General features: G+C 44.2%; 2 protein-coding genes across 2 annotated transcripts in view; both read right to left on the bottom strand.

Moving 5' to 3' along the window:
- The window catches only part of LOC131193889 (DEP domain-containing mTOR-interacting protein-like), a 52,145-nt gene extending 978 nt beyond the window's left edge, over nt 1-51,167 (bottom strand). Inside the window, exons 1-8 of the mRNA XM_058174288.1 lie at nt 51,082-51,167; nt 28,926-29,104; nt 20,222-20,345; nt 14,512-14,690; nt 12,685-12,870; nt 4,737-4,877; nt 2,992-3,062; nt 270-374 (exon numbers count right to left, since the gene is read on the bottom strand). Coding sequence (XP_058030271.1) covers nt 270-374; nt 2,992-3,062; nt 4,737-4,877; nt 12,685-12,870; nt 14,512-14,690; nt 20,222-20,345; nt 28,926-29,104; nt 51,082-51,167 — 1,071 coding nt within the window. The remainder of the gene's footprint in view (nt 1-269; nt 375-2,991; nt 3,063-4,736; nt 4,878-12,684; nt 12,871-14,511; nt 14,691-20,221; nt 20,346-28,925; nt 29,105-51,081) is intronic.
- Nucleotides 51,168-63,465: 12,298 nt separating this feature from the next.
- On the bottom strand, nt 63,466-125,486 carry ARFGAP1 (ADP ribosylation factor GTPase activating protein 1). Its single transcript, XM_058174286.1, has 13 exons — nt 125,319-125,486; nt 107,231-107,294; nt 99,608-99,717; nt 97,795-97,966; nt 89,760-89,860; nt 88,557-88,646; nt 87,320-87,416; nt 85,844-85,900; nt 82,940-82,972; nt 75,079-75,135; nt 72,605-72,664; nt 69,416-69,492; nt 63,466-65,425 (listed from the first exon to the last, which is right to left on the bottom strand). The coding sequence occupies exons 2-13, from the start codon at nt 107,288-107,290 to the stop codon at nt 65,065-65,067; spliced, it is 1,275 nt and encodes a 424-aa protein (XP_058030269.1). The 5' UTR covers nt 107,291-107,294; nt 125,319-125,486; the 3' UTR covers nt 63,466-65,064.
- Between the last annotated feature and the right edge of the window lie 18,693 nt (nt 125,487-144,179).

The following is a 144,179-nucleotide window of genomic DNA, read 5'->3' as shown; positions in this document are numbered from 1 at the left end:
GCAAGCTGGAGATGTCTGGGAGCAGCTCCCTGCTTAGATAGTAAAGATTTCCCAGGTGCTAAATTCATTTTGAGCTTGGATCACTTGAGCATGGCTGGCCAGGTCCCCCAAGAGAAGGGACAATATCAGCTTCCTGTCCATGCTAGGAAGTTTTCCCCCTTCCAATCTGATAAAACATGAGCTGTTGATGGATGGAAGGTCCTTTGCCTGGGAAAGGAATCAAAGATGAAGATCCTATATACCTAATTCATGAGGCTCAAATGTGGTACCTTCATGCCAGCAGCAGCAGCTGGTCCTCCTGGATCTACAGCTTGGATGTGGCATGGCTGACCTCCACGGACCACAAAACCCCAGCCGACTGCATCCCCTACAATCTGCAAATGAGAAGGTAAACAAGGAGGAGGATGAATAGAATAGAATAGAATAGAATAGAATAGAATAGAATAGAATAGAATAGAATAACAGAGTTGGAAGGGACCTTGGAGGTCTTCTAGTCCACCCCTTACTCAGGCAGGAGACCCTATACCACTTCAGACAAATGGTTATCCAACATCTGGTTATCCAACATCTGGTTATCCAACATGGTTATCCAACACCATAACCAAAATGGTTATCCAATCTCTTCTTAAAAACTTCCAGTTTTGGATCACTCACAACTTCTGGAGGCAAGTTGTTCCAGTGTTGTTCCAACTGTCAGGAATTTTTTCTTTAGTTCTAGGTTGCTTTTCTCCTTGATTAGTTTCCACCCATTGCTTCTTGTCCTTCCCTCAGGTGCTACCCTCCTCAGGAGGAGGAGGAGGAGATGACAGAAGAAAGGAGAAGGGAAAAGGGAAAGAAGAAGAAGTGTCAGCCCCACTTCGCTGGGGCTGCCATTCCAGCGGGGAGGAGGAGGAGGAGGAGGAGGAGGAGGAGGAGGAGGAGGAGGAGGAGGAGGAGGAAGAAGAAGAAGAAGAAGAAGAAGAAGAAGAAGAAGCAGTAGTGGAGGAGGAGGAGAAGTAGTAGAAGAGGAGGAGGAGGAGGAGGAGGAGGAGGAGGAGCAGGAGCAGGAGGAGGAGGAAGGAGGAGGAGGAGGAGGAGGAAGAAGAAGAAGAAGAAGAAGAAGGAAGAAGAAGGAGGAGGAGGAGGAGGAGGAGGAGGAGGAGGAGGAGGAGGAGGAGGAGGAGGAGAAGAAGAAGAAGAAGAAGAAGAAGAAGAAGAAGAAGAAGAAGAAGAAGAAGAAGAAGAAGAAGAAGAAGAAGAAGAAGAAGAAGAAGAAGAAGAAGAAGAAGAAGAAGAAGAAGAAGAAGAACAACAACAACAACAACAATAACAACAAGAAGAATAGGGACAACAAGAAGAAGACTTTATCTGTATATCCACAAAACATGTTATTGCTTGAGTCTTCCTTTGGCCCATACTTCTACAGACTTTGTCTATGTTTAGAAACTCAACATGGTTGGGCCTGGATGGACTCAGACAGGAAAGCCTAGGAAACCCCAGGCTACAGTAGAATAGGAAGTCAAGATGCATCTTGAAAAAAAGGCCAATGGCAAATGATTCTGATACCCATATCAAGAAAAATACATATAAATTCCACAAAGTCATCCAGAATTAAGGACGGGAAACTTGGTAGGTCATCCTTGGTTGATGCTATAAAACAGTACATTCATTACAGCAGTGAAATCCTCTGAAGTCTGCTATTGGTTCTATGAGTCTGCTATCGAGTGCACATTTTGCTTGCATGCATCCCTGAGGCGAGCCCATGCAGTGCTAAAAAAGGAACTTTTTGAAGTCTTCGGAGTCTGCAAAGGTAAGTAGAACAGCGAGGGGGGGAATCCACTGTGCTATGCAATTTAGATTAGCTAGAAAGCAGGAAATCCAACGATTCTAGCTAATATAAATCACGCGTCACAGTTGATTGTCGCCGAGCTAATCATCAGAAATACCGGTTCACCTGAACCGGTAGCATTTTTTACTACCGGTTCAGGAGAACCGGTCAGAACCAGTAGCATTTCACCCCTGCATCATTACCACTTGAGTGGCAGACCACCAGTCTTAAGATAGAGTCACTCTGAGAGGTATGGACTTCAATTCCCCAGCTGGCTGGGGAATTATGGGAATTGAAGTCCACACCTTTTAGAGTGGCCAAGGCTGAGGAACACTGAGATAGACTGAGAAGTCAAAAGCCGTGCTGAAATAAAAGAGTGGAAAATGATTTATCACACTATTTGTCAAAGACGTGACATGGATGTGTCCATCACTTCACTAGGAAATGACCTGGAGGTGAAACTTATCTACAAATACTGATGTTCTGAGGGATGTTCTGAGTTACAACAGACAACCAGAAAGTTTTGTGGTCTGCCAGCAGCCTGCGGAGCTGGCAGAGCAGTCAGACAGTGATGAGGCTGAGGAAGAACATGGGCCAGTCCTAGATGCTGGGGAAGGCCCAGATGAGGGCTCTGCGTCAGAGGCAGAGGTGGGGCCAGGGCCATCTGGGAGTGATGTGCAGACTCTGGAGCCTCCAGAGGCTGACAATAGTGAGGCAGAGGAACAGGAGGAGCCTGTTCCTAGTGCATGCATGAGAAGAGCTGCCAGAAGGCAAGAGCAGCTAAAGCAAAGAGGACGACTCGAGAGTAGGGCCAAGAGAGTAGGGCCATAAAGCTTAAAAGACCAGCAATGGCGTTTGGGTTCTTTGCCGGAAAACAACATTGATAGCCTTGCTCCTTGTCTTGCTGCATTTATTTCTTGTCGGCATCTTCTGCTTTTGAATTTTTGCCAAGAAAAGCCTTTGGCAGTTTGCCTAATTTGACCAAGGTTGGTGATAAGACTGAAGAATTGTGTTATGAAGAAGTTGCTTTGATTTAGTTTGGACGACGCTGGGAATGAGTTAATTCTCAGCTGTTCAAATAAAGTCTGTTTGTTTTTGAACTAAGTGTGTCTACTATTACCTGCTTGGGCCTGGGTCACAACAGATTTCAGCCACAAGGCTAACTTGGTGACCTATAGACTTACTGTCAGTGTTTTCTTGATATAAGGTGCTCCAGGTGTCAAAAGCTCTTCATTGGTGACGGGTTTCTTCAAGACTTGCATGGAAAGGGAGAAAAATTGAAGATTAGATTGGATTGGATGAGAGAGTTGTTGTAGCTTTTCAAACAATCACCATTTATTCTCAATTGCATTAAGTTTAAGAGAATGAATATGGGTATTTTAGAAAGTTGATTATTACAGTAGTTTTTTAAAATATTGGTATTATTTGCTTGAATTTAGAGGGTGGTTGTTGAATCTCTAGGCGAGATAGACAGCACATAAATTTAATGAACAAATCAATAAATCGTTACTGATTATCTTCAAAACTAAAAGGCAGTTGCAGACCCTTCAATGTGTTTGGTTGTAATTATTGGTGACTTTTAGAATTCGTTTTGATATTCCCTTTCCCTGTTATGTTCGCTTGTATTTAAACGCTTGACTTTGAAATTTAATAAAGATTTTAAAAAAAAGGAAATAAAAAAATATCATAGGCAGATCTGTTACCTGTCTACCTCTTACATTACAGGTAGTCTTCGACTTACAACCCAAAATTTCAGTTGCTGAGCCAGACACTTGTTAAGTGAGTTTTGCCCCCATTTTATGACCTTCCTTGACACAGTTGTTAAGTGAATCACTGCGGTTGTTAAGTAAGTAGCACGGTTGTTAAGTGAATCTGGCTTCATCCCAGTGTCTTTGCTTGTCATAAGGTCGCAAATGGGGATCCCAGATTTCGATCACGTGGCGGCGGGGATGCTACAAGGGTCATTCAATGCGAAAAAACGGTCATAAGTCAGGTTTTTTCAGTGCTGTTTTAACTCTGAACAGACACTAAACGAACGGTTGTAAGTCAAGGATTACGTATATACAATCACCACCCATCTTGTTTCATGTTCCACTTAACATAACATAACAACAGAGTTGGAAGGGACCTTGGAGGCCTTCTAGTCCAACCCCCTGCCCAGGCAGGAAACCCTACACCATCTCAGTCAGATGGTTATCCAACATTTTCTTAAAAATTTCCAGTGTTGGAGCATTCACAACTTCTGCAGGCAAGTCGTTCCACTTATTAATTATTCTAACTGTCAGGAAATTTCTCCTTAGTTCTAAGTTGCTTCTTTCTTTGATCAGTTTCCACCCATTGCTTCTTGTTCTACCCTCAGGTGCTTTGGAGAACAGCCCGACTCCCTCTTCTTTGTGGCAGCCCCTGAGATATTGGAACACAGCTATCATGTCTCCCCTAGTCCTTCTTTTTGTTAAACTAGACATACCCAGTTCCTGCAACCGTTCTTCATATGTTTTATCCTCCAGTCCCCTAATCATCTTTGTTGCTCTTCTCTGCACTCTTTCTAGAGTCTCAACATCTTTTTTACATCGTGGCGACCAAAACTGGATGCAATATTCCAGGTGTGGCCTTACCAAGGCATTATAAAGTGGTACTAACACTTCACGTGATCTTGATTCTATCCCTCTGTTTATGCAGCCCAGAACTGTGTTGGCTTTTTTAGCAGCTGCTGCACACTGCTGGCTCTTATTTTAAAAGGAAAAGGAAACGTAAGGAGGAATGGAGACGCTTCTTGGATGACAGCGCTGAAGAAGCTTCTTGGATGAGAAGCGAAACGTCTTCAAAAGAAAAACACTTTTGGGAAAAAATCTTGAAAAAAACACACCTTTGGGACAACCCTGACTTGGAAGACTGAGAACCTCCATAGACGTAAGGAAGAACTTCTCACCAGATTTAGGATTGCATTCAACAGCAGGCAACAGTCCCAGGTTGGGGGAGAGGTTGTAATAGAGACTGGATCCTCCCGCCAGAGAAGTCACACTGCTTCTCCGGACAGCCGAAACAATTTTTATTTCCTTATTAGTTTGGACTGAAAAATAAAAACAGGGTCCTACTTAGCACATAGAAATGGAGAACTGGACAATGCACATGGATTCTCCACACCCTCATGATGGCTGAAAGACTAATATGGCAGTGTTCTGTCTCCTTCCCCACTTCAGACCCACGAGCTGGCCTTCAGCCAGTGGATTCACGGCTCTTATCAGTCCTGGCAGAGAAATCGCAGCTGCCTGCCAAAGTTCAAACAAATGACTCACGTAGCAAGACTTTCAGCTCTTTTTGAAACGGTTCAGCTAAACTTTTCTTTCCTGTGGAGTGAGAGCAGTCCCAAAGCTCCTTATATATCCTGTGGGGTGGGGCAGGAGCTTCCTTTTGATGACGCCGCCTGTCTAATCTTCTGAAGCGCGGGTCAAGCCAAGCTTGATTATTATTATCAGCTGGGTCTGAAGGCGTAGCCTGGGGAAGGGAGGAATCAGGGGATGACGGCCTCATTACGTCCTCCGACTGGTCTGGTTCTGGCTCCTGGAGCTGAGCCACAGGAATTGGTACTCCCAAGGTAAGCCTTACGGGCCCGGCCCCCTCACTCTCCGAGTCACTTTCGGGCATGAGGCCAGGTTCGAGGGCTGGAGTCACAACAGGCAGCATGGTAAAAGTAATTGTATGGTCCCCTTGACTTTGTGGATTAAAGACTGTTCTGACCTAGGCTTCCCAAGAGCATGAAGCAGACTCCTTATCCCGGAAAAAAAATATCCTTTTTATTAAGTCGCTGTGAATTCCTCTCATTCACCTTCAGCAAAGTCTTTCAAGGGAGAATTTACAGTCACAGACCTTATCTGGCTTGGAGAGCTGCCAGGCCGATATCTTCAAAACTTGGCAAGGAGTCTCCGAGAGTCACAAATCAATTAGGCGAACTAATTGTCTCCTGCAAGCTCCATTCCCCTTTTGCGCCTCTTTTATTCCCTCTGGGAGTGGCCATTCATTGTCCACCTGGTGGCCTTACTCCCAAGTCGACCCTTGTTCTTTAGCTGTTCCTGTCATCTGGCAGCTCTACGCATGCGCACACTGGGAACAGGCTCCAGCTGTTCTTCTGCCCCACTGATGTCTGACTCCGAAGGCAGCTGACAACTGTTAGACAGCCCTGACCCCATCTCTGCCTCCGACGCAGAGCCCTCATCAGAGCCTTCCCCAGACTCCAGGACTGGCCCATGTTCCTCCCAAACCTCCTCACTGTCTGAGTCTGCCACCAGCTCCTGGTGACAATATACAATCAAATGAGCCACTTGATGGGGGGGTGGGGTCAGCCTATATTCCAAAACACTAGAAAGGAGGAAGAGGAACATCTGAAATGGTATAGGGCAATGATAGCTAACCTTTTTGCCATCGCGTGCCAGGAGAGGGGAGGGATCATGCGCGCACGTGCCCATACCCAAAATTCTATGCGCCCGGACCCCATACATGCGTGCGTGACTCACCTACCCCACTCCCGGCATGTAATGGCCCGGTAGGCCCTTTTTTCTCTCTCACCTGGCTCCAGAGCCTTTCTAGGAGTCTGGGGAGGGTGAAATCAGCCTTTCCCACCATCCCCGGAGGTCCTCCGGAGGCCAACAACAGCCCATTTGCCAACTTCTGGTCCCACCGAAGTTGGCAAAATGGGCTGTTTCTGGCATCCAGAGGACCGCCGGGGATGGTGGGGAAGGCCATTTTCGCCCTCCCCAGACTCCAAGAGAGGCTTTCCCTACTTCTGGTGGGCTCAGAAGGCCCAAAGATCAGCTGGCCGACACGCGCATGCATGCAGGAGCTGAGCTTGCATGCCCACTGATATGGCTACGCATGCCACCTGTGGCACACTTGCCATAGGTTCGCCATCGTATAGGGTCTCCTGCTTGAGCGGGGAGCTGGACTAGAAGGCCTCCAAGGTCCCTTCCAATTCTGTTATTCTGTTACTCTGAGTTCCCCAGGCCAATTGAAACAGAATAGAGTTGGAAGGGACCTTGCAAGTCTTTCTAGTCCAGCCCCCTGCTCAAGCAGGAGAACCTATTCCATTTGAGACAAGTGGCTGTCCAGTCTAAAAGTCTGCAGAGATTTTTAGCCACCCAGGTCATGGTTGTCCCAAAGGTGCTTTTTCAAGAGGCAATTGGATTTTCTTGTTTTTTTGTTTCTTTTGAAGACATTTCGCTTCTCATCCAAGAAGCTTCTTCAGCTTCAACAGGATAGTGGGGGATGGAAAGGATTTACATTTTACAGACTTTTAGCTATACAGTTTGGGATGAACACTATTTGAATTGCATTGCAGTAGGAAGGGACACGGTGGCTCAGCGGCTTAAGATGCTGAGCTTGTCGATCGAAAGGTCGACAGTTCACTGGTTCGAATCCCTAGTGCTGCGTAACGGTGTGAGTTCCCGTGACTTGTCCCAGCTTCTGCCAACCTAGCAGTTTCGAAAGCACGTAAAAAATGCAAGTAGAAAAATAGGGACCACCTTTGGTGGGAAGGTAACAGCGTTCCGTGCATCTTTGGCATTGAGTCATGCCGGCCATATGGCTATGGTGATGTCTTTGGACAGCGCTGGCTCTTCAGCTTTGAAACAGAGATGAGCACCGCCCCCTAGAGTCGGGAACGACTAGCACATATGTGCGAGGGGAACCTATACCTTTACCTTTAGGAATGGATTTCCAGAGGAATAATTGCAGACTCCAGGAACCAGGAGCCCCACTCAGGTGACCCTGAGGACACAGGTAAACCTCCAAGTGCTTTAACGACCGTCTAAAACAGGGCTGTCAAACTCGTGGCCTGCGGGCCAGGTGTGTCATGTGCTGGCCATGCCCATTCCCGGTTTAGCAAAGGGGGGAAAAGTCCCAATACGTCACATGATGATGCTGTGACAACGCGAGTTTGACACCCTGCTCTAAAAGGATGCAAATGACCAGCTGTCTTGCAAGGAATATAAATCCTTCCCATTCCCCACTATCCTGTCAGAGCTGAAGAAGCTTCTTGGATGAGAAGCGAAACGTCTTCAAAGAAAAAACCAGAAAGTCCAGTTGCCTCTTGAAAAAAAACACCTTTGGGACCTCTGTCCATTCTCTTTTGAAAAATCTCCAGCGATGAAGCGCCCACAACTTCTGGAGGCAAGTTGTTCCACTGGTTAATTGTCCTCACCGTTGGGAAGTTTCTTCTTAATTCCAGGTTGCTTCTCTCCTTGATTAATTTCCCTCCATTGTTTCTTGTCTTGCCTTCTGGTGCTTTGGAAAATAATTTGACCCCCCTCTTCTTTGTGGCAGCCCCTCAAATACTGAAATACTGCTATCATGTCCCCCCTCCAGTCCTTCTTTTCTCTAGTACTGAGCTGTGGTGGCGCAGTAGTTAGAGTGCAGTACTGCAGGCTCCTTCTGCTGACTGCCGGCTGACTGCAATTTGGCAGTTCAAATCTCACCAGGTTGACTCAGCCTTCCATCCTTCCGAGGTGGGTAAAATGAGGACCCAGATTGTTGGGGGGCATATGCTGACTCCTTAGAAAAGGCTGTAAAGCACTGTGAAGCGGTATATAAGTGTTGTGTCTGCGCCCCCCGAGCCGGGCCTGCTGCTAGAAAGTGACTTGGACAGTGAGGGGGAAGGGCTGTCAGGACTTACCTCGGGAGCACCGGCTTGCTTGGCTCAGCTCCAGGAACCAGAAACAGGCCAGGAGGAAAGGATAATGAGGCCTCCATCCCCTGACTCTCCCCCCCACCCCAGGCCATGCCTGCAGACCCAGCTGACGGCAATCAGGTTTGGTTTCGTAGGCAGGAGAGGAGGGAACAACAGAAGCAAGGGTGGGGCAGGCCTAGGAAGTGCTGAGTCATGGAGCCACACCCCACAGGATATAAAAGGCAGCCAGAGCTGCTGTGTCTCTTTGTAACAGGCAAATCCACTGATTAAGAGCTGAAGTTTGTTTCTGGGTGACTCACCAGCGTCGTGGAAGATAACGGAGGCTCTTGGCAGACGCTGGCTATTCTGCTGCCAGAGCTGATAGTGACGGCTAATTAAGCCATCATTCGGACGGAAGCGAGGGAGGACAGAACAATAAGTGCTATTGCTATTGCTAGTAGGTTAAAACCCAGCACTGATTTCCAGTTCTCAGCAAAACCGCACTCTTAACGACCCCTGCAAAAAAGGTCGTAAAATCAGATCGGTCACATCATAACTCAAGGACCGTGTGTGTGTGTGTGTATGTGTGTTCATACCTTTTGCAATAAATAAACATAAATAGAATTGTAACTTTTTATGTTCGTAACAACCTATTTATACTCTGGTTGTTTTTTCCCGTTCTACTTCTTCCACTTATTTTAAAGCACTTATTACACATTTTTATAATGTATGTATTTGGACGTTGTGTTCCTGTATTGTTTTTCTCTTTCTCTTGTGTGTGTGTGTCTATCTGTCTGTCTGTAAGTTTATGCGGCATTTGACCAAAACTGCAGCATTTCACATTCTGTTGTGAAATGAGTTTTATTTCTTTAGCCTTTCCAGATTAATAAATAGCATTCTTTGCGGAATCTGGGCAACTTGTAGTCATAGCAATAGTAGCACAGGGTGAAAATATAAATGGATTTGTAGCTCGGGCCTTATAGCCTGTCTTGCTAGTCTAAGCCAGGGGTCTCCAACCTTGGTCCCTTTAAGACTTGTGGACTTCAACTCCCAGAGTTCCTCAGCCAGCTTTGCTGGCTGAGGGACTCTGGGAGTTGAAGTCCACAAGTCTTAAAGGGACCAAGGTTGGAGACCCCTGTTCTAAGCAACTGAGGGCCAGGAGCTGACATAAGGGAGAATTTGTCTTGATTTCAAATTTTCATACAAAAATATAGTCAACTGACATATGTCCAGCTTGGTTCCTTAACTACCAGCCACCTGCTTCCTGAAAATCTTTTTTTTCCCAAACTGTTTTGTTGACGTTCACAGTTCTCTTTTCTATAGCTATTCAAGGAAATATATTCAATAAAATGTATTCTGGAATGCATGCCTTGAAGAAAGCCTGCACAACCTCTGTATGATATTATGGCAATTTGTTTGGCCCAAATGTGTCATTATTAAAAAAAAGTAGGTGCAGTATCGAATACTTTGGGTGAAACAGGTTCAAACAAGCATGCATATTTTCCGCAGGCCATAAATGGAGAAAGTATAACAAGCCCAGGTCTGGCAGATTCTCCATTATCTGGAGAATATGATTTGCAAAGCAGAAAAGAAAAAAAAAAGTGAGAATATTAGGAATGTGCAGTTTTTCAAAACTCGGTTTTTCATGTATGTCTGTATATATGCAGGTATGCATTTATTTATTTATTATTTATTTATTTATTCGAATTTTTATACCGCCCTATCTCCCAAAGGACTCAGGGCGGTGTACAGCCAGATAAAAACATAAGAATAATACAAATAAAAACAACAATTAAAAAACTTATTAATTAGGCCGAAATTAAAATATCACTAAAATAGTATAAAACCCCATTAAAACTAAATTTAAAACTAAAAACCCTAGGCTAGCCCTGTGCAAATAAATAGATGTGTCTTAAGCTCGCGGCGGAAGGTTCGGAGGTCGGGAAGTTGGCGCAGCCCTGGGGGAAGCTCGTTCCAGAGGGTGGGAGCCCCTACAGAGAAGGCCCTTCCCCTGGGGGTCGCCAGTCGGCACTGCCTGGCCGACGGCACCCTAAGGAGTCCCCCTCTGTGAGAGCGAACGGGTCGGTGGGAGGCAATCGGTGGCAGTAGATGGTCCCGTAAGTAACCCGGCCCTATGCCATGGAGCGCTTTAAAGATAGTTACCAAAACCTTGAAGTGCACCCGAAAGGCAACAGGTAGCCAGTGCAGTCTGCGCAGGAGAGGTGTAACATGGGAGCCACGAGGGGCTCCCTCTATCACCCGCGCAGCTGCATTCTGAACCAACTGCAGCCTCCGGATGCCCTTCAAGGGGAGCCCCATGTAGAGAGCGTTGCAGTAATCCAAGCGAGATGTCTACATTTTACTACATTTATTTATGTAGTAAATAAATGTGTATTCCCGCCCAATTCACACATAGGTGACAGCAGGTGTCTTACAACGTTTAATTATTATTTTTTTAATCCATCATCTAAGGCAGTGATGGCTAACTTTTTTGCCATTGCGTGCCAGGGGGGCGGGGGGGGGAGGGTGTGTGGTCGTGCGTGCACGTTCCCACACCCATAATTCTATGCACCCTGTCCCTGCATATGCATGTGCGATCCTCCCCTCACGCTCCCCCCCACACGCCCCTGGCACGCGATGGCCCAGTAGGCCCGTTTTTCTCTCACCTGCCTCCAGAGCCTCTCTAGGAGTCTGGGGAGGGCGAAAACGGCCTTCCTCACCCTCCGCGGAGGCCTTCCGGAGGCCAGAAACACCCATTTGCCAACTTCCGGTGGGACCGGAAGGCCCGTTTTTTGCTGTCCTCAGCCTCCAGAGCCTCACTAGGAATCTGAGGAAGGTGAAAACTGCCGGAGGCCCTCCAGGAGCTGAAAACAGCCGGTTTGCAAACTTCCAAAAACAGCCGGTTTGTAAACTTCCGGTGGACCCAGAAGGTCTGAAAATCAGCTGGCCAGTGCACGCATGTGCGCAGGAGCTGAGCTCACGTGTCCAGTGACATGGCTATGCGTACCACCTGTGGCACGCGTGGCCATAGGTTCGCCATCACGGATCTAAGATATGCCAATGATAGCAGAATGGTTTTCATGGAGAGATAAAATAGTGCATGGATGACTGTCATGCCAGGAAGTGCTGGGGTAACGGAAGAAGTAGAGCTGGATAAGGGAACCAGAGGGATGTTTTATTCAAGGGATATTTGTCCTTCTCTTTCCTCCTTCCCTCTCCCTCCTTCCTTCTTCACCTTCGCCTTTCTTTTCCTCACTCCTTCTCCTTCTTCCTCCTGCTGTTTCCTTCATGTACTTCTATTACTCCTTCATCCTTGCACCTTCCTCCCCTCTTTCCTTCCTTTCTTCTTCCTTTCCATTACTCCTATTTTTCTCCGTTTCTTTTCTTTTCTTTTCCTTTCCTCTACTTCCTCCTCCTTTCTTCCCTTCCCTTCTTCCCTCTACTTCTTTCCTCCCTCCCTCTCCCTTTCCTTTCCTTTCCTCCTCTTTTTCTCCCTTTCTTTTCTTTTCCTTTCCTCTACTTCTCCTTTCTCTTTCTTTCCTCTCTCTTTCCTTTCCTTTCTTCTCTTTTCCTTTCCCTTCTTCCTTCTTTCCTCCCTTCTCTTTCCTTCCTCCTCCTTTCCTTTCCTCCTCTTTTTCTATCTTTCTTTTCTTTTCCTCTCCCCTACTTCTCCCTTCTCTTTCTTTCCTCCCTCCCTCCCTCTTTCCTTTCCTTTCTTTCCCTTCCCTTCTTCCTTCTTTCCTCTACTTCTCCCTTCTCTTTCCTCCCTCCCCTCTCTCCTTCTCTCTCCTCTCCACTCCACTCATCTCCCCTCCCTTTCCTTTCCTTTCCTTTCCTTTCCTTTCCTTTCCTTTCCTTTCCTTCCCTTCCCTTCCCTTCCCTTCCTTTCCTTTCCTTTCCTTCTCTTCTCTTCCCTTCCTTCCTTCCTTCCTTCCTTCCTTCCTTCCTTCCTTTCCTCTTCCTTCCTTCCTTCCCTTCCCTTCCTTCCTTTCCTTTCCTTTCCTTTCCTTTCCTTTCCTTTCCTTTCCTTTCCTTTCCTTTCTTCTCTTCTCTTCTCTCTTCTTCTCTTCTCTTCTTTCCTTCCTTCCTTCCTTCCTTCCTTCCTTCCTTCCCTTCCTTTCCTTTCCTTTCCTCTTCCCTTCCCTTCCCTTCCCTTTCCTTTCCTTTCCTCCTCCTCCTGTTTCCTTCCTGCCCCCCTCCCCCCAATATCCCCAGGTACCTGACAAGAAACTGGAGGGGTTTTGCTCGGGGTTGAGCTTGCGGAGGCAGAAGGGGCTGTCCGGGCTGTCCGAAAGTGTCCTGTGCAAACTTTCACTCAGCAGTTCTGTGAGTCGCCTCCTCCGGCGGAAATTGATACGGAACTGGTAGAGGAGATCCCGGTCATAAAAATGGCACTGAGCGGAGACTGTGCGGAAAGAAGGAGCATACAGGTAGTCCTTGACCTACAAGCCATTCGCTGAGTGGCCATTCAAAGTTACCATGACACTGGGGGGAAAAAAGGGCCTAATGAGCATTTGTTCACACTTAACGTCCATCGCAGCATCCCCCGTGGTCAAGGGATCTGTTGTGACTCCAGCCCCCGAACCTGGCCCCATGCCCGACAGTGACTCCGAGAGTGAGGGGGAAGGGCCGGTAAGGCTTACCTTGGGAGCACAAATTCCTTTGGCTCGGCTCCAGGAGCCAGAACCAGACCAGTCGGAGGACATAATGAGGCCGTCATCCCCTGATTTCTCCCTTCCCCCGGCTACGCCTTCAGACCCAGCTGACAATAATAATAATCAAGCTTGGCTTGACCCGTGCTTCAGATGATTAGAGAGGCGGCGTCATCAAAAGAAAGGGTGGGGCAGGAGCCCCACCCCACAGGATATATAAGGACCTTTGGGACTGCTCTCACTCCACGGGAAGCAAAAGTTTAGCTGATCCGTTTCAAAAAGAACTGAAAGTCTTGCTACGTGAGTCATTTGTTTGAACTTTGGCAGGCAACTGCGATTTCTCTGCCAGGACTGATAAGAGCTGTGAATCCACTGGCTGAAGGCCAGCTCGTGAGTCTGAAGTGGGGAAGGAGACAGAACAGGATCAAAATTCGGCAACTGGTATTGGTTTTCCGTGTCAGAAGACCCTGGGAAGGTCACAAACAGCAGCTACCCGTGACTATAGGACCGTGGAGATGCCGCAACCATCATAAATACCTGCTGGTTATCTAGCGCCCAAATGTCGATCATATGACCATGGGGGATGCTGTAATGGTCATAAGTGCAAGGATTGGTCATCAGTCGCTTTTTTTTTTAGCCCCTTCAAACAATTGTTAGATGAATGGTCATAAGTAGACAACTACTATTATTCAAACCATCATATGCCACATAGCGCTTCAGTGGTGTCCTTGGTGCTCTCTGAGCTTGGTGGTTTTCTTGCAGACCTTTCATTACCAAACTAGGTAACATCATCAGGGCAAACCCCATTTCCTACTAACCACGGGTGCTATTCTGATTCTAGAGAACCGGTCGCGGAAATTTTGAGGAGTTCGGAGAACCGGAAAATACCACCGCTGGCTGGCCCCAGAGTGGGGTGGGAGGGAATGGAGATTTTGCAATATCCTTCCCCTGGAATGGGGTGGGAATGGAGATTTTGCAATATCCTTCCCCCAGGAGTGGGGAGGGAATGGAGATTTTGCAATATCCTTCCCCTGGAGTAGGGAGGGAATGGAGATTTTGCATTCTCCTTCCCCTGGAGTTGGGAGGGAATAGAGATTTTGCAGTATCCTTCACCTGGAGTAGGGTGAGAATGGCAATTTTGCAGTATCCTTCCCCTGTCACACCCACCAAGCCACGCCACGCCCACCAAGCCACGCCCACAGAACTGGTAGTAAAAAAAAATGTGAATTCCACCACTGCTGCTGATGATGTTACCTAGTTTGGTCATGAAACGTCTGTAAGAAAACCACCCAGCTCAGAGAGCACCAAGAAACCCTACCCTCAGCTACAAATATTCTCTTCTATCCCTTTTTCAGTCTTGTGTGCCAACTTCTCAGGGTTATTGGCATATATACCTTGCTGGATGATCCCGTGTTCAAGGAGGGTTTGGCAGAGTTCCGTAGCTTCCTTCCGGTTGGCAACCTCCCCTTCCTCCACCAGCCAGTCAACCATCTCACACGCCAAAAAGCTCCTCTGGTATTTAACCAGGTTTTCTTCTCTGGCTTTGAGGATGGAATTGTCCATGCTGATCAGCCTACAATCAACAGACAAGAAGACACCAAAACAAGGATATCTGCTGAGTTCAACAAACCACAAATCCTATCTCTGTGAGAGCGTACCGACCCGTACGCTCTCACAGAGAGGGACTCCTCAGGGTGCCGTCCGCCAGGCAGTGCCGACTGGCGACACCCAGAGGAAGGGCTTTCTCTGTGGGGGCTCCCACCCTCTGGAACGAGCTTCCCCCAGGGCTTTGTCAACTTCCTGACCTCCGAACCTTCCGCCGCGAGCTTAAGACACATCTATTTATTTGCGCAGGGCTAGCCTAGGGTTTTAGTTTTTAAATTTAGTTTTTAATGGGGTTTTATATTATTTTATTCTAGTGATATTTTTAATTTGGCCTAATTAATAAGTTTTTTAATTGTTGTTTTTACTTGTATTATTTGCATGTTTTTATCTGGCTGTGAACCGCCCTGAGTCCTTCGGGAGATAGGGCGGTATAAAAATTCGAATAAATAAATAAATAAATAAATAAATTCAGACATGCAGCAAATCCAAGTCCAACTGGGCCGTCGTAGGTGTGGTCCTCAACTTGCAACAATTCATGGAGTGACCATTCAAAGTTACCGAAGCACTGAAAAAAGGGACTCAGGAGCATTTTTCACACTTACGCACCTTCCCACCTTTGGGTGGAAGGTAACAGCGTTCCGTGCACCTTTGGCGTTGAGTCATGCTGGCCACATGACCACGGAGACGTCTTCGGAAAGCGCTGGCTCTTCGGCTTTGAAACGGAGATGAGCACCGCCTCCTAGAGTCATGAAAGACTAGCACATATGTGCAAGGGGAACTTTTACCTTTATCTATTATTTACGGGACCGCCTTCTGCTACCGAATACCTCTCACCGACCCGTGCGCTCTCACAGAGAGGGACTCCTCAGGGTGCCGTCAGCTAGGCAGTGTCGTCTGGCGACACCCAGGGGAAGGGCCTTCTCTGCGGGGGCTCCCGCCCTCTGGAACGAGCTCCCCCCAGGACTTCGCCAACTCTCGGACCTTAGAACCTTCCGTCGTGAACTTAAAACACACTTATTCAGGTGCGCAGGACTGGATTAGATTTTTTAGTTTTTTAAATTTTAAATTTTAAATTTTGTACTGATTTTAATTGGTTTTGCTATTTTTAGTTAAATTGGCCGGTTAAATATTTCATTTTAAAATTATTTTAAATTTATTGTCTATCTATGTATTTTAATAAGGCTGTACACCGCCCTGAGTCCTTCGGGAGAAGGGCGGTCTAGAAATTTAATTAATAATAATAATAATAATAATAATAATATCTAAATTTTGATTCCAAGACCGTGGGAAAGCTGCAATGGTTGTAAATTTGAGGACCACTCATAAGGCACCTTTTCCAGGTGTTCTTGCAACTTTAAACGATCGCCAAATGAACGGTTCTAAGTCAAGGACTACAGATAGTCCTCGATTTACGGCTACAATTGAGCCCAAAATTGATGCTGCTAAGTGAGAAATTTGCTCAGGGAGTTTTCCTCCGTTTTACGACTTTCCTCTCCACTTTTTTTTCAGTGAATCATTGCAGTTATTAAGTTAGTAAGAGGGAAATTGTTAAGGGAATCTGGTTTCCCCATGGACTTTGCTTGTCAGAAGGTCGCAAAAAAGGGATCACACGACCCCGGGACACTGCAACCATCATAAATGTGAGTCAGTTGTCAAGATTCCAAACATAAATCATGCAACCATGGGGATGCTGCAACAGCCACAAGAGTGAAAAAGGGTCCTAGATCACTTTTTTCAGTGCCGTTGTAACTTCGAACGGTCGCTAAGTGAAATGTTGTAAGTCAAGGTATTTGTATTTATCGTATTTAAAATCCTGCTGATCAGCCTATATCTGATGACATACGAAACTACGGAGTATTGTAATGGCAAACCACGGTGAAAACATCTAATGATCTAATCTCATAGATCACGTGAAGTGTTAGTGCCACTTTATAATGCCTTGGTAAGGCCACACTTGGAATATTGCATTCAGTTTTGGTCGCCACGATGTAAAAAAGATGTTGAGACTCTAGAAAGAGTGCAGAGAAGAGCAACAAAGATGATTAGGGGACTGGAGGATAAAACATATGAAGAACGGTTGCAGGAACTGGGTATGTCTAGTTTAACAAAAAGAAGGACTAGGGGAGACATGATAGCTGTGTTCCAATATCTCAGGGGCTGCCCCAAAGAAGAGGGAGTTGGGCGGTTCTCCAGAGCACCTGAGGGTAGAACAAGAAGCAATGGGTGGAAACTGATCAAAGAAAGAAGCAACTTAGAACTAAGGAGAAATTTCCTGACAGTTAGAACAATTAATCAATGGAACAACTTGCCTGCAGAAGTTGCTAATAATAATAATAATAATAATAATAATAATAATAATAATAATAATAATAATAATAATAATAATAATAATAATAATAATAATAATAATAATAATAATAATAATAATAATAATAATAATAATAATAATAATAATAATAATAATAATAATAATAATAATAATAATAATAATAATAATAATAATAATAATAATAATAATAATAATAATAATAATAATAATAATAATAATAATAATAATAATAATAATAATAATAATAATAATAATAATAATAATAATAATAATAATAATAATAATAATAATAATAATAATAATAATAATAATAATAATAATAATAATAATAATAATAATAATAATAATAATAATAATAATAATAATAATAATAATAATAATAATAATAATAATAATATCTAAATTTTGATTCCAAGACCGTGGGAAAGCTGCAATGGTTGTAAATTTGAGGACCACTCATAAGGCACCTTTTCCAGGTGTTCTTGCAACTTTAAACGATTGCCAAATGAACGGTTCTAAGTCAAGGACTACAGATAGTCCTCGATTTACGGCTACAATTGAGCCCAAAATTGATGCTGCTAAGTGAGAAATTTGCTCAGGGAGTTTTCCTCCGTTTAGACTTTTTAAATTTATTGTCTATCTATGTATTTTAATAAGGCTGTAGACCGCCCTGAGACCTTCGGGAGAAGGGCGGTATAGAAATTTAATAATAATAATAATAATAATAATAATAATAATAATAATAATAATAATAATAATAATAATAATAATAATAATAATAATAATAATAATAATAATAATAATAATAATAATAATAATAATATCTAAATTTTGATTCCAAGACCGTGGGAAAGCTGCAATGGTTGTAAATTTGAGGACCACTCATAAGGCACCTTTTCCAGGTGTTCTTGCAACTTTAAACGATTGCCAAATGAACGGTTCAAAGTCAAGGACTACAGATAGTCCTCGATTTACGGCTACAATTGAGCCCAAAATTGATGCTGCTAAGGAGAAATTTCCTGACAGTTAGAACAATTAATAAGTGGAACAGCTTGCCTTCAGAAGTTGTGAATGCTCCAACACTGGAAATTTTAAAGAAAATGTTGGATAACCATCTGTCTGAGATGGTGTAGGGTTTCCTGCCTGGGCAGGGGGTTGGACTAGAAGGCCTCCAAGGTCCCTTCCAACTCTGTTGTTATATTATATATTATCTAATCGCTAATCTAATAGAAGGGGAAAATATTTCCAAAGCTAATCATTTCTTCCAAAATAGATCGGCAAAATTAAAAGAGAGAAAGTACAGTGGTTAAAGAACTGCACGAGGAATCGGGAATCATAGAGTTTGGAAAGAATCTCAGTGGCTGGTTGGGGAATTCTGGGAGATGGAGTCCAGACAACTTAAAGTTGTCAAGTTTAAGCAGAATTGGTCTAGAGGCCTATCGCTGCCATTATAACTTTGAATGGTCACTAAACAGTCCACTAAAACGAGGACGACCTATAATTCCAAGCAATTCCAAGTTGTGGGCGCTTCATCGCTTGAGACTTTCAAGAAAAGATTGGACTGCCATTTGTCAGAAATGGTATAGGGTCTCCTGCTTGAATGGAGCAGGGGTTGGACTAGATAATCTATTAGGTCCCATCCAACTCTGTTAATCTGTTCAATCAGTGTCAAATGAAAAAACGAGCTGGCAGAAATGAGGTTTTCTATCAAGATTTTTAGAAGGAGCCTAATTCATCTATCACCACTGGAGGGCAGTACAAGTCTACTTTATTTCTCTGTTTATTTATTGTTTTAATTGGGGGGGGCCTTCGGGTTGGGTTTTTCGGCTCCTGACAAGTGCCTGAATTGGTCCTCAGATCTAGAAAAAAGTGGAATGCTTCGAATGCCACCAAAGTGACTAGTCCCTGCTGTTTTCTTCCCTCAGTGACAACCAATAATGGCAATGACTGAAGTAGGGGGAGGGGCGAATAATAGCCAGCTCTGCAGCAGCAAATTTTGGCATTTCGTCTTACCTTTGTGTAGCCACTTAGAGATATTTTTTTTTTTATTTTTTATAATTAAAATTATAAATTTTATTTATAATTTATTTATAAATTATAAATAAATTATAATTTATTTATAATTTTATTTATTTATAAAATTATATAATTTTATATAATTCAAGGTGGTGAACAAGCCTAACGCTCCTTCCTCCTCCTATTTTCCCCACAACAACAACCCTGTGAGGTGGATTGGGCTGAAAGAGAGGACGGCTGGGCCTCAAGTCACCCAGCCGGCTTGCATGCCTAAAGTGGGACTAGAACTCATAATCTCCTGGTGATTGGCCCAAAGTCACCCAGACAATTTTCATGGCTTGCTTGCTTGCTTCCTTCCTTCCTTCCTTCCTTCCTTCCTTCCTTCCTTCCTTCTTTTCTTTCTTTCTCTTTCTTTCTTTCTTTCTTTCTGTCTGTCTGTCTGTCTGTCTGTCTGTCTGTCTGTCTGTCTGTCTTTCCTTTCAACTTTTTTGCAAAACCATCTAGCTATAAAATCCTTTTTTTTTCTTCCTTCCTTCCTTCCTTCCTTCCTTCCTTCCTTCCTTCCTTCCTTCTTTCCTTTTTTTCTTTCCTTTCTTCCTTTCTTCCTTCCTTTTCTTTCAACTTTTTTGCCAAACCATCTAGCTATAAAATCCTTTCTTTCTTTCTTTCTTTCTTTCTTTCTTTCTTTCTTTCTTTCTTTCCTTCCTTCCTTCCTTCCTTCCTTTCTTCCTTCCTTCCTTCCTCAATAGAAAGGGAGGGGGGGGAGGAAGGAAGGAAGGAAGGAAGGAAGGAAGGAAGGAAGGAAGGAAGGAAGGAAGGAAGGAAGGAATTCCCATTTATCTTCTTTTTTCCAAATCCTCTCAAAATTAAAGCCCAGGGAAATGTAGTTCATGGGTTTCCACCGAAACCTCCAGAGACCAGGAAGGGTGGAGGGTTCAGGTCAGTGGTGAAATCCAATTTTTTTTACTACCGGTTCTGTGGGCGTGGCTTGGTGGGCATGGCAAAGGAAGGATATTGCAAAATCTCCATTCCCACCCCACTCTTGGGGCCAGCCAGAGGTGGTATTTGCCGGTTCTCCGAACGGCTGAAAATTTCTGCTACCAGTTCTCCAGAACCTGTCAGAACCTGCAGGATTCCACCCCTGGTTCACGTACGTCTCGTAGAGGCTTTGTCCTCTCAGGAACACCTTGACTTCCTTGTTGAGCAGGAAGGTCCCATCATCCTTGCGGAAGCGATAGAGTAGCTTAGCGTCCTTGTAGTCTGGATGTTCGTCACACACTGAAAAAAAGTTTAAGACAATTCTTAGCCCCTTCAAAGCTCTGAGGCCCAAGTCAGACCATTCGCTCCCCCAAAAAGCAGGCCTCCAACAGAGACAAAAATGCAAGGTTACATTTGGTATGATAACACGGAGTCCTCGACTTACAGCAGTTCATTTAGTGACCACTGGAAGTTACAACAGCACTGAAAAAAGTGACTTACGACCGTTCTTCACACTTGTGATCATTGCCATATCCCCATGGTCACGGTGATCAAAATTTAACCACTTGGCAACTGAACTCATATTTATGATGGTTGCAGTGTCTCGGGGTCATGTGATCCCGTTTTGCAACCTTCTGATGAACAAAGTCAATGGGGAAGCCAGATTCACTTAACAACCAGGTTACTAAGTTTACAAACGCAATGCTTCACATAACAACTGTGGCAAAAAAAAGTCGTAAAATGGGCTAAACTCACTTAACAAATGTCTCATTTAGCAACAGAAATTTTGGGCTCAATTGTGGCCGTAACTCAAGGGCTATGTATGTGTGTTTGTATCTATATCTAGATAGATGATAGACTTGCTAGATAGATAGATAGATAGATAGATAGATAGATAGATAGATAGATAGATAGATAGATAGATAGATAGATAGATAGATGATAGACTTGGAATATTGCATCCAGTTTTGGTCACCACAATGTAAAAAAGATGTTGAGACTCTAGAAAGAGTGCAGAGAAGAGCAACAAAGATGATTAGGGGACTGGAGGCTAAAACATATAAAGAACGGTTGCAGGAACTTGGTATGTCTAGTTTAATGAAAAGAAGGACTAGGGGAGACACGGTAGCAGTGTTCCAATATCTCAGGGGTTGCCACAAAGAAGAGGGAGTCAAGCTATTCTCCAAAGCACCTGAGGGTAGAACAAGAAGCAATGGGTGGAAAATAATCAAGGAGAGAAGCAACCTAGAACTAAGGAGAAATTTCCTGACAGTTAGAACAATTAATCAGTGGAACAACTTGCCTGCAGAAGTTGTAAATGCTCCAACACTGGAAATTTTTAAGAAAATGTTGGATAGCCATTTGTCTGAAATGGTGTAGGGTTTCCTACCTGGGCAGGGGGTTGGACTAGAAGACCTCCAAGGTCCCTTCCAACTCTGATATTATTATTATTATTATTATTATTATTATTATTATTATTATTATTATTATTAAGATAGATAGATAGATAGATAGATAGATAGATAGATAGATGATGGATGGATAGATAGATAGATAGATAGATAGATAGACAGATAGATAGATAATGGATAAATAGATAAATAGATAGATAGATAGATAGATAGATAGATAGATAGATAGATAGATAGATGATGGATGGATGGATGGATAGATAGATAGATAGATAGATAGATAGATAGATAGATAAATAGATGATGGATGGATAGATAGATAGATAGATAGATAGATAGATAGATGATGGATGGATAGATAGATAGATAGATAGATAGATAGATAGATAGATAGATAGATAGATAGATAGATATTTGATAGATAGATACAGATACATAGATACATAGCTAATGGATGGATGGATAGATGGATGATGGACGGACAGACAGACATAGATATATAAAATGCTTTCACTAAAAGATATGATGGAGATTATGATGAATCAGTTTACTTTGTTTTGCTTTAATTTATTTTATCTTATTTATGTACCCAAGGCGGGACTAGAACTCACCGTCTCCCAGTTTCACGCCTGATGCTTTCACCGCTACGCCAAACTGGCTCTGTGAGCGTTAATAATTAACCCTAAACTAATTGCACTTCCCTTAGAGTCCCAGAGCAGCATTTCATTTGTTGCGAGATGGATCTGCAGCCGGCTGTATGAAATTTAATGTTTACCGAGCTGCGTAATTCAGGCAGAAGGGACAGATCTGCAAACATTCCCCCATTGGAGAACAGATGGCCCCGTCCGTTAAAGCACCCTCCTTGCTCTTTTTATCTACCACCTCATTACTAAACTTGGAAAAGGGTTTACGTGTGACCCTTTTGAAGGTACAGGGAGTCCTAAACGTAGGACCACAATTGAGCCCAAAGTTTCCGATGCTGAGTGAGACAGTTGTTATCTATCTATCTATCTATCTATCTATCTATCTATCTATCTATCTATCTATCTTAATAATAATAATAATAATAATAATAATAATAATAATAATAATAATAATAATAATAATAATAATAATATCATTTTATTTATTTGTTTCTTTGTTTGTTTGTCAAACATATATAGATAACAAGTATAGGTATGAACCTAAACATAAACAAAGGAAGTAGACACAAATAAATGAGGGCAGTAGGACAGGGATGGCAGGCACGCTGTTGCGCTTATGCACACCCCCTTTACGGACCTCTTAAGAATGGGGTGAAGTCAGTGGTGGGATTCAGCCAGTTCGCACCCCTTCAGGAGAACCGGTTGTTAACTTTCTGAGCTGTTTGGCAAACTGGTTTGTTGGAAGAAATCATTAGGGCAGAGAACCGGTTGTTAAATTACTTGAATCCCACCACTGGGTGAGGTCCACGGTAGACAGTTTGAAGTTGAAGCTGTGAGGGTTTGAGGCTGTAACAATGGAGTCGAGTAGAGGATTCCTGGAGTCGGCCACTATGTTGCTGAAATCGTATTTCCTGCAATCGAATTTGGAGCGGTTTACCTTGAGTTTGTATTGATTGTTTGCCCGTGTACTATTGTGATTAAAACTGAAGAAGTTGTGTTGGGTTTTTTTTTTTGAACAAGTTTTTACTGTTTTTTTTTATTTATTTAAATCCCCCCTCCCACATTCATATATAATTTATAAGCAGAGTATTGACCATATGATGTCTTATACAATTCAATATATTCAAATATTTTACTTAATTACAATTTTTGCCAAAATATTCTTTTTTTTCCATAGTTTTTATTCATACCCCAATATTTCTTTGCTCATTTCACTAAATATCCTCTTCTTTCGCCCTCAGATTTTAATTTCTCCATTTTTATTGATATACATTCTTTTTCATCCTTCTTTTTTAACTATTTCAATTTTTATCCTAATATATTCAAATACGTTCAAGGTTGCCTTTCTTCCATTTCATCTTTTTTTCCCTTTCACAGCAATCCTTTCTTCTTCTCCTTCCTCTTCCTCCCTTCTTTCATCCTACCTGCTTTCTTCTTTCCTCTCCTAATCCTTCTCTACTTCCCCTTTCTTTCTCCCCCTCCCCCCCACTTCCTCCCTGTCTGACCTTCTCTCCTACTCTTATTTCCCCTACCCTTCCTACCCTCCTCTTCCCTTTCTTCTTTCTCTCTCCCTCCTTCTCCCTTTCCATCTCTCTTCAAAACTCAAGAAGTTGTTGACAGGCAAGACATTGTAGCAGACAATGTTGTATACTATGCTTAAATCGGACTGCAGGCAGCGCAATTCCAGATTGTCCAAGCCAGTGGTGGGTTTCAAAATATTTTACTACCAGTTCTGTGGGTGTGGCTTGGTGGGTGTGCATGGCTTGGTGGGCGTGGCTTGGTGGGCGTGGCAGGGGGAGGATCCTGTAAAATCTCCGTTCCCTCCCCAATCCAGGGGAAGGTTACTGCAAAATCCCCATTTCCTCCCAATCAGCTGGGACTTGGGAGGCAGAGAATAGACGGGGACGGGACCTGTCAGAATTTTTACTACCGGTTCTCCAAACTACTCAAAATTTCCGCTACCGGTTCTCCAGAACTGGTCAGAACCTGCTGAAACCCACCTCTGGTATAGAGTCTCCTGCTTGAGCAGGGGGCTGGACTAGAAGATGTCCAAGGTCCCTTCCGGATCTATTCTGATTGATCACTATTTGTGACCTTTCTACCTGCCTTCTTACAACCAGAGTCAATGAGGGAAGCCAGATTCTCATTTAACAATAGTGACCAAAAAAAAGGTCATAAAATGGGGGACAAGCCACTACAGAAGTGTCTTGCTTAGCAATTGGGCTCATTTGTGGTTGTAAGTCAAGGACTACCTGTACTGCACCAGAAAATATTTAGAATTTAGAATTCTTTATTGTCCAAGTGTGATTAGACACACAAGGAATTTGTTTCCCATGCATAAGCTTTCAGTGTACATACAACAATAGCGGTAGAACATTATCATAGCCATTGTAAAAATACATTCATCATAAAACATGAGATACAACACTTAGTGATAGTCATAGATGCTAAATAAGCAATCTACAAAGAAGAATCTATATAGAAGTTGATATAGTTGTATGTAGAAGAACTTGATGTATGTGCTCTGGTCATCAAAATAGGGAAGTCCCTTGGACTGCAAGGGGATCCAATCAGTCGATCCTAAAAGAAATCAACCCTGACCGTCCTTTGGAAGATCAGATCCCGAAGCTGAAGCTCAAATATTTTGGCCACCAAATGAGGAGAATGGACGTCTTGGAGAAGACTCTGATGTTGGGGAAGATGGAAGGCAAAAGGAGAAGGGGACGGCAGAGGATGAGATGATTAGATGGTCTCATCAACACAACGGACGTGAATTTGGGCAAACCACAGGAGACAGCAGAGGACAGGGTAGGGATGGGGGTGACATGCTGTGCTCCATGGGATCACAAAGAGTCAGAGCAGACTTAGCGACTGAACAAGAACAATTGTCAAAAGATGATGGAAGCTGTAGGCAAGTCAAACACCAAGCTCTGTTCAGAACAGACAAAGAGGTAGATTCCATCCTCATCTAGATGTCTATGAAGATTCTCAGTCATCCAGGCCATGAAAACCAGCTGTCTTCTTTGTCCAAAATGTGGACTTTGTGGACCCTCTTTGTTGAAAGAGGGGTCAAAGAGGCCATCGATGTCAAAATTGAACAGCCCTCTCTCAACAGAGGAGGAGGGATACAACATCATCTATCTCTGGTCTACAACACCGTCCTTTCAGCAGTTCCAAGAAGGCTCCACACTCATTTTCACCACTCAGGTGACCCTGAGGACACAGATAAATCTCCAAGTGGCCTCAACGACTGGCTAACCAGGATGCTAATGACCTAGGCTTCCTTAGAGAGCATGAAGCAAAGTCTTAGTCCCACAAAACCTCTTTCATTTATACGACTGTAAATTACTTTCATTTACAGTCTGCAAGGCTTCATAAACAGTCTTTCAAAGGAAGGTTATCAACACCCACCTATCTCACATGGAACACTGCCAGAGAATTAATTTCCAGACGCAAGGCAAGGCCAAACTTGGCACAGAGTCACTTGCAAATCTTGAATCAGCCAAATGAACTAATTGCTTCCTGCAATTAGTCCCGTTCGCTCTTCTTTTATGTCTTATGGAAGGGGCCGATCATCTCCAAGCCTTACTCCCAAGTCGACCCTGTTTTCTTAATTGTTCTTGTCGTTTGGCAGCTCAGTGCACGCACACACTGGGAACAGGCTCCCGCTGTTCTTCTGCCTTGCTGATGTCAAACTCTGGAGGCTGCACATAACTATCAGATGGCCTTGGCCCCCTCTCTGCCTCCGATGCAGAACCCTCGTCCAAACTTTCTCCAGCCCCCAGGACTGGCCCAAGTTTCTCTCCAACCTCCTCACTGTCTGACTCTGCTGCCAGATCCGCTGGCCACTGGCAGACCACAACAACCATCCAGTCAGAGCTGAAGAAGCTTCTTGGATAAGAAGCAAAACATCTTAAGAGAAAAACCAGAAACTTGAGTAGCCTCTTGAAAAAAAAGCACCTTTGGGGCATCCTCTCACTTAGGTACCATTTCTGAAAATCATCCCCACATCAGGCTGACCAGAGGTGGGTTTCAACAGGTTCTGACCAGTTCTGGAGAACCGGTAGCAGAAATTATGAGTAGTTCGGAGAACTGGTAAATGCCACCTCTGACTGGTCCTGCCCCCATCTATTCTCTGCCTCCCGAGTCCCAGCTGATCGGGAGGAAATGGGGATTTTGCAGTAACCTTCCCCTGGAGTGGGGAGGGAATGGAGATTTTACAGAATCCTTCCCCTGCCACGCCCACCAAGCCAAACTCACAGAACCGGTAGTAAAAAAATTTGAAACCCACCACTGAGGCAGGCTGTCCTATTTGGTAACTGCCTACACCCCTGAAAATATGCAAAGGTGTCTGTGGAATGTTTGATTCCTGTCCGTGAAGAAAACGCCATCAAAGAAGACTTCAGTTCCTCAGATCTGGGGTTTGACCGCTCCACCTACATGCCCCACCAGGGCACCAGAAATTCCTTACTCCGTTCTGTGTTTACACATGAAGTTCTCAGATACACACAGAGCTGCTGGTCCAAGCTTCTGTTGACTGTACTTGCTCGGCCCCAGAAAGTCGTGAGGAAATATCCCACAACCTTCATATTTGGATTTTGAGCCACCTTCAGATAGTTTGAAGCATATTTGGAGGTGGGGATAGACCCAGGCTTTGTGGAGGGGCCTCTGCCAGATAAATCATGAACAGGGGATATTCATCAAGCAGGAAACACCTACATTTTTCCCCCCCACTGAGCATTTCTACCTCAATGGTTGACTTCTTCGTGGTGGGCTTGTTGAGAAACTGGTCCCATCTTCTCTTTTAAAGAAACAAACCTTCACCCCTTCAAGAAGTTCCAGCTGTCTGCAAAGAAAACCCTCCTTTCTCAAATGAACAAGATCTTTAAAAAAATATATATCTTATTTTACAGGTTTATTCTTGGTTGTTCACTCGCATCCTTAAAGACTCAAGGATATGTTCCCCAGCTTCCTGGGATATGCACCAATTTGTGCTTTTCGGAAAACAAATAATAAAAAGACGGAGACAAATCTCTTTAGCAGGAAGAGATTGTAAGTAAAGTAGAAATATAAAGTTACTTTTGAACAGTTTACAAAGAAGGTTCAGAAATGCAAACTCCCAAATGATAAGTAAGAATCTGTTGCATTTCACCGATAAGGAAGTAATTACAGAGTATATTTGTGTATTTTATTTGGTGTTTATTTATTGTTTTTACAAATAATTCAAGGCAGTGAACTTACCGAATATACCTTCCTCCTCTTATTTTACCACAACAACCCTGTGAGGTGGATGGAGCTGAGAGAGAGGGACTGGTCCAAAGTCATTTTTTATGTCTAAGGCAGGACTAGAACTCACAGTCTCCTAGTGATTGGCCAAAAGTCAGCCAGCCCTCTTTCCTGCCTAAATCAGGACTAGAACTCACAGTTTCCTGGTGATTGGCTTAAAGTCAGCCAGCCCTCTTTCCTGTCTAAATCAGGATTAGAACTCACGGTCTCCTGGTGATTGGCTTAAAGTCAGCCAGCCTTCTTTCCTGCGTAAAGGAGGATTAGAACTCAGAGTGTCCTAGTGATTGGTTCAAAGTCAGCCAGCCCTCTTTCCTGCCTAATGGAGGACTAGAACTCACAGTCTCCTGGTGATCAACCCAAAGTCACCCAGTCGGCTTTCATGCCTAAGGAGGGTCACAGTCTCTGGTTTCTAGGCTAAGAATTAACATTGTTATAATAAACCTACCGGTAGTTAAAAAGGCTGGTGAATGTCTCTTGGTTCACAAATGTTTCAGAGGTGTCGTTGGGAAAGGAATATTTTGGGCTTAAATAAATCTTTTTTTTTTTTCCAAAACTTGGGCCTCTTCCCTTTCTTTTGTTTACACCACTCAGTCTCCAGGACTTGTGTCTGATTCTATGGCACTTAATGTCAATCTTATTATTCATCCTGTACTTTTATGTTTCCTCCCTTCATACTTTTACCGGCCTTTCAGATTATCCCCCTGTTTTGTTAAGAACCCTCCTCTTTCATTACAAGTAGTCCTTGATTTACGACCACAAGGGCAGCCAAAGGACCAGATGTGGCTTGGGTAGGGTAAATAAAAGGCCCAGATTTGGTTTAAGACAGGGGTCTCCAACCTTAGCAACTTTTTTTTTATTATTTGAATTTATATCCCGCCCTTCTCCGAAGACTCAGGGCGGCTTACACTGTGTCAAGCAATAGTCTTCATCCATTTGTATATTATATACAAAGTCAACTTATTGCCCCCAACAATCTGGGTCCTCATTTTACCTACCTTATAAAGGATGGAAGGCTGAGTCAACCTTGGGCCTGGTGGGACTTGAACCTGCAGTAATTGCAAGCAGCTGTGTTAATAACAGACAGACATAGTCTGCTGAGCCACCAGAGCTTTGCTGGCTGAGGAATTCTGGGAGTTGAAGTCCACAAGCCTTCAAGTTGCCAAGGTTGGAGACCCCTGGTTTAAGAGAACCACCAGATCATGTGGATAAGGCATTCCCATCACCAATCTCTTTCCATTTATGACTGTATGACTATAACTTGTTGCTGGCAATCCTTATGATTTATATTGATATCTTGACCATCAATTGTGTTGTAAATGTTGTACCTTGATGAAGGTATCTTTTCTTTTATGTACACTGAGAGCATATGCACCAAGACAAATTCCTTGTGTGTCCAATCACACTTGGCCAATAAAATTTTTTATTCTATTCTATTCTATTCTATTCTATTCTATTCTATTCTATTCTATTCTATTCTATTCTATTCACGTCATTGGGGAAAATCCTCAAAGGTAACCAGAATTAAGAAGCCGACCAACCGTGATGAAGAATGTCATGGTCCATGAGCTTCTGCATCAGCCGTATCCCTGTCTGACGGTCAGGGGCTTCTTTGTGGTCAATCAACCAGTCAATGAGCTCCTTGGCCACGAAGCAATTCGGGTAGGTGCGGAGGTGATAACGGCGATCTTTTATAAGCTTTCCATCATGAAGACGAAGCCTGGGGGGGGAAATGGCAATAGCAATAGCATTTAGACTTATAGATCACTTCCCAGTCCTTTATAGCAGGGGTGAAATGCTCCCGGTTCGGACTGGATCACCCAATCTGGTAGCAATGGCGGCGGGTGATTTGGAGAACCAGTAGCAAAAATCCCTGCCCCCTCCTGCCCCTCCACCCCAGCTGAGCCTCATGATCTTCGGCTGAAAAAATGCTTTTAAAAGTTTTTTAAAAAAAGCCTCTGATGATCGCGCGGCTTAGCTGGGATCATCAAAACCCTTTAAAAGTTTTTTTTTTTTAACCAACCTCTTCGGCCAAAGAAGTTGTTAAAAAAAAAAAAAGCTTTTTAAAGGCTCCTCTGGTGATCCCAGCTGAGTTGCCTGATCGCCAGAACCTTTTAAAAGCATTTTTTTTACAACCTCTTTGGCCGAAGAGGTGGGAGAAAAAATGTTTTTAAAAGGTTCTGGCGATCAGGCAACTCAGCTGGGATCATCAGAATCTTTTAAAAGCATTTTTTCTACAACCTCTTCGGCCAAAGAGGTTGTAGAAAAAATGCTTTTAAAAGTGCAAAAAAAAAAAAAGTTGGCCACGCCCACCCAGTCACATTACCTTCCCCACCAAGCCACGCCCACAGAACCGGTAGTAACAAATTTTACATTTCACCCCTGCTTTATAGCCCTCTCTAAGCGGGTTACAGAGTCAGCCTATTGCCCCCCCTCCCCCCACAATCTGGGTCCTCATTTTACCGACCTCAGAAGGACGGAAGGCTGAGTCAACCTTGAGCCGGTCAGGATCGAACTCCTGGCAGTGAGCAGTGAGTTAACCTGCAGTACTGCATTCTAACCACATTGCCACCATGGCTCTTAGATGCAGAATGCAGGAGGACTTTAGATAGTGAAATAACACACCTTTGTCCTTCAAATATGAGTGAAAAAGATTTCCCCTGTCCAGTTGCTTGCTTCGGAACTTTGCATGTTTCACAATGTTTTTGTTGTGCCTCGCTTGCCCCCCCACTCTCCCCCCCCCCCACCCGCAGCCGGGTCCCTCTCATCTCCTGCCGGACGCTGATAATGCAGAAGAATGTCCTGGCATGCCTCCAGCCCCCAGTCCTGGCACCACGCCCGGACAGACCGAGCAAGACGAATGGCCTGACATGCCTCCAGCCCCCAGTCCTGGCACCATGCCTGGACAAACGGAGCAAATAAACTCCTCCCCCACAGCATGTGAACATGAGGAACAGGAAGCCAGTCACGAGCTGGAATTGCCGGCAGCTGGAGGGTGGAGGGATCCACGCTTCCGGAGAGTGGAGAGGCGACGTCAGCAAAAGGAAGGGAGGGGCAGGCCTGGATAAGTGCTGAGTCATGGAGCCAAACCCCATGGCCTATATAAAGGATCTGCTTTGTGCCATTCTCTGAGTCAGGCAAAGTCTAATTTGGATTGCTGAAGTCACATCCTGGTCTCCTGCCTGCCCTGAGAACTCTGACAGAACTTTGGCAAAGCTGCAGAGGCTCTGTGGCCATGCTTGATACAGACTTCCCCGACCCGGCCATCAGAGGAGGAGTGGGACACAACCGTTTTATAATGTTTATCATGTTTTAATAATATGTTTTATATCGTTTTAATACTTATATATATATGATGCTTATAAGGTTAATAAGGTTTTATAATGTTTTGATATGTGATAGTTGTATTAATGAAAAAGGGAAGCTGTTACAGGGGTTATGTCTGCAGTCTTGGCAGGATTAGTTCGAGATGCATTCTGCTTTCAGCTGCTCCTGTGAGGTATTTCCGGTTCCTGTCATATGTAGATATATATCAGCGGTGAAATGTAAAATTTGTTACTACCAGTTCTGTGGGTGTGGCTTGGTGGGGGGTAATGTGTCTGGGTGGGCGTGGCCAACTTTTTTTCTTTCTTTTAAAAGCATTTTTTCTACAACCTCTTCAGCCGAAGAGGTTGTAAAAGAAATGCTTTTAAAAGGTTCTGACAATCCCAGCTGAGTTGCCTGATCGTCAGAACCTTTCAAAAGCTTTTTTTACAACCTCTTCGGCTGAAGAGGTTGTAGAAAAAATGCTTTTAAAAGGTTCTGAGTGACGATCCCAGCTGAGCCTTCAGAGGCTTTTTTTTTTTACTTTTAAAAGCATTTTTTCAGCCGAAGGAAAAATGCTTTTAAAACTTAAAAAAAAAACCTCTGATGATCGTGCGGCTCAGCTGGGCATGCAGGGGGGTGGGTACCGGTTCTCTGAACCATCTGCCACCATTGCTACCGGATCAGGCAATCCGGTTTGAAACAGGAGCATTTCAGCCCTGATATATACCTGTAATGATGGCTTATTGTACGACTTTCTTATGATTAAACTATTTGAAAGCTGGCTGGGTGACTTTAGGCCAATCACCAGGAAACAGACAGTTCCAGTCCCGCCTTAGGCATGGAAGTCGATTGGGTGATTTTGAACCAATCCCCAGGAGACTGTGAGTTCTAGTCTCACCTTAGACATGAAAGCCAGCTGGGCAACTTGGAGCCAATCACCAGGAGATGGTATGTTTTAGGCATGGAAGAGTTTCAAACCAGTCTGGTCTAGTGGCTAAGGCACTGAGTTGGAAACCGGGAGACCCTGAGTTCAAATCCCACCTTAGCCATGAAAGCCAGCTGAGTGACTTTGGGTTATTTACGGGACCGCCTGCTGCCACCAATAGCCTCCCATCGACCTGTGCGCTCCCATAGGGAGGGCCTCCTCAGGGTGCCGTCAGTCAAACAATGTCGACCCCCAGGGGAGGGCCTTCTCTGTGGGGGCTCCTGCCCTCTGGAATGAGTTGCCTCCAGGGTTATGACAACTCCCTGACCTCCCGACCTATCTTCGCGAGTTGAAGACGTTTTTGTTCTACCGCGCAGGGCTGGCTTGAAGTAATAGTAACTTTATTATTACTATATAGGGGTTTATTATAGTTTTATTACTGTTTTTTAAGTTTTAATTCAGCTAAATTGAAATAGATTTTTAAAATTTTTATATTTTTTTTTTTTTTTTTTTTTTTTTTGTTTACATTTATACCCCGCCCTTCTCCGAAGACTCAGGGCGGCTTACAATAAATAAATAAATAGTCTCATTCTTTTTGTAAATATTTACAAAGTCAACTTATTGCCCCCCCAACAATCTGGGTCCTCATTTTACCTACCTTATAAAGGATGGAAGGCTGAGTCAACCTTGGGCCGGGCTCGAACCTGCAGTAATTGCAGGCTTTGTGTTCTTAATAACAGGCCTTACCAGGCAGAGCTAAACCGGCCATATATATATATAATATATATATATATATATATTATAATATATATAATATATATATATTATATATATATTATATATATTGTTTTTATCTGGCTGTAAACCGCCCTGAGTCCTTTGGGAGAAAGGCGGGATAGAAATCAAATAAATAAATAAATAAATAAATAAATAAATAAATAAATAAATAAATAAATAAATAAATAAATAAATAAATAAATATGTTCGCTGTCCTGAGTTATTCATAAAAATAATAAAGAGGGGATATGAATGAATGAATGAAAAAATAAATAACATAAAAAACCCATCAGCCAATTACTGATGGAGAAGATGGACTGTTCATTTTAAAATTCTACCATGAAGCAAAGTTTAAAGGCAACCTAACCCCGAACTCTCCAGATTTACGGCCTCCAGAATCCTGGGTGGAACCTAGAAGGATTGGAGGCGAGCATCTCCAGGGAACAAGCTCTTCTCCAAACCTTGGCCTGAGGCCCAGAACGTCCCAAGCGAGGGCTTTTGCTTTGTCAAGGTCTCTCTGAGGACACAAGAATAGCCCTGACCTCAAGTGAGAACATTAAACAAACATAAATCACGCAATATCTGATTCCACCAAGTTTCTCCAGGGCCATTTTTTTTTTCAAATTCTGTGTTTTGGTTTAAACAAAGGCGACGCTTAAGAGACTCGGGTGTCTCTCGTCCTAGTGGGCTAAAAATCTCATTTTGATATTTCTGACCCGAATGTAATCCTCTATTCCAGCGGTCACCAACCCGTGGTCTATGGACCACTGTGAGAAAATTTTGGTGGTCCCCAGAAAAATTATTTGCATTTTTTATATTGCATTAAATCAGGGGTTTCTCAAACTATGGCCCCTGGGACAGATACGTGCAATGAACATTTGTGTTGTTGCAGAGAGTCTCCCCCTTCGGGGTCTTTTTGTGTGGGTCGGAGGGGGGCAGAAATTCCAACTTGGGGTCTGCTTCAGCCTCCTGGTGTGGGGCTTTGGGCGAAGGCTGGAAGGAACCGCCTCTGGTGATGAAGAGCCGGAAGACCTTGTTCCAGTGGGACTGCATCATGGCCTGGAACTGGCTGTCCATCTCAGTCCGCTGAGCCTCCAGGTGCCGGTACCTGGTCTTGCACTCCCACAAGTCTTTCCTCTGCTTGGAAAGCCTATGCTCGTAGTCCTCAGTGAGGTGCTTCTGCTGAGCCTCCTTCTCGGTCAGATCCAATTTGAACTGAGCCAGCTGTTTTACCAACTCTTTCTCATGGTGGCTGCTTAGCTCCAGCAACTTCTTCCCATTGCGGCCCTTAAGAGCCCCGGGCGGGCAGGCCAGAAGTAACAAGTAGAGGCTGGCAAGGCGCCCCTCAGCGTGAGTGACATTGAGTTGGCCACGCCCACCCAGTCACATGACCACCTTGCCACGCCCACCCAGCTGGTCATTAGGCGGATCATATTAGTAGTCCACGGGATTTAAAATTATGAATTTAGCAGTCCCTGAGTTCCAAAAGGTTGGTGACCCCTGCTCCATTCCATGTCCAGGCTACAAACTCACTCTTATTAACGCGCTAAAATCAGAGGGGTTATTCAGCAGGTTCGGAGCGGTTCAGGCGAACCGGTAGCGGAAATTGCGGCTCTATGCTGTCCTATTTAGGCACGTTTTTGAGGCCGGGTGCATTTTGAAAGTGTGTGCGTGAGCAAAGCGCTGCATAGAAGGCGAGCGTGCACACTCACATTTTCGGTGCTGGGCAAACCTGTAGGTAAATTTTGTGAATCCCACCTCTGAGTAAAATATTTATCCTTCTTTGCTCGAGTGGGTGAAAGGAGAAGGATAGGTTGCCTGTTTACTTTTAAGATTTGCTGGTGGTATTCTAAAAATAAACCCGTGGTGTCCATTTGCTTTCTAAACCAGCATTTCCTTAACCCCGGCAGCTTTAAGATGTGTAGACTCCAACGCCCAGAATTCCCCAGTCTCCTTGATAAGTTTCCATCCATTGTCCTGCCTTCAGGTGCTTTGGAACAGGGGTCTCCAACCTTGTCAACTTTAAGACTTGTGGACTCCAACTCCCAGAATTCCTCAGCCAGCTTTATTGATCTTTTTTAATTTATTGAGTAAAAGAAAGAACTTTACATCTTCCTCATCCCAGAAAACAATCTGCCTAAAGTGCATACTGCCCAAATATAAATCTTAGAACTTGACCATATGGAAGAGACATATAGAAGAGACGTTCTAAATAAGACATTGCTGTAGTAATTACTTTGCTCCAATCTTGATTCAGAAAATATGACTTCAAGTAACAGAGTTGTTAATACTTGGAATACACTATCTGACTCCGTGGTCTCTTCCCAAAATCCCCAAAGCTTTAACCAAAAACTGTCTACTATTGACCTCACCCCATTCCTAAGAGGTCTGTAAGGGGCGTGCATAAGAGCACAAGCGTGCCTACCGTTCCTGTCCTATTGTTTCCTTTCGTTATATCCAATTAATATAGTTATTACATACTCATACTTATATATATGTTTATATATTGTATAGTTATTTCATGCTTATGCTTATATATACTGTGTGACAAAATAAATAAATAAATAAAAACTTTAAGACTTGTGGACTCCAACTTCCAGAATTCCTCAGCCAGCTTTGATTTGACAGCCCCTCAAAGACTTGAAGTCCACAAGTCTTAAAGTTTACGAGGTTGGAGATCCCCTGCTTTGGAAAATAGGCCAACTTCTTCTCTATGACAGCCCCTCAAATGTTGGAAGACTGCTATTATGTCACCCCTAGTCCTTCTCTCTCTCTCTCTTTTTTTAACAGTTTATTTATATATTTTCACATTACATACATAACTGCTCCGTGAACAGCATATTGTCTGGATTGATTGATTGATTTATATATAGCCGTGATGGCGAACCAATGGCACGTGTGCCACAGTGCCACACAGTGCCTTCTCTGCGGGCATGCCAGCCTTCACCCCAGCCCAGCTCCACCACGCATGTGTGTGCACCTCCCGCCGGCCAGCTGGTCTTTTTGAGTCTCTGCCACGCATGCATGGGTGGTGGAGAACATGCGGGGAACGAGCGGGCACATGAGCCACTGAGTGAGGCACATGCGCAGTGGGTGCAGGTTAGTGCAGGAGGCTTTCCAGCCCCCAAACGGGGCATGGGAGGGCCTTGTGCTGTGGTCTGTGCCCCATTCAGGGCCCGGAAAGCCTCCTGCACCAACCTGGAGGCCAAAACGGGGCGCACGGGGCGGAGTGCATGCATGGGGGGGGGCACTCGCATTGCATTTTGGGGATTTATTTATTTTTTTATTTATTACATTTGTATACCGCCCTTCTTCCGAAGGACTCAGGGCAGTTCACAGCCAGTTAAAAAGTACAATAAATACAAATTAAGAACAGACTAAAATTTATATAAATAATGGCCAGAATATTAAAAACTAAACAATATAAAACTAAAACTATGGGCCGGGATAGCTCAGGCAATAGAGAAGCCTGTTATTAGAACACAGAGCCTGCAATTACTGCAGGTTCGAGCCCGGCCCAAGGTTGACTCAGCCTTCCACCCTTTATAAGGTAGGTAAAATGAGGACCCAGATTGTTGGGGGGGCAATAAGTTGACTTTGTAAAAAATATACAAATAGAATGAGACTATTGCCTTATACATTGTAAGCCGCCCTGAGTCTTCGGAGAAGGGCGGGGTATAAATGTAAACAAAAAAAAAAAACCATTTAAAATTACTTATTCGGGCTAGCCCAGCTCGATGAAATAAAAGGGTCTTCAGCTCACGGTGGAAAGTCCGAAGGTCGGGGAGTTGGCGAAGCCCTGGAGGCAGCTCATTCCAGAGGGCAGGAGCCCCCACAGCGAAGGCCCTCCCCCTGGGAGTCGCCAGTCGACATTGTTTCACCGACGGCACCCCAAGGAGGCCCTCCCTGTGGGAGCGCACAGGTCGGTGGGAGGCTATTTGTGGCAGTAGGCAGTCCCGTAAATTTGGCCACACGCATGTGTATTCGTGCACGTGCTTTGGGCACTCAGCACCGAAAAGTTTAACCATCACTGATATATAATAATACTTTTCCCACTCCTAATTTCTACCTCTACCATCCAACCATTTACAGTATAAAACAAGTCCCATATTCGAAAATATCTTCTTTTTCTTTTATTTTTAGTGTCCATCTGTCCATTTCTGCACAATCTAAAAAAATTTTTTTAATTACATCATCCTCTGTAGGTGTTTCCTCATTTTTCCAGTACTGTGCAAATACAATTCTTTGCTGCTGTCAAAATATGTAATATTAAGTAAGTATAGGTTCCCTTTATCATACTTTTCAGGTATTATGCCTAGCAAAAAAATATTTCTGGCTTATGACCTCTATGTTGTTTTAACATTTTTTCCAACCCTGTATCTATTTTAATCCTTCTCTTCATCAAACTAGACATACCCAGTTGCCGCAACTGTCTACAATACGTTTTTGCATCTTGCTTCGTTCTGCGGAATCCCAACCAGGAACTATAAATGTTCTTTGTAAAGGACAAGTATAACCAACTAAGAAATCTGGTTTGACAAGAACTGGTTTTTCTCTCAAAATAACTCATTTGAACCAAAAATGGCTGGTAATTTACGATGAACCTCAATTAGCCTCAGATCCAGATTGTCCGAGATTAAAACCGAATGGGTTGGCAAAGGGCTGGGAAGTGGCTCACCAGGCTAATGCAGTCTGTTATTAACACACAGCTGCCTGCAATTACAATTACTGCAGGCTCGAGTCCCACCAGGCCCAAGGTTGACTCAGCCTTCCATCCTTTATAAGGTAGGTAAAATGAGGACCCAGATTGTTGGGGGGGGGCAATAAGTTGACTTTGTATATAAATATACAAGTAGGATGAGACTATTGCCTTACACAATGTAAGCCGCCCTGAGTCTTCGGAGAAGGGCGGGATATAAATTCAAATTTTAAAAAAAAGAGAGAAAAAGTGTCTATGCCAAAAAGAGTTCAGCTGAATTTATCAAAATGTCAAACTGAAGGTCATTGATCCACAGTTTCCCTTATGGAAAACAATGACAAAGATTCAAAGAAGATCCCACTTATATATATATGGTCCCTGAGAATTCCTGTACAGCAGGGGTGAATTCTACTTACCTTTATTATTGGTTTGCAATGGGAGCTTTCTCGTGCGCGCGCTTCTGCACATGTGCAGATCGTCAATTATGATGTCCGGGCGGGTGGGCGGAGCCTCCCGCCGCTTTTACAGAACCGGGAGCAACCCACTACTGCTGTACAGGTAATCCTCGACATACGACCAGAATGGTGACCAGAATTTCCATGGGTAAGCAAAGTGGTTGTTAAGTGAGTCACTCCTGATTTCACAAAATTTTACTACGGTCGTTAAGGGAATCATTGAAACTGTTAAATGAATCGTGCGGTCATTAAGCAAATCCGGTTTCCCCCATTGCTTGGGGTAAGCTGGCTGGGAAATGTCGCCCATGCAGGGGTGAAATGCTCCCGGTTCGGACCGGATCGCCCGATTCGGTAGCAATGGCGGCAGATGGTTCGGAGAACCGGTAGCAAAAATCCCTGCCGCCCCCCATGCCCAGCTGAGCCACGCGATATCAGAGGTTTGTTGTTGTTTTTTTACTTTTAAAAGCATTTTTTCTTCGGCCGAAAAAATGCTTTTAAAAGTTAAAAAAAAAAGCCTCTGATGATCGCTTGGCTCAGCTGGGATCGTCAGAGGAGCATTTTTTTACAACATCTTCAGCCGAAGTGGTTGTAGAAAAAATGCTTTTAAAAGTTAAAAAAAAAAGTTGGCCACGCCCACCCAGTGACATTACCCACCACCACCAAGCCACGCCCACAGAACTGGTAGTAACAAATTTTACGTTTCACCACTGCGCCCATGCTGAATTACGTGATCCTGGGATGCTTCAACCACATTTGGATCCCATGGTCATCCCATGGACTGTTACGGCTGTAACAGCCGTAAGTCACTTTCTTCAGGGCCGTTGTAACTTCGGTCACTAAACGAACGGTTGTAACTCAAGGACTGCCTGTATATGTAATGTTCCTTGTGCAGGCAAAAATTCTTTAGTGCGAGGAATGGAAGAGAAATGAAGACTGTACATAGTGCATAAAATGAAACTACGTACAGTCTTCATTTCATAAAATGAAATTTGGTGGTGAAAAAAGGAAGGTTCTACATTGAGGCAAGAGAAACCAAAAGCCCAGGTACGGTATAGGTGGTAGCTGGCTCAATAGTAGTAACTGTGAGAGGTATCTTGAAGTCCTAGTGGACAACCATTTAGATATGAGCCAGCAGTGTGCAGCAGCTGCCAAAAAAGCCAACACAGTTCTGGGCTACATCAACAGAGGAATAGAATCAAGATCACGTGAAGTGTTAATACCACTTTATAATGCCTTGGTAAGGCCACACTTGGAATATTGCATCCAGTTTTGGTCGCCACGATGTAAAAAAGATGTGGAGACTCTAGAAAGAGTGCAGAGAAGAGCAACAAAGATGATTAGGGGATTGGAGGCTAAAACATATGAAGAACGGTTGCAGGAACTGGGTATGTCTAGTTTAATGAAAAGAAGGACTAGGGGAGACATGATAGCAGTGTTCCAATATCTCAGGAACTGCCCCAAAGAAGAGGGAGTCAAGCTATTCTCCAAAGCACCTGAGGGTAGAACAAGAAGCAATGGGTGGAAACAAATCAAGGAGAGAAGCAACCTAGAACTAAGGAGAAATTTCCTGAGTGAGAACAATTAATCAGTGGAACAACTTGCCTCCAGAAGTTGTAAATGCTCCAACACTGGAGGTTTTTAAGATGATGTTGGATAACCATGTTTCTGAAGTGGTGTAGGGTTTCCTGCCTGGGCAGAGGGTTGGACTAGAAGACCTCCAAGGTCCCTTCCAACTCTGTTATCCTGTTATTTGGTTGAGAAACACTGGCATAAACCCTTTTCATTGTTTAGGTAGACTGATATTCTGTTATTACCTTTGTACGATTACTTTCAAGGGCTAGGCAGCGCTCAGGGAACAAACTAAATCCGTCTTCCCTGGCTGCATACGCCAGCAAAACTGGCGCAGCTTTTTGCACCCTGCCCCAGTCAGGAAGATAAGCTTGGCTAAGACACCTGTTCTCAAACGAGAGGTGACCTTTTACAGCTGGCAACTCCTTATCAGAACCTGAATTAATTGCCCATTCATTGGCTCATTTGTGGCTTTATCTTCAGCTGAAAGAATAGGGCACGTAAGATCAACAGTGGGACCCTAGATGGCTTTAGAGAAGGCCACAATTCATAGGCCCTGAACTATGTGGAATTGGGGACGCCACATCTGCATTAACATCTTTGGACTCCATAGGGGGCACCAGAGGTGGCATTCAGCCGGTTCGAACCGGTTCGCCCGAACCTGTAGCAGAATCGTGGGTGAGCCCGCCCACCTGGCCACTTGCCCCAGCTCTATGCCATCCTATTTAGGCACATTTTTGAGGCCAGACCAGGAGGGAAATCCAGCAGGTTCTTACAGGTTCTGGAGAATTGGTAGCGGAAATTTTGAGTAGTTCGGAGAACCGGCAAATACCCACTTCTGGCTGGCCGCAGAGTGGGGTGGGAATGGAGATTTTGCAATATCCTTCCCCCAGGAGTGGGGAGGGAATGAGAATTTTGCAGTATCCTTCCCCCAGGAGTGGGGAGGGAATGGAGATTTTGCAGTATCCTTCCCCCAGGAGTGGGGAGGGAATGAGAATTTTGCAGTATCCTTCCCCCAGGAGTGGGGAGGGAATGAGAATTTTGCAGTATCCTTCCCTCAGGAGTGGGGAGGGAATTTTGCAGTATCCTTCCCCCAGGAGTGGGGAGAGAAAGGAGATTTTGCAGTATCCTTCCCCTGCCACGCCCATCAAGCCATGCTCATCAAGCCACGCCCATAGAACCAGTAGTAAAAAAAATGGATTTCACAATGGGGCCAGCTGCATGCGTGGAAGGCAGGCGCGCATGCGAACCTGGTGTGCGTGCACATGAAGCGAACGTGTGCATGTGCACACGGCAAACCAGTAGTAACATAATGTGAAACCCACCACTGGGGGAGGTACCTGTTATAGGTTTGTGGGCTCCTTTCAGATCCAAAGAGAAAAACTTGGGGCCAGGTAATTTAATGGACCATCTCTCCCCAATGACATCAACCTGGCCTTCCGGAGCCAAAAGGCGGGGGATGTTAAGGGTGCCCACCATCAAGGGAAGAACTTTTGGTGGGACCAAGGCAGTGGTGGGTTTAATTTTTTTTTTTACTACCGGTTCGGTGGGCGTGGCTTGGTGGGTGTGGCATGGCATGGCTTGGTGGGTGTGGCTTGGTGGGTGTGGCAGGGGAAGGATACTGTAAAATCTCCATTCCATCCCCACTCCAGGGGAAGGATATTCTAAAATCTCCATTCCCACCCCAATCCAGGGAAAGGTTACTGCAAAATCCCCATTTCCTCCCGATCACCTGAGACTCGGGAGGCAGAGAATAAATGGGGGCAGAGCCAGTCAGAATTTTTACTACCGGTTCTCTGAACTATTCAAAATTTCCTGTTCTCCAGAACTGGTCAGAACCTGCTGAAACCCACCTCTGGACCAAGGGAAGGGGGCCTTCTCTGTGGTGGCTCCTTACCATAGAGTTCTCTACATTTTTGGATTTAGTCTGATGTAGGATGCTCTAGGATAATCTAGGACGCAGTGGCTTAGTGGGTAAGATGCTGAGCTTGTCGATCGAAAGCTCGGCAGTTCAGCGGTCCGAATCCCTAGTACCGCATAACAGGGTGAGCTCCCGTTACTTGTCCCAGCTTCTGCCAACCTAGCAGTTCGAAAGCACGTAAAAAATGCAGGTAGAAAAATAGGGACCACCTTTGGTAGGAAGGTAACAGTGTTCCGTGCGCCTTTGGCGTTGAGTCATGCTGGCCACACGACCATGGAGACATCTTTGGACAGCACTGGCTCTTCGGCTTTGAAACAGAGATAAGCACCGCCCCCTAGAGTCGGCAATGACTAGCACGTATGTGCGAGGAGAACCTTTATCTTTACCTTAGGATGCTCAGAGTTTCCCATTCAAAACTATGGTGCAGTATGTCCAACAACCGAGCTCACAGAGCAGCAAGGACCCCACCATTCAACCCTGAGCGACAAAATATATATTTTTTTATTTACATTTATATCCCACCCTTCTCCGAAGACTCAGGGCAGCTTACACTATGTTAGCAATAGTCTTCATTCTATTTGTATATTTATATACAAAGTCAACTTATTGCCCCCAACAATCTGGGTCCTCATTTTACCTACCTTATAAAGGATGGAAGGCTGAGTCAACCTTGGGCCTGGTGGGACTTGAACTTGCAATAATTGCAAGCAGCTGTGTTAATAACAGACTACTTTAGCCTGTTGAGCCACCAGAGACCATTGCTACCGGATCGGGTGATCCAGTCCAAACCGGGAGCATTTCACCCCTGAACCACCAATGTTAGAGCACCCACAGTTTCTGAAGGCAACCCATTCCATTTATTAATTATTCTGACTGTCAGGAAATTTCTCCTTAGTTCTAGGTTGCTTCTCTCCTTGATTAGTTTCCACCCATTGCTTCTTGTCCTGCCCTCAGGTGCTTTAGAGAATAGCTTGACTCCCTCTTCTTTGTGGCAACTCCTGAGATATAGCTGCATAGCAGAGAACTTCTGGGCCTTTGGCTCTGATCCTCCTTTGGAAGAAAAAGTGGAACCTGGAATCTTTCTCAGCTAGTCCTGGAAAAACATAGGTTTCAAATTCCACCAAGTCTGGAATTTGAAACGGAGCTTTCATTAAAGACATTAAACAGGCCTTTTTTGGGTCTTTGGCTCTGGTTGAATTTGTAGACTCTTGAGCAAAAGCCAGCACAGAGGCATTGCTTGTTCAGAATTAATAGCTGTTAAGAATTGAGTATTTGGTAGACGCTGTCTACAAGGTATGAAAATGATGAACCTTCTAAATGAACTTCTTTGATTAGAGGAAAAAAACTATTTACAGTTATGGTGGACTGAAACCACCGATACACTTTTTTCATAAAACAGAAAAATGCGCATGATTTGGGGAAGAAAAGTGAAGCAGGAAAACAGGAGCTTTTTTTGTAATCATATATGGGGTAAGAGATAATTTTGTAATTGTATTTATATTTGCTGCAAAGGAAATTGAAACCTCTTTCTTTTTTTTTTTTTTATTCTTTCCTGCTGAACTTGTTCTGTCTTTCTTATTTTTTACTTTCTTTCCTGTTTCCACTCTCTTATTAATTGGTGTTGATTTTTTTTTACAAAGTTTATAAAACTTTTAATTAAAAAAATGATTTAAAAAATAAAATTAAATAGGAGTTAGAGGTCCTCGGTGGTCTCTGAGCTTGCTTGTTTCTTTGCAGACATCTCATTACCCAACTAGGGAACATCATCAGTGCTAATAAGAAATGCTGTTTGCTGTCAGTTTATATTCTAGTGACATGTGCCTGTCTGTGTGGGTGGGGTGGTCTTAGGGATACTTTGGTTGGGCTGTTTGCTGATGGCTCTTTGGCCATTTCTTGATTGGGGGATCGTTTACTTGATTGTTGGTCTGAAGTTGACGTTGGAGTTAATCTATGCTGATCTTTACGGGATATTTACGGGACCGCCTACTGCCACCATTAGCCTCTCACCGACCAGTGCACTCTCACAGAGAGGGCCTCCTCCGGATACCGTCAGCTAAACAATGTCGGCTGGCAACCTCCAGGGGGAGGGCCTTCTCTGTGGGGGCCCTTACCCTCTGGAACGAGCTCCCTCTGGGGCTTCGTCAACTCCCCGATCTCAGGTCCTTCCGCCGCGAGCTGAAGACGTTGCTGTTTCGAAGAGCAGGACTAGCTTGAACATAGTTTTAAATTGGGGTTTTTAAATCAGGGGTTTCAAATGGGGTTTTAAATTTGTATTTAAAAGTTTTAGGGCATCAATTGAATTGAATTTTCTTTTTCTTTTTTTTGCTGTTTTATATGTATTATATGTTTTCTATTGTTTTATTGTCTGTGAACCGCCCTGAGTCCTTCGGGAGATGGGCCGTATACAAATATAATAAATAATAAATAATAATAATAATCTGGGTGCTGATTACTGGTGGAGAAGTGCTGGAGCCTTTTTCTCTTTGGGGCTGGGTGTAGTGGTGGGTTGCAACAAGTTTGCCCGATCCGGTGCGAACTGGTAGCAGCGGGAGGCAGCGGGAGGCAGTGGGCTGCAGGTGAACTGATAGCGGCAGCAGAGGGAGGCTCCGCCCACACACCCGGATGCGGCATGGGGGTGCACCACTCCCTTGCACTCCCCTACCCCCGTGCATGTGCAAGAACCCCCCTCTCACCCCATGCATGCACACGAGACCCCCCGCGCATGCGCTCGTGTCTCCCGCATGCGCCCCACCCCTGCACCAGAGACCTGAAAATCAGCTGAACGATGATTTTGCATGGTGGATCTGATCTAGGCGATGGCTTGCACGAGCATGCACAAGAGAACCAGTAGCGACAGGATTTGGAACCCGCCTCTGGCTGGGTGATTGTCTCTTTTGCATAGTCTGTAAAGGTAAAGGTTCCCCTCGCACATATGTGCTAGTCGTTGCCGACTCTAGGGGGCGGTGCTCATCTCCGTTTCAAAGCCGAAGAGCCAGCGCTGTCCGAAGACGTCTCCATGGTCATGTGGCCGGCATGATTAAACACCAAAGGCGCATGGAACACTGTTACCTTCCCACCAAAGGTGGTCCCTATTTTTTCTACTTGCATTTTTTATGTGCTTTCGAAACTGCTAGGTTGGCAGAAGCTGGGACAAGTAACGGGAGCTCACCCCGTTACACGGCAGCACTAGGGATTCGAACCGCCGAGCTGCCGACCTTTCGATCGACAAGCTCAACGTCCTAGCCCCTGAGCCACCGCGACACTGCATAGTCTGTAGATGTCATTAATATCTATGTCTCTGTTGATGTCTGATTTGTCAGAGTGCCAGGCTTCTAGAAATCCCCTGGCATTTTTGGACTTGGCCTGGTCTAGGATAGTTAGATTTTCCCAACTGAAACTGCAAGTCATCCGGAATATGAACTGAAAGCAAACCCCATTCTTTACTAGCGCTGATGGTGTTTCCTAGTTTGGGTAATGAAACATCTGCAGGAAAACAAGCCAGCTCAGAAAGCAGAAAATGAAGTAAAGAAATGAGGACTGAATGAGTTTTCCCCCACAGTCTTCTAAGTTCCTGCTATTGTCCTGTTAATTCATTATTTGTACATATTTAGCAGGCAGGTTCTCCTATTATAATGCAAATTTTCTTTCTTATCCTTCCTTATCTGCATCCCTCTCTCTCTCTCTCTTCACTAGAGTCATAGAATCATAGGGCTGAAAGGGACACCAACACACACCAACACACACACAAACACACACACAGACACACACAGGAGGTTTTCTAGTCAAAAAGGAGTCCTTATACCTGGTTGCCCAATCTTTTCTTGAAAATCTATACAAGTCCTGGAGGCTGGAGGCAAACTATTCCATTGATTAATTGTAAGGTAAATATAAAGGTTCCCCTCGCACGTATGTGCTAGTCGTTCCCGACTCTAGGGGGCGGTGCTTATCTCCGTTTCAAAGCCGAAGAGCCAGCGCTGTCCGAAGACGTCTCCGTGGTCATGTGGTTGGCATGACTCAACGCCAAAGGCGCATGGAACGCTGTTACCTTCCCACCAAAGGTGGTCCCTATTTTCCTACTCACATTTTTTACATGCCTTCGAACTGCTAGGTTGGCAGAAGCTGGGACAAGTAACAGGAGCTCACCCCATTACCCGGCACTTGGGATTTGAACCGCTAAACTGCCAACCTTTCGATCGACAACCTCACTGTCTTATCCACTGAGCCACCGCATCCCCTTGATTAATTGCACTCACTGTCAAAAAAAAATTCCTTATTTCCAGGTGGGATCAATGAAATTTAATGTGGAGAAAAGCAAGGTTTTACACCTGGGCAGGAAGAACCAAAGGATACAAGTATAGATTAGGCAAAACCTTGCTCAAAAACAGCAACTGGGAGAGGAACCTTGGAGTCCCAGTGGACGATCACTTAAATATGAGCCCGCAGTGTGTGGCAGCAGCCAAAAAAAGGCCAGTGCAATCCTAGGTTGTACAAACAAAGGCATGGAATCAAAATCACATGAAGAATTAGTACCACTTTATAAAATCTACACTACACTACACTACTAACCAGAGCATACAAAACATTTGCCAGACCTATTCTTGAATACAGCTCATCCGCCTGGAACCCATATCACATCTCTGACATTAATACTATCGAACGCGTCCAGAAATATTTTACTAGAAGAGTTCTTCGCTCCTCCGAAAACAACAAAATACCTTATACCACCAGGCTTGAAATCCTGGGATTAGAAAATTTAGAACTCCACCGACTCCAACATGACCTGTGTGTAACACACAGAATCATCTATTGTAATATCCTTCCTGTAAAAGACTACTTCAGCTTCAATCACAACAATACAAGAGCAAACAATAAATTCAAACTTAATGTCAACCGCTTCAAACTTGATTGCAGAAAATATGACTTTTGTAACAGAGTTGTTAACGCTTGGAACTCACTACCTGACTCCATAGTCTCTACTCAAAACCCCAAAATCTTCAACCAAAAACTGTCTATTGACCTCACCCCATTCCTAAGAGGACTATAAGGGGCGTGCATAAGAGCACAAAAGTGCCTACCGTTCCTGTTCTATTGTTTCCTTCATTATATCAAATTAACATAGTTATTGCATACTTTTACTTATATATACTTTTTTTTCCTCTCATGATGGGTTATTGTTTATGTTGATGATTGTATATTCCGTTGTGACAAAATTAAATTTAAAAAAAAATCACATGTAGAATACTGCATCCAGTCTCGGTCACCACGTTACAAAAAAGACATTGGAAAAAGTGCAAAGAAGAGCAACCCAGATGATTAAAGGACTGGAGGCTAAAACACATGAAGGACGGTTGCAGGATTTGGGTTTGGCTAGTCTAGAGAAAAGAAGGACTTTGGGGAGGGGAAGGACATGATAGCAGTATTCCAGTATTTGAGGATCTGCCATAAAGAGGAGGAGGTCAACTTATTTTCCACAGAGCAGGACAAAAAACAACGGATGGAAACTAACCAAGGAGAGAAGCAACCTGGAACTGAGGAGAAACTTCCTAACTGTGAGGACAATTAACCAGTGGAACTGCTCGCCACCAGAAGTTGTGGGTGCTTCATCACTGGAGGTTTTTAAGAAGAGACTGGACATGGAAATGGTATAGGACCTGCTGGAAGAAATATCCATCTGGGTTCAGTTCCAAGTGGGGACAAAGACACTGGAAACATGGAGGCTGCTTGGAAAGATGGTTTAATGGTGGTCAGGATCACATGGCTTGAGATCCTGTGTGCTCCCTGGTTTTATGCTTTTTCTGAGCTTTGAACTTTCTGGGGCACAGGAAGGGTATCCTGATTGGCTGTCAAGACTCCCAGGGGGTGGGAGACTTAGCTAATGCTGTAGGTTGTCTCTCAAGCTTGCTTGAGCCTTGCCATGTGGTAAGATTCTGTTGCTAGATGGGTAGAGGCTAATCCTATCTTTGTCATGTAGACAATGGACTGGCTCAAGTCTTAATGGCCCATTGACAAAGGTGGGGAGAATGAGTGAGCTTAGCTGAGGCTTTTAATGGCCCATTGACAAAGGTGGGGGGGAGTCAGGAAGTTGCAGGGAGCTCTTTTGTCTTTAAAACATGTTTCTCCATTTCTCATCCAGGGAAATATATTCTGCCTTTTAAAATATTTTCTAAAATATTTCATTCTTCTAGGAGGGGGGTGGGTGCTAAATTCCTACAGACCGTGATGGCGACACGCATGCCGCAGGTGTCATGCGGAGCCCTCTCTGCAGGCACGCGAACCATCAGATCAGATCCACCATGCAAAATCACAGGTCAGCTGATTTTCGGGTCTCTGGAGCAGGGGTGGGGCGCATGCGGGAGACACGCGGGCATGCACGGGGTGGGAGGGGGGTTTGTGCGCATGCATGGCGGTGGGGGGAGTGCGGGGGAGTGGTGCACACCCCCCCCGTGCCAAAACAAGCTGGATGGGGTGCAGTGCCCGCCCACCCCTGCCCCTGTGGCCCGTTTTTGGTCGCAGGAGGTTTCAGGGAGACATACCAGGCCCAAAACGGGCCATAGGGGATAGCGTGTGCATATGTGGGGGTTGGGGGGAGTGTGTGTGGGGGTCAAACACGCATCGCAATCACTTGGCATGCAGGGGGGACATTGCATTATGGGTGTGGGCACATGCGCGACCCCCCCCCGCGCGACCCCCACTTTTGGCACGAGATGGCAAAAAGGTAAGCCATCACTGGTATAGGATCTCCTGCTTGTGCAGGGGGGTGGACTAGAAGACCTCCAAGGTCCCTTCCAGCACTATTCTGACTCTTATCCTGCCCTCAGATGCTATGGGGAATATATCAATGCTCTCTTCCCTGCGATAGCCCTTAAGTATTGGAAGATTGCTACGGTATCTCCCCTGAGCTTTCTCTTCACTGGGCTAGACATATTTCATTCCCTTAACCCAGGGGTCTGTAAACTTGGCTCTTTTAAGACTTGTGGACTTCAACTCCCAGAGTTGAAGTCTACAACTCCCACAAGGCTGCTCTTCTCTGCGGGGTCTCAGCATTTTTATGTCATGGTGACCAGAACTGGAGGCAGTGTTCCAAATATGGTCTGAACCAGTGTAATACAAAGCAGTACTATCACTTCCCATCATCTTGAAACTATCCTTCTATTGATGCAACCTAGGATCGCATTGGGCTTTTTGGCAGCTGCAGCACACGGCTGGCTCATACCTAAGGGATGGTGTGACAGGACACCTCAATTCTTTCTCACAGGAAATAATATTGAGCCAGGTACCGTCTATTCTGGAATTTTCAGATCTGTGCGAACAGCAGAACCAAGAATAGAATAGTATAGAATAGAATAGAACAGAATAGAATAGAATAGAATAACAGAGTTGGAAGGGACCTTGGAGGTCTTCTAGTCCAACCCCCTGCTCAGGCAGGAAATCCTACACCAGTTCAGACAAATGGTTACCTAACATCTTCTTAGCACAGCACAGCACAGAACAGCACAGAACAGAACAAAACAGAACAGAACAGAAAGAAGAATTGGAAGGAACCTTGGAGATCTTCTAGTCCAACCCCCTGCTTAGGCAGGAAACCCTATACCATTTTAGACAAATGATTATCCAATCTCTTCTTGAAAACCTCCAATGTTGGAGCACCCACAACTTCTGGAGGCAAGTTGTTCCACTGATTAATTGTTCTAACTGTCAGGAAAGTATAACGGGGAGCCATTCTGCATGACAAAACGTTGGAATTGGAACGATTCCAATGGCTAAGCCCAAATCTTGTTAAACCGGCACTGTTCTCAAACTTAGGACTCACGTTTAACTACAGAAAGTACATGGTTACGCAACTTTTTGGTAAGTAAATATCCAAGTTTTCCTCTCTTTTTTTTTTTTTTTGGCTCTTTGTGTTTCTCCTACCGGGGCTCCTTGCTTCCCATATTAACTTCAACATTTTTCCTAGCTAGGAAAAGGACATTTTGAGGGAACATGTTAATCAGTCCCCAGGTTTATCTATCCTGCAAGACGCTTGAACCCAGAGTTAAATGCATCATGTGGCAGATGTCCAGAGATTGATTAGAGAAATACAATTTTCTTAGAAAATGACTTTTGTCAAACAATGCAGGGGTCTCCAACCTTGGCAACTTTAAGCCTGGAGGACTTCAACTTCACTGGCCCCGATGGAGAGGGTGCGCAATCTGGGCGTTCTCCTGGATGAACGGCTGTCTTTTGAAGACCATTTGACGGCCGTCTCCAGGAGAGCTTTCCACCAGGTTCGCCTGGTGCGCCAGTTGCGCCCCTTTCTAGACCGGGATGCCTTATGCACGGTCACTCACGCCCTCGTGACGTCTCGCCTGGATTACTGCAATGCTCTCTACATGGGGCTCCCCTTGAGGGGCATCTGGAGGCTTCAGTTAGTCCAGAATGCGGCTGCGCAGGTGATAGAGGGAGCCCCTCGTGGCTCCCGTGTGACACTTATCCTGCGCAGCCTGCACTGGCTACCTGTGGCCTTCCGGGTGCGCTTCAAGGTGTTGGTGACAATCTTTAAAGCGCTCCATGGCATAGGGCCGGGCTATTTACGGGACCGCCTACTGTTACCAAATACCTCTCACCGACCCGTGCGCTCTCACAGAGAGGGACTCCTCAGGGTGCCGTCAGCTAGGCAGTGCCGTCTGGCGACACCCAGGGGAAGGGCCTTCTCTGTGGGGGCTCCCACCCTCTGGAACGAACTCCCTCCAGGATTTCGTCAACTTCCGGACCTCCGAACCTTTCGTCGCGAGCTTAAAACACACTTATTTATCTGCGCGGGACTGGATTAGATTTTAAAGTAACTGGTTTTAAGGGGTTTTTACTATTTATACTGTTTTTAATAATTTGGGCTATAGAATAAGTTTTTAAATTGTCGTTTTAATTGTATTTATATGTATTTTAACTGCCTGTGAACCGCCCTGAGTCCTTAGGGAGATAGGGCGGTATATAAATATGAAAAATAAAAATAAATAAAATAAAAAAAACTCCCAGAATTCCCCAGCCAGCAAAGCTGGCTGGGGCATTCTGGAAGTTGAAGTCCTCCAGGCTTAAAGTTGCCAAGGCTGGAGACCCCTGAAATAATAAATGAACAGGATATTTTGGATAAGATTTTTTTTTGTTTTGTTTTAATCAACGGCATATCTCTTTTGGAGTCTGAACACCAGGTCAGCTACACTAGGAATATTATTAACACTGCTTTCTCCCACTCTGGGTAGATCTACTTTTAGATCTACTCAAACTTTAAACAGCTTTTCCCAGTCGGTCCGATGCCAACTATGCTAGAAATTCAACTTCCAGCATTCCCGAGCATGGTTAGCCAATGCACTTGGGAGCACCAAGTTGAAGAAAGCTGCTTTTCAAAAGACAAGACCTTCGTTTCATTGTCAAATTGACTTTGGCATCCGCACAATTTCTTGCAAAATTTGAGTTTTCCTGTAAACTACCTGAATGTAAACAATCAAAGTAGCCTCACGCCTGAAATATATCTATATCTATATCTATATCTATATCTATATCTATATCTATCTGTCTGTCCCTCCATCCATCCATCCATCCATCCATCCATCCATCCATCTATATCCCTTTTTGTCCAGAGCCAATTATCCTTAAAACATAAATTAGACAAGCTTGAAATTTTTCCCCTTCTTTAAGGAAGGAGTTTTAAACTTGGGTAGTCCTTTGCTTGATATTGCTACAGTTGGACCTTTCCCAAAGAGAAAAAAGTGAACCTTGATCAGAATAAAAGAATAACGGAGCTGGACTCGAATATAAATCCTTCCGTTCCCCACCGTCCTGTCGGAGCTGAAGAAGCTTCCTGGATGAGAAGCGAAACGTCTTCAAAAGAAAAAAAAACAAGAAAGGCCAGTTGCCTCCTGAAAAAAAAAAAGCACTTTTGCGACAACCATGTCCTGGATGACTGAGAATCTCTACGGAAGGGAGTTGGAAGGGACCTTGGAGGTCTTCTAGCCCAACCCCTCTCAAGCAAGGGACCCTATATCAACGGTGGTCCGAGCATCCAACGTACCTGAGCTGCTCTCCTGCGATCATGACCTCTGCTCGGTGATGCTGTTCGGTGGCCTTTTGCTTGAAGAAGTTACTCAAGTTCTCCATTCCAGCCTGTCGCTAAAGCCCAGCTCTGGTGCAGAGAAACAGCTGTGTGTTGCAAGCCACGAGGCAGCTACGTCTGGCTTTCCACCAGCTTGTTTGCCTTTCTGGACAGAACGGGGCGCCGTGCCAGAAACTTCTTGTTAGCACTTTTAACAGGCGATAAGGGGCAGGCAGGCTGCTTACTTTGCCTGGAAGGGTAAAGGAAAGACTGAGAGGTAAGCGAAGAGGGTGGGATAAAAAGGCTGTCCTTAACGCCGGGAGGTGGAACTGGTCCTGCCTCTTTCCTTCCAGGGCTGCTCCGCCTTAGCTGGAAGCCACTAGCACTGAGGGTCAAGGGTAGATTGGCTCTTGAAGGAGAAGGACAAGCTGGAGAGCAGTTTATATATATATAACAACAGAGTTGGAAGGGACCTTGGAGGCCTTCTAGTCCAACCCCCTGCCCAGGGAGGAAACCCTACACCATCTCAGTCAGATGGTTATCCAACATTTTCTTAAAAATTTCCAGTGTTGGAGCATTCACAACTTCTGCAGGCAAGTCGTTCCACTTATTAATTGTTCTAACTGTCAGGAAATTTCTCCTTAGTTCTAGGTTGCTTCTTTCTTTGATCAGTTTCCACCCATTGCTTCTTGTTCTACCCTCAGGTGCTTTGGAGAACAGCCCGACTCCCTCTTCTTTGTGGCAACCCCTGAGATATTGGAAGACTGCTATCATGTCTCCCCTAGTCCTTCTTTTCATTAAACTAGGCATACCAAGTTCCTGCAACCGTTCTTCATATGTTTTAGGCTCCAGTCCCCTAATCATCTTTGTTGCTCTTCTCTGCACTCTTTCTAGAGTCTCAACATCTTTTTTACATCGTGGCGACCAAAACTGAATGCAGTATTCCAAGTGTGGCCTTACCAAGGCATTATAAAGTGGCACTAACACTTCATGTGATCTTGATTCTATCCCTCTTGCGTTGCGTTGGAACGTGTTGGATCTTCTCACCAATTGACACAAATCGTCCTCGACCTACAACCGTGATCGATCCCCAATTTTCCGTTGCTAGCCTGATGAAAAAGAAGGGCCAGGGGTGAGGGGTTGCAGTGTTCCAATACCTCAGGGGCTGCCACAAAGGTCGGCAGTTGGGAGGTTCGAATCCCCTACTACAAGTCTCCTGCGTCAGCAGGGGGTTGGACTAGACGACCTCCAAGGCCCCTTCCAACTCTGTTACTGTTACAAAGAAGAGGGAGTCAAGCTATTCTCCAAAGCACCTGAGGGCAGGACAAGAAGTAACCGGTAGAAACTAAGCAAGGAGAGGAGCCACTTAGAACTAAGGAGAAATTTCCTGACAGTTAGAACAATTAACCAGTGGAACAACTTGCCTCCGGAAGTTGTGAATGCTCCAACACTGGAAGTTTTTAAGAAGAGACTGGATAACCATTTGTTTAAAATGATATAGGGTTTCCTGCCTAAGCAGGGGGTTGGACTAGAGGATCTCCAAGGTCCTTTCCAATTCTTCTATGCTGTGCTGTGCTGTGCTATGAAGATGTTAGGTAACCATTTGTCTGAAGTGGTGTAGGGTTTCCTGCCTAAGCAGGGGGCTGGACTAGAAGACCTCCAAGGTCCCTTCCAACTCTGTTATCCAATCTTATCCTATCCCATTCCATCTCATGCCATCCTGTTTATTTATTTATTTATTTATTTATTTATTTATTTATTATTCACACTTTTATACCGCCCTATCTCCCTAGGGACTCAGGGCGGTTTACAGCCATATAAAAACACATATATATATACAGAGTAAAACATTAATTAAAAAAACTTATTACATAGGCCGATTATTTAAAATAGAGATATAAATAATAAAACCCCATTTAAAACCAGATTTAAAATTTAAACATTTAAAAATTTAAAAATTCTAGACCAGTGCTGCGCAGATAAATAGATGTGTCTTAAGCTCGCGGCGGAAGGTTCGAAGGTCAGGAAGTTGGCAAAGTCCTGGGGGAAGCTCGTTCCAGAGGGTGGGAGCCCCTACAGAAAAGGCCCTTCCCCTGGGTGTCGCCAGTCAGCACTGCCTGGCCGACGGCACCCTGAGGAGTCCTTCCCTGTGAGAGCGCACGGGTCGGTGGGAGGCAATCGGTGGCAGAAGACGGTCCTGTAAGTAACCCGGCCCTATGCCATGGAGCGCTTTGAAGATCATTACCAAAACCTTGAAGCGCACCCGGAAGGCCACAGGTAGCCAGTGCAGTCTGCGCAGGAGAGGTGTTACGTGGGAGCCACGAGGGGCTCCCTCTATCACCCGCGCAGCCGCATTCTGAACTACCTGGAGCCTCCGGGTGCTCCTCAAGGGGAGCCCCATGTAGAGAGCATTGCAGTAATCCAGACGAGATGTCACGAGAGCATGAGTGACCGTGCATAGGGCATCCCGGTCTAGAAAGGGGCGCAACTGGCGAACCAGGCGCACCTGGTAAAAAACTGTTCTGTTCTGTTCTGTTCTGCTGTGCTGTGCTGTGCTGTGCTGTGCTACGCAACGCTACTCTACTCTATTCTATTCTTTTAAGCGAGTTTGATCCCATCTTACAACTTTTGTGCCGCAGCTGTTCAGTGAATTGTGTGATTGTTAAGTGAATCTTGCTTCCCCCCACCCTCCCTTCACTTTGCTTGTCTAAAGCCGGCTGGGAAGGTTACAAAACGGGTGATCACATGATCCCAGGACAATGCAACCGTCATAAATACATGCCTGTTGCCAAGCCCCCCCCCCCACAAAAAAAACACTCTGATCATGTAACCATTGGTGATACTGCAATGGTCGTAAGTGTGAAACCCGGTCCTAAGTCACATTTTTCAGGGCCGATGTAAGTATGAGGACTACCTGTAGCTGTTATAGCATTGGCTGTGGCTGCTGCTGCTTTTGCATAGGGTGGTCTTGGCTGCAGCTGCTCATTTGCCCCTAAAAGAAACAAATAACCCAAATTCTTTATAGCGGGGATCTCCAACCTTGGCAGCTTTAAGACTGTGGACTTAAAGCTCCCAGAGGTCCTGGCTGAGGAACTCTGGGAGTTGAAGTCCACAAGTCTTAAAGTTGCCAAAAAAACCTCTGATCATGTAACCCATTGGTGATACTGCATGGTGAGACCCCTGTTTTATAGTCCCGATTTTTCTTTTCTCCCAACCTTTTCCCTCTCTTTCCAGTATTTTTAAAAAGAGGTGGGGGGAGCTGGTTTTTTTCTTTTCTTTCTGTTTCATTATGAGAGGAGAGAAACTCACCCTCGTTGGGAGCGACTGCCCTAATTCTTGAAGGAGAATTGGTCAATCAGGAGTAATTACTTATTCCGTTGGTAAGCGAAATGGTCACACAGAGCCGTGGTAGCTAAGTGGCTAAAAATGCAGCATTGCAGGCTAATTCTGCCAACTGCCAGGAGTTCGAATCTGACTGGTTCAAGGTCGACTCAGCCTTCCATCCTTCCAAGGTTGGTAAAATGAGGACCCAGATTGTTGGGGGAAAAATGCTGGCTGTGAGAGGGCTGTGAAGCTGTATATAAGTCTAAGTTTATTCTATTCTATTCTATTGCCGCGGTGGCACCGCGGTTAGATTGCAGTATTGCACGCAAACTCTGCCCACTGGCAGCAGTTTGATTCTCACCGGCTCAAGGTTGACTCAGCCTTCCATCCTTCTGAGGTTGATAAAATGAGGACCCAGATTGTTGGGGGCAAAATGCTGGCTGTGAGAGGGCTGTGAAGCTGTATATAAGTCTAAGTGCTTATTCTATTCTATTCTATTCTATTCTATTCTATTCTATTCTATTCTATTCTATTCTATTCTATTCTATTGCCATGGTGACACAGTGGTTAGATTGCAGGATTGCAGGCGAACTCTGCCCACTGGCAGCAGTTCGATTCTCACCGGCTCAAGGTTGACTCAGCCTTCCATCCTTCCGAGGTTGGTAAAATGAGGACCCAGATTATTGGGGGGGTCAATATATTGACTCTGTAAACCGCTTAGAGAGGGCTGTAAAGCAGAGGTCTCCTACCTTTCCAGGTTGGCAGCCCAGCCCGTGGCTGGGCAGGGGGCCGCGTGCGAGTGGCAAGTGCACTTGTGTGTGCACAGCTCGATTTGTGAATCACCATGAATGGAGCTTTGCGTGCGAGCAAGCAGAGGGAGGGTGCTTATGCTTTCACACAAAGCTCCAATCGCACCAGCAGATGTCGTGTCCCACTCCTCCGCTGACGGCCAGGTCAGGGAAATCCGAATCAGGCGTGCCTCTGCAGCTCTGCCCAAAGTCCTAGCAAAGTCCTCAGGGCAGGCAGGAGACCAGAAAGTGACTTCAGCAAGATAAGTTTGACTTTGCCTGACTCAGAGACTGCCAGAAAGCAGATCCTTTATATAGGCCATGGGGTGTGGCTCCATGACTCAGCACTCATTAAGGCCTGCCCCTCCCTTCCTTCTGTTGCCTCCACCTATCCAGTCTTCTGATGCGAGGGTCACTCCAATCAGCAGCTGTTGGAAATAAACTTTCCTCAGGCTCACATGCTGTGGAGGAGGGGGAGGGGTCTAGCTGCTCCGTTTGCCTGGGCATGGAGCCAGGGCTGGGGCCGGGGGGTGCTCCCTCCTCTGCAGCCTGCGTGGGCATGGAGCCAGGGCTGGGACTGGGAGGTGCCCCCTCCTCTTCAGCTTGTCTGGGCATGGAGCCAGGACTGGGGCCGGGAGGCATACATTCCTCCGTGTTCGGGAGCAGATAAGAAGGCCCCGGCTGCTGTGCGAGCGGGCAAGACACAACAGCAGAAGGCACTTGCGTGAGTGGAGGGCACTTGAATGGAGGGGGCTTGTGCTCGCATGGGAAGCTCCACTCACACAGCTGATAAAAAGCCCACTTGCTGAGGTTCCCCTAAATCTCTTTTTCCTAGCTGTTTTGAATGGAGTGTAAACGTTGCTTATCTTTATGTGCCTGTTGATAGAAATACCACCGCAGGCAAACATCAAGCAGTAAACAACAGCCAAATCAAGGGAGGAAAAAAAAACAACTTCCCACCAACACTGACAGAGTAAGCTATTGTATATAAATAAGGAGGACACACCCCACATGCACTATCACTGATGATGTTACTTAATTGGGTAGCAAAATGTCTGCAGAAAACCAAGCTTAGAGAGCACCAAGGACTCCATGTATCTAAAACTCAGCTCATTAGGAGGCAATGTGTATGTCGTTGTGATAGCCAGAGCCATAACAGCCTAAAACAGTAGCAACAAATGAGATGATGAATGCACTAATTACGTTAAGGGCGGTAGCTGTCAAAGCCAGCAGGATCTTGTTGGTGTGATCCTTGCCAGAACACCAATATTAACAGATCACAGGCCTACGCCAGTAATGACAAAACCACACACTTTTTGTCCAAGCAGCACAAAAATATGGATGAACCAGAGACTAAAAAGCAGAAATCCGGATATGCGATGAAAAACAGCTGTTCCTCATCCTTCAGATTTATAAAGCACAGCCGCGAGTCAACCAGGTGCCACAGCTACAAAGAAGTTCTAATGACTGTGGTGGGTGGAACCCACTTAGTGGAAGATGGTCCACTTGGCCTAGTGGTGAAAGCACCTAGGCTAGAAAGTGGGAGACTGGGAGTTCTAGTCCCGCCTTAGTCATGAAAGCTAGCTGGGTGACTTTGGGCCAATCTCCAGGAAGCTGGGAGTTCTAGTCCCGCCTTAGTCATGAAAGCTAGCTGGGTGACTTTGGGCCAATCTCCAGGAAGCTGGGAGTTCTAGTCCCGCCTTAGTCATGAAAGCTAGCTGGGTGACTTTGGGCCAATCTCCAGGAAGCTGGGAGTTCTAGTCCCGCCTTAGTCATGAAAGCTAGCTGGGTGACTTTGGGCCAATCTCCAGGAGGCTGGGAGTTCTAGTCCCGCCTTAGTCATGAAACCTAGCTGAGTGACTTTGGGCCAATCTCCAGGAGGCTGGGAGTTCTAGTCCCGCCTTAAGTCATGAAAGCTAGCTGAGTGACTTTGGGCCAATCTCCAGGAGGCTGGGAGTTCTAGTCCCGCCTTAGTCATGAAAGCTAGCTGGGTGACTTTGGGCCAATCTCCAGGAAGCTGGGAGTTCTAGTCCCGCCTTAGTCATGAAAGCTAGCTGGGTGACTTTGGGCCAATCTCCAGGAGGCTGGGAGTTCTAGTCCCGCCTTAGTCATGAAACCTAGCTGAGTGACTTTGGGCCAATCTCCAGGAGGCTGGGAGTTCTAGTCCCGCCTTAAGTCATGAAAGCTAGCTGGGTGACTTTGGGCCAATCTCCAAGAAGCTGGGAGTTCTAGTCCCGCCTTAGTCATGAAAGCTAGCTGGGTGACTTTGGGCCAATCTCCAGGAGGCTGGGAGTTCTAGTCCCGCCTTAGTCATGAAACCTAGCTGAGTGACTTTGGGCCAATCTCCAGGAGGCTGGGAGTTCTAGTCCGCCTTAAGTCATGAAAGCTAGCTGGGTGACTTTGGGCCAATCTCCAGGAAGCTGGGAGTTCTAGTCCGCCTTAGTCATGAAAGCTAGCTGGGTGACTTTGGGCCAATCTCCAGGAGGCTGGGAGTTCTAGTCCCCTTAGTCATGAAACCTAGCTGAGTGACTTTGGGCCAATCTCCAGGAGGCTGGGAGTTCTAGTCCCGCCTTAAGTCATGAAAGCTAGCTGAGTGACTTTGGGCCAATCTCCAGGAGGCTGGGAGTTCTAGTCCGCCTTAGTCATGAAAGCTAGCTGGGTGACTTTGGGCCAATCTCCAGGAAGCTGGGAGTTCTAGTCCCTTAGTCATGAAAGCTAGCTGGGTGACTTTGGGCCAATCTCCAGGAGGCTGGGAGTTCTAGTCCGCCTTAGTCATGAAACCTAGCTGAGTGACTTTGGGCCAATCTCCAGGAGGCTGGGAGTTCTAGTCCCGCCTTAAGTCATGAAAGCTAGCTGGGTGACTTTGGGCCAATCTCCAAGAAGCTGGGAGTTCTAGTCCCGCCTTAGTCATGAAAGCTAGCTGGGTGACTTTGGGCCAATCTCCAGGAGGCTGGGAGTTCTAGTCCCGCCTTAGTCATGAAACCTAGCTGAGTGACTTTGGGCCAATCTCCAGGAGGCTGGGAGTTCTAGTCCCGCCTTAAGTCATGAAAGCTAGCTGGGTGACTTTGGGCCAATCTCCAGGAAGCTGGGAGTTCTAGTCCCGCCTTAGTCATGAAAGCTAGCTGGGTGACTTTGGGCCAATCTCCAGGAAGCTGGAAGTTCTAGTCCCGCCTTAGTCATGAAAGCTAGCTGGGTGACTTTGGGCCAATCTCCAGGAGGCTGGGAGTTCTAGTCCCGCCTTAGTCATGAAACCTAGCTGAGTGACTTTGGGCCAATCTCCAGGAGGCTGGGAGTTCTAGTCCCGCCTTAAGTCATGAAAGCTAGCTGGGTGACTTTGGGCCAGTCACACTGGTCTCAGCTGAACTCACCTCACAGGATCGTTGTTGTGGGAAAATAGGAAACAAAGGTATGCTGGATATCTTTGCCATCTTATTTGTAAAAATAATAAAGGTGGTATACATAGATAGATTACAGGGATAGATAGATAATGATATAGATAGATAATGAGAGAGAGAGAGGGGGGGAGTACATAACTGTCGAGGCCCTCCTGTGACGTTTGAGTGAAATTTTTGTTATCATGATTCTACCATCCACCGTGATTTTATCCTCAGCCTCATTTTAACAGGATTGGCTTATCCCACTTGGCTGGTTGGCCTCCGTGTTCCTAAAAGTAAAGATCAGTTTAGAACAATGTATGATTCCCCTGTTGTGAACCTCGAATAATAGGGCTGGAACGGATCTTGGAGGTCTTCCAGTACAACCCCCCTGCTCAAGCAGGAGACCCTCTACCACTTCATGGATGCCCAGTGTCTTCTGGAAAACTTCCAGCGATGGAGCACCCACAGCTTCTGGAGACAAGCCATTCCATGGATTGTTTGGGGATGGAGTTCAGGGGTCTTTCTTGAAAATTCCAATCTTGCATCAAAGCTGTATATATATACACATATACATAAAGATATACATATATATATGAGAGACTTAGACTAGGGGTCTCCAACCTTGGCCACTGTAAGACTTGTGGACTTCAACTCCCAGAATTCTGAGAGCTGAAGTCCACAAGTCTTAAAGCGGCCAAGGTTGGAGACCCCTGACTTAGACTTATGTGACTTATGAAGCATTAAGATGGTAAAGAGACACCCTCTTGTGGCTAGAGGAAAAACAAGGTTTGTTTCATTCCAGAAAAACCTTCAATGATGGAGAAGCCACCGGTTCTGGAGGTAAGTTGTTAATTGTTAATTGTGCTCATTGTTAGGAAAATTCTCTCAAGTTGTAGATTGCTTCTCTCCTTCATTGGTTTCCATCGATTACCTCGTTTTGCCTTCAGGTGCTTTGGAAAATAGGTTGACACCCCCTTTTTTTTGTGGCAGACCCTCAAATATTGGAATACTACTATCATGTCAGCTCTAGTTAAATTTTATTACTTTTATTTCACAATTAATCTTATTACACAACTTATTCAGGATTGTTACTTTTTTATGGCATTCCTACAATTAAATTCATTAAATTGGGATGCAGTGGCTCAGTGGCTAAGACGCTGAGCTTGTCGTTCGAAAGGTCGGCAGTTCAGCGGTTCTAATCCCTAGTGCCGCGTAATGTGGTGAGCTCCTGTTACTTGTCCCAGCTTCTGCCACCCTAGCAGTTCGAGAGCACGTAAAAAATACAAGTTGAAAAATAGGGACCACCTTTGGTGGGAAGGTAACAGTGTTCCGTGAGCTTTTGGCATTGAGTCATGCCGGCCACATGACCACGGAGACGTCTTCGGACAGCGCTGGCTCTTTGGCTTTGAAACGGAGATGAGCACCGCCCCCTAGAGTCAGGAACGACTAGCACATATATGTGAGGGGAACCTTTACCTTTACCTTACAATTAAATATAAGCACTCTCTAGTCCACCAAATGTTTAGTGAATATAATCTGGGATCAGCCTCCCCACAATCAGCTGTTTCAGGCTGCAGAGATTGCCATCGCCTATTGCCACCTCCACACACCCCATTTTTGGCCTCTGCATCCTGTTTTCAGCCTCCATGCACCCCATTTTCAGCCCGTTCCGGGTGGCAGGGATTGGAACAGGAGGAAAATGAGATGGGCAGAGGCCGAAAACGGGATGCTGAGGCCGAAAATGGGGCATGTGAAGGTGGCAATATTCAATGGCGTTCCCTGCAGCCTGAAACAGCTGATTGTGGGGAGGCCGAGCCAACCGACAATCAGTTGTTTGTGCTAATCAGGTTGTGCTGAAACTGACCAGGCTGTTTGCTGCAAGGAGGCAAATTGGTGGGAGGCAGACGCCAAAAGGTGGGGGCCAGCAAGTGAGCGGGGCTTCGGCAACATTCACTGTATAAGACGCACAGACATTTCCACCCATCTTTGGGGGTAGAAAAAGTGTGTCTTGTACTCCGAAAAATATGTAATGTTAGAAAGTGGGAGACGGTGATAGCTCAGGCTGTTAGAAGCCTGTTATTAGAACACAGCAGCCTGCAATTACTGCAGGTTCAAGCCCGGCCCAAGGTTGACTCAGCCTTCCATCCTTTATAAGGTAGGTAAAATGAGGACCCAGATTGTTGGGGGGGCAATAAGTTGACTTTGTAAATATACAAATAGAATGAGACTATTGCCTTATACACTGTAAGCCGCCCTGAGTCTTCGGAGAAGGGCGGGATATAAATGTAAATTAAAAACAAAACAAAAAAATGGTGAGTTCTAGTCCCACCTTAGCCATGAAAGCCATCTGGGTGACTTTGGGCCAATCACCAGGAGACGGTGAGTTCTAGTCCTCCTTTTGTCATGAAAACCAATTGGGTGACATTGGGCAAATCACTCAAAGAGTGCAAGTTCTAATCCCACATTAGGCGTGAAAGGCGGCTGGGTGACTTCGGGCCAAGTCACTCTCTCTCAGCCCAACCCACTTCACAGGGTTGTTGTTGTGGAGAAAAGAGAAAGGGGAAGGTGTGCTGGATATGTTTTGCTCCCTTGAGTTATTTGTAAAAATAATAAAATCGATACCCACCAACCAACAAAGGTCTAATGTATTAACCATGATTGAGGCTAGACACAAACCCAACCCAAAAAGAACATGGAAGCTCCCGCCGATGCAACTCACATTTTTGTGCAAAAACGCAAACGTGAATGTCAACGCAACGTGAAGCCACTTTATGAGGATGTCGGAACAGCTTTGTTCCATTTCTCTGACTTTATTGTTTCTCTTTGAGATGACACTGTCGGCTCAGATTTCAGTACCATTTTGCAAAACAAAGGAACGTAACCCAACAGCCCTTGCGAAGGACTGTCAGAATTGTACAGTCGGAAAGAATCGTGTATATCCCACAACCCAGCTTCTTCTGAAAAAGAAACAAAACAAAACAAAACCTACTGACCAGTTATTCCAACCAAGAGAGGAGGGAGGTTAAGGTCCAGTTACATTTCTTAGAGCTTTGACCCTTGAACATCCTGCATCTTCTAGAAATGGAGGCCTACCATTTCCATTCACGGAAACCTTAGTGCGGGAAATAGAAGGTTTGCCATCACTGTGCCTCTACGAAGCGTTTCTGATTTCCCAGTCGAGCCCACGGCCACGATATTCCCCTGCAGGACTCCCTTCCAAATACTGCTCGGGTTCAACCCTGCTTAGCTTTCCAGGACAGAAAAAGCTCAATAGGTACACTTCTGTTATCTTCCTTTCGGGATTCAATTAAGTGGAGGACGCTCACCTGACACGGGGAGTCATTGTACAAATTACTACAGCAATACATATAAATGCCTACCATGGAAGACAGGGAAAAGATGGAGAATCTTAAGGGAAATTAAAGAGACTGCAGCAAGACTATAAACAAGAGATCTCAAGTCATTAACTCTAGCACTATGTACAGGGTCTCAGCAATGTGCAATGGAAGAAGCGGTTCGGAAACATCCTGATTTTGGGTTTTGGTTTCAGCCCAGTTTGACGGCAGCCTTCTGTAATTTAACACCTTCTAGCGGAGTTAAACCAATTTCCGCTACAGCCCAACAAACACGGGAGGGTGTGAGGCTGGGGAAGGCTGCATCGGAGTTTCCTTACTGTACTAAACTGAAGATATAAATCGCCAATCATGCAGAAGGGCTTCACAGTGCCCATTTCTTAACTCCAAGGTAGCTGATCCTACTTAAGTTGCTGGCTTACTATATAGAATTATAGTAGCAAAAACCCCTAGTTTTGTTTTTGTGTTTTTTGCTCTCCACCAATAATTTCACAAAATAAATAAAAGATAGGTCTAAATAGATGTCACTTGGTTATGTAGGGCACTTGGGAAATCCTGTACGATTAAATTTGAAATTTGATCGCTCTGATCTCTTGTTTATCTATTTATAACTCAATTTCTTAAAAGATTTTGTTTATAAAAGCGTTGCTATTGTAGGTAGCTATGAAAAAGAACTACTTGGAAACCTATGATACATTTCTTATGAGGTCAAGAGTGGTGTCTTTTCTTCCATACAGGCAGCAATACAGAACTGAGAAACAGCTAGTGGTAACCCAGAATTGGGTGCTTTAAAAATAAATATGTTTTTATGCAAGTTTAGGACAATGTTTCTCAACCGTGGCAGGTATAAGATGGGTGGACTTTAACTCCCAGAATTCCCCAGACAGCTCTACTCTCCTGGGAGTTGAAGTCCACACCCATCTTAGACTTGCCAAGGTTGAGAAAGGCTGGTTTAGGAGATGAAGAAATCTTCTGTGAGGTAAAATATGCATTAAGGGAGACACAGAGTTCAAGTATGTTCCCATGTCCTTGAATTCCAACAGATCAATGATTTTTTTCAACAGCACATACAGTGAAAAGAGCGGATGAGCAAAATTAAAGTAGAAACCGGTGCTCGCTCACACGCAAAAGAGAGAAACCCAGGGAACAGAAAATGAAGAAAAATAAAAACTCACACATCACTAGGAAAAATTGACCAATCAGCAAAAGAAATAGCCAAGTTAGCCGTCTATGCTGAGAGACTACATTTTAAAAAAAGGAGGGGGAAAAAAAAAGTAAGGTGCGATTTTTCTGAGGTCACAAAATCTCAGAAATTTGGCAGAAAAAAAGAAAGCATATTCTTGAAAAGAGAGGCACAGACAACCATCTTAGTCTGATTAGAAAACCCAAAAGTTCAAAGGGAGTGAAAATTGGGACCAGAGACCAGGGAAGCAAAAATGACCAGGGAAAAGGAGAAATTTCGCTAGCGATTTGAAAGGAAAACAAAAACAAAAAACGCAGCGGAAAGTACCACACAGCAGCTCAAGTACTTCATATTTCTTCACAAGATACTGACATATTGAACAATACATAAAAATTGTAGGAAACTATTAATACTTCATGATCTCCGTGTGTTCACCCATGGGCCCTGATATATATACACACACACACAGTTATATACAGCAGATGATTTCAGCTAAATTCTGAGAAGCTGGACGTTCCAGTATCCAGCTTCTCAGACATCATACAGTTCATTAGCCAAGCCAAAGGTTTTTCTTAGATAAAGAAACCAGATTTTCATCCTGGTTCCTGAAAAGCCTAGTTGTGACATCCAGCCAATTATACCACGATTCAGTGTTTCTTGCGTCTTAGTGGTCTTAAACACTGCAGTATTTAAATACACATAGATTATTAAAAAAAACAAAAAAACAATCTAACTGATCACAAGCATCAAAAACAGAATTGACATCAGACCTTGTAGAAAAGGATACTGGATATTTTTTTTCTTCTTCTTCTTCTTCTTCTTCTCAAATTCATGCAGCATAGCTGAGAATGATAAACATTGCAATTGGGTTATTTTTCAGTCGTCTCCTTCCGAGCCCAGGGGGAGCGGAAGGGAAAGAGTTAAGTTGGAAATCTAATGCAGAATCTTATGAACGTAATTTTATAAGAGCGAAGGTCCAAATTATTTGTTTGGTTATAAAAAAAACATTTGCTTTTGACATTGGCATGTCCCGTTTTGAAAAACTGTCACCTATCCCGTCTGTATTTCCATCACTCTTGGTATCCAGCAATTATGCTAAAATTGAGGAACGTTTGGAACCTTAAAAGGAGAAAAAGAATAGAGGGGATTTAATTTAATGTTTAAGGGGAAAAAGAAAAAAGGATGAGGAATCTTACACACACCGGTTGAAAGCAGCCAAAGCTAAGAGTGGGAATTTTTTTTTTTAAAAAAAAGCTTTTAGAAATGCTGTTTGTTTCCTTCTAAGTAATTAAAGTTATTAAGCGGACAGCGTCCTTCCAAAAAAAAAAAATCACCCTTAAATAAACTTGGATCCATCTACAATATCTTAAATAATATATTTTGGCTCGATTGCAAGCCATCCCATCTCTGTCACAATATGTTACTTGGCTAAAATAGCCCTCCCAACCTCCCCCCCACATGTATCAAGACTACCCAGAAGTCCTCCGAAACATCAGCCGAAGACCGCCCCCCTCCCCCACAAAAGAAGTTGTGCGAGTATGCCAAACAACACATGCGAACGTTGTGCTAGGATGGTAGGCTGGCATGGAGTTGCTTCCTCCGGGAGATTCTCGGGTTTAAGGACGTTGGGCAAACCCCACGGGCGAGGATATAGCTGATGCAACGGGTCGTTTCCATGAACGGCGGCTTGGCTCTTCGTATGGTAATTACAAGAATCCGCAAAACCCACGGTTTTGTTTTTTTGTTTTTTTGTTACGACGGTGGCTGTAAACAGGAAGTGGAAAGAGAATGGAACAGCAGGCGCGAGGTTTAAAGAGGCTCCCATTGAAGGATGTTGGTTAGTCCAGCTATGTGGGAGATTCTTCCATCAGAGGTGTGATATTCCCCCCACACACAAACACACCCCGACTTCCGCTATGCTGGTGAGAGAACGAGTCCTACCAGTTGTGATTGTCCCATTCTTCTTCAGGAGCGGAAGTGGGTTCTTTTGCGGTCTTCTTGGCAGTCTTTTTGGCTTTGCCCTCCCCGGCGGCGTTCTCCCAGTTGCTCTCCCAGTTCTCCCAGCTGTCGCCATTACTGTTCTTGTTGTTGGAAACGGTGCCTGACCCCCAAACATCCCAGCTGTCGGAGCTCTTCTTCTCCGTCGAATTGTCCACGTATGTCCAGCTATCGCTGCTCGGGGACTTGTGGGTTTTGGGCGGGTCTGAATTGCCGAAGGTCTCCCAAAAGCTCTGATCCGCGGTGTTGTTCTGGTAGCCGTCGCTTTTGCTGTTCTGGTAGCTCTCTGTATCCGGAGGCCTTTCAAAAAAAAAAAAAAAGGGAGAGGAGAGAAAAATAGGGACTTGACTTAGTTCAATGAAAAGTAATCAAGCAATCAAAAAAAAAAAAAAAAGAAATAGAAATCCAGATGGCTCCAGAGTAAATGGAAAAGGGGAATTGGGGGTGGGGGAAGGAAAGATTATAAATATAAATGTACAATTATGAAATGATAGAATGGGTAAAATAGAAAAGAAACTGAAAAAAAAAGTTTATAATATTAGAAAATTGGAGTTGCTCGGTTACCAAATAAGGGAAATATTATACAACAAAGAAGAAAAAAAGAAAAGAGGAATAGAAGGTAAGATAGAGGTGGTGAAGGAGAGAGGAGAGAGGGATGGAAGAAAGGGGAAGGAGAGGAAGATAGGATAGGGGAGAAGAGTAGGGGAGAAGGTAAGAAAGGAGGGAAAGAGGGGAGGAGCGGGGGAGAGGAAGGGGAAGTAGGGGAGGAAGGAGAGGAGGAGGAAGAAGGTAGGAGAGGCGAGGAGGGAGGGAGGGAAAAGAGGAGATTTGTTGTGAAAGAAAGGGTAGAAGAGCAACCCCACATGTAATTAAAGTGTTTTATTTTTGTGCTTTCTTTAGAAAAAATATGTATGATTATTTATAATTCTCTCAACACTGTCAGACTATTTACTGAATCTGCACTACTATTAATCTTCTCATAGTTCCCATCACCAACCTCTTTCCACTTATGACTGTATGACTGTAACCTTGTTGCTGGCAATCCTTATGATTTATATTGATATATTGACCATCAATTGTGTTGTAAATGTTGTACCTTGATGAAGGTATCTTTTCTTTTATGTACACTGAGAGCATATGCACCAAGACAAATTCCTTGTGTGTCCAATCACACTTGGCCAATAAAAATTCTATAAATTCTAAATATAAATTCTATAAATTATGGATAAGAGAATGTACATTTACAATATGTATGTAAGAAAAGAAAAAAGAAAAAACTTTTTTCAAAAAAAAAAACCCGGAAAGTAATCAAGGAGAGAAGCAACCTGGAACTAAGGAGAAATTTCCTGACAGTGAGAACAATCGATCGGTGGAACGACTTGCCTCCAGAAGTTGTGAATGCTCCAACACTGGAAGTTTTTAAGAAGAGACTGGGCAGCCCCTTTATCTGAAATGGTACAGGTAGTCCTTGACTACTATTGAGTTCAAAATTTACGTTGCTGAGACATTTGTTAAGTGAGACATTTGTTAAGTGAGTTTTGAGCCATTTTTTATTATTATTTATTCGATTTTTATACCGCCCTTCTCCCGAAGGACTCAGGGCGGTATACAGCCAAAATAAAACAAACAGTGCAATATACAATTAAAAACAAATTAAAAAACTTATTACATAATTGGCCTAAAAAATTTAAAATATATTAAACTAAAACCCATTAAAATTCATAATAAAAATTTAAAATTTAAAAAACCAATAAAATTTAAGCCAGCCCCGCGCGAATAAATAAGTGTGTTTTCAGTTCGCGGCGGAAGGTCCGAAGGTCAGGTATTTGGCGTAAACCCGGGGGAAGCTCGTTCCAGAGGGTAGGGGCCCCCACAGAGAAGGCTCTTCCCCTGGGGGCCGCCAGCCAACATTGTTTGGCAGACGGCACCCTGAGAAGTCCCTCTCTGTGAGAGCGTACGGGTCGGTGGGAGGCATGAGATAACAGCAGGCGGTCCTGTAAGTACCCAGGCCCTAAGCCATGGAGCGCTTTAAAGGTAGTAACCAAAACCTTAAAGTGCACCCTAAAGACCACAGGTAGCCAGTGCAGTCTGCGCAGGAGTGGTGTTACGTGGGAGCTACGTGAAGCTCCCTCTATAACCCGCGCAGCCGCGTTCTGGACTAACTGAAGCCTCCGGGTGCACCTCAAGGGGAGCCCCATGTAGAGAGCATTACAATAATCCAAGCGGGAGGTAACGAGCGCATGAGTGACTGTGCACAGGGCATCCTGATCAAGGAAGGGGCGCAACTGACGCACCAGGCGAACCTGGTGAAAGGCTCTCCTGGAGACGGCCGTCAAATGATCTTCGAACGACAGCCGTTCATCCAAGAGAACACCCAAGCTGCGCACCCTATCCTTTGGGCCAGCTTTCTTACCACAGTTCCTAAGCGAATCACTGCAGTGGTTAAGTTAGTCACACAGTTGTTAAGCAAATCTGGCTTCTCCACTGACTTTGCCTGAAGGAAAGGTTGCCAAAGGGGAGGACATAACCCCGGAGCATTGCAACCGTCATAAATATGAGTAAGTTGCCAAACTTCTGAATTTTGATCCTGTGACCGCTGGGGATGCTGCAGTGGTCGTAAGTGTGAAAAATGGTCATCACTCACTTTTTTCAGGGCCCTTGTAAGTTCAAACAGTCACTAAACAAATTGTTGTAAGTCAAGGATTACCTGTACAGGTAGTTCTTGATTTTATGATCACAACCAGGACTAGAATTTACTCTGGTAACCGAGAGAGGTATTAAGTGACTGAAACCCTATGTTACAGCCTTTTTTTTTTTTTTTCCATGGTTATTAAGTGAAAAAATGCTGTTAAGTGAATCCGAGTTCACCCCATGACATTGCTTGTTGGAAGCCAGCTGGGAAGGTCACAAACGGTGATCAAATTCTCCTGGGATGTTGCAACCATTTTAAATCTGTCTTGTTTGCCCAAATTTTGATTACATGACCGTGGGGTTGCTGTAATGGTCATAAGTGCGAGGACCAGTCACTTTTTTCAGTGGTATTGTAACTCTGAGTGGCCACTAAATCAAAAAAAATTAAGTCGAGGACTACCTCTATTTGGAGATAAAGCTTGTGAAAGTAATCTGGATGTTAAAAAAACAGCAACCCTGCATAAAAAAAAAAAAAGAAATATTTATAAAAATGTGTTCCCAGGATATTTTAGGCTGTTATCAGATTTGCTAACCTCCTCCCTAAATTGCTCTCTCTCCACCATGGTTCAGGGTTTGCACAGCTTCAAAATCTGATTAAGGAATGAACCAGTTGTTAATGGTATCAAAATCAGTTTTTAATGGCATTTTAGCTGGAATCCTTATCCTCTAGAGCAGGCGTCTCCAACCTTGGCAACTTTAAGATTTGCAGACTTCAACTCCCAGAGTTCCTCAGCCAGCTTTGTTTTGCTTTGCTGGCTGAGGAACTCTGGGAGTTGAAGTTCGCAAGTCTTAAAGTTGCCAAGGTTGGAGACCCCTGCTCTAGAACACGGGTGTCGAACTCACTGCATCACGTTGCAGTCATGTGACATCTCGCGACATTTTCCCCATTCGCGGAGCTGGGCTGGGCATCCTGACAACATTACAGTGAAATAATTTCCGTGACATTGAAGGGAGATGAGCAGGCAGAACCCGAGGGCAGCGCCAAATGCATCATTAGTTTGGTGTCACTACGTTCCCACCAGAAACCCAGGTCCAGTCCCCTGTGAATTCTCTTATTGTAGCACCAATTCGGTTTGTAGAGCAGATTCTTATGTACAGGTTGCACGTAATAAACTTTTGATTAGTGTCAGGTGTCAAGGGAAATCAGGAGATTCAGGCAGATCAAATGGGTATAAAGATTTGTTGCAAGCTTTAAGCTCTCTACAAAAATCTGACCAACTACCGGTCAAGGGAAATGAGCGGGAGATAAGAAGGCATTCAAGGTGAACTAGACTTAGATTGATTGCGGGTGCACAAGGACTCATGACTTATGATGTGTTTGACCTCTCCCTCGGGCCCAGCCTGGTTATCTCCTACATCAGGCACAAGTAACCAAGAACAGGAGTTGAGTTCAAAGCACTAAAAGTTTATTTTTAAAACCAAGCTGGCTGGGGAATTCTGGGAGTCGAAGTCCACCGATCTCCAAGTGGCCAGAAACACTGACCTACTAGGTTCATGAGGGAACAGACTTTTTTTGAGATCGCCTGGACCTTGTTTACAAGTTACGTGTCAGAGAGTTGCGTATCTAGTACAAAACCTGAGCAGACACATCCACCATACCTTTCAGAGGACCCATCTGGTTTTCCAGAAAAAAAAGTGGTCATATCTCGCCAGCTTTTAGTACTTACTCCCTGGACCTGTGGGGGAGGGGAGGAAAAGATAATAAGGCAAAGAGAAAAATTACAATGAGAAAGAATAATGGTGCCCAGATATCAACCTTTTCCTTCATCTGTCTTTGAAGGCAAGAAAACAAAATGGGATTTAGCAAGCAGCTGTATCCTTACACAAGAATGTAAAGCAGTGCCCTGCTGGATTGGCCTGCTGGCCCATGTACCATATTTTTCAGAATATAAGATGCACTGGAGTATAAGACGCACCTTAGTTTTTGGGGAGGAAAATGGAGGGGGGGGGGAATTTTGCCTACCAGGTATTCATCTGGCTAGCATCCTTAGCCTGGTCAGCTGCAGCACATTAGTTCTGCTTGCTGGTTTTGAGGTTGGGGCTAAAAAACAGCTTCTAAAGCACAGTTGATCATCGGAGGGAGCAGCAATTAGAAAAGCAGGCAAAGCACGGAAGATCGCTTTGCTCACGTTTGGGCTGAAAAGAGCTTCAAAAGCACAGCTGATCATCGGAGGGAACTCCAGTAACTAAAGCAGGCGAAGCGTGAAAGGGGTAAGAGAAAGCAGCAGCTGTTCCGTATAGCCATTTTGGGCACCGTGCATTGCGTTTTTAGCCTCCAAATGCATCACATTTTCAGGCGGCAATCGGTGGCGATGTGCTTTGGCGATCCCTGCAGTCTTGAAGGGCTCTCAAACGGAGTGTTTGGAGGCTGAAAACACGATGTGTGGAGCTCAAAAACACAAGCCATTGTTGGTGGCAATCTCTGCAGCCAGGAGGAGGATGCGCGGAGGCTGAAGGGTGGGGGCCAGCGGGTGGGCGGGGTACATTCGGAGTATAAGACGCACCCACATTTTCAGCCTCTTTTAGGAGGGAAAGAAGCAGAGGTGAAATCCAGCAGGTTCTGGAGAACTGGTAGTGGAAATTTTGAGTAGTTTGGAGAACCAGCAAATACCACCTCTGGCTGGCCTCAGAGTGGGGTGGGAATGGAGATTTTGCAATATCCTTCCCCTGGAGTGGGGTGGAAATGGAAATTTTGCAATATCCTTCCCCTGCTACACCCACCAAGCCACGCCCACAGAACCGGTAGGGGAAAAAAATTGGGTTTCACCCCTGGAAAGAAGTGTGTCTTATACACCAAAAAATACGGTAGTTCAGCAGCCTGTTCCCCTAGCGGCTGACCAATTGCCCAACAGAGGGCCTGAAAAGGGCATCCTCAAGACTTAACCACCAATCCCCATGATTTTCACAAACAGAAAGCTGATTGGCTTCTTCACCAACACAAAACTAAAACAACAGGAGCAAGCCCATGTCATGGTGCAATGATTAAAAAAAACCATCAACTCTTATGCTCTGTTTGCATTTTTGTTCTAGGTTTCAATATACAATTTAAACATATATATAGGAGGAGTTGGTTTGCCTCATTGAACTACTCTCTTAGGTTACCCCAAAGCCACTTCTTAAGAAAAGGAGTGGACCATATTTCTATGGAGTTAGCAAACCTTTGAGGTAAAGGTAAAGGTTCCTCTTGCACATATGTGCTAGTCATTCCCGACTCTAGTTTCAAAGCTGAAGAACCAGCGCTGTCCAAAGACACCTGTTGTCATGTGGCCAGCATGACTCAATGCCAAAGGCACACAGAATGCTGTTCCCTTCCCACCAAAGGTGATCCCTATTTTTCTACTTGCATTTTTTTACATGCTTTCAAACTGCTAGGTTGGCAGAAGCTGGGACAAGTAACGGGAGCTCACTCTGCTACATGGCACTAGGGATTCGAACTGCTGAACTGCTGACCTTTCAATTGACAAGCTCAGCGTCTTAGCCACCGCGTCCCTCTAAAGCAAACCTTTATATGCATGCAAATACATTTAATAAAATAGACAAGGCCCTCCCTTCCCGCCTTTCCTTTCTTTTCCCTAATTTTTCTTTCTTCTTTCTTTCTTTTTCTTGCTTTTCTTCTTCCTTCCCTTCCCTTCCCTTTCCTTTCCCCCTCAAAGAAACCTGATCAAATGATCAGGCTGCTTTTGAAAATATATCTATACACATTTAAACCTACAACCATTTGGCTAAAACGTATTTAAAACTAAGGCAATATTAGCACTTACCAGTTTTATTGAATAATGGCAGCAAGAAACAGAAGGAGAGGGAGAAGACACAATTAGCGTTTTAAAAAGGATTTGCGCTCACATTAAGCTGTTTCCATATTCCTTTGCAATATGGCTCCTCCATTGTTCTGCTCTATAATTTTTTTCAATATGGCCTTTATTAAGATGCAATAAAGGTAGTAATCCAGATTATTTTAGGAACTGTATCCTGACAGCAGAAAAAAAAATTATTTCGATTCTCACATCAATGGCGTCTAGGCTGACTTTTTAATTATTTTTATGAACATCGGCTTGGAGAGTCACTTGATACAAGGCCCAGATCTGATCACAGGTCGTCCTCGATTTACAACGGTTCGCTTAGCGACCGTTCAGAGTTACGACGGCGCTGAAAAAAGCAACATGACCGTTTTTCAGTTATGGACTTGGCAGCATTCCCCATGATCATGTGATCAAAATGCAGACGCTTGGCAACTGCTTCATATTTATGTCCGCTGCTGGGTCACGTGATTCCCTTTAGCGACCTTCTAACAAGGAAAGTCGATGGGGATGCCGGGTTCACTTAACAACCAGGTGACTAACTTATCAACCGCAGTGATTTGCTTAACTGAGGCATGAAAGGTCACGCTTAACCTCAGAAATGTGGGACTCAATTGTGGTCGTAAGTCGAGGACTACCTGTAATATTAAATAGTGACAGAAGTCTGGACATGTCTCAACACCTATTTTTTTTCATAATCTTTCACGACTGAGTGAAACATGGCAGTCCCAGTAGCTATTGCTACTTTAAGGAACTTTCGGATTAATTTGCCGTGTAAAATAGATGTGACTTTGGAGTTAGAAATAAGAGATGAACTGGGACTCCAGTGATTGGGGGTGGGGTGGGGGAGAGAACCACAGAGAGCGCTGCCTAGAAAGGCTGCCTTGCCGCCAGAGAAGCCGTCCTCGCACTGGAGCTCCGTGTGCCAAACCGGAATATGGAAACGGGCTTAAGGCAGGGCCTCCTGATTACCAGGCAGGCCGCTCCATACCTTGGAAGCAAAATGCGAGACTCCCTGGGAAACGTCGTCCAAAATTTTTCCATCTTTCACCTACGTGAATCAAGTGGTCCAGAGTTAGAGGTCGATCAAGGCAGCCCGTGAGAAACGCTCATCACGCAACAGTCAAAAGAAAGCAATGAAGCTGGGTTGGGGGAGAAAAAACCCCCCAAAACACCACTGCCCAGGAGGACTCTTCGCCGGACTGCCAGGGGAATGCCAAGGTTTGGGATCTGACCCACTAAAAGTATCCGGAGGCGTTTACTAAATTAGATAGATGGATGGATGGATAGATAGATGATAGATGGATTTGTGTGTGTGTGTATCTCAAGAGAGAGAGAGACAGAGGGATGGATAGATATGTCTATGTATATATGATTTTTTTTTTGTGTGTGTGTGTATACATATATACATATTTGTTTTCTGAGGTTTTCGCGGGTGTTTGTATGTAGGTCTTTGGTTATTCGGGTTTTCTCCCACGTAAAATTGGAAGTGTCTTGGCGATGTTTCGACAAAGTCTCATTCGTCATCTTCAGGCTTCAGCTTCGTGCTTCTAGGAGCAAAGCCTGAAGAAGCCTGAAGATGACGAATGAGACTTCGTCGAAACGTCGCCAAGACACTTCCAATTTTACGTGGGAGAAAACCCGAATAACCAAAGACCTACATATATACATATAAATACACACACACACACACACACACACACACATATATAGAGCGCGATATGGATGAATGGGTTAATAGAGAAAGAGATGGAGATAGATAGATAGATAGATAGATAGATAGATAGATAGATAGATAGATAGATAGATAGACAGACAGATTGACAGACAGACAGACAGAAGGATGGAGGGAGGGAGAGAGAGAGATGGAGGGAGAGAGAGAGATGGAAATGGATGGATGGATGGATGGATGGATGGGGAGAGAGAGAATTTTTTTTCTTCATGGAACGGAATTCTTTATTAAAAAATTGAGACCAGTATAAAGCAGGAGGTTGTGTCTTAAGAGTGTCCCTATGTAGAATTCTGCATGCAAAGTTCATTGTACTCTTTGGTATCCTGTTGTCCAGATTTCACCTTCAAACACACAAACTGAAGGGGACGATACATTCTGTATCAATTTAGATCTACTGCCTTTCTAGAGGGCATCGGTCATATTCCGTTATTTCCCATTGATCATGCAAAGACTGAACATTCTCTCGTTCCTTTTTAGGGATACGGAAAGGGGATCGCATCCTTGGGGAAGTACAGTCATCCAAATATGCTTTTATCATGAAAATTTGCAGAGCCCTCCGGCCAAGTAAATAAGCTTCCAACTTGAAGGGTTGCAAAGGGATGCAATGAATCGGCTGTTTCCTGCAATACATTCATTCTCAAGTAATAGTCATGCAACATAGCGGTATCCTAAGAGAAACGACATACTGCCGTCTGCTTTTAATCCATACTACAGAATCACTGTCTGTGGAAATTCTCCATTATCCAGGTCATGGTTGTCCCAAAGGTGCTTTTTTCAAGAGGCAACTGGACTTTCTGGTTTTTCCTTGAAGGCATTTCGCTTCTTGGATGAGAAGAGAAAAACTAGTAAGTCCAGTTGCCTCTTGAAAAATACAGAGCCATTGATATACTCCATGATTGTTCCACAAAAGTAAAGTTATTCTTGGTTTCATTTGGGCATAGTGTCATCATTTGCCGGTAGGGAACAGGTCGATTGGCAAAAGACGGTTGGATGAGCTATTAGGAGTGGCTAGGAAAGTCGAACCAAGGTACAAGCTGGCTTAACCCAAATATCCTTGGTCAAACTAACCTAACTTAGGGGCTGTGGGGTGGGGGTGGGGGAGAAGGAAAGGGGAGACTGGATTTCACCTTGAGTTTTTTCCTAGAAAAATCGACATTCTGGTGCAATAAATGAATCAGGAGTTTCAGACAGAAGGGCTGAAAAGGAGGGAAAGACGAATGGGGAAAAACAACATCGCACATTGACTTGAACCAGCAAGTCAGAATTTTGGCTATAAATTTACTGGGGGGTGCTCTCTAAGCTTGGTTGTTTTCTTGTAGACAGTTCATTACTCATCTAGGTTAACATCATCAGCGCTAGAAGGAAGTCGCACCAACACTGACAGGGCAAGCTGCTCGGATATGAGCAGAAAGTAAACCTCACTCCTTTTAGCATTGATGATGTTACCTAGCTGGGTAATGAAATGCCTGCAAGAAAACAACAACCAAGCTCAAAGAGCCACCAAGGACCCCCACAGTTCAACCCTGAGCTAAAATATTCTCTTCTATTGGTAGATATGTTGAAATATAACCTGGGAAGGTTTGGACAGGACCTATTAAAGTGACGAGATTTGGGATTGTAGGTTTACACGGATGGTTACAAACACACATAATTCATACGGAATAAGCCTACTAGGTTCAAAAGGAAAGTTGCATTTTAAAAGGCATGATTCATGTACTTAGCTCCAAAGTTACCTTTTCCTGTGCAGGTTTGAGAACATTTTCATTTAAACTCTGACCTAACTCTGAAGCCTAGTTAAAAGCAAACAAAACAGAACAAAAATCAGTTAACACTTGTGTTTTTTTTTCCTTTCCCCGCAGGTCACACCTGACACGTACCACTGCACAAAATATCCCAGTAGAGATTCGTATTAAAAAGAAGACCAAGTCCTAAGCATTGTCCAAGAAGCAACAGAGTCAGCCTGAAGCACAAGACACGAGAACACAAAGAGACAGGACACTGAAATACACAAGACAACAGAGGGCTGTTGTTACTTATCCTTTGGGGTTGGGGCTTTCAACTGAGGTCAAAGGGCTAGACATACAGATAGTCCTTGACTGACAACCGTAATGGAGCCTGGCCATTAAACGAAGCGTCCACACGAAGGGACCAGTTGTAAATCAAGGACTACCTGTATATTCAGGAGCCTTATTCTTATGACGGCTACAATTGAAAAGAGGATTACTGAGTCCCTGGCAAATGAAAGGGAAGATTATTAAATGAAATTGTAAACTGAGGGGTGGGGTGGGGTGAATGGAGTTACTTGCACCTTGATTTTCTAGACGATACCAGGTAGTCCTCGACCTACAACCATAATTGGGATCAGATTTTCCGTTATATAAAGCGAGGTTGCCATGGCTAAGTGAATCGCTCATTTAAGTTAATGCTGTGGTCTGCCAGCTGCCAGTGGAGCGGGCGGCAGACTTAGAGGATGAGGAGGTTGGGGAGGAACTTGGACCAGCGTTGGAGTATAGGGAAGGCTCTGATGGATGCTCTGCGTCGGACGCAAAGATAAAGCCAGGACCGTCTGCCTTTTCCTAGCCACCGGAGAGGCAGCTGTCTTTGGAGGCTGAGATGAGTCAGGAGGAAGAACCACAGGGGCCTGTTCCAGATGCACATATGCGCAGAGCAGTTAGGAGAGGTGAACAACGGAGGACAAGGAGTCAACTCACGAAGCAAAGCACACATGGACGCTGAATGGCCCCTCCCTGGCTGGGGAATAAATAGAAAGAAAGGGAAGCGGTGGTCGTAGGAGACAACCGTTCGTATTTCTGGAGATTTCGCTCATTGTGTTTCGTGCCTCAAAGACTGCTTGCCAGAACTTAATTTGCAACCTTTCGGCTGGGAGCTCACGCCTGGCAATTATTTCAAGGAACTGATAAGGTCTGTTAACTCTTCGAAGCAGTCTTGCCTGGACTTCTTGGTGTGTGAATGCCATTAATTCACAAGAGGTAAATAAAGAAGGGGTTTTTTTGTGACAAGGAGTCTGTTTCTTGCTTCTGCTAAGGCTGGGTCAGAACAGTTAACTTTGTGGTCATTAAGCAAATCCTGCTTATTTTGCTTCTCTGAAGATGGGAAGGTCACAAATGGTCATTCGCACGACCTCAGGATGCTTTGACCATCATAAATACAGGTAGTCCTCGACTCAGAACAGTTCATTTCGTGACCATTCAAAGTTACGACGCCACTGAAAAAAGTGAGTGATGGCCATTTTTCACACTTACAATCATTACAAGCGTCCCTAAGGTCACATGATCAAAATGAAGATGCTTGGCAAGCTCAACTCATATTTATGACGGTTGCAGCGTCTCTTGAGTCATGCGATCCCCCTTTTGCGACCTTCTGGCAAGCAAAGTCAATGGGGAAGCCATATTCACTTAACAACCATGTGACTAATTTACCAGCTGCAGTGATTCACTTAACAACTCTGGCAGGAAAAGTTTTAAACTGGGGCAAAACTCACGTAACAACAAAAATCTGGGGCTGAGTTATGGGTTGTAAGTTGAGGACTACCTGTACATGCCAATTGCCAAGCACCTGAATTTTGATAACATGACCATGGGGATTCTGCAACGGTCGTAAATGTGAAAAACAGTTATAAGTTCCACTTTTCATTGCCGTTTTAATTGTAAATTCAGAGGCTTGGCAACTGGCGTGTACTTATGACTGTTGCAATGTCCCCGGGTCATGTGATCCCTTTTGCAATCCCCTGACAAGCAAAGTCAATGGGGAAGTCAGATTCACTTAACCACCGTGTTACTAACTTAACAACTGTAGTGATTCACTTAACAATAGTGGCAGCAAAGGTTATAAAATGGGAGGGGGGACAATGACTCACTTAACACTTAGCAACATGTATGTTCCTAAGCAACAGAAATTTTGGGCCCAATTGTTGCAAGTCGAGGACCATCTGTATTGGGTTCCTGGCGAATGGAAGGTAAGATTATTAACCGAAGTTGTAAAGAGGGGAAAAAAAGGAAATGGAGACTTTGCATCTTGATTTTCTAGAAGATATCGGCAGTTCTCGACCTACGACCATAATTGGGACCAGAATTTCCATTATTAAGCAAAATGGCTGTTAAGAGAGTCATGCCTGATTTTATGACTTCTGCCATGGTTGTTGAGAAAATCATTCCACTAAGTGGATCACATGGCTCTTAAAGCAATTCCAGCTTCCCTTAATGATTTTGCTTGTCAGAAACTGGCAGTAAAGTTTGACTGGTGCGGTGGCCTAAAGGTGGAGTTCTCACCTCACAATCAGGAGGCTGTGAGTTCGATCCTAGGTAGAAGCAGATATTTCTCTCTCTGGGCACAAGTGGGAATATATCTGCTGAAAAAAAAACTCCGCACCGGTGACAGGAAGGGCATCCGGCCATTAAACACTCTGCTAGCTCCATTCAGTTGCCCAGACTCCACCCCGCAAGGGATTATGGGGTCGTTAAAAGATGATGATGAAGAAACTGGCAGGAAGGTTGCAAGTGGCAATCACGTGACCCTAGGATGCTGGCATTGTCGTACATACATGCCAGTTGACAAGCATCTGAATTTTGATCACATGACCGTAGGGATGCTGTGAAGCTTGTTAAGTGCGAGGACGGACTGCAAGTCTCTTTTTTCGATGCCGTTGTAGCTATGAATGGTCGGAAATGTTGGGCACGATTGTGATTATACGTTGAGGGCTACCTGTCTTCCCACCTTAATCAGTGTCCTTAATTAGGGCAAACATGCCCACTGCTGATAAAATACGAATTTCTTGTCTGAGGATTGTTAAATGTTGCAATCCCTGATCTACAAAAAAGAAGGCACCCTGAAGTCCAGCAGAAGTTTGATTGTGGCTCCTGTTGTGGCCCACCAGTAGCCAGTGGATCTGGCAGCGGATTTGGACAGTGATCAGTTGGGGAAGAACATGGGCTAGTCCTGAGTCTGGGGAAGACTCTAATGAGGGCTCTGCGTCGGAGGCAGAGATGGGGCCAGGGCCGTATGCAAGTTATCAGCTGCCTTCGGAGTCAGACATCAGTGAGGCAGATAAACAGCTGGAGCCTCTTCCCAGTGTGTGCATACGCAGAGTTGCCAGACGAAGGGAACAACTAAAGAACAAGGGTCGACTTGGGAGTAAGGACACAGGTGGACGACGAAGGGCCCCTCCCAGAGGGAATAAAAGAGGAGCGAAAGGGGAGTGGAGTTTGCAGGAGACAATTAGTTCATTCCTGCATTCTTGCCAAGGATTGCGGCGTCTGAAAGATATCGGCCTGGCCACTCTCCAGGTCGGTAATTGTGAACTAATGTGAAAGACTGTGGGAGAGGAAAGACTTTGCTGGAGAGGAATTCGCTGTATATTAAATAAAAGGGGTTTAGCGGGACGAGGACTCGGCTTCGTGCTGCTGGGGAAGCTTAGGTTAGAACAGCTCCTGCCACTTTCTGTGGTCTTTTGAGAAATATTCCTCACGGAGCCCAAATCAGAAGCTTCAATAAATCTGGCTGCAATTCACTTGTGACCCCACTCGCCACTCGCATGACACGTTAAGTCCGGGTGTCAACGTGAACAAAACACTGTTGGGTTTATTATACACATATATGTGTGTTTATGTGTGTGTGTGTATGTATGTATGTGTATGTATGTATATATATATATATATATGTATATATATATATATATATATATATATATATATATATATATATATATATGTGTGTGTGTGTGTGTGTGTGTGTGTGTGTGTGTGTGTGTGTGTGTGTGTGTGTGTGTTTTCTGAGGTTTTCGCGGGTGTTTGTATGTAGGTCTTTGGTTATTCGGGTTTTCTCCCGCGTAAAATTGGAAGTGTCTTGGCGACCTTTCGACGAAGTCCCATTCGTCATCTTCAGGCTAGGTGTTTACAGCTTTGTGCTTCTAGAAGCTTCTCCTAAAAGCACGAAGCTGTAAACACCTAGCCTGAAGATGTATATATATATTCATTTTTGTAGGTTTTCACGGGTATACGTATGTAGGTCTTGGCATATTCGGGTCTTTTCCCGTGTAAGGTTGAGAGTATCTTGGCGACGTTTCGATGAGGTCTCACTCATCATCTTCAGGCTGGTGCTTTCGGCTTCGTGCTTCTGTGAGCAAAGCATGGTCGGAGCTGCCATCTCTCTATAAATACTGGTCGAAATGTCGCCAAGATACTCTCAATCTTACACGGGAAAAGACCCGAATATGCCAAGACCTATATATATAAATGTATGTATATTTAAGACTCCGGCAAAGGCAGCCTATTTGAAGCAAGCTGAAGTTACAAAAAAATGAAGACGATACCGTTTGACCAAAAAAAAAAAAAAAAAATGGCGGTGGCTTTGCCCAGGGTGTGTTTGTGGGAGGAGAAAAGGGGAGGGGGGGGAAAAACACAGCTAGCAGCAAGAATGTACAAACTCAGCACAGTTATGAAGCACCCATGCATGAGGAAGAGAGGGCTTTACCGGCTCTGCCTGCTGTTTCTGGCCCCAAAACTTTAGACACCCGGGCAGCACAAGAACGGCAGCAGAGGAAGTAGAAGAACCAACTTTTAGCAAAAGATCTAAAAGCACTCAGTTTATCCTAGGCAAGAAAGCAAGATATATATATATCTATATATTGTCCTACGCAGTAGTGCCTGGCTAACCGAGGTGGCAAATTTGTTCACCTAACGTGCCAAGCTGACTTGCCACATAACATGTCACCGCCGAAGTGAAAGCAACAACTCCAACTTGCTCATTTGACAAACTGGTTTTTGCCATTTAGGACAGGGGTCTCCAACCTCGGCAACTTTAAGACTTGTGGACTTCAACTCCCAGAGTTTTGCTGGCTGAGGGACTCTGGGAGTTGAAATCCACAAATCTTAAAGTTGCCGAGGTTGGAAACCCCTGATTTAGGATATATAACCCAATCTGAAAAAGAAAAAACGACGGGCTGCGGCTCGTGAGGAAAGCTGATAATAGGAGAACTGCAGTTTAAATGCTTGCTCACGGAGTGCGAGCCGTTTCAACCTGGAGGGTTTCAAAATTCAAAACGCCTTCTCCTAATGTATAAAATAGACAAAGATGATGGGGAGGGGAAAGGAAAAAAAAAACATTACATGCTTCGAGTGCTCGTTTCTCGTTCAAAACTAAATGTCTCATGTTGAAGACACGGTGTTTTGAATTCAAATCGGTTGGATTCAAAATGTTGTGAATGCCTCTAGTGCCAGCGTTTTTCAACCTTGGCAAGTCTAAGATGTGTGGACTTCCACTCCCAGAATTCTCCAGCCGGCATGCTGACTGGGGAATGCTGGGAGCCGAAGTCCACGCATCTTAGGCTTGGCTGAGGTTGAGAGTTTTGAATAAATACATGCATAACTATTAATATTACTTAACAAGGTTTTAAGATAGCAGCTGCGGAGGCAACTATGACTTCTGTTAGAAAGCACAAAAAAAAAACAAAAAAAAAACAACAAGGTAATATTGCAACAATTCTATTCTGTTTAAGAAAATATCTTCTTTAAATTCAGAGAAAGGTTTAAGATGAGGGTTGCAAATTTTTCTGGCCTTGGGTTGGAGCTTACATTGGAGCCCAAATATTTCCTTTGCCAAAAGCAAGCACTCGTTGCGATTATGATGTGCTTACTGTCAAAAGCTTATCTTACTACACAGAGCAAAATCACATTTTGGGCTGAATCTTCGTTGTCCAATTCTGGCTTAAGATCTCCCCCAGTTTATTTATATTTATTTAAAGCCTGAACATGATGTATAATGAAACTGATTTATTTTTTTACCAGATACCTTCTTGTTTCCAAATTAAACACAGACCTCAAAAAGATTCTAAATTTTCTTTTGCACATTTTGGGAGTTTATACCAGCTTTGTACGAAACAGGAAATTCTAGCAAAAGTGTATTACATACTATCAGCGCAAATATGACCCCAGGTAGCTGAGCTTTTCACTTATGATGACATAACGTACTGAATATACTGTAAACAGTTGTCCTGGGAGAGAAGCTAAACAGAAGTCACACTTATATGAACTGGGTCTCCGCACTTAACCTCCAACACAACGCCCACTAGAAGAAAGATCTACACAATCACAGTGTGGAGTGTGCACGGTTCATCTGTGCCACTCCGTATGTGGACAAGTCAGTTCCTACAGATGGCACCATGAAGGTATGACATTTTCTCCTTCTGGAACTCTAACATAATATTCCTAAGCATCAAGGAACAATATTCTGATAATCTTGTTTATGACACTATTTCATAAACTGAGTATTTGGAGCTGGCACGTGATAATAATAACAGGTTGCATAGTTTTATGCAGGGATTAGGCAGACATGACATTAGATGAGTGTTTCTCAACCTAAGCAACCTGAATAGGTCTGGATATCCTGTGTCCTTAATTCACCTGTGTCAAGGGAAAAAACCCTCACATGGCAATAATACATTCAGTAATTGTCAGATAAAACATAAAGTACGCATTGAACATGTGATGTACAAGAAGACTATAAACTGAACCTAGGTGCTGTTTAACTGTTTCACACAATTATCCCTACAAGAGTTTCACCCTACATACTCTGCCTCTCTCTCCCTATCACCTATCTATCTATCTATCTATCTATCTATCTATCTATCTATCTATCTATCTATCTATCTATCTATCTATCTAATCTACCATCTATATCATCTGTGTGTCTATCTATCTTTCATCTATCTATCATCTATCTGTCTGTCTATCTGTCTGTCTGTGTCTATCTATCATCTATCTATCTATTATCTATCATTTATCTATCTATCACCTATCTATCTTATATCTATCTATCTATCTATCTATCTATCTATCTATCTATCTATCTATCTATCTATCTATCTGTATGTCATCTATTTAATCTATCATCTATATCACCTGTCTATCTTTCATCTATCTATCATTATCATCTATCTGTCTGTCTGTTTATTTATCTATCATCTATTTTCTATCATCTATCTATCTGTCTGTCTAGATCATCTATCTATCTATCTATCTATCTATCTATCTATCTATCTATCTATCCATCTATCTATCTATCATCTGTCTGTCTGTCTATCAGTTTGTCTGCCTGCCTATCCATCCACATAAACAATGACTGCTTTTGCCTAAGATGTAGGTTCAATGGATAATACACAGTCCACAGTCTGTGTGGGGCTTACAATTGCTGTCTAAATGCAGGGGCTGGAAATACAACATGGCTTATCTTCCAACCTGTTGTAAGCTCTGGACGGTTATTTCCAAGTGCCTTGCTACCGAAGTCTAAACTTAGAGGAGATCCCTTGCTGGTTTATTTCACTGGAGTGTATAATTTACTGCTAACACAAGCTGATGCCAAGGACAAAACCAACTGGGTTTCATTGTTGAACACTGCAGTAAATACCTAATTAACCAACTAAAGAGTCAATGGGGGTTAACCCCTTACTTTTATCTGCCATGTAACACTTAAATAACATTACTCACTAAGTGCTATTTCTAAGATTCAGGAAAGCAAGTTGCAAGATAAAGAGAACCAATGAGATTTTTTTTTTAGTGATCAGCAGTTTGCAAGGATTACCTTTTGAGTTGCTTGAGATCCAAACTTGCTAGCCTGTTGACAAAAGTAAAATTGGCTTATTTCGACTCCATGATTTCTTTTAAAAATCAAAAATTCTAACACTCTGCAAATTCTAGGATTTGATTTTTTTTTTATTTTAAGTATGCCTACCTCCTTAAGGAACCGGCAATAATTATGCTCCACATCCCAAATTATGTGTACCGCACAAAAGGTTTTTAATACTACCTAACATTTAATACTCCATTCATTTCTTCCTTTTGAATTAGTCTAACCATCTTTCATACTTCTCTGAAACAATATTAGGAATCTATTGAGTCTGACCGCTATCGGAAAAACACACACAGATGCACAGGCAAGAAAAGGCAGGGTACAATGACAAATAAAAATGCTATTTTTACAGACATGATCTCAATCATGGTGAGTAACAACAATTTATAGAGCTTTGCTTTGTGAGCCTTCTAAGTTTCTCAACCTGTGGGTCGGGACCCCGTTGGGGGTTGAATGACGATTTGCCAGGGGTCGCCTAAGACCATCGGAAATATGGGAAGTATACTTGCGAGTCGAAGAATCGCGCTCCAGTGGTTGACTCCACAAGCCAGCTGCAGGCTCTTCAAATCGCTAGCCGAATTCGGCTTCAGGCGCGATGAATTAAACAAGAGAGAAATCTTTGCTCTGATGTCTCCCTCTCAAGCCAGCTGCAGTCACTCCCAATCGCTAGCCTAATCTGGCTTCAGGCGCGATAAACTTAATAGGGGAGGAGTCTCCGCTTTAATGCCTCCGTCCTCAAGGCAATCGCAAGCAGTTCAGATCGCTAGCCAATACGGCTTCAGGCGCGATAAATTCAAAACGAAAATAATTTGATGGTTGGGGTCGCCACATTGTGGAGAATTGTATTAAAGGGGTCGCCACATCGTGGGGAATTGTATTAAAGGGGTCGCAGCACTATAAAGGTTGAGAACCACTGGTCTAGAAGTTACTAGAAAGCAATGCATGAAAACATTGTAGGCTGGTTATTCAAGGCCACTTAATGTCACAATTTCTCCTGAAGTCAGCAATCTGCAAACGTCTTGGCTGTTGCAAGTATGCTTTTTGAAAATTATCTCAAGCTCTTGTTTTGGAAAAAAAATACTAGTTTTTACTGAAAATCGCATAAAGGGAGTCCTCGACATACAAGCACAATCGGGCCCAACATTTCCATTGCTAAGCAAGACATTTGTTAAGTGAGTTTTGCCGCCTTCTACAATCTTTCTTGCCACGGTTGTTAAGCAAATCACTGCAGTTGTTAAGTTAGTGACACGGCTGCTAAGTGAATCTGGATTCCTCATTGATTTTGCTTGTTGACTTCTCTTGTTAACGATGTTTATTCCAAGTTACAACAGCATAGGAAAAAAGGGTCTTATGACTGTTGTTCACACTTGTGACCGTTGCAGCTGAGCCATGTTCGGTCACATGATCAAAATTCAGATGCTTGGCCACTGGCATGTATCTGTGATGGTTGCACTGTCCTAGGGTCACGTGATCCCCTTTTGCGACCTTCTGACAAGCAAAGTCAATGGGGAAGCCAGATTCATGAACCACAGTGTTACTAACTTAACAAACGCAGTGATTGTCAGCCTCCACTCCAATCTTCGCATAATTTTTGTACAATTTATATTCAGTAGATAGAATGTAAAATGCTTCTTTCTGTAAAGTAAAATAGGTAAGGAAATGAGATGTATCATTGCACCGTACAGGGTAAGGGAAAGGGGCCTATTAAGAGTGTCGGCTGACATAACAGTGAGGGAGGGGTGATTAACGGCTGAATGTTAAGAGCGCGGGCTTTTCCAACAGATGCTGCATTCCTAAGATGATTGACAGCTAGAGACAGGCGGAGGAAGATTACCTCCTGAAGGAGGAGGGACAAATGGGGGGATATGATATGTTAGCCATATTTTGTCTCAGATCCAACTTTGCACTGCTGCTATCCAGATTGTAATTAGTAAAAGTACTTTTCTTTATTGCAAATGAAGTCAAGGTGTATTCTTTCCTAGTTATAATCAGAGGCAGCCTGACATTAAGTTGGATCTTAATGAGGATCTTAATGTCAGGCTGCCTGACATTAGGATAGCAAGTAAGGTTGTAAAATGGGGCAAAACTCACTTCACAGCTGTCTTGCTTAGCAATGGAATTGTTGGGCTCAGTCGTGGTCATAAGTCCGGGACTACCTCTAGATCACAGGTGTCAAACTCAAGGCCCATTGGCCAGATCCAGTGGGCGGGATATTTAGATCTGGCCCGCAGGGCTGCCCTGGAAACAGCAAAGGACCGGCCTGTTAAGGTATTGAGATTTAAGAGCTGACCAGCTGTAAAGCTGATGCAATGAAGATGAATCAGCATTGGTATTGCCGTTTTTACCACTTTAACAGGTGTTTATATAATGCAGCCAAGAGAGGGCGTATTCTCTCTCCTTGTGTCCGGTAGTCATTGCTGAGTTCTCCGTGTAGAGTTAAGAAGATTGATTGCTGGTCAGGTATTTGCCTATCAGGTATATTTCTGGGTATGTCTTGCATATAAACCACTATTAAATGTCTAAGTCTCTGTGTGCTGTGTTTTGCTCCAGGGTTGTCTCCTAATAGTAGTCACGCTGCAAACGCTCTGACATGGCCCACAGTGAAAATGGAGCACGGGAGGGCTTTCATTGGCAGAGGGATGCAGGAGGCCGTCGCAGCCGAAAACAGAGCTAGGATACCCTTTTTCACTGGCAGAGCGCTTGGGCCTCCATAAGCACCCTCGATACGGGTGACATTGAGTTGACCAAGCCTATCCTGGCCACGCCCGCTCTGCCCCCGCAAGATCAAACATAACCCTGATGCGGCCCTCAATGAAATAGAGTTTGATGCACTTGCCAGTCAGAATGTTTACTTACACCCTCTTTAGCTGCCGAAGCGAACTTGCTTGCCCCAGATGTGAAACTACTCCAGCCCTGAAAAGATAAAAGAGATGGCTAGTCAGAGGTCCCGCTTTGCAGAGATACTTCAGTGTCTAAAAGGCCTGAAATGTGCACAACATAGCCACCGCTGTTCACCAGTGTGGAGTCCATACATGCGTTAAGAGAGATGTGGGAAATTTCCAAAAGGGACCAAAGAAAATTTGCAAGAGATTCTCTACATTTTTTTAAAATTTGAATTTATATCCCGCCCTTCTCCGAAGACTCAGGGCGGCTTACATTGTGTAAGGCAATAGTCTTCATCCTATTTGTATATTATATACAAAGTCAACTTATTGCCCCCCCAACAATCTGGGTCCTCATTTTACCTACCTTATAAAGGATGGAAGGCTGAGTCAACCTTGGGCCTGGTGGGACTTGAACTTGCAGTAATTGCAAGCAGCTGTGTTAATAACAGGCTGCATTAGTCTGTTGAGCCACCAGAGGCCCTTTGAGATCTTAGGTTATCTGCTGCTTTCAGACCTTCAAGTCTACTATCAAGTAAAATGCGAACTCCATTATTTATACAGAATGAAACCTGGAGGAAAAGTTGGTTTCACTCCTGCTTCATTTTAAATCGGCTTCAGGAAGCAAGGTTTTGCAGCCTGACCCCTTCGCCCAAAGCTTTACAGCAATATTTTTCCCCCCAAACATGGCTCTGTGAAGATGTGTGGACTTCAATAATCTAAAACTGTAAATCTGTTGTGGCCTGTCGGCTGCCAGCGCCTCCAGCAGCCAAATCAGATGAGGAGGCGGCGTGGGAGTCAGGGTCAACATCAAGGCAATTTGAGGGCTCCGAGGGGGAAGAGGGAATGGAGCTTTCAGAGAGGGGAGGAGGGAAGGAGGGAGGGAAAGAGAGAGAGAGGCGGAGCCTGGGCCATCCATCAGCCCTCAGATGGAGAGTTAACAGCTCCCAGGTCTGGAGGTGGCTGATGAGGAAGAGGAGGAACAGCTGGGTCCAGTGCCTGATGCGTGGATGCGCAGAAGGCAGAGAGGAGAGGAGAGCAGTGGAAATCCATGGGCCGATCCTGGGGAAGGATGAACCACTGCTGCTAGTGAAGCCCCACCCTAGCTCTGGGATAAAAGGCAGGGGACGGAGATGAATCAATGTGGCAGAGAACTATTCATCTCCCCTGCTGGACGGACTTGTTAGCCTGCGGTGAAAGAGAAACTTGTTTGCCTTTTGGCTGCTGGTGCTCCTAATAAAGGAATCACTGCTTCAACTACAGAGGGTTTGTCGTGTTTGGGGAGCTGGCTCAGAACAAAATCTTTTAACTTCTACTCCAGACAGGAGTAAAATCATCCAATCCTATTAGAATTCCTAATTTTATTCTTTTTAAAAAAAAATATATTAGAAATGACAGGACAGCAAAGCGACGTCTTGAATTAGCACGCCTACAAACAATTTCGACTTACCGAGTAGAGAGAAGACATAGCGTTGTTCAGAAAGTCATCTTCCTTTTTTGGAGGAGTGACTGTGTTCCCAAACCCGACATAGCGATTTTCTTGGCCGCTGAATTGGAACCCAAAAGGAAAGAAGGATTAAGCTATTTATAATCAAGATACATTTGCTGGTCTTTAAAGTGCTGCAAGAGCCACTTAGCGCCATACAATGTGTCAGGCCTGGAAGCCATATTACCTGGGTGCCTTCAGGGTCCAGGCCTGCCACAATCCTACCTTGGGAAGTTGGGAGGGGGGACTGCAAGAGTGAAGTAGATTTAGCCATAACAAAATTCTCTATAGAAGTTCAAGGCCATTGTTGTGTCTGCACCCCCCAAGCCGGGCCTCCTGCCAGAAAGTGACTCGGAAAGTGAGGGGGAAGGGCCATCAGGACTTACCTCGGGAGCACCGGCTTCCTTGGCTCAGCTCCAGGATCCAGAGGCAGGCCAGGTGAAAGAGAAAACAAGGCCTCGTCCCCTGACTCTTCCCACCCCCCAGGACACGCCTGCAGACCCAGCTGATGGCAACCAGGCCTGGATGGACCCTAGGTTTGGTAGGCAGGAGAGGAGGGAACAACAGGAGCAGGGGTGGGGCAGGCCTAGGAAGTGCTGAGTCATGGAGCCACACCCCACAGGATATAAAGGCAGCAAGAGCTGCGGTGCCTCTTTGTAGCAGGCAAATTAACTGCTTAACTAAGAGCTGAAGTACTGTTTGACTCATCGGCATCAAGGGATATAACAGAGACACTTGGCATACGCTCGCTATTTTGCTGCCAGAGCTGATAGTGCCGGCTGATTAAGCCATCGCTCGGACAGAGGCGAAGGGGGACAGAACAGCCATGGTGTCCGGCAGCTGAGCAAAGAAGAAACTGGAGGATATCTTCTGTTCAAGAAAGAACTGATTGGAGCTGTGGTGGACATGTGGGAGAAATCCATGCAGCTTAAAGTTGTTGAGGTTGAAAAACATTGGTATAGTGGCTAAAGGCAGCGGATTAGAAACTGGGAGAGCTGAGTTCTAGTCCCATCTCAAGCCAGTTACTGTTTCTTGGCCCTAGGAAGGCGGCAATGGCTAACCACATCCAAAAGCGTTGCCAAGGAAACTGCAGGGACTTGTCCTGGCAGTTATTCTGAGTCAAAGCTGATTTGAAGGCATTAAAAAAACAACAACCAAGATTCTTCAAGGCCTTTGGCTGAATTCCATCTAAAATGCTTACCTTTGATAGGAACCAACGTCGTCGTTCAACCAGTCTTCAAATGCTTTATCAGAAGTGGGGCCGGCATTCTGCGGTTGCCCCCCAGAGCTTCTGCAAAAAAAAACCAAAAACACACACATCAAAAATGAAACCACAGAAAGACAAGATCTATTGCCCTGTTTCCCTGAAAATAAGCCCTATCCTGAAAATAAGCCCTAGCATGGTTTTTATGTACGGTATTTTTCGGAGTATAAGATGCGCCTTAGTTTTTGGGGAGGAAAATAAGAAAAAAAGCTGACTGGCAGGTGGATCGGCCTCCCGGAATACCCCCAATCAGCTGTTTCCAGAGGTGAATGTTAGCAACAGGTTCCTTGATTGTGAGCTGCGTGCCTTGCTTGTTTTTGGCTTTTTTTTCTGCCTCTGAAAGCCTCCGAAAGAAGCTTCAGAAAAAAAGCCTCTGAAGCTCTGTTTGGGGCTTTTTTTCTGAAGCTCTGTTTGGGAGCTTCTTTTCTGAACCTCAGTTTCTGATGCTTTTTTCAGCCTCTGAAACCTCCGTTTGAGAAGCTGGGCGAGACTACATTCAGAGTATAAGATGCACCCAGAATTTCACCCTCTTTTTTGGGGGAAAAAGGTGCATCTTATACTCCGAAAAATACGGTATGTGCTTAATATAAGCCCTACCCCAAAAATAAGCCCTACTTAAGAGCCTGCACAGCCAGCCTCCTGCCCCACTGTGAGCAAGCAGAATAAGTGGGCCTCCTAAAGGGGGGGGGATAAGATACCCCCTAAAAATATGCCCTAGTGCCTATTTTGGGACTCGAAAGAAAATAAGACCCAGTCTTATTTTCAGGGAAACACAGTAAATTACAAACACGGTGGAGGTGTTTTTTTTGGTCTTACAGTACAACACGCAACATGCCACACTAATGTTTTACCTGGGAAAGTTGGGCAACAAATGTGATCTCTCTCTGAGCAGACATTGCAAATCCGCCCTTTGCTCACAAATGCGTTTATTTATTTATTTTTACTTAATTGGCTTATTTTCTCTTTGTCAGGTTTATATTCTGTTCTTTCTGTTCAGGAGGAACAAGTGAGTGACATAAGCCCTCTCTGACACGTGCATGTATGTTCCCTAAATGTTCAGCTGCGTTCCTCAAATGACTGTGCTTTGGGAGTAAAAAAATGAAAGCTTTAAATTTAGAACCCAAGCCAAGGAATGTTTACCGATGAGCTGAGGACAAAGCAACCTTGGGCTGCGGAGGACTCCAATTCCGAGCAGGAGAAGTTTCAATGGACCAGTCTTTACCTTCAGCTAACACGGCCACCTAAAGAAAGAAAGGACTTTAAACAAAGAAATTCTTTAGCGTGGAGATGGCCCCCTTTATGGCTTGCAGACTTCAACTCCCAGAATTCCTGAGCCCATGTGGCCGGCTTGGGAATTCTGGGAGCTGAAGTCTACAAGTCATAAAAAGGCCATAGTTCCCCATCACTTGCTTTAGCACAAGAACAGGGTAGGTTGAACATGATTGGACTCTAAGGTCTATAAAATGTTTCAGACTCTTGTTCTGAGATAGAGACAGACAAGTGTTCTTACTCTGAGTTGATATTTCCTCTTTCTAGCTTGACTGATTATTCACGTTGTCTTGTATTCTTGTATGGACTGCACCAGTGGAGGCTAAACCAATTTCCTTGTATACATGATGTACAATGACAGTGAAGGTTTTGAACTTTGAACTGGGACTCTGGCCAGTGACACTAAGATGTTATCGATGCTATCATTGATGGGCGGCAAACAGAATGAATGAATGAATGAAACTTTCTCTCACTCTCACTCTCAGTGACAAAATGCATCTGCTCCTTAGATCTCAATGAAATTACTAGGCCAATTTGGGGGAAACCGTTCTTGGGGCAAGGCTTTTATTTATTTTATTTATTTATTTGCATTTATATCCCGCCGTTCTCCGAAGACTCAGGGTGGCTTACACTATGTCAAGCAATAGTCTTCATCCATTTGTATATTATATACAAAGTCAACTTATTGCCCCCAACAATCTGGGTCCTCATTTTACCTACCTTATAAAGGATGGAAGGCTGAGTCAACCCTGGGCCTGGTGGGACTTGAACCTGCAGTAATTGCAAGCAGCTGCTGTTAATAACAGGCTGTCTTACCAGTCTGAGCCACCAGAGGCTCAGCTGTCTATTGTTATAGATTTCTTCCGCACAGGGTAGTAAGTACCTCGACACACAACCATAATGGAACCTGCCGTAACAGTTATAAAATAGGACCGACCCAATTTTACGTTTTGGGTTTTTTTTGTTTTTTTGGGGGGGGCAGCGGTCATTCGGCAAATCCTGCGGACATTAAGCAAATTGATGTTTTGCTATGGGCGCAGTTTGCCCAAATCTGGTTCTCAGCAAACATGTTGTAAAATGTGGTCACGTGACCACAGCAAATGATTGCATATGCGGCCAAGTGGCTTAAAATTCAGTCATCTGCAATATTTGGTTGCAGGTGGTAATTCCAAGGTAGCTCCACTGTAATTAAGTGGCCAGTCTTAAGTCGAGGATTAGCTGTAGTGAGAGAGAGTGTGTCAGCGCAAGGTAGCAAACCTAGTTAATACTCCTGGCTTCCTATGTTCTCCACAGCAACAACAACAACAACAACAACAACAACAACAACAACAACAATAATAATAATAATAATAATAATAATAATAATAATAATAATAATAATAATAATAATAATAATATTTTAATTTATAGACCGCCCTTCTCCCGAAGGACTCAGGGCGGTGAACAGCCAGTTAAAATAAAGGAAAACAGACAATATTAAAAACAACCCTTAAAAAACTCATTCAATTGGCCAAAACTAAAACACAGTTACACCCTATAAATTACTAAAAATTTAAAACCCCAATTAATCAAATTAAAATTTTAAAAAATCAAGCCAGTCCAGCGAGACGAAACAAATAGGTTTTAAGTTCGCGGCGAAAGGTCCTAAGGTCAGGCAATTGTCGGAGTCCAGGGGGAAGCTCGTTCCACAGGGTAGGAGCCCCCACAGAGAAGGCCCTCCCTCTGGGGGCCGCCAGTCGACATTGTTTGGCTGACGGCACCCTAAGGAGTCCCTCTCTGTGAGAACGCACCGGTCGCTGGGAGATTGAAGCCGGCAGAAGACGGTCCCGTAAATATCCCGGTCCTAAGCCATGGAGCGCTTTAAAGGTCGTCACCAAAACCTTGAAGCGCACCCGGAAGACCACAGGTAGCCAGTGCAGTCTTCGCAGGATAGGTGTTACGTGGGAGCTACGTACTGCTCCCTCAATAACCCACGCAGCCGCATTCTGGACTAACTGGAGTCTCCGAGTGCTCTTCAAGGGGAGCCCCATGTAGAGAGCATTGCAGTAGTTCAGGCAAGAGGTAACAAGAGCATGAGTGACCCTGCATAGGGCATCCCGGTCCAGGAAGGGACGCAACTGGCGGGTCAGGTGAACCTGATAAAAAGCTCTCCTGGAGACGGTCGTCAAATGGTCTTCAAAAGACAACCATCCATCCAGGAGCACGCCCAAGTTGCGCACCTTCTCCATCGGGGCCAATGACTCGCCCCCGATGGACAGCCACATCTGCAGCTGACTGAACCGGCATCCACAGCCACTCCATCTTGGAGGGATTAAGCTTGAGCCTGTTCCTCCCCATCCAGACCCATACAGCTTCCAAACACCGGGACAGCACTTTGATAGCTTCGTTGGGGTGGCCTGGGGTGGAAAAGTACAGCTCAGTATCATCAACGTACAGCTGGTATCTCACCCCAAAACCACTGATGATCTCACCCAGCGGCTTCATATAGATGTAGAACAGGAGAGGCAAGAGAATCGACCCCTGCGGCACCCCACACAGGAGGTACTTCAGGGTCGATCTCTGCCCCCCTGTCAACACCGTCTGCGTCCGGCCAGAGAGGTAGGAGGAGAACCACCGATAAACGGTGCCTCCCACTCTCAACCCCTCTAGCCGGCACAGCAGGATACCATGGTCGATGGTATCAAAAGCCGCTGAGAGGTCTAATAGGACCAGGGCAGAGGAGTAACCCTTATCCCTGGCCCTCCAGAGATCATCCACCAACGCGACCAAAGCCGTCTCAGTACTGTAACCAGGTCGGAAGCCGGACTGGAACGGGTCTAGATAGACAGTTTCATCCAGGTACTGGGGTAGCTGACATGCCACCGCACTCTCTACAACCTTCGCCGTGAAGCGAAGATTGGAGACTGGACGGTAATTACCTAAAACAGCTGGGTCCAGGGAAGGCTTCTTGAGGAGAGGTCTCACCACCGCCTCTTTCAAGGCAGCGGGAAAGACTCCCTCCCGCAAAGAAGCATTTGTAATCCCCTGGAGCCAGCCTCGTGTCACCTCCTGTGTGGCCAGCACCAACCAGGAGGGACACGGGTCCAGTAAACATGTGGTGGCATTCAACCTTCCCAGCAACCTGTCCATGTCCTCGGGAGTCACAGGATCAAAGCTATCCCAAACAGCCTCAACAAGACGGGCCTCGGAACCCTCGCCTGGATCTACCCAATTTTGATCCAATCCGTCCCGAAGCTGAACGATTTTGTCATATAGATAACCGTTAAACTCCTCGGCACGCTCTCGTAATGGGTCTCCCCACCCCTCCTGTTGAAGGAGGGAGCGGGTCACCTGAAACAGGGCGGCCGGGCGGTTATCTGCCGACGCAATGAGGGAGGAAACGTAAAAACGCTTCGCCTCCGTCAATGCCACTAGGTAGGTCCTACTATAGGACCTAACTAGTGTCCGGTCAGCCTCAGAGCGGCTGAATCTCCAGACACTCTCTAGGCGTCTCCGGCGTTTCATCTCCCTCAGCTCCTCGGAAAACCAAGGAGCTGGTTGAGATCGGCGCTGGGTCAGAGGCCGCAAAGGCATGACACGGTCCAAAGCTGTTCCCAGGCCGCAACTAGTTCTTCAGTCGTGTTGTGGGCCAGATTCTCAGGAAACGGCCCAAGCTCCGTCAGGAACCTCTCAGGGTCCATCAGGCGCCTGGGATGGAACCAACGTATTGGTTCCGTCTCCCTGCGGTGGTGGGTGGCGGTCAGAAAGTCTAGACAAAGGAGGGAATGATCTGACCATGACAAAGGTTCAACAACTAAATCCCTTAAAATCAGATCATTCAACCACTGGCCAGAGATAAAAATCAAATCTAGGGTGCCACCCCCGATGTGGGTAGGGCGGTCAACTAATTGAGTCAGGTCCATGGCCGTCATGGAAGCCATGAACTCCCGAGCCGCCGAAGAGGCCATGCCAGTTGATGGCAGATTGAAATCCCCCATGACCAACAGTTTAGGGGTTTCAACTGCCAACCCGGCCAGCAATTCCAGCAGCTCGGGCAGGGCTGTTGTCACGCAGCAAGGATCCAGGTACGTGATCAACAAGCCCACCTGAGTCCTACGACCCCACTTCACGTAGAGGGATTCACACCCGGATATCTGAGGCACAATGGTCTCCCTCGGTTCCAGACTCTCCTTAATAATAACCGCTACCCCACCTCCCCTACCCTGGGCCCTCGGCTGATGGAATGCTCGGAAACCTGGTGGGCACATCTCCACTAGGGGAACCCCCCCCTTCGGTGCCCAACCAGGTCTCTGTAACGCCCATAACATCCGTGGTCCCCTCCCGAATTAGATCTGATATCAGGGGGGCTTTGTTAACCACGGATCTAGCGTTACATAACATCAGCCGAAGGCCCAGGTCCTGAGTACCCTGGCCACTCGGGGAACGGGAAAATCCTGGGGGGCCAGAGCACACAATCGCTCTTAAATAGAGATGGCGTACCCCCTGAACCTGATGTGCCCCCCCTTCCATCATATCTGTCTCTCCCACTTACCGTATCGATGACCCGACCCTGATAAACTGGAACTAAACCCACCCCTGTCACCTTAGGACCCGTTAAGTTGCCGCCGCGAACATCAGCTGGACTTGGCACCCTCCCCGACGGGATTCCCCCCCGACCCATCCTCCCCCCCAACCCCAACCCATCAATTTCCCTCCCCCCTTTAAAATCCCCATTAAAACCCCCCTTAAAAAAACGATTAAAACAGTTTGTTAAAAATCTTCTAAGCCTCCTAGATTTAGCATGCCAAGCCTCAGAAGAAGTAGTAATAAACAACATCTACAACTATGCAGAGATAGACAGACTTACTTTAAAACTCAAAAGACACCAGGGGCCTCTGGTGGCTCAGCAGACTAAGTCTGTCTGTTATTAACACAGCTGCTTGCAATTACTGCAAGTTCAAGTCCCACCAGGCCCAAGGTTGACTCAGCCTTCCATCCTTTATAAGGTAGGTAAAATGAGGACCCAGATTGTTGGGGGGCAATAAGTTGACTTTGTATATAATATACAAATGGATGAAGACTATTGCTTAACACAGTGTAAGCCGCCCTGAGTCTTCGGAGAAGGGCGGGATATAAATTCAAATAAAAAAAAAAAAAAAGGCAAATCAAGGTACTATGAGGCCTGAAGTAAATTCTACGACTGTCTTGAGAGGAGGAAGAATGCCAAAAACAAGAGATAATGAATGTCTGGAAATGTATATATCAACGTATATTGTACTTGTGAGGGTATAATAATTTATTAAATATGTATATAGTTGTAGGGGTAGTAGTAATATAGTATATACTTGATATATAAGGAATTAGGAGATATGTAAATTTGTATATAGATTGAGGAATATATGATATAGTAACTTGAACTTGACGTAAATGTTAGAAACCAGAGACGTGGAGCAATGTCCATTGTTTTTGTTTATTTTTAAAACCAATAAAATTTTTCAAAAAAACAAAACAAAACAAACAAGCCCAACGTGGCGTGGGCTGAAAGAAGGGGACTGGCTCAAAGTTATCCATCCAGCTTTCATGCCTAATGTAAGACTCACACTCTCCTGGTGGCCCAAAGTTACCCAAAGTTACTAGACGAAACCATTCAGCAAATGGACTATTTAGGTACTAATTTGCCTCTCATCCTTCTATCGCCTCCCAAAACAGATCCAAAATGTTCAAATCGGTTTGCACTTAGAGGTTCTCGGACCACAAAGGATGTTCCAGGAGGAATGTATGCTTCACACACCACCCACTTATTCTGGGAGCTTGGGCAACAGCTACACAGGGAGTAGAAAGAATTGCAAGGACGCACACAGTTCTGTCCCAAGGCCTTAAATTAGCCATGGGCTTGCTGACAACTCATAACAAGAAGGGAACCACAGTCATCAGTTAAGACAGCCTGAAAGACACAAATAAAAATAAAAAGCCAGTGCCAGTAAGAAACCTCAGTGCTAGTGGCAATGACGGCTGGGTGAATTCCAAGAAGAGAAAGTTTCTGACAATTTCGGATCAGCCACAAGGAATGCTGATCTCAGCAGGTTCTTACCACATAGCCTCTTACTATTTGTGTGGTTCAATGAATGGCACATGGCTTATTGGGGCAGGTGATGAGAATTTGCAGGAATCGCAAAAATTGAGCAAATGCTGACAAAACACAGTCGGGTTCACTTTTCTGCTAAAAAAAAATACAAAAACACTCCTGAAAAAGAGACACTCTTCAATAATAGCTCAGGTAAAGGTTCCCCTCGCACATACGTGCTAGTCATTCTTGACTCTAGGGGGCAGTGCTCATCTCTGTTTAAAAGCCAGCGCTGTCCGAAGAGATCTCTGTGGTCATGTGGCTGGCATGACTCAACACCCAAGGCACACAGAACGCTGTTACCTTCCCACCAAAGGTGATCCCTATTTTTTCTACTTGCATTTTTACCTGCTTTCGAACTGCTAGGTTGGCAGAAGCTGGGACAAGTATGGGAGCTCACCTGCGTTGCGCGGCACTAGGGATTTGAACTGCTGAACTGCCGACCTTTTGATTGACAAGCTCAGCGTCTTAGCCACTGAGCCATCAATAATAGCTAGGGATACACAAAACGTTGTGGCTATTAAGTGTGGTGAGTTCAAAACAATCAAACCTGTTTTGATGGTTCTGAGAATGAAACGGAACACCTGCATTTGGCTGAGAGTTTTTATTCTGGCATGAGCCAAATCTTGGCTGTTTTCACTGGTGTAGATTTGAGTAGGGATGTGCAAAATATTCCTCCTTCAAACTGTTTCAGGCGAAAAGGGTGCGGTTGGGACGTTTCAAGTGTGAAAGTCAAACTGTGGAGTATGAAACAATACACTTTTTTTTTCTGTTTCCTGCACGGCATCCACAACACCTTAAACTAAAGGTAGTCCTAGACTTACAACCACGACTGAGCCCAAAATTTCTGTTGCTGAGCGAGACATTTGTTAAGTGAATTTTGCCCCATTTTACGACCTTCCTTGCCACGGTTATTAAGTGAATCACTGCAGCTGTTAAGTTCATAGCACGGTTGTTAAGTGATTCTGGGTTGCCCATTGACTTTGCTTGTCAGAAGGTCGCAAAAGGGAATCACGTGACCCCCTCGGGATGCCACAACCGTCATAAATATGAGTCAATTGCCAAATGTCTGAATTTTGATCACTTGACTGTGAGGTTGCTGCAATGGTCGTAAGTGTGAAAAACAGTCAGAAGTCACTTTTTTTCAGTGCTAATTTAACTTTGAGCTCTCACTAAACAGTTGTAAGTCGAGAACTACCTGTAAAAACTCAATGTTCTGTTTGTCAAAAATTACATGCTACAGAAGCCAAAACAGAGGGAGACTGATGCTGTAAATCAGTCTCTTTCCAATCTTGCCAAGTTAATTAATATTCATAGAAATGTAGAATCATAGGTGGAGTGTCAGCCCTGGAGGCCATCTTTTTTTTTTTTTTTGGATCTTCAGGGCTGCCACACTTAGTGCTGTGAGAAACTGGGAGGGTGGATTGCATGGAGTTGTAGATATATCTAGCCATAACAACATTCTTTTCTCTGGGAGTCAAGGACGTTCTGCTTGTACCTGGAGTGACGTGACTGGGAGGCACCTCCAGTTGGGACGGTGCATTGATTGGGCCATGTGATGGATATGTGGGTGCGGGGGAAGGGACTTTGACTTTCCTTTGGGTGGGGAAAATCTGGAAGCTTTCAGATTCGGGTTTTCCCAGATGTGCCAATATGATATCTCTAATAAAATGGAACTTCGAGGAACTTCTAGCTTCGGAGTCTTCTTTCATGGGGGGTGTTACCTGGAACCCTGACATGGAGTTTTCAAAAAAAAAAAAATCTAGATCCAAGAATGTTGAAATTGTGCTGAATCGGATTTACCTTATCTCTGAAGAGTGCCGCAGCTCTGCTATTGTACTTCTCTTGCAACGACCAGCAAGGATCATAATCATCTTGAGACTCTAAAAACTCTCGGTATTTAAGGTTACCGCCGGCCTTCATTTTCTCCAATTCGATGTCTTTCCATTTGTCCATTGTGACAGAACGCACAAAACTGTAAACGACAATTCGGCGGCTTCTCAGTATGCTAGTATAGCCATCAGCGTTGAAACAAAGTCGTACTTATTGAAAAATTTTATTTATTTATTTAGAACGTTTATTGGCCACCCATCTTAAATCAGGGTAACTCTTAGTGGCTTATAATTGTAAAAAAATAAAATAAAAACTGTACAAAGATAAAAGCATAAATAAAATACTACGCAAAGCCAAATATAAGTAAAAGGTGGCCCAATTAAAGGCCCAATGAAAAGACAGGGAAAGTGGGAGCAGGATGGGGCGAGGTGGTGTCTGTTGCTCATCAATCAACCACTTCCCCCTCCCCGAGAATTTCCAAAATTCTTGGAGCAAACATAGCAGAAATGAATTTGCACTCAAGCAAAACTTAACACTTAAAATCCTGACTCTGCTGGTGGGCATAGGGTCCTGATGGAGAAATTGAAGGCTGTAGGCAGAGGTAGGCGTCAAAATTTTTAGCAAGGAGTTCTCTGCCCGGTTGCTGGGTGGGCATGGCCATGGTCGGCGTGGCCTAGTCGGCCTCCTGCACCATGGCCGAGGAGGGGGCTTTTTGTCCTCCCTGGGCTCCAGAGGCCCTCTGGAAGCCGGAAACGGGCCTGTTTCCAGTCTTCCCGAACTTCTGGTAGGCCCGTTTTTCGCCCTTCCTGAGCCTTTGCGCGGCCTGCACTTACCTGCATCCAAAACAGGCCACGTGGGGAGTCCGGGGAGGGGAGGGGTGGGCGGGGTCAGCCAGGACTTGGATTTGGGGGCTCTCCAAACTGCACAGAATCTTAACTAGAGGATCTCCCGAATCCCTGCGAATCCCCAGCAGCCCACCCCTGGCTGTAGGTGATTGGAGCAGTAACAGAGAAGGTATCAAACCCCAGGGGAATCGGGAAATCCAAGCAGCTCAAGTGAGTATAAAGATTTTTATTGCAAGCTTAAGTTCTCTACAAGAATCTGAACTACTAACGGTCCACAGAAATTGGCGGTAAATAAGATTCAACAGAATTCATGCTGGGATGGACTTAGATCTCGAAGGGACTTGAGACTGATGACACATTTGATCCCTCCCTCCAACTCAGCCTGGTCATCACCTATAGAAGGCATCACTGCCACTCCGCTCTAAACTCACAGTCTTTTATATTTAATATTTTGCCATTTTAATCTGTCTTTATATCTATTATGTATTTATTTTTTATTATATTGCAAGCCCGCCCAGCGTCGCCCCAAAAGAACGAGATGGCTGGTACATAAGTTTAATGCATGAATAAAGAATTTACACAAATGAAAAGCGATCCAGGATAGAAAGGAAAGGAGGGAAGAGAGGCACCTGTCCTTTGGGAACACCTTTTATCTTGAGATCTGGTAGACCACTTTTAGAAAAGCCTTGAAGACCTCGGTTTTCCCACAACCTTGTGAGGTTGAAGAGCAATGAAATTGTTTGGACGTGTAAGGGATGTGTTTTGTTTTGGGGGATGCCTGACATTTTGAGGCTGGTTTTATGGTTTTTATTATTGTTTCTAATTCAGCAAGGGCTACATTATAGAAGACAGGCAACTGTATGCATCTGTTCAGTCAATAAATAAAAACGAGGAAATTAATAGAGCGCAACCATTTCTTGTATTATTCAATGACCAACCTCAGATGAACTCCCAAGCCTCTATGTTTTCCTGAGCACTCCAGACAGATCCAGATTCCATAGGTCACACTCACCCACTGGGGGTTAAATGCACCACACTCAAAACAAACCTGTAAAGAGAAAAGGAGGGGGGGAGAGAGAGAGATAATTATGAGTTTTCCACAGTAAATCTAGGGCTTTTAGTCCCACCTTGAAAGTCAGCTGAGTGATTTAGAGCCAATCACCAGGAGACTGAGAGTTCTATTCCCGCCTTAAGCATGAAAGCTGACTGGGTGACTTTGGGCCAATCACCAGGAGACTGAGAGTTCTAGTCCCGCCTTAAGCATGAAAGCCAGTTGGATAACTTTGGGCCAATCACTAGGAGACTGAGAGTTCTAATCCCGCCTTAAGCATGAAAGCTGACTGGGTGACTTTGGCCCAATCACCAGGAGACGGTGAGTTCTAGTCCCGCCTTAAGCATGAAAGCCAGTTGGGTAACTTTGGGCCAATCACTAGGAGACTGAGAGTTCTAATCCCGCCTTAAGCATGAAAGCTGACTGGGTGACTTTGGCCCAATCACCAGGAGACGGTGAGTTCTAGTCCCGCCTTAAGCATGAAAGCCAGTTGGGTAACTTTGGGCCAATCACTAGGAGACTGAGAGTTCTAATCCCGCCTTAAGCATGAAAGCTGACTGGGTGACTTTGGCCCAATCACCAGGAGACTGAGAGTTCTAGTCCCACTTTAGGCATGAAACCTGGCTGAGTGACTTTGGGCCAATCACTAGGAGACTGAGAGTTCTAATCCCTCTTTAGGCATGAAAGCCAGCTGGGTGACTTTGGACCAATCGCTGTTTCTCAGCCCAACCTACCTCAAAGGATTGTTGTTGTGGGGAAAATAAGGGGAGGAAGGAGTAGTAGATGTGTTTGCCACACTGTTAAAGTAAAAATAGCAGGATAAAAATCCAATAAAAATAAAATAAAAATAACAAGCATTGTTCAAAAAAATGGTATTAGGCAAAATCGAGCTTAGGTATGCCTATTTAACATAAAGGCTCTCCCAGGTGATCACCACCTTGAAATAAGGAATCACAAGAAGGTATGGAAGGAGAGACAGATAATTTAGTATAACAGTGAAAGTAGTGGGACTGGAAAACCAGGATATCTGATCCCTCCTCAACCACCGAAGCTGAGTGGGTGGCTATGGCTATCTCTCAGTCCAATCTATCTCTCAAGGTTGTGTTCTGACCTAGGTGTCCCCAAACCACGAAGCAGAATCCTTGTCCCTTTAATTTAATTTACAGTGAATTCCTCTCCAGCAAAGTCTTTCTTCTCCCACAGTCTTTCAAGATAGTTCACAATTACCGACCTTTATCAGGCTTGGAGAGTGGCCAGGTCGATATCTTTCAGACACCGCAATACTTGGCAAGAACTAATTATCTCCTGCAAACTCCACTCCCCTTTTGCTCCTCTTTTATTCCCTCTGGGAGGGGCCATTCATCATCCACCTGTGTCCTTACTCCCAAGTCGACCTTTGTTCTTTAGCTGTTCCCTTCGTCTGGCAACTCTGCACATGCACACACTGGGAAGAGGCTCCAGCTGTTCGTCTGCCTCACTGATGTCTGACTCCAAAGGGAGCGGATAACTGGCATATGGGCCGGGCCCCGTCTCTGCCGGGCCCTCCTCAGAGCCTTCCCCAGACTCCAGGACTGGCCCATGTTCCTCCTCAACCTCCTCACTGTCCGAATCTGCTGCCAGATCCGCTGGCTGCTGGCAGGCTGCTGTGGTAGGAAAAATGTGGGGGGGGGGTATGCTCATTTTCGTATGCTACCTTGAGTGGTAAAGAGCATAGCTGGGAAATAATACTAAAAATGACGGTGATTGATGATGATCACGAGGAAGTTTGGATAGATGCAATGATGAAAGAAATAGATTTTGTAAAGACAACTCAGTGTTTATAAGTAGAAAACCGCTTCCAACAAGATAAAAGCAGGCACTAGATCTGGACTCCGTCTGAATCAAACCGACAATTTAATTGGAAACAGAAGATGGAAAAATTTAATCCAATCAGTCATCATACATACAGATTCTGAAACACACTACGCCTTATTAATATGGGATAAAACTAGACAATTGAAGACAACGGGCAAGATTTTGAACTAGAAATCATACGGTCAAGAGCAGAAGGTCAATCCAAAAACACTTTATATGTCTGAAAAAGAATCCGAAGAACTATGGGAAAAGACAAAAGAGACTGCAAAAGCAAAATAGAAAAAAAAAACCCCATGATGTAAGGGTTAAGAAGTTGGGTTAGGACTGGAGAGGCTCAGGTTCAACCGCAGGTTCAATCTTCCTTGATGGCTTTGGACAACTCACTCTCTCTCAGCCCTTTCAAAGATAAAAAAAAAGATTTAAGTGGTTTTTCCGAAGACATTATCACAATGGTTAGGAAAAGATGGAAGACAAAAACTTATGGACAATAAGAGAGAACTTAGCTTAACACTAGGAGGAAAACAGCATGGAAAGGTTATTATTTTAATAAGAATGTTGAGAAAGCGAAGAAGACAACAAAGAAGGGCAAAAGTAAAGTTTTGAAAGAAGACTGAGAGATCAGAAGAAACTGTACAGCTGGGGTAATCACGAAAGAGGTTTAAGAGAGGCGTAATATGTTCCAGGAAAGTGTAAAAAAAAAGGTTATATGAAACTTTTAACACGCAGGATTGAAGAATTATGAAATCATCTATAGAGAGAGAGACCGGACTGGAAAGGAAAAAGGGGAAAAACAGCACAGCAGCTGTCAAACAGCAAACTGCCAAGGGCAGACAAAATAATTACATAAAACTGTTTAAAGCTTGAGGAGACTAGGCAATTAAAGTGCTAACTGTTCTATATCGCAGGGCACAAGGCTCTGTGGCCAGGAGACTGAAAAAGGTGTGTATGCCCATACTGAAGGAAAAAAAACAACACAATTGCAGCTAGTCCTTGACTTACAGCAGTTCACTTAGTGACTGTTCAAAGTTAGAACGGCACTGAAAAAAATGAGCTCTGGCCATTTTGCACACTTATGACCGTTGTAGCATCCCCAGGGTGACGTGATTTACATTCGGGTGCTTGAGAACTGACTCACATTTATGACAGCTGCAGTGTCCTGGGGTCACGTGATCCCCTTTTGCGACCCTCTGACAAGCAAAGTCCATGGGGAAGCCAGGTTCACTTAACAGCCGTGGTACTAATTTAACAAACTGCAGTGATTCACTTAACAAATGTGAACAAGAAAGGCTGTAAAATGGGGCAAAAGTCACTTTACAAATGTCACACTTAACGACATAAATGCTGGGCTCAATTGCGGTTGTAAATTGAGGACTACCTGTATAAAAATCTTACCCAAAAATACAGCCACGCATGGAAAAAGAAATGTCAAATATGGATAGTCTTCAGCTTGCAATCATTTGTTTAGCTCAAAGTTACAACCGCACTAAAAAAAAGTGACTTATGACCGTTTTTCACACTTGTGACCACTGCAGCATCCGCATGATCACAAGATCAAAATTCAGGGCCTTTAGCAAACTGGCATTTATGACAACTGCACTGTCCCAGGGGTCCTACGATCACCATTTGTAACCTTCCCAGGTGGCTTCCAACAAGCACAGTCAACGGGGGAAGCTGTTCGCTTAATGACTGCCTGATTCACTTAATGACTGCCATGATTCGCTTAACCCCCTGTGGCAAAAAATGGGTCACAAAATGGGGCAAAGCTCATTTAAACAAACGGCCTTGCTTAGCAATGGAAAAGTTGGGCTCAATCATAATTGTAAATCGAGGACTTCCTGTATGATATGACCATTCTCTTCTCCGCCCCCCCCCCCCAAGCCCACAGCTTCAGGAGAGATGCTCATGGAACAGTGAGGGAGGAAAGAAGTGAGCCGAGGTGGCACAGTGGTTAGAGTGCAGTCTGGCAGGCTACTTCTGCTGACTTCCAGCTGCCAGCAATTCGGCAGTTTGAATCTCACCAGGCTCAAGGTTGACTCGGTCTTCCATCCTTCCTAGGTGGGTATAATGAGGACCGAGATTGTTGAGGGCAAGAGGCTGACTCTGTAAACCGCTTAGAGAGGGCTGTAAAGCACTGTGAAGCGGTATATAAGTCTAAGTGCTATTGCTATTGCTATCCCCTCTGCCAGCCAGATCCACTCCGGAGTGACAGATTTGGCAGCTAGATCACCCTCCTGCTCTGGAAATCAGCTCAGGAAAAATAAAATTATGGAAACACGAGATGGATGCTCAAGCCAGAGAAAAAAACAGACACAAGGCCACTGCACTGAAAGGACAGATGACGACAACCAACGATTTAAAACCCGGGAGTTATTTAGTTGTATCAAATCCCGGAATCTTCCAATGCTTTTCAACCGCGAGTTGAGTTTCTGGGGAATCAATGCCATGCCTGTTTTGTCTGCATATTAATAACAATTCTGGCAAGGGTTTTAAGGAAGCATCTGCGGGAATCAATTTGACATTTTGGAAAAAATTAGAAGGAAAACCACAATTAATAGTAGACGAGAGGAGGAGAAACATACAGAAATTCTTCAACTGATTAGCAGAAAGATTAATTCTACTGCAAGGAAGTATTAGCTTTCCATTAACATTCTCAGAAGCGGTAAACATTCGTCAGGAAATTCAATGACAGCAGACAAAAATGCATGTTATCAAAATCCAACTTCTAGATGGTATGTCTCAAATGTAGTATACTATTAACTCAGGCTTAAATGGACTCCAGAGGATGGTAGAGGACAGGAAGGCCTGGAGGAACGTCGTCCATGGGGTTGTGATGGGTCGGACATGAATTCCCGCTAACAACAACAAAATTAACTCAAGCCACCCACAAAAATATTATTTCCACTCTTGCTATTCTTCGGTAATTTTAAATAGCCTCTAGATTAGCCACAGGTATGCTCACCAATCAAAATTGTTTTCTTTGGAGTAGTGCCAGGAGGTTATTCAGTGAAATACAGTGAATAAGTGATTCAGATTTAAAAATGGAAAAAGTAAGCTAAACTTATACCCGTTCAAGACCGCACATTCCAAAACAAATCTTGCTAAAGGATCAAATGTTTTTTTTTTGTTACTTAACAGATATTTGTGGTGTTTTTCTTATAACAATAATCCGTGCAATGATTACAAACATTAAATTGTATATATCTGTGTTCTTGTTTTATCTATTGTTTATACTTAGTAACTAAATATCCTTATCTATCTCCTTTCTATCCATTTATACCACTATATATAGTGGTATATTATAAAATACCGAAGTCTCTTTATCTTTTAAACTCAGCATTAGTTTGTCCATTTCTGCGCAGTTATTGATCTTTTGTATAACAAGTTTCTCTGTGGGTATACATGGCTGTTTCCAACATTGAGCGAAGGCCATCCTAGCAGCAGTTAATATGTGTTGTATTAAAGTCCTTCGAGAGAGTCCTTCGGGAGAAGGGCGGTATATAAATCAAAATAATAAATAAATGTCACCGACTGGCGACACCCAGGGGAAGGGCTTTCTCTGTGGGGGCTCCCACCCTCTGGAACGAGCTCCCCCCAGGACTGCGCCAACTTCCTGACCTTCGAACCTTCCGCCACGTGCTTAAGACACATCTATTTATTTGTGCGGGGCTGGCCTAGGGTTTAGTTTTTAAAAATTAGTTTTAAATGGGGTTTTGGATTATTTTAACGATATTTTTAAATTTGGCCTAATGTAATAAGTTTTTTAAAATGCTGTTTTAACTTGTATTTATTCTTAAGTTTTCTATGTTTTTATAAGGCTGTAAACCGCCCTGAGTCCTTTGGGAGATAGGGCGGTATAAAAATTTGAATAATAAAATAAATAAATAAATAAAATAAAATAAATAAATAATAAAAATAAAAATAAAATATTTTATACCGTTCACATTTATTTTTTTTGAAAATCCCCAATAAAAAGAGTTCCGGTTCTAGATCCAATTGTTCATTCGTGATTTCCTGTAGCCACTCTTTAATTTTTAACCAATATTTATGGGATTCGGGGCAGGACTACCACATATGGTAATATGTTCCCTCTTTATTTTTATATTTCCAGCATATGGGGCTCATTTTGGGATACATTTTCGCTACTCTCAAAGGGGGTAGGTGCCACCTGTAGAACCAAATGTTTTGACGGGATGTATTAAAAAAACACTTCACTCAGAGATACTTTTCTGAAGATTGAAACTTGCTTCAGGAGGATTTTTCCTGCCTCACAGTACGGGCGGCCATGAAGGGAGCAAACACGTTTTGTGATGCTGCCACACAAACGCCACCCGTTGTTGTGACCCAAGTTCCTGGACCCGGACTCCTGGACTCGGATGATTCAGAAAGTGAGGGAGAAGACCTGGCCAGCCCTGCTTCTCGTGAGCCCTTTCCCTCCCTGGCACCCACTCAAAGGGAGGAGGAGGGGCCGGCAAAGCCTGATTCCATGGAGCCTCCTTCTGATTTGGCAACGCCCCAAGAACAGTTTTGGAGTGATGCAAGATTACGAAGACGTGATCGGCGTGCGCAGCAGCGGAAGAATTGGGACAAAGCCAAGTCATAATTGTCATGCAGTGACATCTGCTGAGACTATAAATAGGAGGCGGGACTTCCTGGTTTTTTGTCTTGGACAAAGTAATGAATTTGCGCGGGCAATCTGTATCAACGGAGGGAAGAATATATTCGTGAGTAATTCTGGCCTTATCTGTAATTTCCTTGTTATCTCCAGAAACTTGGCAGGCCCGTGGGTAGACGTAGCCAGGACATTTATATATATGTAAATAAATCAGAAAAGAGGCCTCTGACTGACTCTTTGCTGGGAGTATTGGGGGAAGGGAAACAGAACACCCGTTGTAAGAAGCAAAACCTGCATAATGGTGTCGAGATAGGCCTATGGAGATTCTCAGCCATCCAGGTCACCTTTTCAAAAAGGCAACTGGGCTTTGTTTCTCCTTGAAGACGTTTCACTTCTCATCCAAGAAGCTCCTTCAGTTCTGACTGAATGGTGGAGAATGGAAGGATTTATATTCCTTGCAGTCATCTGGTCCTTAGCACTCTTTCTGAGAGTTGTTGAGGCCAGCTGGAGGTTTATCTGTGTGCCCTCAGAGTCACCTGAATAGTGCAAATGTGTGTGGAAGTTCTTCTAGCACAGGGGTCTCCAACCTTGGCAACTTTAAGACTTGTGGACTTCAACTCCCAGAGTTCCTCAGCCAGCCAAGCTGGCTGAGGAACTCTGGGAGTTGAAGTCCACAAGTCTTAAAAGTTGTCATGGTTGGCGACCCCTGTTCTAGCAGTTCCAAGAAGGCTCCACACCCATTTGCACTATTCAGGTGACCCTGAGGGCCCACAGATAAACCTCCAAGTGGACTCTCAGTAAGTCGTAAGTCGAGGACTACCTATGTCTATAAACAAGAAACATTTGGCATTTTCAGGAATAGTCTTGCAAACAATGCGAGTCATACCATTTAGCTAGAAAGACTGATCCTTTGCAGCAAATTGGTCCAGTGATTTGGACCAATTGGTAATATAGTAACCACATGCATTAACTATCTAACATGAGCTGGAGCTGATTCAGGGCCACGTAATCGTATGGGACTGAGAAGGTAATCCAGCTACTTACATTGTTTTCATCCTGCACTCTGACTTCTTTAAGGACTTTCCTTGTTCTTGGACTTGCCATGGTCCTGCAGGAGAAAAGCAATCAATGCAAACAAAATTCAGACAACGGAGGAGTTTTTCTGGAACCTTGACAAGGAGTTTATCTCAGGTGCAAAGAAATCGGGACCACACATTAAGTTAAGGTGATTTATTGCTCCTGCCTATACACAAGGATTTAAGTCAACTAATGGTCAGCACTAAATTGACCGTAGAGAAGAGTCAATGGCTGTCAATTGTCCCATTGGCTTGTACGACAAAAGAAACTCTAGGACATTTTTATTACCAGGAGTAAAATTTTTACTGACAGATCCATTCAGGCACAGAAGAAGCGAAGCCAGTTCTAAGGTTTGGACACAAAACGCGGTATAATCAAACCTTGGGCCCTGGGCCACCCAGTGTCCACTTGTCCACCAATCCATGTTAGGCATTTTGTTTTGGGAAAACAGTCTTCATCTTTCAAAGGTCTTCAGCTTATGACCTTGATTTACCAAGATTTTTTCAGGCAGCAAACAGCTCCTGGCCTTCTCTCCCTCGCCAATCACACATCTCCCCCTTCCCTTAATTTCTTTGTCAAGCTGCAAGTAGAAAGAGGTAGGTTGTGAGTCCCACCCTTGATGTGGCCCTTCGAGAAAGGTTGGGCTCTTAGACCATTTGTGAGAACATAAGGATTCCAGGCCGATTCCTCGCTTGACTCCACCCCCAGCCTCTGCCTCTCCTCCTACAGTTTTGCAGAAAATGTTACAGGGATTCCCCGGTTTGACAATCTAGAAGCAGCTGGGAGATCAAATATGAATTCTTTCCCATTAATATTGCAGCATTAATATCAGTAAAGTTACCCACTATGCAATGGTGAAATCCTTTGCTGTTTGCCACCGGTTCGCTCCCCGCCCATGCGCAGTGCACGCCAAATGCATGCTGCATGCGCATTGTGTGCCAAGTACATGCTGCTTGCACACGCATATGCAGTACGTACCAAACGCTCACTTCACGTGGAAAAAGGAGGCTTAAGAAGGTAAGTAGAACAGCGGGGGGGGGGGGGACAGCTGTGCTGCGCGCAATTTAGATTCGCTAGAAAGCAGGATATAAATATAAATCACGCAGCACAGCTGATTGTTGGAAATACCGGTTCGGATGAATTGGTAGCTTTTTTTTACTACCAGTTCACATGAACCGGTGAGAACCGGTAGCATTTCACCCCCTGCCACTATCACAGCTTGAAGTAGTGTCAGGCCTGGAAGACATCTTTTTCGTTGGGCCTTCAGGCCTGCCACATTTATTACTGAGGGAAACAGGGAGGGAGGATTGTACGGAGCCAGGGTGATATGTAGTCATAACAACATTCCTTTCTCAGAAACTCAAGGTCATCTTGCCCTGCACCTGGATGGCTGGAACTGGGAGGCATCTCCAGTTGGGACTGTGTTTGGATTGGACCATGCGATGGACATGAGGGTGTTGGGCAGGGACTTGAACTTTCTTTTGGGTGGGGAAAACCTGGAACCTTTCAGATTCGGGTTTTCCCAGATGTGCCAATATGACATCTCTAATAAAATGGAACTTTGAGGAAACTCAAGCCTCGGAGTTTTCTTTCGTTGGGGGTGTTACTTGGAACCCTGACATTAACCCGAATCTCCTTTAAAATACTGGGTGGTGTCCGGAGTCCTGAGCCTCAAACGTCGATCCAAAACCGGACGGCGTGAAGACTCAGAGATGATGGAGGACAAGTAGTACTTTTGACCATGATCTACTTGCAGTGACAAAACACAATTAATGCCAGATAGGAAGGGGGAAAAAACAGGCCATGTTCTCTAGCTTGGATCACAATCTGCAAACCATGCTTTGAAGAAGGGAACCAAGATTTAATAAATATTGTCAGGGAAATGTTCTTTCCGCAATGAAAAAGATGAAGAGAATAATTCTAGTGGAACATTATGAGAAATGCTTGCAGCATGAAGAGTTTTTATAGCTGCCTTTGTATTTTTCAAAAGAATGAACTTTTATTTAACAGACACCATTTTGAAGGATGTATATTCACAACTGGGAAAATCCAAAATGTTTTAAGCTTTAACTCTCAACAAAATATTTTTAAAAAAAAAAAACCTATATGCTTTTCTGTCTATCATCTTTTGTTGATAAAAACCAGACTTACAGTAAAAATTTTAAGGAAAACCAGAACATCTGCTGGAGGATCCTTTCCCACATGAGAAAAGTTGAGAGGGGACTTGAAGGCAAGCTTTTTCTATAAAGATTCCCATCTGGTTGAACTGATAGAAGTCCATTCCTAATATTTAGGAAATTTTTTAAAAAAAACTTGGCCTTCTTCAGTTTTTGAAATTGGGGCGTGAGAAGTTTTTGCACCTGAGGTGACTGGTTGCACTATTTATATACTATATTAATAGTGACCTGATGAGGTCCTGTGGAATTGAAGTTATTAAGATGCGCTTATTTATTTACATGTCAATTTAGATGCTGCTGATAATTGTTGCTATTTTTTTTCTGTTATTGTTGCTGTGGTTTTTTTTTTACTGCAGGCTGCTTAGAACCGCCCCAACTGAAGCTGCAGAAACCTAAAATCGAAATAAATCTGGGCAGTCAATCAGTATTTCACAAGGAAACCTGTACGATCCGAAAGAACAGGCGATTGGGTGGGTTCAGAAAGGTGACTTCTTGGCACAGCTTGTTCATAGTTTCTGATTTGAAGCCGTCAATTCTTTTAAATGACTGCTATAATCACAGCGCTGTCAAGGTGCTAAGCTTTGTGGAATACATGGAGGCTTGCCAAAGAAAAAAAAAAGGAAAAGAATAGAGAGGACAAGCTGAAGGGAATTAGACTGCATTATTTTTGGCCGCCTCTCAGTGGTATCTTTCTTCTTTTAATGAAACAAAGCAATTAAAACTTTGCAACCGACTGTAGCGAAATAAAAGGGAACCCCAAATCTTTATGAGGAACGTACATTTGCGGTAGTTAAACCTCTTCCGGGTCTTCTCCTAGGTAGCCTAAACCAGGGGTCAGCAACCTGCGGCTCTGGAGCCCCATGTGACTCTTCCATCCCTCTGCTGCGGCTCCCTATTGCTGGTCGGCTCCACAATTGATAGGGCTTTTGGTTAGGACAGGTAGAGGAAAAAGAATGCCACGCTAGGAGGAAACTCTATGGTGGGGGAACAGGACTTCTGGTCAACAGAGGAAAAAGGATGCGGTGCTAGGAGGAGACTATGATGTGGGAACCGGACTTCCGGTCGGCTCCAGAATTGAATGGGGAGCTTCCGGTTAGGACCTTTGTGGCTCTTTTGAGTGTTTAAGGTTTCCGACCCCTGGCCTAACCAGAAACATGGACACCGTATCTCTTTGTGAAAAGATAACACAGATAGTCCTCGACTTAAGGCCATTTAATAACTGTTCAAAGTTATGACGTTGCTGAAAAAGATGATTTATGACCTGTCATTGTACTTATGACCACAAAAGTGACCCAGGAAGGAGGTGATAAAAATTTGGGCATGTGATAATCAGCATTTATTTGTGACAATTGCAACATTCCAGGCATTATGTGATTGCATTTGCGACCTTCCCAAAGTCAGTGGGGGAAGCTGGATTTACTTGAGGTATGATTCACTTTTGCCACATTCTGGCAAAAAAGTCTGTAAAATTGGGCACAACTCACTTAATGACCACATTGCTTAGCAACGGTAGTTCCTGTCCCAATTGTGACTGTAAGTCAAGGACTGCTTTTATTTTATTTCTTGGCTAGTAATTATTTCTTGCTATTAGCTCATTTGTTTTTATTTCTACACGTAATCTTCTATTTGGGGAGGCCCTATGTAGAAATACCATTGTAAGAATTGTTTTGAATAGCTCCAGTATTCCTAAAGTCATACAGATTTTATGTCGTAAAGTGGTTTAATGTCAGTTTGGTCACTCAACAGTGAGACACTAGTGAGGCGGGCACAGCAGTGCCGGCATTTTCTGCGTCATATGAGAAGAGCACATCTTCTTCTCCTGTCCTTACCACTTTCTGCAGAGGGACGATGGAAAGCATCCTGTTGTATTGTATTGCTGTGTGGTTTGGAAGTATTACTCTTTCGGGCAGGAAGGATGTGCAGAGTGGTGAGGATGGCAGAAAAGATGATTAGAAATTCACTCCCTTCTATTCAGGACATGGCATATAAATGCTGCTTGAGCAAGGTCCGTTGTATTGTCAGGGATGCTACACATCCTCTCCATGACCAGTTTTCTTTGTTACATTCTGGGAGGGGTCTTTGTGGTATCCCAAATAGAACAACTAGATTCTATAACAGCTTTGTACCATATAGTATCAACCTTGTTAACTCTCAAGACTTTTTTCCGCTATATATTCAAAGTAGTCTGTGATACATATACAGGTGAAACTCCAAAAATTAGAATATCATGCAAAAGTTCATTTATTTCAGTAATGCAACTTAAAAGGTGAAACTAATATATGAGATAGACTCATTACATGCAAAGCGAGATAGTTCATGTCTTGATTTGTCATAATTTTGATGATTATGGCTGACAGCTCATGAAAACCCCAAATTCACAATCTCAGAAAATTAGAATATTACATGAATATTTTTTGAGTTTCACCTGTATTGAAGCGGGCACAGCAGCGCCGGCATTTTCTGCATCATATGAGAAGAGCACATCTTCCTTCTCCTGTCCTTATCCACTTTCTGTAGAGGGACAATTGAATGCATCCTGTCATATTGTATTAATGTTTGGTTTGGAAGAATTACTATTTCAGACAGGAAGGCTATACAGAGAGTGGTGAGGACAGCAGAAAAGATGATTAGAAGTTCACCCCCTTCTATCAAGGACATGATATATGAACGCTACTTGAGCAGAGTCCTTTGTATTGTCAGGGACACCACAACCTTCTCCATGACCAGTTTTCTTTGTTACGTTCTGGGAGGGGGTCTTTGTGGTATCCCAAGCAGAACTAGATTCTGTAATAGCTTGGTACCATATAGTATCAACCTCAGGACTTCTTTCCACTATGTATTCAAAATGTCTGTGATTAATGTGTGTGTGTATTTGTGTGGATTTATATATAAGAGCAGGCATCAGGACTTCACTTTTTAATGTGTGCCTAGTGTGTACACAGAAAAAGTGATAATAAAGGTTATCTTATCTCTCTCTCTCTTATCTTTAAGAATGCTGAAAAATGACATGAATTGAACCTTTAATAGGCCTGAAATTAATAGAACAAAAGAAAAAATATTATCTATTCCAATAATAAATTACACTTCATAAAAAATATCTATGGCTGATTAAATCCAAGTTAGGATCTACATACTGTATCATACATTACAAGGGCAATTTGAAATTGTACACTTGAACGAACTCTGTGGGTGGGTTGCTAAACTGCTCTTACCAGATGCCAAAGACAGTGAAGCAGAAAACTATAGCAGGAAGAGAATTTTGGCAATGGGATTAAAAGGAGAATCTTAAATAAAAATCCTATTTCTAAGCAGTGTGTGAGGAGAATTTACAAGATGTTTAACTAACGCCACAATATTGTACAACAACAAGGTTCCTAATTGATTTCAGATCAAGACACTGACAGCTAATCCAGAAAAACGCACACAGCTTGGACTATAGTAACGCTATTTTTAGTTAAAACATTCTTTATCAGTATTTCCTGAATACAGGTAATCCTCAATTTATGACAATTGAGCCCAATGTTTATGTCGCAAAGTGAGACATTTGATAAGTGAATTTGCCCCTTTTTACAATTTTTCTCACCACATTTGTTAAGTGAATCATTGCAATTCTTAAATTAGTAACACAGTTGTTAAGTGAACCTGGTTTCCCCATTAACTTTGCTTGTTAGAAGATTGCAAAAGGGGATCATATAACTCCAGGACACTACAACCGTCATAAACGTGAGTCAGTCGTGAAGCATCCGAATGTAAATCACCTGACCTCAGGGATGCTGCAATAGTCGTAAATGTGAAAAATGATCGTAAGTCACTTTTTTCAGTACCATAACTTTGAACAGTCACTAAATGAACTGTCGTAAGTTGAGGACTACCTGTATTTAGTCAGGAATGAAAACAGAAAATAATTTATTGTCACATTTTTTAAAGAAGGAAGAATATGCAGTAGAAGTAGTACGCAACTTACAACTATAAGTGGGACCCAGAATTCCCATTGCTAAGTAAGGTGGTTAAGTGACTCATGCCCAATTTTACATTTTTTTGCCATCATTGCTAAGCAAATCCCTGTAGTTCTTAAGTGAATCACATGGCCGTTAAGTGAATCTGCCTTCACCATCCATTTGTCTGATGAAAGCTGGCTGGGAAGGTTGCAAGACCTGTGTTTAACACACAGAATCATCTATTGCAATGTCCTTCCTGTTAAAGACTACTTCAGTTTCAATCACAATAATACAAGAGCAAACAATAGATTCAAACTTAATGTTAACCGCTTCAATCTTGATTGCAGAAAATATGACTTTTGTAACAGAGTTGTTAATGCTTGGAACACTACCTGACTCTGTGGTCTCTTCTCAAACTCCCAAAAGCTTTAACCAAAAACCTCACCCCATTCCTAAGAGGACTATAAGGGGCGTGCATAAGTGCACAAAAGTGCCTACCGTTCCTGTCCTATTGTTTCCTTTCAATGTATGTGCTTGTATATAATGTTGTGACAAAATTTAAAAAAATGGCAATCATATGACCCCAAACCATGGTAAATACATGCCAGGAGACATGTGCCTGAATTTTGATCATGTGACCGGAGGGGAAACTCAGCTGTGATGGTCGTGTGAGGACCACTTGTAATTCACTTTTCTCAGGGACGTTATCACTTCAAACAGTTGTTAAATGAATGGTTTTAAGTCGAGGACTTCTTGTATTTTCAGAATAGTTAGTGGCTTTTCTGTGAAGTATCTCCCTAGTTGCCAGATGACAAACCTAACAGGAAAGAGTTAATTTCACTTTTAGCTAGTTTAAAGCTTGTATTGATCTCCACTGAATGTGGCTTAACCCATTTACTGCAGCAATGACACTTATATACAGCTTCACAGCCCCCTCTACGCTGATCCATTGAGGACCTGTACAATGCACGAGTCAAAAAGAGGGCTGTGAAAATATTTACAGACCTGTCACATCCTGGACATAAACTGTTTCAACTCCTACCCTCAAAACGACCCTATAGAGCACTGCACAGCACTCACTCTGCTAAACAAATAATTTCCTCAACACTGTCAAACTCCTTACTAAATCTGCACTACTATTAATCTTCTCATCGTTCCTATCACCCATCTCCTCCCACTTATGACTGTATGACTGTAACTTTGTTGCTTGTATCTTTACGATTTATATTGATATTGACTGGTTCCTGATTGCTTATTTGTACCCTATGACTATCATTAAGTGTTGTACCCTATGATTCTTGATGAATGTATCTTTTCTTATGTACACTGAGGGCGTATGCACCAAGACAAATTCCTTGTGTGTCCAATCACACTTGCCCAATAAAAAATTCTATTCTATTTACAGAATCAGCATACTGCTCCCAACAATCTGGGTCCTCATTTTACCGACCTCGGAAGGGATGGAAAGCTGAGTCAACCTTGAGCCAGTGAGATTCGAACTGCCAAACTGCTGGCAATCGGCAATCAGGAGAAGTAGCCTGCAATACGGCATTCTAAGCACTGCGCCACCACAGCCACCTCGGGGGTCCTGACAAATTTAAAAATGATATTCAATTGCAGTCTACTAATGTAGAAGAATTGTTCATCCAAGTTCTAGGAGATTGCCAAATGCGCTACTTGGTGCTAATTACCCACAATTTAAGAATCATTGTTCTATTGGGATAGAAATCTAAAGTTAGCCATAGCAATATCTGCTCGCATATGTCCCAAAAATGCTTTTTTCAAAAGACAACTGAACTTTCCTATTTTTGTTTCTTTGAAGACGTTTAGCTTCTCATCCAAGAAGCTTCTTCAGCTCTGACAGGATGGTGGGGAATGGAAAGATTTATATTCCTTACAAACAGCTGGTCATTTGCATCTTTTAGAGAGCTGTTGAGATCACTTGGAGATTTACAATAGTAGTAAATATCAGTAGTTCAGGTGTAGGATGAGGGTGAAGGTTCATTCTCCAAGCTTCTGGGTTGATTTCCAAATCTTCGTTATCAGGCCTTAAGTAACATCTTTAGCGGAGTTACCACTCTATAAAGCCTTAGTAAGACCACACCTAGAATACTGCATCCAATTTTGGTCACCACTCTATAAAAAAGATGTTGAGACTCTAGAAAAAGTGCAAAGAGGAGCAACCAAGATGATTAGGGGACTGGAGGCTAAAACATACGATGAACGGTTGCAGGAACTGGGCATGGCTAGTCTAGTGAAGAGAAGGACCAGGGGAGACAGGATAGCAGTATTTGAGGGGCTGCCACAGAGAGGAGGGGGTGAACTATTTTCCAAAGAAACCTGAAGGCCAGACAAAAAATAATGGATGGAAACTGATCAAGGAGAGATTCAACCTGGAAATAAGGAAAAGTTTTCTGACAATGAGAACAATCAACCAATGGAACAGAAGTTGCCTTCAGAAGTTGTGGGAGCTTCATCACTGGAGGCTTTCAAGAAGAGATTGCACTGTCATCTGTCAGAAATGGTGTAAGGTCTCCTGCTTGGGTGGAGGGTTGGACTAGATGACCTATAAGGTCCCTTCCAACTCTGTTATTCTGTATTCAGGTGTAAGTGTGTCCAGTGAGGGTCTTGGAGGTTTATCCGTGTCCTCAGGCTCACCTGAGTAGTGCAAACGGGTGTGGAGTCTTCTTGGAACTGCTGATAGGACTGTGTTGTAGCCTGGAGATAGATGATGTCGTATCCTTCCATCTCTGTTAACAGAGAGCTGTTCAATTCTGACATAGGAAAAAACCCAAGGAAGTCCAATTGCCTCTTGAAAAAAAGCACCTTTGGGACAACCATGACCTGGATAACTAAGAATGTCCACAGACATCTGCTCACATAGCAAATAGGTTTTCCAATATAGGTAGACCTCGACTTACAACAGTTCGTTTAGTGACCATTCAAAGTTACAAAGCACTGAAAAAAGTGACTTATGACCATTTCATCCATTTACAACCGTGGCAGCATTCCCATGGTCAAGTATGTTATTTTAACATTTGGGCATTGAAATTAGTTTTTTAAGGGATGTTTTTAATTATTGTGTGTATTTGTATTTTATCTGCCTGTTCACCGCCCTGAGTCCTTCGGGAGAAGGGCGGTATACAAATTAAAATATTATTATTATTATTATAAGTAATCAAAAGTCAGACGTTTGGCTACTGACTCACATTTATGACAGCTGCAGTGTCCCGGGGGGTCACGTGATCCCCTTTTGCGACCTTCTCCCAAGCAAAGTCAATGGGGAAGCCAGGTTCACTTAACAGCTGTGTTACTAACTTACCACCTTAGTAGACTTTAGTTCAGCATTCAATACCATCATTCCAGACATTCTTCTAACTAAGCTAAACCAGCTACAGGTACCGGAACAGACTTGTAAGTGGATCACAAGCTTCCTAACAAACAGGAAGCAGCAGGTGAAGCTAAGCAAGATCACATCAAATACCTGTACAATTAGCACAGGGGCCCCCCAAGGCTGTGTGCTCTCCCCACTTCTCTTCTCTCTGTATACCAATGACTGCATCTCCAATGATCCATTTGTTAAGCTACTGAAGTTCGCAGATGACACAACAGTGATTGGTCTCATTCGAGACAATGACGAATCCGCATATAGACGAGAGGTCGAACGACTAGCCTTGTGGTGCAACCAAAACAATCTGGAACTGAACACACTCAAAACCGTAGAAATGGTGGTAGATTTTAGGAAAAACCCTTCCATACTTCCACCTCTCACAATACTTGACAACACAGTATCAACAGTAGAAACCTTCAAATTTCTGGGTTCTATCATATCGCAAGATCTCAAATGAACAGCTAACATCAAAAACATCATTAAAAAAGGACAACAAAGAATGTTCTTTCTGCGCCAACTCAGTAAGCTCAAACTGCCCAAGGAGCTGCTGATCCAGTTCTACAGAGGAATTATTGAGTCTGTCATTTGCACCTCTATAACTGTCTGGTTCGGTTCTGCAACCCAACAAGAAAAACACAGACTTCAGAGGATAATTAGAACTGCAGAAAAAATAATTGCTACCAACTTGCCTTCCATTGAGGACCTGTATACTGCACGAATCAAGAAGAGAGCCGTGAAAATATTTGCAGATCCCTCGCATCCTGGACATAAACTGTTTCAACTCCTACCCTCAAAACGACGCTATAGAGCACTGCACACCAGAACAACTAGACACAAGAACAGTTTTTTCCCGAAGGCCATCACTCTGCTAAACAAATAATTCCCTCAACACTGTCAGACTATTTACTGAATCTGCACTACTATTAATCGTTTCATAGTTCCCATCACCAATCTCTTTCCACTTATGACTGTATGACTATAACTTGTTGCTGGCAATCCTTATGATTTATATTGATATATTGATCATCAATTGTGTTGTAAATGTTGTACCTTGATGAACGTATCTTTTCTTTTATGTACACTGAGAGCATATGCACCAAGACAAATTCCTTGTGTGTCCAATCACACTTGGCCAATAAAATTCTATTCTATTCTATTCTATTCTATAGCTGTGACAAGAAAGGCAGGAAAATGGGGCAAAACTCATTTAACAACTGTCTCACTTAGCAACAAACATTTTGAGCTCAATTGCGGTCGTAAGTCGAAGACTACCTGGATACCATTCAGAAGCAAAGTTCTTTATTCTTCACCCTTATCAATCCTAGGGGACGCGGTGGCTCAGTGGCTAAGATGCTGAGCTTGTCCATCAAAAGGTCGGCAGTTCAGCGGTTCGAATCCCTAGCGCCGCGTAACGGGGTGAGCTCCCGTGACTTGTCCCAGCTTCTGCCAACCTAGCAGTTCGAAAGCACGTAAAAAATGCAAGGAGAAAAATAGAGACCACCTTTGGTGGGAAAGTAACAGCGTTCTGTATGTCTTTGGCATTTAGTCATGCCGGCCACATGACCACGGAGACATCTTCGGACAGCGCTGGCTCTTCGGCTTTGAAACGGCGATGAGCACCGCCCCCCCCCCCCCCCCGTAGAGTCAGGAACGACTAGCACATATTGTGAGGGGAACTTTTACCTTTACCGTTTATCATTCCTGTTTCAAATTATTTGCTAGGTAAACCTGGATTGATTGCGGGAAGCATGTAATTCTGATGCTTCTGTTGGTTGCTTTTAATTTGAAGCCACCAAGACTTCAAAGCAGTTTTGGGATCTTAAACCACTGTCTAGACATATGAGTAGTTTAAAATCCTCTGCTTGCACAGACAGCGCTACTGAAATATATGCGAGAGCTAGTTGGTGTCATGATTAAGGCATCAGGCTGAAAATCGGGAGACCAGGAGTTCTAGCCTAAGCACAAAACCCACTGGGTGACCTTAGGCCAGTCAAAAGTCTGTAGAGATTCTCAGTCATCCAGGTCATGGTTGTCCCAAAGGTGCTTTTTCAGGAGGCAATTTTTAAATTAAATGTAATTAATTTAATTTTTTTGGTTTAATTGAAATTTTAAATTACCAGCTGTCTGCAAGGAATATAAATCCTTCCATTCCCCACTATCCTGTCAGAGCTGAAGAAGCTTCTTGGATGACAAGCGAAACATCTTCAAAAGGAAAAACAAGGAAATCCAGTTGCCTCCTGAAAAAGCACTTTTGGGACTTAGGCCAGTCACTTTCTCTCAGCCCTAGGAAGGAGGCAATGGCAAACTACTTCTCAAAAACCTTGCCAAAAAAACTTCAGGGTCCTGTCCAGGTGGTCTCCAATTGAAAACGATTGAATGGAAGTTTAAAAAATAAATCCACCATGCCATCTATTTCAAAGAGAATATTTGGTTAAGAAAAGTAATACATGAAAAAGAACCAACTACGGGTACCAAATGGATTATTCACACAATTCCGCTGCATATAAAAAAAATGTGTGCTTTGAGTTTCTCCCCTTTTTGATCCCTTCAAATGCTCCTTAGAACTGGCAAGAGGTGGTGCAAATGATTCACACTTAGGTCTTAAAGCTTTTTGTCAAGAAAGAGAGCAGGCACAGATGCATTGATACTATAACTGAATTGGCACCTATTAGCTAAACAATGCTGTACCAAACACTTTAGAAATGCTCAGTATGGGAACTACATTGCCTCAGATTTTCAAAAGATTAGAAGTTTGGGTAAAAGTCAATTGTATTCTTTTTGCCTTATTTTTTATTCTCGGCATGGGACTCAAGTCTCAAGATATAAAACCAATAAGTGGAAACAATTTCGTCCTAAAAAATGTTACCGACTTTGAAGGTTGAAGTACAATGCCAACCAGACAGAAAAGGCTTGAAAGCCTTAAGATTGATTTACATCAATTTTCCTCCTTCGTATCATTTTTGTGTCCTAAGTGTCTAAAAAGACAAGTGCACTGACAAATAATTGGCTTATCTGCAAGGTCATCACATTCCCTTTTAGAAATGTACAACCTGTGCAATAATGAGAAGTTTCTAAGAAATGAAGGCCACAAACTTTGGCCCAGTCACCATCTTTCTCAACCCAACACACCTTACAAGGTGGTGGTGGTTGTGGGGAAAATCAGAGAAAAGAAAAATTAGGTTATGTTTGCCATAACCTTGAGTTATTTATAAAAAAAAGTAATGGTGGAATATGAATACATACCTGAAGTTATTTACATATGTAAATAAAAAACTTCTAAAAGTGCAAGGTATTAAGTATTTCTAAGGATTTGAACAGGCACTAAGGCAGTGTTTTGCAATCTTGGGAACTTGAATTCTCAGAATTCCCCAGCCAGCATGTGTTATGTAGTAATAATGTCATTATGTATATGACATATGTATATACATATGTATAAAACGTACGGTTGCAGTATAATATAATATAATATAACAACAGAGTTGGAAGGGACCGTGGAGGCCTTCTAGTCCAACCCCCTGCCCAGACAGGAAACCCTACACCATCTCAGTCAGATGGTTATCCAACATTTTCTTAAAAATTTCCATTGTTGGAGCATTCACAACTTCTGCAGACAAGTCGTTCCACTTATTAATTGTTCTAACTGTCAGGAAATTTCTCCTTAGTTCTAAGTTGCTTCTTTCCTTGATCAGTTTCCACCCATTGCTTCTTGTTCTACCCTCAGGTGCTTTGGAGAACAGCCCGACTCCCTCCTCTTTGTGGCAATCCCTGAGATATTGGAACACTGCTATCATGTCTCCCCTAGTCCTTCTTTTTATTAAACTAGACATACCGAGTTCCTGCAACCGTTCTTCATAAGTTTTAGCCTCCAGTCCCCTAATCATCTTTGTTGCTCTTCTCTGCACTCTTTCTAGAATCTCAACATCTTTTTTACATCGTGGCGACCAAAACTGGATGCAATATTCCAAGTGTGGCCTTATCAAGGCATTATAAAGTGGCACTAACACTTCACGTGATCTTGATTCTATCCCTCTGTTTATGCAGCCCAGAACTGTGTTGGCTTTTTTAGCAGCTGCTGCACACTGCTGGCTCATATTTAAATGGTTATCCACTAGGACTCCAAGATCCCTCTCACAGGTACTACTATTGATCAAGGTACCACATATACGGTACCTGTGCATTTTGGTTTTTTGGCCTAAATGTAGAACCTTACTTTTTCACTGTTGAATTTCATTTTGTTAGATAGGGCCCAATGTTCAAGTCTGTCAAGATCTTTCTGTAACTTGAGCCTATCTTCTGAGTGTTGGCTATTCCTGCCAGCTTGGTGTCATCTGCAAATTTAATGACCACATGTTGTATGTTACACAAATGCAGATAAGTGTATGGCATAAATACACTTATCTTTTTAGCCCGATCTGCCCAACCTTTTCCAACTTGAGATTTTTCAGAAGTTTTGAATTTCAACTCAAGCCAGCATAAAAGTAAGATACTGAGTAGATAAGAGAAAGGTGTCCATTCTGATCTCCACTGATAAAACTCTGGCTGGGACTGTGCAGAACTGCAGTGGACACCCCCATAGAATTATAAATGGACCAATAAAGAAGAATATTTGTAGCTCAGGGTTGAAACCCCTCAATTATAAATGTTCCTCAAGACATAACAGTACAGATTAACAGAGCAGAAGGGATCTTGGAGGTCTTCCAGTCCAACCTCCTGTTCAAGCAAGAAATGGTATAGATTTCAGATAAATGGTTGTCCATTCCCTTCTTTAAAATCTCCAGAGCTGGAGCATCCACAATTTCTGAAGGCAAGTTGTTCCACTGATCAATTGATCTAACTGTCAGGAAATTTCTCCTTATTTCTAGATTGGGTCTCTCATTATTTAGTTTCCATCCATTGTTTCTTATCTTGATTCCAGGTGCTTTGGACGATAGATTGACCCCCTCTTCTTTGTGGCAACCCTTCCAACACTGTTATCATGTGTCACCCCTAGTCCTTCTTTACATTAAACTAGACAGACCCAATTCCTGCAACCGTTCTTCATATGTTTTAGTCTCCAGTCCCCTAATCATCTTTGTTGCTCTTCTCTGCACTCTTTCCAGAGTCTCCACATCTTTCCTTTCACCACAAAATGTTTCTTTTCACCATAAAATCAGGAAGAGGTCATCATTTGAGCCACTGAATTTCACCTCCTGCCTAAGTGCAGGAATCCAGATTATTCAGTACAGGCAGTCCTCGATTTACAACCACAACCGAGCCCAAACGTTTTGTTGTTAAGTGACACATTTGTTAAGTGAATCTTGACCCATTTTAACGACCTTTCTTGCCACAGTTGTTAAGTGAATCGCTGCAGTTGATAAGTGTGTATCACGGTTGTTAAGTGAACTTTGCTTGTGAGAAGGTCGCAAAAGGGGATCACGTGACAGTGCAGCTGTCATAAATATGAGTCAGTTTCTAAGCATCTGAATTTTGATCACATGATCATGGGGATGCTACAAAGGTCATAGGTGTGAGAAGCGGTCATAAATCACTTTTTTCAGTGAGGTTGTAACTTTGAACGGTCACTAAATGATCTGCTGTAAGTCGAGGACTATCTGTATCAGAGATAAATGGTTACCTTGATTTCACTTGGGCGCATTCAGAGAAGGGATCTGAGCCAGTTCTTCACATTGACGGTTCTGCTCTCAAAGTGCTTCCAGTATTAGGATTTATTTTTTTCTAAAAGTACCATAAATCGAAATTTACTTTGTTACTTAAATGCATTAGTCCATAACTCTGGAAGGAAAGAGCACAGATCTTGAGCTTCTGTGGGACAGGAATTTATTTAAAAAATCTGTATGGCCATCTTAAAGCACAAGGGTAGGTGGGGAAGACCTGATAACTTTTCCAAAAATATTATCATATTGCCCCAACATCTTTTTTTCCCCCCAAAGTTAAACAACTTCGATTTCTTCCATCTTCCTTCACAAATCGTAGCTACTGCAGGTAGTCCTCGACTTGCAACCATAGTTAAGACCCAAATTTCCGTTGCCAAGCACAACAGTTAAGTGAGTTTTGCTCCATTTTTATCACCTTTCTTGCCACAGTTATTAAGTGAATTACTGCAATTGTTAAGTTAGCAACACTGTTGTTAAGTGAATCTGGCTTCCCCATTGACTTTGCTTGTCAGGAGGACACAAAAGGCGATCACCTGATCCCAGGACCCCACAACTGTCATAAATACATGCCAGTTGCCAAGCATCTGAATTTTGATCATGTGACCATGGGAATGCTGCAACAATCCTGTGAAAAACAATCCTAAGGCACTTGTTTTCAGTAGCGTTGCAACTTCAAACGGTCACTAAATGAATGGCTGTAAATTGAGGACTACCTATAAGTTTCCTGATCACCTCTGCTACCCCTTCTCAGAAATTGCTGTAATTTCTTCGGATTCCTTTTTAGCTCACGGCGCCCAGAAATTGGCAAAATCCTCAGGGTGGGATCCAAACTGGGAACCTCAATTTCTCACGATTTGGAAACAGAATGCAGGTAGTCCTTGACTTATGACCACAACTGAGCCCAAAATTTCTACCGTTAAGTGAGTTTTGCCCCATTTCACGAAATTTCTTGCCACAGTTGTTAAGTGAATCACTGCAGTTAGTGCCTGGTTGTTAAGTGAATCTGGCTTCCCCATTGACTTGGCTTGTCAGGCCACCAAAAGTGATCACATGACCCCGGGATGCGGCAACAGTCGTAAGACTGAACCAGTTGCCAAGCATCTGAGTTTTGATCACGTGATCACAGGGATGCTGCAAAGTTTGTAAGTGTGAAACACGGGCATCAGTCATTTTTTTCAGTGCCGTTGTAACTTTGAACGGTCTAAATGAACTGTTGTAAGTCAAGGACTCCCTGTAGAATAGAATATAATTCTTTTATTGGCCAAGTGTGATCGGACACACTCCGGTGCATAAACTCACAGCGTGCAAATAAGATAACTTTATTCTCATATTATTATTTTTTTATTGTGAGCACACTGGCCCATCTTAAAAATGAAATTCTGCTGCCTGCTCTCAAGAGAAAGCATATATCTACTCAAACACACACATTAACACACCTATAATGCTATATACCGTACATACATATATACTTGCACCATATATGTGTGCATGTGTGTGCAAGAGTGTGTGTGTGTATAAAATAGAATAACAGAGTTGGAAGGGACCTTGGAGTTCTTCTAGTCCAACCCCCTGCTTAGGCAGGAAACCCTACACCACTTCAGACAAATGGTTATCCAACAACTTAAAAACTTCCAGTGTTGGAGCTGGAGGCAAGTTGTTCCACTGATTAATTATTCTGTCAGGAAATTTTTCCTTAGTTCCAGGCTGTTTCTCTCCTTGATTAATTTCCACCCGTTGCTTCTTGTCCTGCCCTCAGGTGCTTTGGAGAATAGCTTGACTCCCTCTTCTTTGTGGCAGCCCCTGAGATATTGGAAGACTGCTATCATGTCTCCCCTAGTCCTTCTTTTCATTAAACTAGACATACCCAGTTCCTGCAACCGTTCTTCATGTTTTAGCCTCCAGTCCCCTAATCATCTTTGTTGCTCTTCTCTGCACTCTTTCTAGAGTCTCCACATCTTTTTTTACATCGTGGCAACCAAAACTGAATGCAATATTCCAAGTGTGGCCTACACACACACACACACACACACACACACACACACACACACACTAATCACTGTCCATTTTGAATACATGGCGGAAAGAGGAAACTTCTATAAACCGCAAGCATTAGGTCACAGATCATAGTTACAATCATAAATCCTACGTCACCAACAACGGATAAACCCTAAGAAACCCATAGGAGAAGCCGATGGTAGAAAAGATGGGAAAGGATGAGAAATTGAAATTGACGCTTCCTTCCAGGCATCTTTTAAAGCCTGCAGTCCCCCCTCCCCATCCAAGCAGGACCTGAATCTGTCACCCACTATTATTCCAAGATCATCGGTCTGGGTCTGTGTGTCATGTGTGTGTGTGTCTGTCTGTCTGTGTGTCTGTGTCTGTGTGTAAAGCATGAGCAAGCCAAGGATCTCCCATCTTTCTTCCTCCTTCCCCCCCCTTTTTTTAATGCATTGGTGGCAGATTCACGAAGGCAGAACCTGACATTTGCCCCCCTCCAAAAAAAGAAACCCCGGTAATTTCCATTCATTATTTATCCCAGCCTCTTTCTGCAAAAGTGGGGGTGGGGGGAAAAAGGAGCCCAATTTGGGTTTCCCGGCTGTCTTTTAGGGGGGGGATCAACCCTCCCACCCAGCTGGAGGGAGGGAGGGGACCCCTGAAACCCAGTCTCCCCTCCCCCACCCAAGCCATTCTAGCAGGTAGATCCCTGGGGAATCCCATTGGGGGCGAGATCCTTGCCCCCCTCCCCCCCCAGAGACGCCTGAGGGGAGCCAGGATTCAAAGCGGATCCCCCATAGGAAAAAGAGGGGGGGCTGAGGGGGCAGGGGAGGGATATGGCCTGAGGGGGGGGACGCCTCCCCCCCTTGTTTCCGGAGCCAGGCTCAGCATGGGACGTACCCGACTAGGTGAAAGGGCGAAGCGGCTACTCGGGAGTCGGCGAGCGAACCACCGTTTGCCGTCAGTCCGTCAACCGGCCGGGGAAACCTCTCAGCCGGCTCTTTTTTTTTTTTTTTATAACGCCTCTCACTGCGCAGGCGCCGCCTTTGCCACGACCGGCTTACGTTGCCACTTTGCAAAGGATGCCGGGTAGCCGGGAGAAAGAGGAGAGAGAGAGAGAGAGAAGGAGGAGAGGAGGGGGGGAGATAGATTTTAAAAAAGAGAGATCTACGCATGCGTCAAGGCAGGGCCCGCCTCCGCCTGGAGACGACGCCACGACGAGAGCTGGGGGTCGGGGGGGGGGTGACGGACAGGACCGCGCGCCTGAGCGGGGGTGGGGGTGGGTGGAGAAGAGGAGGAGGAAGAGCTGTCACGAGGGAAGGAGCGGGCCGCGCGGATTGGCGGGCTCCGCGCGAGCCGGGTCGAAAGAGACGCTCCATTGGTCGGGAGGCGCGCGGCGCTTTCGCAGGGATGATTGGCGGGCTGTGAGCGCGAGGCGGGTTGGCACGTGCCTAGGTGGAGACGAACGTGTGAATAGGAAGTCTTCCAACCTTGGCCGCTGTAAGCCTGGCGGACTTCAACTCCCAGAATTCCCCAGCCAGCTTTGCTGGCTGGGGACTTCTGGGAGTTGAAGTCCGCCAGGCTTACAGCGGCCAAGGTTGGGGACCCCTGATCTAGTCCAGCCCCCCAATCTCCCCGCCGCCACCGGAACTGTAGATGGGGGTGCTGGCTGTGGATAGAAAAGGCAATCGGGACTGGATAGCGTATATGTAAAGAATTAAAATGATAAATTAAAGCAGGACCCAACTCTTGTATCTTTCCATGCATAGAAGGATGCAATTATGAAGTTACAGTGTACCTGCACACAGAAAGGCAAATTGAGCAGGTCGGTTTCAGAAAAGACTCGGCAGAAATGAATCGCGGGGGCTGGAAGGGACCTTGGAGGTCTTCTAGTCTAACCCCATGCCCGTGATAGGAGTCCTTATGTCATCTTGGACATACGGTTGTCCGATCTTTTCTTAAAAGCCTCCAGCAAAACTTCCCTCAACAATGTCAAACTATTCACTAAGTCTGCACTACTATTAATCTTCTCATCGTTCCCATCACCCATCTCTTTCCACTTATGACTGTAACTTTGTTGCTTGTATCCTTACGATTTTTACTGTAATTGATTGTTTCCCGATTGCTTAATTGTAGCCTATGACTATCATTAAGTGTTGTACCTTCTGATTCTTGATGATGGTATCTTTTCTTTTATGTACACTGAGAGTATCTTCACCAAGACAAATTCCTTGTGTGTCCAATCACACTTGGCCAATAAAGAATTCTATTCTATTCTATTCTATTCTATTCTATTCTATTCTATTCCATTCCATTCCATTCCATTCCATTCCATTCCATTCCATTCCACTCTCTGTTCTGTTCTGTTCTATTCTGTTCTATTCTGTTCTTTTCAATGGAGCAGCCACAACTCCGGAAGGAAAACTGTTCCAGTGATTAATGATTCTCACTGTGGGGAAATTCCTTCTTATGCAATAGTGGAGAATATCTATAGCTTGGGTGTAAGGATGAGGGTAAAGGTTCATACTCGGAGCTTGTGGGCTGGTTTGTCAGTATCAGTGTTCTAAGGAAGGCTGAGTGCCAAAGAATTGAGGTCTTTGAACTCTGGTGCTGGAGAAGACTCCTGCGAGTCCCTTGGACTGCAAGGCGATCCAACTGGTCAGTCCTAGAGGAGATCAACCCTGACTGCTCCTTAGAAAGCCAGATCCTGAAGATGAAACTCAAATACTTTGGCCACCTAATGAGAAGGAAGGACTTCCCGGAGAAGAGCCTAATGCTGGGAACGATTAAGGGCAAAAGAAGAAGGGGACGACAGAGAACGAGGTGGCTGGATGGAGTCACTGAAGCAGTCGGTGTGAGCTTAAATGGTCTCCAGGCAATGGTAGAGGACAGGAAGGCCTGGAGGAACGTTGTCCATAGAGTCGCGATGGGTCAGACATGACTTCGCAACTAACAACAACAAAAAACAAAACAAAACATTAAAACCAAACTATGGCAAACCTGGACAGCATATTAAAAAGCAGAGACATCACCTTGCTGACAGAAGTCAGGTTTTCCCAGTGGTAATGTATGGCTGCCAGAGTTGAACCATAAGGAAGGCTAAGCACCGAAGAATTGATGCTTTTGACTTGTGGTGCTGGAGAAGACTATTGAGGGTCCCTTGGACCAGCGGTCACTAACTGGTGGTCCGTGGACCGCTGGTGGTCCGTGAGAAAATTTTGGTGTTCTGCAGAAAAATTATTTGCATTTTTTATATTGCACTAAATCAGGGGTCCTTAAACTATGGCCCCTGGACTGGATATGTGCAATGAACGTTTGCTGCAGAGTCTCCCCCTTGGGGGTCTTTTTGTGTGAGTCGGAGGGGGGCAGAAATTCCAACTTGTGGTCTGCTTCAGCCTCCTGGTGTGGGGTTTTAGGTGAAGGCTGGAGGGAAGCACCACTGGTGGAGAAGAGCCAGAGGGCCTTGTTCCAGTGGGACTGCATCATGTTCTGGAATTGGCTGACCATCTCAGCCCGCTGAGCCTCCAGGCGCCGGTACCTGGCCTTGCACTCCCGCAGGTCTTCCCTCTGCTTGGAAAGCCTATGCTCATAGTCCTCAGTGAGGTGCTTCTGCTAAGCTTCCTTCTCAGTCTAATTTGAACTGAGCTGTTTTGCCAACACTTTCTCGTGGTGGCTGCTTAGCTCCAGCAACTGCTTCCTGTTGGGGCCCTAAGGAGCCTGGGCAGACAGGCAAGGAGTAGCGAGTAGAGGCTGGCAAGGCGCCCCTCAACGTGAGTGACATCGAGTTGGCCAAGTCCACCCAGTCATATGACCACCTAGCCATGCCCACCCAGCCGATCATTAGGCAGATCATATTAGTGGTCCATGGGATTTTAAATTACGAATTTAGTGGTCCCTGAGGTCTGAAAAGTTGGTGACTCCTGCCTTGGACTGCAAGGAGATCCAGTCAGTCAATCCTAAAGGAAATCAACCCTGGCTGTCCTTTGGAAGGATGGATTCTGAAGCTGAAGCTCAAGTACTTTGGCCACCAAATGAGAAGAAAGGATTCCAGAGAAGACCCTGTTATTGAGAAAGAATGAAGGCAAAAGGACCTCTGGTGGCTCAACGGACTAAGACAGTCTGTTATTAACACAGCTGCTTGCAATTATTGCAAGTTCAAGTCCCACTAGGCCCAAGGTTGACTCAGCTTTCCATCCTTTATAAGGTAGGTAAAATGAGGACCCAGATTGTTGGGGGCAATTAAGTTGACTTTGTATATAATATACAAACCTTCAAATTTCTGGGTTCTATCATATCGCAAGATCTCAAATGGACAGCTAACATCAAAAACATCATTAAAAAAGGACAACAAAGAATGTTCTTTCTGCGCCAACTCAGTAAACTCAAACTGCCCAAGGAGCTGCTGATTCAGTTCTACAGAGAAATTATTGAGTCTGTCATTTGCACCTCTATAACTGTCTGGTTCGGTTCTGCAACCCAACAAGAAAAACACAGACTTCAGAGGATAATTAGAACTGCAGAAAAAATAATTGCTACCAACCTGCCTTCCATTGAGGACCTGTATACTGCACGAATCAAGAAGAGGGCCATGAAAATATTTGCAGATCCCTCGCATCCTGGACATAAACTGTTTCAACTCCTACCCTCAAAACAACGCTAGAGAGCACTGCACACCAGAACAACTAGACACAAGAACAGTTTTTTCCCGAAGGCCATCACTCTGCTAAACAAATAATTCCCTCAACACTGTCAGACTATTTACTGAATCTGCACTACTATTAATCGTTTCATAGTTCCCATCACCAATCTCTTTCCACTTATGACTGTATGACTATAACTTGTTGCTGGCAATCCTTATGATTTATATTGATATATTGACCATCAATTGTGTTGTAAATGTTGTACCTTGATGAAGGTATCTTTTCTTTTATGTACACTGAGAGCATATGCACCAAGACAAATTCCTTGTGTGTCCAATCACACTTGGCCAATAAAAATTCTATTCTATTCTATTCTAAAATGAATGAAGACTATTGCTTAACACATTGTAAGCCGCCCTGAGTCTTCGGAGAAGAATATAAATTCAAATTAAAAAAAAGAAGAAGAAATGGATGGCAGACAATGAGAAAGTTAGTGTCACTGACGCAGTGAACATGAATTTGGGAAGACTCGGGGAAAATGGAGGACAGAGGGGCGCTGGCGTGCTGTGGTCCATGGGGTTGCAAAGAGTGGGAGACAACTTAGCAACTGTCCCAAAGGAGCTTTATCAAGAGGGAATTGGACTTACTTGTTTTTTTCTTTGAAGACTTTCGCTTCTCATCCAAGAAGCTTTTTCAGCTCTGACTGGATGGTGGGGGATGAGAAGATTTATACTCCTTTCAGACAGCTAGTCATTTGCATTCTTTTAGAGAGTCATGGAGGCCACTTGGAGGGTTTTATCTGTGTCCAAGGGGCCTCAACGACTCTCTAAAAGGATGCATATGACCAGCTGGCAGCAAGGAATAGATAAATCCTTCCATTCCCCATTATCCAGTCAGAGCTGAAGAAGCTTCTTGGATGAGAAGAAAATTTCTTCAAAAAGAAAGTCCAGTTGCCTCTTTAAAAAGCACCTTTGGGACAACTTTGCTTTGTTGCGAAGGTTGTAGAGAGTGCTGTGGCGCGGCAGCTACCCCAAAACTTGGATGAAGCGGTCTATCTAGACCCGTTCCAGTCCGGCTTCCGACCCGGATATAGCACGGAGACAGCTTTGGTCATGTTGGTGGATGATCTCTGGAGGGCCAGAGACGGGTTATTCCTCTGCCCTGGTCCTATTAGACCTCTCAGCGGCTTTTGATACCATTGACCATGGTATCCTGCTGCGCCGGTTAGAGGGGTTGGGAGTGGGAGGCACCGTTTATCGGTGGTTCTCCTCCTATCTCTCTGACCGGTTGCAGACGGTGTTGACAGGGAGACAGAGGTCGACCGCGAGGCACCTTACTTGTAGGGTGCCGCAGGGGTCGATTCTCTCACCCCTCCTGTTCAACATCTATATGAAGCCGCTGGGTGAGATCATCAGTGGCTTCGGGGTGAGATACCAACTGTACGCTGATGACACTCAGCTGTACTTTTCCACCCCAGGCCACCCCAACGAAGCTGTCGAAGTGCTGTCCCGGTGTTTGGAAGCCGTATGGGTCTGGATGGGGAGAAACAGGCTCAAGCTCAATCCGTCCAAGACGGAGTGGCTGTGGATGCTGGCACCCCAATACAGGCAGCTGCAGCTGCAGCTGAATGTTGGGGGCGAGTCATTGGCCCCAATGGAAAGGGTGCGCAACTTGGGTGTTCTCCTGGATGGACGGCTGTCGTTTGAAGATCATTTGACGGCCGTCTCCAGGAGGGCTTTTCACCAGGTTCGCCTGGTTCGCCAGTTGCGCCCCTTCCTTGATCGGGATGCCTTATGCACAGTCACTCATGGTCTGGTTACCTCTCGCCTGGATTATTGCAATGCTCTCTACATGGGGCTCCCCTTGAAGTGCACTCGTTAGTCCAGAATGCAGCTGCGTGGGTGATTGAGGGAGCCCCACGTTGCTCCCATGTAACACCACTCCTGCGCAGACTGCACTGGCTGCCTGTGGTCTTTTGGGTGCACTTTAAGGTTTTGGTTACTACCTTCAAAGCGCTCCATGGCTTAGGGCCTGAGTACTTACGGGACTGCCTACTGTTACCCCATGCCTCCCACCGACCTGTACGCTCGCACAGAGAGGGACTTCTCAGGGTGCCGTCCGCCAAACAATGTTGGCTGGCGGCCCCCAGGGGAAGATCCTTCTCTGTGGGGGCTCCTACCCTCTGGAACGAACTTCCCCCTGGCTTGCGCCAAATACCTGATCTTCGGACCTTTCACAGTTGAAAACGTATTTATTTACTCGCGCGGGGCTGGCCTAAGCCTTTTGTTAAATTTTTAAATTTTAGATGAATTTTAATGGGTTTTTAGATTTTAAACGTTTTTATAATTTCGGCCAACTGTAAAATAAGTTTTTTAATTTGTTCTTAATTGTAAAATAAGTTTTTTAATTTGTTCTTAATTGTATATTGTCTGTGTTTTATTTTTGGCTGTAAACCGCCCTGAGTCCTTCGGGAGAAGGGCGGTATAGAAATCTAATAAATAATAATAATAATAATAAAAAACCATGACCTGGATGACAGAATCTCCACAGACAACTTAGCGACTGAAGAAAGAAAACTAAAATCTGATCGGGAATGATGTATGCTTCATTTAGTAATGTCATACTTACTACTTACTAGTATTTATCTCTTCCCACTTATTTCTATAACCATGTTATAGTATGTTATAACCATGTTGCTTGTATCTTTCAATTATATTGTTTTTATTTGTTTCCTAGTACGATTTGATAGGAGGGACGCGGTGGCTCAGGGGCTAGGATGTTGAGCTTGTCGATCGAAAGGTCGGCAGCTCAATGGTTCGAATCCCTAGTGCTGCTGCGTAACGGGGTGAGCTCCCGTTACTTGTCCCAGCTTCTGCCAACCTAGCAGTTTCGAAAGCACGTAGAAAAAATAGGGACCACCTTTGGTGGGAAGGGAACAGGATTCCGTGCGCCTTTGGCATTGAGTCATGCCGGCCACATGACCACAGAGACGTCTTCGGACAGCGCTGGCTCTTTGGCTTTGAAACGGAGATGAGCACCGCCGCCTAGAGTCGGGCACATAGTAAATATGTGCAAAGGGAACCTTTACCTTTTTACGATTTGATAGCTTGTTAATAACCTTGACTATCATTAACTGTGGTATCTTTTTATTCTTGATGAATGTATTTTATTCTCCTTATGTACACTGAGAGCATATGAACCTAAGACAAATTCCTTGTGTGTCCAATCACACTTAGCCAATAAAGAATTCTATTTTATTCATGGAACAATTTGTTTATGTAGCCTCAGGGGGGCACTGTTAGATAGTCCTTATGCAGCACCATCCCTAACCTCTGTTTTTATTTCTTCCTGTGTTTGTCTCGTTATTCCTCCTTCAGCTTTGGGTTAATCCCCAATCTAAGAATATTCGCATATGCTCCAGAGCAATTGTTTTTCAAACTTGGCAACTTTAAAGTGGGTGGACTTCAACTCCCAGAATTCCCCAGCCGGCTGAAGTCTGCACATCTTAAAAGTTGCCAAGTTTGAAAAAGACTGCCCCAGAGAATTCAATCGTGTGTAATATGATCAAATTACCCCAGGCAATTTGCAAGCTTCAGCACTACTTTGATTTACAGGCTGTCCAAAATAAATGCCATGCCTTCCTCCCCACGTTACACTTAACTGGATCGATGGAGTTGCAGATGGGGAGGGGGAGTTAATTGACTCAGCAAACTAACTTCAATTTAGCTCAATTTTGCATGGAGTCAAACTTAATGGCTACCCAGTCTGCTGCGGGATGGACTTGAAATCCTAGGCTTAGAAAACTTGGAACTCCGTCGCCTTCGACAAGACCTAAGCTTAACTCACAGAATCATCTATTGTAATGTCCTTCCGGTTAAAGACTACTTCAGCTTCAATTGCAATAATACTAGAGCAACTAATAGATTTAAACTTAATGTCAACCGCTTTAATCTAGATTGCAGAAAATATGACTTCTGTAACAGAATCATCAGTGCTTGGAATACTTTACCTGACTCTGTGGTCTCTTCCCATAATCCTAAAAGCTTTATCCAAAAACTTTCTACTATTGACCTCACCCCATTCCTAAGAGGACCATAAGGGGCGTGCATAAGTGCACAAACGTGCCTACCGTTCCTGTCCTATTGTTTTTCTTTTCTTCTTTCTATATATATGCTTATACCTCCTTATATTTACCCATATATGTTTATATACTATATAATATTTTGTATGATTCCTACATATATTGTTGTGACAAAATAAAAAAAAATAAAATAAAAAAAATAAATTCTCCCATTGGCTTAGAACTCCAAAGAAAGAGAAGAAAATAAAAAGAGATGGAAACAAACAACAGTTTGACAAGCAAATGTATAGAACTTGCTGCCAATGTGCGGGAGCATAAATCATACTGTACCTCCCCAACAGAGGTACAGGTAGTCCTTGACTTAGAACCAGTGGTGGGATTCAAATAATTTAACAACCGGTTCTCTGCCCTAATGACCAGCTGGGTAGGCGTGGCTCGGTGATCATGTGACAGTGTGGGCATGGTCCACTCAACGTCACTCACGTCGATGGGCGCTTCGCCTTAGCTGTTACAATGTACTAAGGGTTAACCAGAGAGGTAGTTTCTGTAAGCAGGGCAATAAAGATTAGGCTAGAAACACCACCAGAACGTTTCCTTCCTGCCTTCCTTACAGGATTAGCCCTGTAAAGTGAGGAAAAAAACAAAATTAAGATTTCTTCCACCAACCGGTTCTCTGAACTGCTTAAAAAGTTAACAACCGGTTCTCCCGAATAGGTGCTAACTGGCTGAATCCCACCACTGCTTAGAACCATTGGGTTTACTATGATTTCTACAACTTACAACTGTAATTCTGTGCACAACTGCAGTTGTAAGTTGAGGACTGACTTTATGCTCTGTGACAATGCTGCATTTGTTGCAGAGATATAGTATAGGTGGTACCTGACTCAATAGTAGTGACTGTGAGAGGGATCTTGGAGTCCCACTGGACAACCACTTAAATATGAGCCAGCAGTGTGCAGCAGCAGCAGCCCCCCCCCCCAAAAAAAAAGCCAACACAGTCCTAGACTGCATTAACAGAAGGATAGAATCAAGAAAGATCATGTGAAGTGTTAGTACCATTTCATAATGCCTTGGTAAGTCCTCACTTGGAATACTGCATCCAGTTGTGGTCGCCACAAAGTAAAAAAGTTGCTGAGACTCTAGAAAGAGGGCCGAGAAGAACAACAAAGATGTTAAGGGAACTGGACACTAAAACATATGAAGAACAATCTCCTGCGGGAGCTGCATTGGCTGCCAATTTGCTTCCGGGTGCAATTCAAGATGCTGGCTATCGCCTTTAAAGCCCTTCATGGCTTGGGACCAGGTTATCTGAGGGACTGTCTCTTACTGGTCACATCTACCTGACCCACCAGAGCGGGGAGGCAGGGAATGCTGGGTGTCCCATCCCTGAGGAAGATACACATGGTGGGACCCAGAAGAAGGGCGTTCTTCGTGGTGGCTCCCTTCCTCTGGAACATCATTTCCCCCAGAGATTAGAATGGTCCCCACCCTAATTCTCTTCCGGACGGTGCTGAAGACATGGTTCTGCCAGCGGGCCTGGGAAACCCAGAGCCATTAAATGGCTTATGTGATCTGCTGTCTGGGGGGTGGGGGTGATTTTATTATATTAATTTATTTGATTCTTTTTATTAGTTTTATTGTTTTAAATGAATTTTTATATTCTGTAAGCCGCTTTGAGTCGCCGTAGGCAAATAAGCGGCAATATAAATTCAATAAATAAATAAATAACAAATTGCAGAAATTGGGTATGTCTAGTTTAGAATAGAATAGAATAGAATAGAATAGAATAGAATAGAATAGAATAGAATAGAATAGAATTTTTTATTGGCCAAGTGTGACTGGATACAAAAGGAATTTGTCTTGGTGCATATGCTCTCAGTGTATATAAAAGAAAAGATACGTTCGTCAAGAATTGCATTCAGTTTTGGTCGCCACGTTGTAAAAAGGATGTTAAGACTCTAGAAAGAGTACAGAGAAGAGCGACGAAGATGATTAGGGGACTGGAAGCTAAAACATATGAAGAACGGTTGCAGGAACTTGGTATGCCTAGTTTAATGAAAAGAAGGACTAGGGGAGACATGATAGCAGTGTTCCAATATCTCAGGGGTTGCCCCAAAGAAGAGGGAATCGGGCTGTTCTCCAAAGCACCTGAGGGTAGAACAAGAAGCAATGGGTGGAAACTGATCAAGGAGAGAAGCAACTTAGAACTAAGGAGAAATTTCCTGACAGTTAGAACAATTAATAAGTGGAACGACTTGCCTGCAGAAGTTGTGAATGCTCCAACAGTGGAAATTTTTAAGAAAATGTTGGATAGCCATTTGTCTGAAATGGGGTAGGGTTTCCTGCCTGGGCAGGGGGTTGGACTAGAAAACCTCCAAGGTCCCTTCCAACTCTGATATTATTATTATTATTATTATTATTATTATTATTATTATTATTATTATTATTATTATTATTATTATTATTATTATTTAGAATCATAAGGTACAACACAACGATAGTCATAGTGTACAAATAAACAATCAGGAAACAATCATAAGTATACAAGCAACAAAGTTACAATCATGCAGTCATAAGTGGGAGAAGATGGGTGATGGGAACGATGAGAAGATTAATAGTAGTGCAGATTTAGTAAATAATTTGACAGTGTTGAGGGAATTATTTGTTTAGCAGTGTGATGGCATTTAATGTTTAATGAAAAGAAGGACTAGGGCTGACATGAGAGCAGTGTTCCAATATCTCAGGGGCTGCCCCAAAGAAGGGGGAGTCAAGCTATTCTCCAAAGGAACTGAAGGCAGAACAAAAAGCAACGGATGGAAACTAATCAAGGAGAGAAGCAACCAAGAACTAAGGAGAAATTTCCTGACTGAGAACGATTAGCCAGTGGAACGACTTGCCTCCAGAAGTTGTGGGTGCTCCATCACTGGAGGTTTTTAAGAAGAGATTGGACAGCCACTTGTCTGGAATGGTATAGGGCAGCAGTCCCAAACTTGGCAGCTTTAAGATTTGTGGACTTCAACTCCCAGAATTCTCCAGCCACTATAGCTGGCTGGAAAATTCTGGGAGTTGAAGTCCACAAGTCTTAAAGCTGCCAAGTTTGAAGACCTCTGGTATAGGGTCTCCTGCTTGAAGCATCCCTTCCGATTCTGTTATTCTGTTATTGGGACAAAACCCTATAATCCTAGAGACACCTTCGCTTCCAAACTCTAGGCTACAGTACCCAAACCTTGCTTTCTGCCACCAGCTAACCAGCGGGGGAAAGAGCTGCTGTTATTATGAAGCCTGAATGGTCTAAAACTTGGCAACTCCAAATCTCAACCAGCAAATGCTCAGTCTTACATATTGGAAAAAAGAACCTAAACACTAAATATAAGCTTGATGGACATTACCTTACAGATGACCCCCATTCCATTAAAGACCTTGGAGTTTTCATATCAAATGATCTAAGTGCCAAAGCCCACTGCAACTACATAGCAAAAAAGGCTCTAAGAGTTGTAAACCTAATCTTGCGTAGCTTCTTTTCCAAAAACACTACACTACTAACCAGAGCATATAAAACATTTGCTAGACCAATCCTTGAATATAGTTCGCCTGTCTGGAACCCTCACCACATTTCTGACATCAATACAATTGAACATGTCCAGAAATATTTTACAAGAAGAGTTCTCTACTCCTCTGAAAACAACAAAATAGCTTATGCCACCAGACTTGAAATCCTGGGTTTAGAAAATTTAGAACTATGCCGCCTTCGACAGGACCTGAGTTTAACTCATAGAATCATCTATTACAAAGTCCTTCCTGTTGAAGACTACTTCAGCTTCAATCACAACAATACACGAGCACACAATAAAACATTAAGCTTAATGTTAACCACTCCAATCTTGATTGCAGAAAATATGACTTCAGTAATAGAATTGTTAACGCTTGGAATAAACTACCTGACTCTGTGGTCTCTTCCCAAAATCCCCAAAGCTTCAACCAAAAACTGTCTACTATTGACCTCACCCCATTCGTAAGAGGTCTGTAAGAGGCGTGCGTAAGAGCACAAGCGTGCCTACCGTTCCTGTCCTATTGTTTCCTTTTGTTATATCCAATTAATATAGTTATTACATACTCATACTCATATATATGCTTATATATTGTATAGTTATTTCATACTTATGCTTTTATATACTCTATGACTAAATAAATAAATAAATAAATAAATAAATAAATAAATAAATAAATAAATAAATAAATAAATAAATACCCTGTCTTATGGGATGCTACAGAAGGAATTAAGTTTAAGCCATTTGTGCTGCTGATGAGCAGTGGACACACGCACCCCATTTTAGGAGTGTGCTGTGAACGCTGCACGAGTTGAATGCTAATGCTCCCCAGAGGGTGTACAGAAATACAAGTAGAAGTAACCCTTCAGTAGAAGAGAATATCGGTAGCTCAAGGTTAAACAATGGAGTCCTTGCTTTGTTTGTCTTCTACCTTAGTAATATCATCGGTGCTGGTGAAGGTGAGGTTTACTCCCCGTTGATATATAGTAGCTCGCTCTACCAATGTTGATGGCAGTGTGGTTTTCTCCTTGATTAACATATTGTTTTCCGCTTGATTAGAATAGAATAACATAGTTGGAAGGGACCTTGGAGGTCTTCTAGTCCAACCCCCTACTTAAGGCAGGAAACGCTACACCACTTCAGACAAATGGTTATTCAGCCTCTTCTTCAAAACTTCCAGGGTTGGAGCATTCACAACTTCTGGAGGCAAGTGGTTCCACTGGTTAATTGTTCTAACTGTTAGGAAGTTTCTCCTTAGTTCTAAGTTGCTTCTCTCCTTGATTAGTTTCCATTCATTGCTTCTTGTCCTGCCTTCAGGTGCTTTGGAGAATAGCTTGACTCGGTCTTCTCTGTGGCAGCCCCTCAAATATGGGGACAAAAATAAATCGATAAAGATAAATATTTATCTTTATTAAAGATAAACCAAAATTTATTAAATAAATAGAAACATAGAGCAAAATGGCTTATCAATTCTACAAAGTTTGTATGGGTGAGTTCATAAACACCTGCATCCACGTGCATTTACATGTTTCTGGATCTCTTGTGCTTTTATATTTTTATTTCCATTTGTCATTTTCCCCTTCCAGGGTCTGTTTTGGGGTTTTTTTTGGTTGTTGGTTCATTGGATATGCAATCCTTCTTGCTCTTTATCTTTTTCTCATTGTATCTTCATTTTTCATGGCCACCGGCAGGTGCAACTACAGAAGTCTGCTTATATTAGTTTAATGTTCTCAGAGTAAACTATAAAAACAATTTCACTTACTATTCTCCCTCCCGCCTTGTTTTTACTGCTTATCTCAGAGAGAAAATATATTTATTCAAGGAAAGCAAAAGGATTTGTGCTGGAAACGGTAGGCTTTGATTCTTGCCTACATAAAACTATCTATTTGCTGTTTCATCAGTTAAAGGTAAAGGTAAAGGTTCCCCTTGCACATACGTGCTAGTTGTTCCCAACTCTAGGGGACAGTGCTCATCTCCGTTTCAAAGCCGAAGAGCCAGTGCTGTCCGAAGATGTCTCCGTGGTCATGTAGCCGGCGTGACTCAACGCCAAAGGCGCACGGGAACGCTGTTACCTTCCCACCAAAGGCGGTCCCTATTTCTCTACTTGCATTTTTTACGTGCTTTCGAACTGCTAGGTTGGCAGTAGCTGGGACAAGTCACAGGAGCTCACCCCCGTTACACAGTAGCACCAGGGCTTCGAACCGCTGACCTGCCGACCTTTCGATCGACAAGCTCAGCGTCTTAGCCCCTGAGCCACATCAATTAAGGCCATAACAAAATGTTATATATCAGACCTGGTTGGTGCAGGGCAAAACCCAGCCTTGAATTTATTGGATCTGCCTAAGAAGTCTCAAAAGAATTTTACAGCTGGGAACAGATATGCAAATTCTGCTTTCGGGTTCATCCATGATGGGAGAAATCAGGAAAAGAGAGATAAAAGCCAGTATGGCCTAGTGCCGTGATGGTGAACCTATGGCACGCGTGCCCAAAGTGGCACATGGAGTCGTGTCACCTGGTACGCCAGCCGTCGCCCCAGCCCAGCTCCTCCACGCATGCGTGCACGCCTCCCACCGGCCAGCTGTTTTTCGGGTCTCTGCCATGCATGCGCAGGGCCAGGGCGCATGTGGGGGACGTATGCACGCATGTGCGGGGTGGTGGTGCTTGCATTGCATTTTGGAGGTTCACACGCACAGACACACGCCCGGTTTTGGCTCTGGAAAGCCTCCTGCACCAACTTGGAAGCCAAAACCGGGCATGGTGGGAGGGGCACATGCACGGGGGGGAGGGGCACTTACGCAAGGGGCAGGGGGCATGCACGGGGGACACATGCGTATGCACGAGGGCACATGCACGGAGGCTCTCGCATTGCATTTTGGGGGTTCAGCAACACCCATGTACATTCCCGTGCACACGTTGGGCACTCAGCACCAAAAAAGTTAACCATCACTGGTCTAGTACTTAAAGCACCAGGCTAGCAAGCAGGAGATTGTGAGTTCTAGTCCCTCCTTAGGCATGAAAGCCAGCTGGGTGAGTTGTGGCCAATCACCAGGTGACTGAGAATTCTAGGCCCTCCTTAGCTATGAGTGTCAATTGGTTAATTCGTGTCCAATCACTCTTTTTCAGCCCAACCCCACCTCACAGGGTTGTTGTTGTGGTTAAAACAGGAGGAGGAAGGTGTGTTGGCTATCTTTGTTGCCTTGAGTTGCCTGTAAAAATAATAAAGGCAGCATACAAATCCTTGACATGCAATCATTTGGTTAGTGACCACTTGAAGTTACAACAGCACTGGAAAAAGTGATTGATGACCGTTTTTCACACTTATGACCATTGCAGCATCCCCAGGATCAAAAATTCAGATGCTTGGCAACGGATTCATATTTATGACGGAGTCATGTGATCAGCTTTTGTGACCTTCTGATAAGCACAGCCAGATTCACCTTAACAACGTTATTAACTTAGCAACTGCAATGATTCACTTAACAACTGTGGCAAGAAAGGTCATAAAATGGGGCAAAACTCACTTAACAAATGTTTCACATAGCAACATAAATTTTGGGTTCAATTTAGATCTACACGTCTATATACAGACATACACATATTGTACATAGGTAGTGTGCATGCACACAAACACACACATATGTATGTGTGTGTGTGTGTGTGTGTGTGTGTGTGTGTGTGTGTGTATATATATATATGTAGGTCTTTGGTTATTCGGGTTTTCTCCCGCGTAAAATTGGAAGTGTCTTGGCGACGTTTCGACGAAGTCTCATTCGTCATCTTCAGGCTTCAGCTTCGTGCTTCTGGGAGCAATGTGTGATCGCAGCTGTTTCTTCCTTTTTAACTGCTAGTGGGGGTTTGAACTGATTGGGGTGGGAGCTTGGCTGTGCTCTGATTGGATGGGGTTTTTTTTGTGCTCTGATTGGCTGGGGGTGTGTCCTGTTTGGGTGGGGGCTTGGTTGTGCTCAGATTAGTCTGAGTTGCAGGGGGATTTGAGCTGGTGAGCTGCACTGCTGCTGTTTGGCTTCGTGTTCGTGGTCATGCTACATCTTCGTAGTGGGTGTCAGTCTGCTGCATGTATGGATTGGAGGGGTTTGAAATGGCTAATGTTGCAGTGCGGTCTGGCTTCTGGTCCTTGGTCATGCTTCCTGATCAGTGTGGGTTTGGGTCTGCTTTCTGGGTGGATGTGCAGTGGTGACATCCTGTGTGGACCTTGTGAGTGTGGGTCTGGTGTCATTCCTTGTGTTAGGGACTCGTTTGTCAATAAGGGCGGGTTTCCAAATGGCTGGTAGGCAGGAGGTATCATCTCGTTTGTTCATGCTGTGTGGGCGTTTTTCTATCTCGATGGCTTCTCTGATTATTCTGTTGTTAAAGTGTTCAGTTTTGGCGATAGTTCTGGTCTTTTTAAAGTCAATATCGTGTCCTGTGGCTTTAAGGTGTTGGACCAGGGAAGAAGTTGGTTCATCTTTTTTGACTGAGTTCTTGTGTTCTTCAATGCATGCATTTATTCTTCTGTTGGTTTGTCCGATGTATGTGGTGGGGCAGGCGGTGCATGGGATTTCATATACTCCTTGATTTTCTAACTCAATTTTGTCTTTGGGGTTTCTTAGGATGGTGGATATTTTTTGGTTTGTGCAGAATGCTGTCTTGATGTTATGTTTGTGGAGGATCTTGCTGATTCTGTCTGTGGTGCCTTTTATATATGGGAGGAGGGCTGTGCCGTTTTCTTGTTCTCTGTCTTGGATTTTAATGGGGGGTTCTTTTTGGATTAGTCTGGTAATCTTATTTCTCTGGAATCCATTGGATGTTAGTACGTTTGTGAGAGTGTGTAGTTCGGTTTTTAGGTGTTGTTTGTCAGCTAAGCGTTTTGTTCTAGAGATGAGTGTCTTGGCTACGGAGTTGATCGTGCTGAGTGGTGGTGTGAGAGTGCGTGCAGATAGCTGTGTGTGTTTTCTTCTGGTAGATGGTGTGTCCTAGGGAGCCATTGGGTTTCTTGTAGACTAAAACATCCAGGAAGGGAAGTTGGTTGTTAGCTTCTGTTTCCATGGTGAACTGTATTTTGGGGTTTAGGCTATTTAGGTATGTGAGGAAGTTGTCAAGTTTTTCTTTCCGTATGGCCAGATTATGAAGATGACTCATTCGTCATCTTCAGGCTTCAGCTTCGTGCTTCTGGGAGCAATGTGCGATCGCAGCTGTTTCTTCCTTTTAACTGCTAGTGGGGGTTTGAACTGATTGGGTGGGAGCTTGTCTGTGCTCTGATTGGATGGGGTTTTTTTGTGCTCTGATTGGATGGGGGTGTGTCCTGTTTGGGTGGGGGCTTGGTTGTGCTCAGATTAGTCTGAGTTGCAAGGGGATTTGAGCTGGTGAGCTGCATTGCTGTTGCAATGCAGCTCACCAGCTCAGCAATGCAGCTCACCAGCTCAAATCCCCCATGGGATCACCCCTCTCACCTGTCATTGCCAACCTCTACATGGAACACTTTGAAACCCAAGCACTAGAAAAATCTGATCACAAACCCAAACTCTGGCTCAGATACGTAGACGACACCTTCATAATCTGGCCACACGGGAAAGAAAAACTTGACAACTTCCTCACACACCTCAATAGCCTACACCCCAAAATACAGTTCACCATGGAAACAGAAGTTAACAACCAACTTCCCTTCCTAGATGTCTTAGTCTACAAGAAACTCAATGGCTCCCTAGGACACACCATCTACCAGAAGAAAACACACACAAACCGCTATCTGCACGCACTCTCACACCACCACCCAGCACAGATCAATTCCGTAGCCAAGACACTCATCTCTAGAACAAAACGCTTAGCTGACGAACAACACCTAAAAACCGAACTACACACTCTCACAAACCAAAAAATTTTACGCGGGAGAAAACCCGAATAACCAGAGACCTACATATATATATATAGCCAAGACACTCATCTCCAGAACAAAATGCTTAGCTGACGAACAACACCTAAAAACCGAACTAGACACTCTCACTAATGTACTAACATCCAATGGATTCCAAAGAAATAAGGTTACCAAGCTAATCCAAAAAGAACCCCCCACTAAAATCCAAGACAGAGAACAAGAAAACGGCACAGCCCTCCTCCCATATATAAAAGGCACCACAGACAGAATCAGCAAGATCCTCCACAAACACAACATCAAGACAGCATTCTGCACAAACCAAAAAATATCCACCATCCTAAGAAACCCCAAAGACAAAATTGAGTTAGAAAATCAAGGAGTATATGAAATCCCATGCACCACCTGCCCCTCCACATACATTGGACAAACCAACAGAAGAATAAGTGCACGCATTGAAGAACACAAGAACTCAGTCAAAAAAGAGGAACCAACTTCTTCCCTGGTCCAACACTTTAAAGTCACAGGACATGATATTGACTTTAAAAAGACCAGAACTATCGCCAAAACTGAACACTTTAACAACAGAATAATCAGAGAAGCCATCGAGATAGAAAAACGCCCACACAGCATGAACAAACGAGATGATACCTCCCGCCTACCAGCCATTTGGAAACCCGCCCTTATTGACAAACGAGTCCCTAACATGAGGAATGACACCAGACCCACACTCACGAGGTCCACACAGGATGTCACCACTGCACATCCACCCAGAAAGCAGACCCAAACCCACACTGATCATGAAGCACGACCAAGGACCAGAAGCCAGACCGCAGCTGCAACATTAGCCATTTCAAACCCCTCCAATCCATACATGCAGCAGACTGACACCCACTATGAAGATGTAGCACGACCACAAAGCCAAACAACAGCTATGCAGCTCACCAGCTCAAGTCCCTCTGCAACACAGACTAAACTGAGCACAACCAAGCCCCCACCCAAACAGGACACACCCCCAGCCAATCAGAGCACAAAAAAACCCGCAGCCAATCAGAGCACAGCCAAACTCCCACCCAATCAGTTCAAACCCTCACTAGCAGTTAAAAGGAAGAAACAGCTGCGATCACACATTGCTCCCAGAAGCACGAAGCTGAAGCCTGAAGATGACAAATGAGACTTCGTCGAAACGTCGCCAAGACACTTCCAATTTTACACGGGAGAAAACCCAAACAACCAAAGACCTACATACAAACACCCGTGAAAACCTCAGAAAACAAGTCACATATATAGTATATATATTATGAATATAGGTCTTTGGTTATTCGGGTTTTCTCCCGCGTAAAATTGGAAGTATATATAATACTATATATACACAGATACATCTATATACAGACATACACATGCACATAAGTTTTATATATATGTCTCTGTGTGTGGTACCTATGTACAATATGTGTATGTCGGTATATAGACATGGGTGTATATAGTATATACATACACACACACATATACATACAGACAGACACACATATAATATATATATTATGTATATAGTATACATAACACTATATATACACACACACACGTCTATATACAGACATACAAATATTGTACAAAGGATCCAGC

The sequence above is a fragment of the Ahaetulla prasina genome, chromosome 3, assembly GCF_028640845.1.
Source record: "Ahaetulla prasina isolate Xishuangbanna chromosome 3, ASM2864084v1, whole genome shotgun sequence".
Taxonomy (NCBI): Eukaryota; Metazoa; Chordata; class Lepidosauria; order Squamata; family Colubridae; genus Ahaetulla; species Ahaetulla prasina.
Note: the sequence above shows the minus strand (reverse complement) of the source record. Positions and strands in the feature narration are given on the sequence as shown.

Excerpts from the sequence above, each read along its gene's own strand:
- ARFGAP1 (XM_058174286.1), bottom strand. The coding sequence starts at position 107,290 with ATGGCAAGTCCAAGAACAAGGAAAGTCCTTAAAGAAGTCAGAGTGCAG. Across the intron at positions 97,967-99,607 it reads GGCTTGGGAGTTCATCTGAG|TTTTGTGCGTTCTGTCACAA; the intron begins GTTGGTCATTGA and ends TGTCGTTTACAG. Across the intron at positions 88,647-89,759 it reads GCTTTGTCCTCAGCTCATCG|AAGCTCTGGGGGGCAACCGC; the intron begins GTAAACATTCCT and ends TTTTTTTTGCAG.